The sequence below is a fragment of the Bufo gargarizans genome, chromosome 1 (genome assembly GCF_014858855.1).
Source record: "Bufo gargarizans isolate SCDJY-AF-19 chromosome 1, ASM1485885v1, whole genome shotgun sequence".
Taxonomy (NCBI): Eukaryota; Metazoa; Chordata; class Amphibia; order Anura; family Bufonidae; genus Bufo; species Bufo gargarizans.
This window is the reverse complement of record NC_058080.1, coordinates 279,697,621-279,841,799: the sequence shown is the minus strand read 5'-3', so window position 1 is coordinate 279,841,799 and position 144,179 is coordinate 279,697,621. Positions and strand designations below refer to the sequence as shown.

Sequence of the window (144,179 nt, the reverse complement as noted above, 5' to 3'; positions counted from 1 at the left end):
TGACCAATGCAGTTACTGGGAAGGTCCACTTAACCACGGACACTTGGACAAGTGCTTTCGGCCAGGGATGAAGGTGAGCTTGATAAAGACCAGTTAGGTTGAAACATTGCTGCACTGGGTGTAATAAAATAAATTTAACTTTATCCATATGTGGAGGCCGGGAGTGACTCGTATCCTGGGAAGGCACAGGTGCTACCAACGCCAAGGATTGCAGGCCCCAGTGCCATCAGGGTTTTTGCCACCATCTGCGTTAGTGGCTATAACCCCCACTTCTCCTCTTCTCCTCCTCCACTTCCACCTCCAAAGTATCCGCGTGCAGCACCAGTCAGTCATCAGTCGGTAGCTGGAAGCAGTGTAGCACTGCAGTGGAGAAGCAGCAACAGGCCGTGCTGAAGCTGATCTGCCTAGGTGACAAACAGCACACCGCCACAGAGCTGTGGCAGGGGATAAGAGACCAAACTGAGCTGTGGCTCTCGCCACTCAACCTAGAACCAGGCATGGTTGTGTCTGATAATGGCCTTAACTTGGTGGTGGCTTTGGAGCTCGGCGAGCTCAGACACATCCCATGCCTTGCCCACGTATTCAACCTTGTGGTTCAGGGGTTTCTAAAAACATACCCCAATTTGCCTGAGCTACTGGTGAAGGTGTGCCGCGCGTGTGCCCATTTCTGCAAGTCACCGACAGATTCAGCCGGTCTGTCAACGCTGCAGCAGCGCTTGAAATTGCCAGCTCACCGGCTGTTGTGCGACATGAGCACGCGCTGGAACTCCACGTTCCACATGTTTGTCAGGCTTTGTGAGCAGCAGAGGGCAGTAGTGGAATACCAGCTGCAACATGGTCGTCACCTTTCCAGTCAGCTTCGCTCTTCACAAGCGAGGAGTGGGCATGGATGTCTGACCTCTGTGAGGTTTTACAAAACTTTGAGGAATCAACAGCAGATGGTGAGCGGCGATAACGCTATTATCAGCGTCACCATCTCACTTCTGTGTCTACTCAAATGCTCGCTGCTCACAATTAAGGATGACTCTGTGCATGTGGAAGAGGTGGAAATGGAGGAAGACATTACACAGGGTGATAGCCAGACCACCCTCCGTTCGTCTTCTCACCGCGAATTGGAGGCTGAAGAGGAGGAGGAGGAGGAGCAGGAGACAGTTGCCTCAGCTACAGAGGGTAGTACCCATGGAAGTTTAATTCCATTTGTTCTGCGTGGATGGGCAGAAGAGGAGGAAGAGGATGAGGAGATTGGGAGTGATCCTCCTGATGGCAACAGCAAAGTCTCGCCTGTTGGTACTCTGGCACACATGGCTGAGTTCATGTTAGGCTGCCTTTCCCGCGACCCGCGCATTATACGCATTTTAAACAACACAGATTACTGGTTGTTCACCCTTCTCGACCCCCGCTACAAAGAGAACTTCTTATCTCTCATTACTCTGGTGGAGAGGATGAGAAAAATGGTGCAATACCAGAAGATCCTTGTTTGAAAATTAGTCCAAAATTTTCCATCTGACAACGCTGGCGGCAGAGTCCGTACTTCCTTGACCAAGCGAGGAGGGGAGACAAGGGGAACACACAGCAGTTCCAACACAGGCAGGGCAACACTCTCCAAAGCCTGGGACAGTTTCATGACACCCCGCCAGCACCCGCACCCGCACCCTGATGTGCGACCAACTGCCACAAGGAGAGAGAAATTTTGGAAGATGTTGAAGGAGTAGCATAGCAGACCGTGTCAGCGTCCTGAGTGATCCCTCAGTGCATTACAACTACTGGGTGTCCAAGCTAGACACGTGGCACAAACTGAAGCTCTACACCTTGGAGGTGCTGGTCTGCACTGCCTCCAACGTTTTGTATGATCGTGTACAGGTCCTTCTAAAAAAATTAGCATATTGTGATAAAGTTCATTATTTTCTGTAATGTACTGATAAACATTAGACTTTCATATATTTTAGATTCATTACACACAACTGAAGTAGTTCAAGCCTTTTATTGTTTTAATATTGATGATTTTGGCATACAGCTCATGAAAACCCAAAATTCCTATCTAAAAAAATTAGCATATCATGAAAAGGTTCTCTAAACGAGCTATTAACCTAATCATCTGAATCAACTAATTAACTCTAAACACCTGCAAAAGATTCCTGAGGCTTTTAAAAACTCCCAGCCGGGTTCATTACTCAAAACCGCAATAAGTAGAGCAACGGAGCGGGGCGCAGACAGTAGCGAAGTGAAGCTTGACTTAGGGGGAAGTATTCAGGCAGTAAAGGGTTAGTGGTGAATTACAGGTTGAGGTGTCCGCAGGGTTAAAATTAGTAGGTGGAGTTTGTAATTCGCGGGCTGTATATTATCTGGAGTGGGGGTGGGATCTATACCAGTGTCCGGGGCATTGCGGTGAGTTAGGGGCTGCGGTATCATGTCTGCCTTAGAAGAATTGATGGCTGCGGTCAGGGCCGCGGCGGAGCGGCATGGCCTGAGTGGATACAGCAGAGTTTGCAGGCAGCTATGGCGGCGGCCTCCGCTGTGGTAGTGGGGAGGGTTAGGGCCCGCGTCCGTACCGCCTGAGCGGCTGAGTCCTGAGGCGACCCCCCGGGTACGGCGGCGTGTAGCATGAGCCCCTTGAGAGCTGTCCCTGGGAGGCAGGGTTAGGGCTGATCCGGTGGCGGCTGGTAGGCGTAGCGGCCGTAATGCAGCACCTCGTCGGGCGCCTGCGGGAGAGGGCAGGTTAGTTCCCGCCGTTCGTCCCTTGCCCGGCGGGGGGGGGGGGGGGGTCGCGAGGGGAGGAGCCTGTCCGGCACAAGATGTCCCTGGCAGTGGAGAGAGATGGTCCTGGCGGCTTACCTGCATCAGCGGTGGGCAGACGATCGGAGGGGAGGACGTCGGGTGCTGCGGCCTCACCTCTGCTGATGAGGGCTTGCCGGCTGTGAAGGCGTCTGTGGAGGTGGGAGCGCTGCGGCCTGGTCCTGGAAGCCGGCAGCATTCTGTACTGTCGCAGCTGGAAGAGCGTTCGGCTGGCCTGGGTATTGCAGGCAGATGGATGAATGACGGATCGCTGGCTGGGGGTTCTGGTCTGGCCCCGCCCCCAGTGCAGCAGGCAGGCGTTACAGCTGCAATGGGACGTGATGCGGCACTGCCATAGGGCCAGTGGTCAGGAGTGGACGCGGTGACCAGTGCGGAGATGGGATGGCGGCCGCCGTCGGGTGGGCTTGGGAGCGACGCGTCATTGGATTTGCGACCCGGCCACGTGGACGGTGGTAGGGGTCTCCATTCTGCTTCGATGTTGGAAGAAGGGGAGCTCTCCGTGGAGGACTGTGGAGCGGACAACAGGTCGGTGGTCGCGTCGGGTGTCGGTCCATCGTCTTCTTTATCTACGTTCGTGGTGGCGCCAAGTGATGTTCCGGAGCGGTCTGCGGCGACTGGGAGGTTACCCGATGGTCAGCCAGGTGAGAGATCTTCGTGTCAGGCTCCGGGTGGTGGCGGGTCGGGGGTTGCGGGGGGGCAGTTAGGTAAGGTAGGGTCAGAGAGTTTGGCGCAGGAATTGCTGGCGGGTATGTTGTCTCTTATTTCGCGTTTGGGTACTGAGGCTGCTGCTTCCCCTACGGCGGTGTGGGCGTCTGGGCCTGAGGTTGGGAGTGGCGGACAATCTAGTGTGATGGGGCCTGGTGTTGCGCCTGCTACGGCGGTGAGTACTTCGGTGGGTGCCGTGGTGGCGGACGTGAGTAGTAAGGGAAGAATTGGGGAAGACGTTAGGTTGGGGGGTGCTGCAAGAGGGGAAGTGTACGTGTGCTTTGAGGGGCCGTTGGGAGCGCACTTGAAGCCGGAGGTTAGGGAGAAGATTTGGAAGGACGAGTATGTGGAGATATTTTCGTTGCTTCCGTTGGAGAAGTTTCAGTTGGATAGGGTGCGGTTGGATGAGAGCAAGAGGGAGGAGGAGGAGAAGCGGCGGTTCAGGCTTATTCCGCGCACTTTTCTGAATTGGCTGCAGGCTTTTGCTATCTTGGTGAGTGTGGTAGGGGAGAAGGCGCCTGAGCACTGTTCGGCGCTTTTCTGCTATATGGACGCGGTTGGGGAGGCGTATAGGACATATGGGGGGTGGCCTGGCTTAGGTACGACGAGCAGTTTCATCAGCGGAAGGCGGTCCGGCCTAGTATTAGGTGGGACCACAAGGACATCAGCTTATGGATGCGGCTGATGTCCGCTCCTAAAGGGGGCAGCCAGCCCTTTCGGGGTGCGGCCGGGGGTTCCTCGGCAGCAGAATTTAGTGGTGGACATAAAAAAGGGTGCTGTTGGCAGTTTAATGAGGGGTACTGCAAGTACTCGGCTGATTGCAGGTTTAAGCATGAATGCTCCGGTTGCGGCGGGGCACACAGCTTGTAAAAGGTAAGGGATTTGAGGCTGTGCAGAAAAGGGGTGACCCCGGTGAAGGTGGTCGAGATGGAGCCTTTTCTAGAGAGGTATCCAAATAGGGGGGCGGCGGAGTTGTTGTTAGCTGGTTTTAGGGACGGTTTTAGGATCCCGTGTGTTTCGGAGGGGGTTGCGGTTGCGGATCGCAACTTGGCTTCGGCATTGTCTAACCCGGCGGTAGTTTCTGAGAAGATTGCAAAGGAAGTGTTTGCTGGTAGAATAGCGGGCCCGTTTGTAGGTTGTCCGTTGCCGGGCTTGTGGGTGTCTCCGTTGGGGTTGGTGCCTAAAAAGGAGCCTAACAAGTTTCGGCTTATTCACGATCTGTCATTTCCTGCAGGGGGTTCGGTTAACGACGGTATTGATGACGAGTTGTGTTCTGTGTCGTATACATCATTTGATGAAGCTGTGCGGTGGGTGCAGCGTTTTGGGTATGGGGCGTTGTTAGCGAAAACTGACATTGAGGCGGCTTTCCGTGTGTTGCCTATTCATCCGGACAGTTTTCATTTGCTTGGTTTTAAATGGGAGGGGCAGTTTTATGTTGATTGTTGTTTACCGATGGGTTGCGCAATTTCTTGTTCATTGTTTGAGACGTTTAGTTCATTTTTAGAATGGGTTGTGAAGCAGGAGGCAGGTTGGAATTCTGTGTTGCACTATCTGGACGATTATTTATTTTTGGGTCCGGCTGGGTCGCGGGTTTGTTCAGTTTTGCTACGCACAATGGAGCGGGTGGCGGCTCGCTTTGGTGTGCCGTTGGCGGCGGAGAAGACGGAGGGGCCTGCCACGTCGGTCAAGTTTTTGGGTATTGTGATTGACAGCGTGGCAATGGAGTGCAGGTTGCCAGAGGATAAGGTGATTGATTTGCGCAGTGAGGTGGCTTTCCTGCGTAGGGCGAAGAAAGTACAGTTGCGTCGTGTGCAGTCAGTTTTGGGGAAATTGAATTTTGCTTGCAGAATTTTGCCCATGGGTCGTGTGTTCTGTCGGCGCTTGGCGATGGCGACAGCGGGTGTGAGGGTGCCTTTTCATTTCTTGCGGTTGTCTGCGGAGGTTCGTGCGGATCTAGAAGTTTGGGAGCGTTTTTTGGTGGAGTTTAATGGTCGTTCGATGTGGATGGAGGCGCCGGTGGCTAGCGCTGATCTGGAATTGTTTACGGATGCGTCGGGTTCGTGCGGGTACGGTGCTTTTTGTCAAGGGCAATGGTGTGCGGGTCCGTGGCCTGAGGAGTGGAAGGGGGGCCGGACTGTTGGGTAATCTGGCACTGTTGGAATTGTTCCCCATTGTGTTGGCAACTGAATTGTGGGGAGAGCTGTTACGAAATAAGCGTGTGCGCTTTGTTGTGATAATTTGGGTGTGGTGCAGGCGGTCAACAGTCAGTCGGCTAGTTCACCTCCTGTTGTGCGGTTGCTTCGGCATTTGGTTCTCAGAGGGTTAAGATTGAATGCGTGTTTTGTGGCAGTGCATGTTCCTGGTGTTAGTAATTCCATTGCTGATTCTCTTTCTCGTTTCCAGTGGGACCGTTTTCGCAGTTTGGTGCCGGGCGCGGACGCGGAGGGTCTGTCCTGTCCTCAGTGGCTCTGGAGCGTGGCCTTGGGGTCTCATCAGATCTGATTAGGCGGTCCGTGAGTAGGAGTACGTGGGCGGCTTATTCTTCTGTGTGGTCGCATTGGGAACGGTTGGTGGATCAGGTTGGCGGTTGCGTGGTTGCGGAGGATTTTCAGGTGTTGTTGGTGTATTTTGTGGGTTTATCTTATAGCTCTGGAGCGTCTTTCTCGGTAGCGTCCAAAAGGGTGGCGGCTGTTGCTTTTTGGTTGCGTTTGCGTGGTCTGGCGGATGTGTCCAGGAGCTTCTTAGTGCGGCAGGCGCTGAAGGGTTATCGGCGCAGCGCTGTTAGGAAGGATACTAGACGTCCGGTGTCTTTTTCGGTGTTACAGCAGTTGTGGGAGCAGGTGGGTACGGTTTGTGAGTCTTCGTATGAGGTGTGTTTGTTTCGGGCCGCTTTTACTCTGGCTTTCTTCGGGGCCTTTAGAGTTTCTGAGCTGGTGGCGAGTAGTGGTGTGCGTGGAGGTGGACTGTTGTGGGATGACATTTGTTTGGATGAGGGAGGTGTGCGTTGTGTTTTGCGAAGGTCGAAAACTGATCAGATCGGTAGAGGGGTTTGCGTGGTGTTGCGCCCATTGGTTGGGTCCGTGCTGTGCCCTGTGCGGTGTGTGGCGGAGTTTTTGGCATTACGACCGGATGTAGCGGGTTCCTTTTTGGTGCACCTGAATGGCATGGCGTTGTCCCGTTTTCAGTTCGTGGCGATATTCAGGCGGTGTCTGACGGCTGCTGGCCATCCGGCCAAGGAATTTGCTTCTCATTCGTTCAGGATAGGAGCGGCGACTGAGGCGGCTAGGTGGGGTCTAAGTGACGTGGTTATTAAGCGGATTGGCCGGTGGGAATCGGACTGCTTTAGGGGTTATATTCGCCCTCATATGATGTAGTGGAAAGTGTGGTTTGTGATTGCATGTTGGGGGGCGAGGCTCATTGTGTGTGTTTTGTTTTTTAGGGTCCTCTTCGTGCTTGGCGTGGATTCTAGGCCATTCGTACGTCCACTGGGGAGCATTGAGAGCTGATGTGCGGAGAAATGGAAGGCAGTTGGGTTTTCGGCCGGAGGAGTTGCAAGTGCGGTGGATTGGTGTAAGGGGGATGTTGTGGGGTCGGGTGTTGCCTGAATTCCATGCCTTCGCGTTGTTGGATAGGCCTCCCGATATTTTAGTTTTGCATGTCGGGGGTAACGACTTAGGTGTTCGTCGCTCACGGGATGTGATACGGGACATCAAGTTGGATCTGTTGCGGTTGTTGGGAGAGTTTCCGGATTTGTTGGTGGTTTGGTCCGAAGTGGTTGCTAGAAGGTCGTGGCGGTTTGCGAGGTCTGTGGAACGGATTAATAAGGCGCGGGCGAAGCTCAATAAAGAGGTGGGTCGTTTCGTTCGGCGCCAGGGTGGATTTGTGGTGCGACATCGGGAGTTGGAGGCTGCTTCGTCTCAATTCTTGAAGGCTGATGGTGTGCACCTTAATGATGTGGGTATGGATTTGTGGGCTTCTGGGCTAGCAGGATGGTCTTGAGACAGCTTTGAGAGTGTGGCGGGACGTCCACAGGTGAGGTGTCACATGTGTTCGTCTGTGGCCGGTTAATAGAGGGTCCTGGAAGGCAATACAATGTTTAAGAGGTGCATGACACGTTGGAGCGTGCATCTCATCAGGTTCGGTAAGCTGATGGCTGGGGCTCCTGTTTGGGCTAAAATGCCTACAGGGGTGGATGGAGATATAATTTGGAGGATTTGGTACCTTTGGGTCGGTGACTGCGGCCAAGGGTAAGGTGGAAATCAAGTGGAGATGTGGAGTGAAGAGCGCAGCTTGCTTGGGTTGCCTTCTAGGATCCTTTCTCAATGTGTTGGAATTTATTGTAATTTGATTTATGTGTTTATGTGTTTATGATTGTGATCACTAAAAGAAAAGTTGAAGAAGTTATTTATTTGTCTAATAAACGGGCTGCTACAGCCATTTATACCAAGACGTTGGCTTTTGAGTGTTTCTTGGGAGGAGAGGGTAGTTGGGTTGGTTGGGCAGCTGACTGAAGTAATCTTACATCCTATTAAGTCAGTAGAGCAACGGAGCGGGGCGCAGACAGTAGCGAAGTGAAGCTTGACTTAGGGGGAAGTATTCAGGCAGTAAAGGGTTAGTGGTGAATTACAGGTTGAGGTGTCCGCAGGGTTAAAATTAGTAGGTGGAGTTTGTAATTCGCGGGCTGTATATTATCTGGAGTGGGGGTGGGATCTATACCAGTGTCCGGGGCATTGCGGTGAGTTACCCACCCTCCCGCCCTTGGTTTGGTCATTAGGTTTCCAGTGGTGGACAGGGTGGTGTAGTGGGGCCGGTTAATAGAGGGTCCTGGAAGGCAATACAATGTTTAAGAGGTGCATGACACGTTGGAGCGTGCATCTCATCAGGTTCGGTAAGCTGATGGCTGGGGCTCCTGTTTGGGCTAAAATGCCTACAGGGGTGGATGGAGATATAATTTGGAGGATTTGGTACCTTTGGGTCGGTGACTGCGGCCAAGGGTAAGGTGGAAATCAAGTGGAGATGTGGAGTGAAGAGCGCAGCTTGCTTGGGTTGCCTTCTAGGATCCTTTCTCAATGTGTTGGAATTTATTGTAATTTGATTTATGTGTTTATGATTGTGATCACTAAAAGAAAAGTTGAAGAAGTTATTTATTTGTCTAATAAACGGGCTGCTACAGCCATTTATACCAAGACGTTGGCTTTTGAGTGTTTCTTGGGAGGAGAGGGTAGTTGGGTTGGTTGGGCAGCTGACTGAAGTAATCTTACATCCTATTAAGTCATGGGTAAGACTGCCGACCTGACTGCTGTCCAGAAGGACATCATTGACACCCTCAAGCAAGAGGGTAAGACACAGAAAGACATGTCTGAAGGAATAGGCTGTTCCCAGAGTGCTGTATCAAGGCACCTCAGTGGGAAGTCTGTGGGAAGGAAAAAGTGTGGCAGAAAACGCTGCACAACGAGAAGAGGTGACCGGACCCTGAGGAAGATTGTGGAGAAGGACCGATTCCAGACCTTGGGGGACCTGCGGAAGCAGTGGACTGAGTCTGGAGTAGAAACATCCAGAGCCACCGTGTACAGGCGTGTGCAGGAAATGGGCTACAGGTGCCGCATTCCCCAGGTCAAGCCACTTTTGAACCAGAAACAGCGGCAGAAGCGCCTGACCTGGGCTACAGAGAAGCAGCACTGGACTGTTGCTCAGTGGTCCAAAGTACTTTTTTCTGATGAAAGCAAATTTTGCATGTCATTTGGAAATCAAGGTGCCAGAGTCTGGAGGAAGACTGGGGAGAGGGAAATGCCAAAATGCCTGAAGTCCACTGTCAAGTACCCACAGTCAGTGATGGTCTGGGGTGCCATGTCAGCTGCTGGTGTTGGTCCACTGTGTTTTATCAAGGGCAGGGTCAATGCAGCTAGCTATCAGGAGATTATGGAGCACTTCATGCTTCCATCTGCTAAAAAGCTTTATGGAGATGAAGATGTCATTCTTCAGCACGACCTGGCACCTGCTCACAGCGCCAACACCACTAGTAAATGGTTTACTGACCATGGTATTAATGTGCTCAATTGGCCTGCCAACTCTCCTGACCTGAACCCCATAGAGAATCTGTGGGATATTGGGAAGAGAAAGTTGAGAGACGCAAGACCCAACACTCTGGAGGAGCTTAAGGCCGCTATCGAAGCATCCTGGGCCTCCATAACACCTCAGCAGTGCCACAGGCTGATTGCCTCCATGCCACGCCGCATTGAAGCAGTCATTTCTGCAAAAGGATTCCCGACCAAGTATTGAGTGCATAACTGAACATCATTATTTGAAGGTTGAATTTTTTTGTATTAAAAACACTTTTCTTTTATTGGTCGGATGAAATATGCTAATTTTTTTAGATAGGAATTTGGGGTTTTCATGAGCTGTATGCCAAAATCATCAATATTAAAACAATAAAAGGCTTGAACTACTTCAGTTGTGTGTAATGAATCTAAAATATATGAAAGTCTAATGTTTATCAGTACATTACAGAAAATAATGAACTTTATCACAATATGCAATTTTTTTTAGAAGGACCTGTATTTAGTGCTGCTGGTGGCATTATAACAGATAAGCGGATCTGCCTGTCAACTGAATATGCTGACAGGTTGACTCATATAAAAATTAACAAGGCCTGGATTGACCATGACTTCTCGACTCTACCAGAGGAAAGCGGCTGAACATAAAGGCACTCTAAATGTGTTGTTTTTAATGTAGTTAACACACTGTATTCCCATGCACCCCTTCAACCACAAACAAGGGTATATGGTTCCTTTTCTCATCCTCCTTTTCCGTCATATCAACATGCATTGCTTATTCGTCACATATAATGCCCTCGCATATATGTCCTTCGAATATAATTTTTTAAAGGGTCCGCTCACCAGCAGACCCTCACATATAAATTTTTAGAGGGTCTGCTCACCAGCAGGCCCTCACATCAAATTTTTTAAAGGGTCCACTCGCCAGCAGGCCCTCACATCTAATTTTTTAAAGGGTCCACTCACCAGCAGGCCCTCACATATAATTTTTTTATAGGGTCCGCTCACCAGCAGGCCTTCACATATAATTTTTTACAGGGTCAGCTCACCAGCAGGCCCTCACATGTCATTTTTAAGAGGGTCCACTAACCTGCAGGCCCCCAACTCAAATCTTTTACAGGGTCAGCCCACCTGCAGGCCCAAACCTAAAATTTTTTACAGGGTCAGCTCACCTGCTGGCCCTAAAATCAAATCTTTTACAGGGTCAGCTCACCTGAAGGCCCGCAACTCAAATATTTTACAAGGTCAGCTCACCTTCAGGCCCGAAACTCAAATCTTTTGCAGGGTCAGCTCACCTGCAGGCCTGCAACTCAATGTGAATGAGGCCCTCCTTTATGTGATATACAGGTTGTATCGGAGTGCCTCTTCATTGTAATTTTTGGCAGCACTTGCACTTTATATACAAATAAATATACAGGAAAGAATGTTTTCAATACATTTTTCCTATAAAATCGATTTTTTACTTTGGTTTTGTGCATAAAACCTTAATTAGATTGTGGGCCTGGTGATCAGTTTAAAGGGACACTGACAGGCCCTATAAACATATTTAGATATGTATGCCAATCATATAAGTGTACCCCCTGTCCGCATTTCAAACACTGTAAAATCAACTTTATATTCATATGTGAGTCACTTGCTTTAGTGCCCAAGGGGCGCCCCAACTGCCGTTTCCTAGCGCCGCCCAGCAAATTATTATTCACTGCACTGGGTGGCTTTTCCAGTCCCCGATGCTGTCAGATCCTGCGCATGCCCAATAGAAACGTATGGGCATCGACCTCACTTCGTATGGGCTTCTGCGTGTGCGCCGGATATCTTACCCGGCACCCTCACTCACCGGAATCGTAGTGCGCCTGCATCCCATATTTATTATTGCGGTGGCTTCAGCGTCTCCTGCTGCTCCTGCACCAGCTCTCTCCTCACAGGCACTCCTATCCAGCGCTTCAGAGCGCTGCTGTCAGCGGCAATACTGTTTGTTAATGCGCCTGGCCGGACCTGAAGGGGCCATTTTCATTTTTGAATTAATCCAAATATAATGTGAATATTAAAATTTCACCAAACTAAAAATAGGAAATATTTTAAAACATAATTAATTCAATTAGCCAAATAATAGAAAAAAAAATGAATATTTCAAATAGAATTGCGTTACATTGTTTCAATGCTGTAAAAAACCCTAAACCTTAGTGCTCACCACACCATATTAATATCAGATCACCAACTACATATTACGCCAAGAATAGTTTAATACATTTGTGGCGAAACCAACCTCGCCACGGTGTTTTGGAGGGGGCTGTTTGAAGGCTTCTTGCCTCAGGATTATAGCCCATGCTAACTTTTGAACCCCTGAACCTATTCAAGTGAATTTTGGATAGGTTTGTCCCCCAAGTTATACTGTTTAAATTGATGTAAGTTATATGTATGGACAATGTAACCTCACAAAGTTTTAACAATTTATAATAAGTGTAACTTGTCAGCTTGGGAGGAATATGCTGGGTGTGGTTCTATTGTCCCATTGTCCCATTGTGTGTTTAAATGGTGATGTCTGTCCTGTTGTCTCCACATGTGTATTGGCGATCTCCCTTTGTCCTGAGAGATAATTGGATTGCCCTCGGTTGTCTCCCGGGCAGAGAGGAGGAAACCATGATGCATTGTGGGGATATGTTGTATCTGTCCTGTGTCGCAGTCTCCCTTCTGGTCCTCTGGGGGCGTGAACGATTGGTTGCTGTATTTACATTGTGTGTGTTGTGAATTACTGATTGGTTGGATTTCAAAACCCTGTGGGCAGTACTATGTTTGTTTTTTATGAATAAAAGAGGCTGTATCTGAAGTACAGTCAGAGCACTGCTTGACCCTCAACACGGAGCCTTGTCTCGTTATTGGGGGATTCCATGTATGCTGTTGGAGACTGATTGCCAGGAGTGTAAGCCGATTGTATGCTTTTCCTGTTTGTCTGCCGGCAGCTATTTGCGAGGTTCCAGTTTGGAGTGCTATTTTGTATCCAGTTCGGGAGGTTGGTGTTCTGCAGTAGCTGTGCCTGTCTCTCAGAAAGGGGCATATTGCCTAAACAGATTTTAACCCCTTGTCTGCTGAAACGGTCCGTTACATTAGTGGCAAGCAGCGGGATCGTTCCTACAGCCAGAAGGACAGCTACAGGAGACACCATTTCTGTGGATTCTACAATTTAAGGGCAACGCATGTCTCAGTACAGCGACCCTAAAAGCACCAGGATGGAACCAGCAGTGGAGTACAGATACTCTGTTGAGGAATTTGACCGTATGATGTGGTTGCTGCTGAACTTCTTCGGACCCAATCCAGCTGAGAAATACGTGAAGTTCGTGAGGAGTCTAGTGTTCAAGACCCTACTATACCGGGCAGAAGGTGACGGTCAGCTGCCACGTTGGGTGGACCTCCATCGGAAGTTACAGTTGCAGGACAGAGGGAGCCCATTCTCCATTCCCCAGTGGCAGTGTAAAGTGCAGGGAGGGGAGAGCAGTGGCCTCCCTCCCCAGCGGCAGGCTGAGTTACAGGGGGCAGAGGTAGTTGTTCCTGCCCCCCAGCAGCAGAGTGATATGCCGGGAAGGCAGTGTGAAATGCAGGGAGAGGAGAGCAACGTCCACCCTCCCCAGCGGCAGGCTGAGTTACAGGGGGCAGAGGTAGTTGTTCCTGCCCCCCAGCAGCAGCATGATTTTTTGGGAATTGGGAGCCCAGTCTCCATTCCCCAGCGGCAGGTGGAGTTACAGGGGGCAGAGACAGTCGGTCCTGTCCCCCAACGGCAGAGTGTCCTACAGGGAATAGAGAGCCCAGTCTCCTTTCCCCAGCAGCAGGACACTGTATTGGGAGCGGAGGCGGACGGTCACCCTCCCCAGCAGCTGGAAGTATGTATGGGAGAGGAGCTCGTTACCCCCTCTCCCCAGCGGCAGCTTAACGCACCAGGGGGAGACAGTAAGCCCCACAACAGTGCAGATGGGACCGTGGTCTCTGCACTTACAGCACAGGGGGTAGGGACAGTTGTTCCTGTCCCCCAGCAACAGGGCTGTTTAGCCAAAGGGGAGACAGTTGGTTTCCCCCTCCAACAACCAGACTCCAACCAGGCTTCTTTTCATGGTAGCGCTGGTACCAGGGCAGAGTCCCGCTGATCCCTGCCAACAAAGCAACCTCCACTCCAAGCCAGGGAGCAACTCAGAGACCAGGAGTACCAGCTACCAATATAACCTTGGTGGATTCACTGGACAGAGACAGGCTACTAAATTCAACAGGTCCAGTATTTGGTTGTGGGTGGGCTGCCAGACTAACTCAGGTACCGACCGGCGTGAGGTCTTCCCTGGGGGGGAGATGTGTGGCGAAACCAACCTCGCCACGGTGTTTTGGAGGGGGCTGTTTGAAGGCCTCTTGCCTCAGGATTATGGCCCATGCTAACTTTTGAACCCCTGAACCTATTCAAGTGAATTTTGGATAGGTTTGTCCCCCAAGTTATACTGTTTAAATTGATGTAAGTTATATGTATGGACAATGTAACCTCACAAAGTTGTAACAATTTATAATAAGTGTAACTTGTCAGCTTGGGAGGAATATGCTGGGTGTGGTTCTATTGTCCCATTGTCCCATTGTGTGTTTAAATGGTGATGTCTGTCCTGTTGTCTCCACATGTGTATTGGCGATCTCCCTTTGTCCTGAGAGATAATTGGATTGCCCTCGGTTGTCTCCCGGGCAGAGAGGAGGAAACCATGATGCATTGTGGGGATATGTTGTATCTGTCCTGTGTCGCAGTCTCCCTTCTGGTCCTCTGGGGGCATGAACGATTGGTTGCTGTATTTACATTGTGTGTGTTGTGAATTACTGATTGGTTGGATTTCAAAACCCTGTGGGCAGTACTATGTTTGTTTTTTATGAATAAAAGAGGCTGTATCTGAAGTACAGTCAGAGCACTGCTTGACCCTCAACACGGAGCCTTGTCTCGTTATTGGGGGGATTCCATGTATGCTGTTGGAGACTGATTGCCAGGAGTGTAAGCCGATTGTATGCTTTTCCTGTTCGTCTGCCGGCAGCTATTTGCGAGGTTCCAGTTTGGAGTGCTATTTTGTATCCAGTTCGGGAGGTTGGTGTTCTGCAGTAGCTGTGCCTGTCTCTCAGAAAGGGGCATATCGCCTAAACGGATTTTAACCCCTTGTCTGCTGAAACGGTCCGTTACAACATTTATAAGTGATACTTCAATATGGATGCTGGAACTTACACCAGACTCAATGTTCACTAGCAATTGTACATGGGATATGGCGGAGGTACTTACACCTGACTCACTACAAACTGGTTATTTTAGTTGGGATAAGGTGGTGCTAAATAGACTTGATATAATGCTGTCTTTTATAATATCTAATTTTATAGGTGTCAGTGAAATACATTTTATATATAGTGTCATAGTTTGAAGTTCACTTTCGTCGACTGCAGTTTGGTAGGTGATCGTTTTAACTATACGCGATTTTTGACAGCATACATATAATGTTTTTCAAGTTTTTTTGCCAATAAATAATAAATTTAGTTTTAAAACCGTGATTTTTTTAATGCCAGCCCAAAAAATTAAGGTCACATTTTAAAAATCTATTATAGGAGAAAAATGCCGCTATTATTATAAATAAATGTCTCAGCAAGTCGGGGACAAAGGGCCAAGCAGAGGATATTATATTACATCGATTCCCTAAAGACATCGAGTTAATCATACTTCAGACCTGAATGATTGTGCAAGCCTTTTTCCAGAATTAAAAAAACTCCCACCTTTACTTTTTCAACCAAAAGACGAACTCAAAATAGTAAATGATAGAAAATTTCTAGTTTTTGAATCTTGTCTTGATAATCTAGTACAGAAAGTTAAATGTCAGTACAGTAAAGAGTGCGATTACATGGTTCAAACAATCAAGAAGAGAATTGAAGGAAGCTACTGTAGGATTACAGGGAAATGTTATCAAAGACATTATTTTGCAATATTTGAAAGCCAACCCAGAGTTGGTCGATATTGTTCTGGAAATATTCTAATTGCGGCAGCAATCCTGTTTAGTGGTCAAAATTTTGTTAAAACGAAGGAATTCTTAAATATTTTGGGACTTGAAAGCATCTGTGAAAAAACCTATTACCGATAACAAAGTCTCTTTCTTTTTCCCGCTATAGACAAGGCTTGGCAATCAACTAAAGAGGAAACGAAAGCTTCTATGCAAAACAAACCTTTGTGTATTGCTGGAGATGGCCAGTGTGATAGCCCAGGGCATAGCGCCAAGTATTGTGTTTATACAATGATGAATACGGTGAACGACAAAATCTTGGACTTTGAAGTGATTCATAAAACACAATGTGTATCCTCTTTTTCCATGGAAAAACTAGGTTTTGAAACTATGATGGACAGAATAATTGAACAAGGATCAAAGATAAAAATATTTGTCTCTGATTTTTATTTTTGATCCTTGTCTGAAGTATCTATGGAAGGCATTTCGGGGACGTAGCTTTCATCTGCATCATGCGTTTTAGAGATGGAAATATCTTTCGATATATCTGCTAAATCTTTTTCCTCTTCAATTTCCTGGAATCTTATGGGAGAAATTGATTCAATTTTTATCGACCGTCAAAATACTTAAATGGTAGTTGTATACAAAAACACTGTTACAGAAGCCAACTGCCTAAAACATAGCTTTTATTATCAATATAATAAAATCAAGAGGTCCCTCACTTGGGGACTGATAAACGTACAACACAGACAAACAAAAAAATGTAAGTAGCCGACAAGGATCAGGTGTAGATGTTGCAGTACTAGCAATGGGTACTGGGCAAACGGTCTGTGTTGTACGTTTATCAGCCCCCAAGTGAGGGACCTCTTGATTTTATTATATTGATAATAAAAGCTATGTTTTAGGCAGTTGGCTTCTGTGACAGAGAAATTGATTCAATCCCTTCAATAGTTATTTCTTCATGTTGAGAAGTAACTCCAATAATCACAAAAAAAATATACTACCATCAATGTCATGATTGGCACTATGCGAAATCCATAAAAAAGAAGCTTCTAAACACCAGCAAACTAAGGTTCTGCAAGGAAATAACTCCATGGGTTGATAAAATCGCACTTCACTTTTGGTGGTGTGTAAAGACTTGTAACCATAATCCAGAGTTATTAAAAGAAAAATGTCTATCTCTACTACATCACATCGCGGATGAACATGAGTGGGATGGCAGACTATACAGTGCGTGTATGGATAGTCCGAGTAAAGGACAAAATGACGATGAAATATTCTGGCTCTGTAAAGAAAAAAACGTCATATAAAAATATAATGAAGATTGTGTCCAATGACATTCTACTAAGAGGACTTGCCACATTTGATACATAATTGTCATACCAGTCTTTTGGAAAATTTCCATAGTCTGGCTCTGAAGTTCTGTTCCAAACGCATACATTTCGGAATTGATGCCATGGAGGCCAGAACAAAACTCGCTGCTCTATCGCATAACCACAATGTGGGAAGACAGCATCATAAGAAACATATATGAATATATTTTTTCTGGGCCTTCTCCTCAACATGGGTCTAACTAAAAAGCATGAATTGCGGTCAAATTGGTCCACAAACCCAATTCATCACATGCCCATGTTCTCTGCTGCCATGTCCAGGACACGATTTGAGGCCATCCTGCATTTCCTGCACTTTAGCGACAACACCGCCTCCCGTCCCAGAGGCCACCCAGCTTTTGACCGGCTCCACAAAATTCGGCCCCTCATAGACCACTTCAACCAGAAATTTGCAGATTTGTATACCCCAGAGCAAAACATCTGCGTAGACGAGTCCCTAATACAGTTTACCGGGCGCCTTGGCTTCAAACAATACATCCCAAGCAAACACGCCCGGTATAGGGTCAAATTGTATAAGCTCTGTGAAAGGGCCACAGGCTATACCCACAAATTTTTTCATCCACATTGATCGATGTGAATGAAGAAATCTGTGCCGTTCATTTTTTTCTTTCAGCCCAGAGGCTGAACGAAAAAAAAAATCTCATTACCTGTATGCTCAATATAAGGAGAATAGCAGAAACTCCTAATGCTGGCCATACATGTAATGATTGCGGAGACCCTCAAATGCCAGGGCAGTACAAACACCCCACAAATAACCCCATTTTGGAAAGAAGACACCCCAAGGTATTCGCTGAGGGGCATATTGAGTCCATGAAAAATTGAAATTTTTGTGCCAAGTTAGCGTAAAGTGAGATTTTGTGAGAAAAAACAAAAAAATAATCAATTTCCGCTAACTTATGCCAAAAAAAAAAAAATTCTATGAACTCGCCAGGCCCCTCATTGAATACCTTGGGGTGTCTTCTTTCCAAAATGGGGTCACATGTGGGGTATTTATACTGCCCTGGATTTTTAGGGGCCCTAAAGCGTGACAAGGTCTGGGATCCAAATGTCTAAAAATGTCCTCCTAAAAGGAATTTGGGCACCTTTGCGCATCTAGTCTGCAAAAAAAGTGTCACACATGTGGTATCGCCGTACTCAGGAGAAGTTGGGGAATGTGTTTTGGGGTATAATTTTACATATACCCATGCTGGGTGAGATAAATATCTTGGTCAAATGCCACCTTTGTATAAAAAAATGCCACCTTTTTTTTTATTACAAAGTCTCATATTCCACTAACTTGTGACAAAAAGTAAAAACTTCCACGAACTCACTATGCCCATCATGAAATACCTTGGGGTGTCTTCTTTCCAAAATGGGGTCACTTGTGGGGTAGTTATACTGCGCTGGCATTTTAGATGCCCAAATGCGTGCAAAGTAGTTTGCAATCAAAATCTGTAAAAAATGGCTTGTGAAATCCTGACAGGTGCTCTTTGGAATGTGGGCCCCTTTGCCCACCTAGGCTGCAAAAAAGTGTCACACATCTGGTATCGCCGTACTCAGGAGAAGTTGGGGAATGTGTTTTGGGGTGTCTTTTTACATATACTTATGCTGGGTGAGATAAATATCTTGGTCAAATGCCAACTTTGTATAAAAAAAATGGGAAAAGTTGTCTTTTGCCAAGATATTTATTTTGTCACAAGTTAGTGGAATATGAGACTTTGTAAGGAAAAAAAAATCATCATTTTCCGCTAACTTGTGACAAAAAATAAAAAGTTCTATGAACTCACTATTCCCATCAGTGAATACCTTAGGGTGTCTACTTTCCAAAATGGGATCATTTGTGGGGGTTTTCCACTGTCTGGGCATTGTAGAACCTCAGGAAACATGACAGGTGCTCAGAAAGTCAGAGCTGCTTCAAAAAGCGGAAATTCACATTTTTGTACCATAGTTTGTAAATGCTATAACTTTTACTCAAACATTTTTTTTTATCAAAGACATGTAGAACAATAAATTTAGCGAAAAATTTATATATGGATGTCGTTTTTTTTTTTAAATTTTACAACTTAAAGTGAAAAATGTCATTTTTGGGCAAAAATTTCGTTAAATTTCGATTAATAACAAAAAAAGTTCAGCAGCAATGAAATACCACCAAATGAAAGCTCTATTAGTGAGAAGAAAAGGAGGTAAAATTCATTTGGGTGGTAAGTTGCATGACCGAGCGATAAACGGTGAAAGTAGTGTAGTGCAGAAGTGTAAAAAGTGGCCTGGTCATTAAGGGTGTTTCAGCTAGGGGGGCTGAAGTGGTTAAAAAAGAAGAAGAGTACTTTCTAAGTTGTTATTTTTCTATCAACTTTTTCTCTGAGATAATTACACTAACGTTTTCTAATATAGCATAATAAAAAAAAACTTAATTATATTGTAAGTGTGCTTTTATTTTTAATAACTTTGAATACCTAAATTTTACTTTGTTTATTACTTAGAGTATGCAAAGCTGTATATGTTGAATGACTAATTCAATTTAAAAAGTTATCATTTCTTTAGATAATTTTTATTTTGTAACTTATAACCATCTAAAGAACATAAAATAAAATAATTTAAAATAAATTAGATCAATAAATATTAAACAATATATAACATTTTTTTCCATTGAAAATGCAAATAAGCCATTTTTTTTATAAAACATTTTGCTGAAGAACCGTTAATTGTGGTTGTATTTAAATGTAAGCAAACGACGTGTAAAACAAAAAATTTTAGTCAAGTTTGAGTTGTAAAATTTGTATAGGCAAAATGTTGCTGAATTCCTGAATTATAAATTATCAACAAACAAAAAAAATATATAACCATAACGCTGCATGAAATTTTTTTGTTTCATTCGAAATCCATAAATTCAGCAGGGCTATCGGGATGGTTTTTGTAACCCATGTATTCTTGGTCTGTGTCTGGGAAACAATTTTGTATCGTGGACACAACACAGGAAGGTATTGGACGCCGGTTTCCGATCCCTAAGTATCCAAGAATCCACGCTCTGAAAGACCGATAGGCGGCCTTTCTTTTCAGTCTATTGGAAGAAAAAACTGAGAATTTATATTGTAATGACCAACAATAAATGTAATGGTTCCTTTTTAACAAGCACTATCTACAATGTTATTAGTAGTTTTCCTATGACATTTTTTTTAAGGCTAGTTTTCAGATTTGGATAAACTAATCAGGATCGGATTAGCTTCTCAATATATAAAAAATAATAATTGAAAAAGTAAAAAAAAAAATGTATCTGAAGAATATTATTTCAAATTTGGGTTTTTATACTCACTACGCTAGCATTCAACCGCACAGCTCAAATAAATGGTAACATATATCCAATTATGTCCTTTTTAAAAATTATTATAATACTTTTTATATAAAGGAAACATGGGAAAATAAATATTTATTAAAATGTGTAATATGGACATGAAATGTACAATCATCTAACCTGTTGATATCCTTTTGAGGTGAGGGAGATTGAACTTGTCCGAGTGTCCGTAAAACAATTTTTACTGTATCTTCCTTCCGACAAAAAATATCTAAGTATTCATGCTGAATGATACATAAAAAGTCACACATGTAGGGTTCTATATTGGTATTTCTTTACAGCATATGTATTCAATGTTGGTTGGCATCATTGTACAATTAGAACAATTGCACCAATGCAATACACCGATTTGCTGTTCTGTTTCCTTCTCCGCAAATATTTTGTATTTTGAATTTTGACTCAATAGTGGGTTTGTTGAAAAACATTCTAATTCAGAAGTATCCCCGGCATCTTTTTGGTTTAATTCTTGAATTAATATCTGCATCTTAAAAAGTAAATTAAAATTATTAGTACATTATCATAACAACATAAAAAATCGAACATGAAAAATTATATTATGACCGATAATCAAAATATTTTCTAATATTGATTACCTCCTCGTCATTTTCGTTTTCATGAAATTCAACCGTTCCTGTGTCTATGACAGTTGAGGCTACTGGAGTAGTACTATCTGAATTGAGTTCAGCACTCTCAAAAAGTTGCTTTTCCGAAAAAAATGTTTTTTTAAATAATAATCATTATATCTTGTTTAACAAAATATACATACTTATAGTAAATACTTTTTTAAATGCTTTGTGTAACACTGGGGCTTTATGCTGGATAAGATTTTGTTTATTTTACATACCCAATAATACAAATATATAATCATATAGGTCAAGTATCTACAGATCTAGTAAATTACTGAAAAATTTGGTGTTTAAAAAATATTAATGATTTTAAAAAAAAATTGTCCTTCCTTTTAAAGATTTTTTATTTATTTTTTAATCACAAAAATAACTTACCGATAATTTGAAACTATCATCCTGGATATAGCAAGCCAAAATGTCATAATTTGTATTCACAATAATAGAAGAGCTATCGGAGCCAATTCTTAATTCCAAGTCTTCGTGCTGTAAAGTTATTCCACTGTCCAACTTGATTTTTAAAAAAAGAATAATAATTGATTAATAAATATTCTGTAAATATTGTCCATATTTCACTAGAAACATAGACAGTATTTATTGCCAACAAAAAATAAAAGTACTATAGAATTTTTTTTTTAATTACTGCAATAGTATCACAAAAAAATACTCTAACATTTTATCATGCTCCAATTTAAATAGTATAAACACTTATAGTGTAACTCAGAATAATAATATGTATATTGCAAATTTTTTTTTTTACTAAATATACTTAGTATTAAAAAAAATTATTTGCGATTATACACCATATAATGACTTCTAAAGCAAATATGAAGTATATAAAATTTTAATTCTTAAAAAAAAAATATAATAATTACCAGATAATTATGTTTATTTATTTAGACCTTTAAAATATATTATAAAATATTTAATACTACTCTGCAATGTAATCTGGCAGTATAAATGTAAAATTATTTCATTATGCCACTAGAATTTTTTTGTAATGTATTTGATAATTGTACTCACCGAGTCTGGGTTGATTGAAGATCTTGGCTGTTCTTACGCAAAATCTGACATTTTGTTTAAAATAAACACTGAAGAGTAAAATAAAATATGTAAAGTTTTAAAAATTCAGTTTTGAAAAATAAAATTAGTTAGTATCTCTATTGAAATACGGAGAATTATTTACCAATATACCAATTAAAAGTCTCATAATGTATAACGCACATGAAACTGTAGAACTGAAAAAAAAAAAATGTTTGTAACATGGCCTGCACACATTGGTTCAGGTCTATGTACCACCGCCATATCCCTTGTACAATTGTTAGTGGACCTTGATTTAGGTGTAAGTACCACCACCATATCCCATGTACAATTGCTAGTGAACATTGATTCTGGTGTAAGTTCCAACATCCATATTGAAGTATCACTTATAAATGTATTAATATATTCTTGTGTAATATGTAGTTAGTGATCTGATATTAATAGGGTGTGGTGAGCACTAAGGTTTAGGGTTTTTTACAGCATTGAAACAATGTACCGCAATTCTATTTGAAATATATATTTTTTTCTATTATTTTTCAAATTGAATTAATTATGTTTTCAAATATTTCCAATTTTTAGTTTGGTGAAATTTTTATATTTACCTTATTTTTTGTTTAATTCAAAAATTAAAATGTCCCCTTGAGGATCTCAGATCCCAAACTCTTTCTCCGCCTTTCTTCTTTGTCTGTGTGTACAATGTGCAGACAATGAGGGCGGAGAGAAGAGTTTGAGGTCCGGCGCAGGCGCATTAACAAACAGTATTGCCACTGACAGCAGCGCTCTGAAGCGCTGGATAGGAGTGCCTGTGAGGAGAGAGCCGGCGCAGGCGCAGCAGGAGACGCTGAAGCCGCCGCATTGAAGAATATGGGACACAGGCGCACTACGATTCCGGCGAGTGAGGGTGCCGGGTAAGGTATCTGGCGCACGCGCAGAAGCTCAGTGAGGCCGATGCCCATACATTTCTATTGGGAATGCGCAGGATCTAACAGCAACGGGGACTGGAAAAGCCAGCGCAGTGAATAATAATGAGCTGGGCGGCGCTAGGAAACGGCAGTTGGGGCGCAGCTGGACACAAATGCAGGAGAAAGAACGCCAAAGGCAAGTGGTTCACATATGAATATAAAGTTGATTTTACAGTGTTTGAAATGCGGACAGGGGGTACACTTATATGATTGGCATACACTTTATAAGACCTATTGCAGCCACCAGTAGCGTAGGGGCAACACGTGAGGTTCACGGTGGACCAATGAGGGGCCAAATAATAACACACAGTTCATCAGGGTTACTCACGGTTAGCAGAAAGCCTCCCTGGGCCGGCAGCACAGTGTTGAGGTGGACAGCACGAAATCCTCCGGGGCACGCTCTGTGGTAGGAAGCATCAGCCAAGATGGTGGTTGAGGTGCCCTTGATGTTAGGGGTGCTTAGGGTGCTTGTTGCAGCTGAGTCCCTTGATGGTTTTTGTAGTGACGCCAGAACCGTTAATGGTGGTACAACCAATAATGGTAATAATGAGGTAGACAGTGGTGAGATGCAACTCACAACTTTTACTGATGTTGACTTTGGCTGCAGCAGTACAGAATACAGTCTCTTGTTGGTATTAGAGTTAATCTGCAAATCCACTGTTCCTAGGCTTTCTTAGGCTTTGATTTTAGCTGTGGTTATGGAGTACCTTACTCCTGTTGATGTGCTCAGTCCTATACCTTGTCCTTTCCCTCCAAGCTGAATTTTGGGACAGGTAGCTAATCTGTTTCCCAGAGTTATGGTGTGGCTGCCAGAAGCTATAAGTCCTCCACCATGCGCAAAGGTGTCTGTTGCCCTAAATAACGGCTATTATCACCGATGAATCTTTCTGATGCTTGTTTCTATTCCAGGGAGGCAAACTCTCTCCTACTGGTCAGGGATGCAAGTGTATAGTCCAGCCACAGAAGAAAAACGCTCTTCTGCTCCTCACACCTTGGTACTGCCTCATAGCGAAGTTGGTTCCACTCACTAATCTGTGGTGTAATGTCTTCACTCTACATTCTCTCCCACTAATCTAATCTGATCTCCTCAGATCTGCTATAATCTGTCTCATTAGGCCTGAACTAGGTATATATAGAACCTAAGTTTTATCCCCATCTAGTGGTGGGATGTATAAATTACACCTAATCTGCCTGGTAACAGGGATTTTGCAGATAAGTTAGTACAAAGTCACATAAGCAGGGGAAGCTCCAGATTTGGGGCCCTGACCTAGAAGGGGCACATCCAGGAGAAGGTGGACTAAAGGATTTTGTTAGGGCCCCCTGAACAGTATTACACAATGAAATTATATACAGTGACAGTATAGACAGTGTATAAAACGGATGGAACAGCTGCCGGGCCTGGTCTGAGAGAGCGATCTTTACTAGCCACAGGAATGGGGGAGGCATGAAAGGAAGGGGTGACTAAAACATTACTGTAAGACGGAGCCCCATTCAAACATTTGCTGTGGGGCCCAGTGATTTCTAGCTACACCACTGATGCAGCCCACAAAAGCAAGCTGGGTTTATCGATTCCAAAACCTTAATTAAATTGGGGGCCTGGTGATCACTTTAAGGCCTTTTAACCAGGTATTTAAGGACACAGGGCGTACCGGTACACCCTATGTATTTCCGATCACTGCCGCTTGGCTGTGTGACCCTAGACCCCCCAGGGGTGCTGCAGCTTTTTTTCTGTGACCACTTTGTAAATCTAATGGTGGAGCAATCAAACCTGTACGCCCAACAATTTTTTGCTCAACACCCGGGCTCCTTTTTGGCCAGGCCCGGTGGCTGGACCCTGGTCAGTGCAGCCGACATGAGGACGTTTTGGGGCCTCGTGCTGCACATGGGCCTAGTCAAGACACCTAGTGTCAGGCATTACTGGAGTGGGGACGTCCTCTACCAGACCCCACTTTACAGTACGGACATGACAGGCTCCCGGTTTGAGGCCATCCGGAAATGACTGCATTAGGCAGATAATGCAGCATGTCCCCCCCAAGGTGATCCTGCCTTTGACCGCCTGTACAAAATCAGGCCGGTCATCGATCACTTTGGGGCCAAATTTGTGCAGGCCTATGTACCTTAAAAGGAGGTTGCGGTTAATGAGTCTCTAATTGCTTTCAAGGAGAGACTCCTTTTCCGCCAGTATGTTCCCTCTAAGCGGGCGAGGTATGGGTTAAAGCTGTACAAACTTTGTGAGAGTACCTCAGGGTACACTTACAAGTTTTGTGTGTACGAGGGGCGAGATTCCCGTATTCAACCCCCAGAATGTCCCCCCACTTTGGGTGTTAGCGGGAAACTTGTGTGGGACCTTATGCACCCACTGCTAGATAAGGGTTACCACCTGTACGTGGATAACTTATATACTAGTATCCCCTTGTTCCAGTCCCTCGCCGCCAGATCCTTGTCCGCTTGTGGGACCATGCGGAAAAATCAACGCGGCCTCCCTACCCACCCCCTCCAGGTACCTATCCCCAGGGGTGAGACCCGTGCCCTTACCAGTAGAAACCTGTTGCTGGTCAGATATAAGGACAAAAAGGATGTCCTTGTAATGTCCACAATTCATGGTAATGGCATCACCCCTGTCCCTGTGCGAGGTACCGCGGCAACGGTCATCAAGCCCAATTGTATCGTCGACTACAATCGGTATATGGGAGGAGTTGATCTCTCTGATCAAGTCCTCAAGCCATATAATGCCATGCGCAAAACCCGGGCATGGTACAAAAAAGCTGCAGTCTACTTGGTACAGGTTGCCTTGTACAACTCTTTTGTGCTATCCCGGAGCGCTGGCAACACGGGACATTCCTTCAGTTCTATGAGGCAGTCCTCAAGGCCCTGATCTTTTCGGACCGGAAAAGCGCAGGCCGGAGTACCTCGGGAACTGGAGGCGCCCGGATCGTCCCTGGCAAACACTTTCCAGGTGTGGTCCCCCATAATGGAAAGAAGGGACGAACCCAAAAGGTGTGCAGAGTGTGTCACAAGAGGGGGATACGGAAGGACACCACTACTCAATGTGACACGTGCCCCGATCATCCGGGCCTTTGCATTATTGGTTGCTTCAGGGAGTATCACACTTCCATGGAGTACTAAATTTATATTCCAATTTAGCCACTGACAATCGGATAAAAAACTATGGTTCTCAAACTTGAAACACTAAAACTAAAAAAGTTGACATATTAGGTATCGCTGCGTCTGTAAGAATCTGCTCTATAAAAATACCCCATGACCTAACCCCTCACGGTCAAATTTTTTTTATAAAAACGGTGCAAAAAAAGTTTTTTTTTGTCACCTTACATCACAAAAATTGTAATAGCAAGCAATCAAAAAGTCATATGCCCCCCAAAATAGTGCCAATAAAACCGTCCTCTCATCCCACAAAAAATTAGCCCCTACCTAATATAATCGGCTAAAAAAAAAAAAAAAACAATGACTCTTAGACTTTGGAGATACAAAAATTATTATTTTTTGTTTATAAAAAGATAATATAGCGTGAAACATAAAAAAAAGTAGACATATTAGGTATTGCCACGTCCGTAAGAATCTGCTCTATAAAAATACCCCATGACCTAAACCCTCAGATGAACACGGTCAAAAGAATAAAATAAAAACGGTGCCAAAACAGCAATTTTTTGGCAAATTTTCCATTTGAATCCGTTTTTTCCAATAACAAAGCAAGGGTTAACAGCCAAACAAAACTTTATATTTATTTCCCTGATTCTGCAGTTTGCAGAAACACCCCATATGTGGTCGTAAACTGCTGTATGACCAAACGACAGGGCGCAGAAGGAAAGGAACGCCGTATGGTTTCTGGAAGGCAGATTTTGATGGTCTTTTTTTTTTTGGGCACCATGTCCCATTTGAAGCTACCCTAATGCACCCCTAGAGTAGAAACTCCAAAAAAGTGACCACATCTAAGAAACTACACCCCTCAAGGTCTTCAAAACTGATATTGCAACTTTATTAACCCTTTAGGTGTTCCTCAACAGTTTATGGCAAATGGAGATAAAATTTCAGAATTTCTATTTTTGGTAACCTTGCCTCACAAAAATGTAATATAGATAAACCAAAAATCATATGTACCTTAAAAATAGTCCCAACTAAACTGCCAGCTTATCCCGTAGTTTCCAAAATGGGGTCACTTTTATGGAGCTTCTACTCTAGGGGTGCATCAGGGGGGCTTCAAATGGGACATGGTGTAAATAAACCAGTCCAGCAAAATCTGCCTTCCAAAAACCACACAGCGCACCTTTCACTCTACACCCTACCGTGTGCCCGTACAGTAGTTTACGGCCACATATGGGGTGTTTCTGCAAACTACAGAATCGGGGCAATAAATATAGCATTTTGTTTGGCTGTTAACCCTTGCTTTGTTACTGGAAACAATGGAATAAAATGGGAAATTTGCCAAAAAATCTAAATTCTGAAATTTTATCTCCATTTGCAATTAACTCTTGTGGAACACCTAAAGGGTTAACGACATTTGTAAAATCCGTTTTGAATACCCTGAGGCGTGTACTTTCTAGAATGGGGTCATTTTTGGGTGGTTTCTGTTATGCTTCTAAACTTCTAAGCCTTGTAACGTCCCCAAAAAATAAAATTTCATTCCCAAAATGATCCAAACATGAAGTAGACATATGGGGAATGTAAAGTAATAACTATTTTTGGAGGTATTACTATGTATTATAGAGGTAGAGAAATTGAAACTTGGAAATGTGCCATTTTTTGTCAAAATTTTAGGTAAATTTGGTATTTTTTAATAAATAAAAATGAAATTTTTTACTTAATTTTACCAGTGTCATAAAGTACAATATGTGACGAAAAAAATATCTCAGAACGGCCTGGATAAGTCAAAGTGCTTTAAAGTTATCACCACTTAAAGTGACACTGGTCAGATTTGCAAAAAATGGCCTGGTCCTTAAGGTGAAATATGGCTGTGTCCTTAATGGGATTCTGTCATGACATTTTAGGCCTATAACCTAAACATATGGCCAGGTCCCTACTAATAACCTGAATCCAAAACTGTCCTTATTAAATCTGCCTGTGGCTCTATTAGCACATAAAACAGGTTTTTAAAACCTGTCATTCACTTACCTAAGGTGCCCAAGGGGACGTTGCTTCATACAGTGTGCCCGGCTGCACCCATCTCCGTCTGGTGCCCAGCGCCACCTTCCCAGTTGAAATCTCCGCCATCCTCACCTCAGAGCCGCCTCCGCAATCGTCCGGTCCCTCTGCCAGATCCCGCGAGTGCGCACTTGGCATAACCTGAGGGACCGGACTATTACAGGGGCGGCGCTGAGGTGAGGAAGGCAGATTTAATAAGTACAGTTTCGGATTCAGGTTATTAGTACGGACCTGGCCATATGTTTAGGTTATAGGCCTAAAATGTCATGACAGAATCCCTTTAAGGAGTTAAGCAGCAGCAGCATGGTGATAAAAATGAGTGGCAAGGTGACATGGTTTGAAGATGGCAGCATGAGGAGGCCACATAGTGGCACAGTGACTGAGTCTGGAAAAAATACTAAGGCCACAGATTGTGGAGAAGGATGCAGATGGAAACAAATCTTTAGAGCTGTATGACGGTCATCTGCAGATTAATGCAGCCATCAAAATCAAGTTGGGTTTGTCGGTTCCACCTCAGCTCACCAGCAGGCCCGAACCTAAAATCTTTTACTGGGTCAGCTCACCTGCAGGCCCGCAACTCAAATCTTTTACAGGGTCAGCTCACATGCAGGCCCACAACGCAAATCTTTTACATGTTCAGCTCACAAGCAGGTCCGCACCTAAAATCTTTTAGAGGGTCAACTCACCTGCAGGCCCACAACTCAAATCTTTTACAGGGTCAGCTCACCTGTAGGTCCGCAACTCATGCTGACTTGCTTTGAAGTAGCAGCCGTAGCCGTTTATCAGGCTCCCTCTCCGAGATCGAACAATGATTCCCCATTACCGGTAGTCACCATGTTAGGCGCATAAAAGAACATCAAAAGTTGATAGGGAAGATATCCAAATGGATCTCGGACGTCACAGGGACGTGCGATCAGGCAGAAGTTATCTAAATTCAACAAAGCGGTAGCAGGGCCTCTCCTGTATAACGTTTCCTCATTAGTGTTGAACGAGCATGCTCGGCCAAATACCTGTTCGGCTCGATCATCGCTATGCTCAGAACACCAAAATACTGCAGTGACATTCCCTGTAATTTTGTATTACTTATTCCAATAACAGGGCATCTTAAGAGTCCTGTATTGTTATTTATCATCACTACCTCCACGAGTCGGGAGTGTGTGATTTGCGCGCCCCCCACTTGCCTTCCTTGTATGTGGTAGCTGTTTCTCAGGCTCCCTCTCCGGAATCAAACACTGATTCCCAGTTACCCGGAGATTGCAATGGTTTTGAGCTGACAATTATATCGAAAGTTGACCGGCCAGACATCTGAATGGATTGTCGCCGTCACAGGGATGTGCCATTGGCCCCAGGTTAACTAGAGTCACCAAAGCGGCAGCAGGCCCTCGCCCATAATGTTTTAGATGGTCAGATCAGCAGGCCCTTGCTCCTAATGTTTTTGAGTATCACCAGCAGGCCATCAATCATAATTTTTAAAGGGTGTGTATGAGGCCCTCCTTTATGTGTAACTAAGGGTGTATCGGAGTGCCTCTTCCTTGTAATTTTTGGCAGCACTTGCACTTTATATACAAGTAAATATTCAGGAAATAATGTTTTCTATACATTTTTCCTCTACATTTTTTTCCTTGGTTTTGTGTGCATTATTGTCATTAGGTAAAAGTGGTATACTATTTGGACAAAATAGTCCCCAGCAGTGACCAGCGAGTCCAAGAGGCATCCATACATCCTCCCCATGCTGTTACAGAACCATTTCGGTGTGTTAAAAACAATTTCTGACATTTTCTTATGAACCAGGCACCCTCCCCTCTTCAGAGCAGGGGGTACCTGGTTTAATGCTCGGGTTCTCCTATTGACTTCTCGTTTTGTCCGTCGCTCCCTTCAATATCTGGTGCATTCGAGGGGCTACGGTCTGGAAGAAAGAATGTGGGTGCAAGCGTCGGAAGTAAACGCCAGCAGGTTAATTAGTTCTTTCCACATTTCTAATCCGGAGAGACCTGGTCCTGAGTGTCCGGTGGCCTATCGCTGACCCTATTGTGCCTGGGGTCAGAAGGTCACAGATAGAGATCAGCAAATTTCTTAAAAGTTCTATTCACCTGATTCTACAAATTTCACTAAAAAATTGCTTCGTGATGAATTACTTCGCCCCAAAGCGCATTTTTTTTTGTAAGTAGCGGGTGCAATCACAGGGAGCTGCGATAGCACCACCCCTGTCATTGTACCCTTTAGATGCCGCGTTCATACATGATCGAGGCATCTGAGTGTAAAATTAGTAATAAAAACAAATTTGAATCAAACTTACCACCTCCATTTTCTCGCAACGGGCCGGCTACCTCCATCTTGCTTGAAGATCTTGGCCGAAATCCTGTGTGGCGCGAGATTATGTCATCACTAGGGATGAGCGAACCCGAACTGTATAGTTCGGGTTCGTACCGAATATTGGGGTGTCCGTGACACGGACCCGAACCCGGACATTTTCGTAAAAGTCCGGGTTCGGTGTTCGTCGCTTTCTTGGCGCTTTTTGAAAGGCTGCAAAGCAGCCAATCAACAAGCGTCATACTACTTGCCCCAAGAGGCCGTCACAGCCATGCCTACTATTGGCATGGCTGTGATTGGCCAGAGAACCATGTGACCCAGCCTCTATATAAGCTGGAGTCACATAGCGCCGCCCGTCACTCTGCTCTGATCAGCATAAGAGAGGTTGCAGCTGCGACATTAGGGCGAGATTAGGCAGTGATTAACTCCTCCAAAAGACTTCATTCAGAGATCGATCTGCAGCTGTGGATGATTGAACTGCTGTTATTCAATTGCTCACTGTTTTTAGGCTGCCCAGAGCGTTTTTCAGTCACTTTTTTCTGGGGTGATCGGCGGCCATTTTGTGTCTTGTGGTGTGCCAGCACAAGCTGCCACCAAGTGCATTTAACCCTCAATGGTGTGGTTGTTTTTTGGCTAAATCATACATCAGGGTCAAGCTGTCACACCAAGTGCATTTAATCAGCAATAGTGTGGTTATTTGTTGGCCATATACAACATCAGGGGCAAGCTGAGCCTGTCACCAAGTGCATTTAACCCTCAATGGTGTGGTTGTTTTTTGGCTAAATCCTACATCAGGGTCAAGCTGTCGCCAAGTGCATTTAACCAGCAATAGTGTGGTTATTTTTTGGCCATATAGTACATCAGGGGCAAGCTGAGCCTGTCACCAAGTGCATTTAACCCTTAATGGTGTGGTTGTTTTTTGGCAAAATCCTACATCAGGGTCAAGCTGTCACACCAAGTGCATTTAACCATCAATAGTTTGGTTATTTTTGGCCATATACTACATCAGGGGCAAGCTGTCACCAAGTGCATTTAACCCTCAATGGTGTGGTTGTTTTTTGGCTAAATCCTACATCAGGGTCAAGCTGTCACACCAAGTGCATTTAACCATCAATAGTCTGGTTATATTTTGGCCATATACTACATCAGGGGCAAGCTGTCACCAAGTGCATTTAACCCTCAATGGTGTGGTTGTTTTTTGACTAAATCCTACATCAGGGTCAAGCTGTCACACCAAGTGCATTTAACCAACAATAGTCTGGTTATTTTTTGGCCATATACTACATCAGGGGCAAGCTGAGCCTGTCACCAAGTGCATTTAACCCTCAATAGTGTGGTTGGTCAAGCTGTCACACCAAGTGCATTTAACCATCAATAGTGTGGTTATTTTTTGGCCATATCCCAGTCTAATTCTGTCAGTAAACGTATACCTGTCACCCAGCGCCTAAATACTAGGCCTCAAGTTTAAATCCAGCTAAATTTGTCGTTACTGCTGTACTGTTGTGGCTGGGCAAGTTATTTAGTGTCCGTCAAAGCACAGTTTTTGTTCTGGGTTGAAATACAATTCCCAATTTAGCAATTTCCTAATTTAGTGGTTCCTGCTATATCAGAACTATTTTAAATCTATCCCTAAAAGGGTATATTAGATTCAAGGTGCACATAGGGTCATTCTGAATAACTTCACACACACACTACTGTGCATTTCCAAGTCTAATTCTGTCTGTAAACGTATACCTGTCACCCAGCGCCTAAATACTAGGCCTCAAATTTATAGTCAGCTAAATCTGTGATTACTGCTGTGCCTGTATTAGTGTAATAAGGTACCTAAATATATAGGTAGATAGTGTTAGTTGTCTTTAAAAAAAGGCCTGAATTTGAATTCAATACATTGGGTCAAATAATATTTTTGTTGTTGTGGTGAACGATAACAATGAGGAAAGCATCTAGTAAGGGACGCGGACGCGGACATGGTCGTGGTGGTGTTAGTGGACCCTCTGGTGCTGGGAGAGGACGTGGCCATTCTGCCACAGCCACACGTCCTAGTGTACCAACTACCTCAGGTCCCAGTAGCCGCCATAATTTACAGCGATATTTGGTGGGGCCCAATGCCGTTCTAAGGATGGTAAGGCCTGAGCAGGTACAGGCATTAGTCAATTGGGTGGCCGACAGTGGATAAAGCACGTTCACATTATCTTTAATGGGACATTCTACCACCAGCTCAGGGGCACGGCGATGGGGAGTCTGTGTGCCCCATCGTACGCCAACTTGTTCCTGGGCTGGTGGGAGGAGAATGTTGTCTTCGGTGATTCGCTGGCCCACGTCGTCACACAGGTGGGGACGTGGGTCAGGTTCATCGATGATATATTCCTACTATGGAATGGGGAGGCTGGTCAACTACAACATTTTGTTGACAGCCTCAACATTAATGAAGTAGGATTACGTTTTACGTCAGAGGTCCAAAAGGACACTTTACCTTTTTTGGATGTGGTTATCATGAGAGGGAGAGGAGGGGAGATTCATACGAAAACCTACAGAAAACCTACCTCCACCAATGCTCTTCTCAATTGGAATAGTCATCATCCTCTCCCCCTTAAAAAAGGTATTCCCACAGGACAGTATTTAAGAATGAGGAGGAACTGTTCCAGTATGAGAGATTTTAAAATACAAGCCGACGACCTACGGACAAGGTTCAAGGAAAAGGGTTATCCTGACTCGACCCTGAGGGCAGCATATCAAAAGGCATGCTCCAGGAGTAGATGTGAATTGCTGCATCCCAATAAGACAGACAAAGATGACAAACAGATACGTCTGATTGGAACCTTTGATGGGGCAGCCAAAGAGGTACGAGATGTTATTTCAAAACATTGGAACATCTTGTTACTTGATCCAGATGTTAAGGATGTGGTTGCACCCCGTGCCAACATTACGTATCGAAGGGGTCGGTCTATACGTGACAGAATTATACGCAGCCACTTCAGCGAGACCGACGACCACATAGACGGCTGGTTAAAACGGCCGGTGGGTTGCTTTCGCTGTAGTGGTTGCGTAGCTTGCCCGTTCATTAAAAAAGGAGGCACCTTCAAAAGCAATACCACCAATAAGACCTACAGTATCAGGAATTTCTTGAACTGTAGATCTCAGGGTGTCATCTATAAGGCGACCTGCCATTGTGGTTTAGAGTACGTGGGTAAAACCACAATGGAACTTCGTAGGAGGGTGGGGGAACACCTCGGAGACATTAGGAACAAAAGGGATACCCCCCCTCGCCAAACACGTTGAAATCAGCCACAATGGCAACCCGCGAGGTATCACCTTTATGGGTATTGAATCAGTCCCTCGGCCAAAGAGAGGAGGCAACTGGGACAGGAGGATACTACAGCGGGAGACGTGGTGGATCTTTGAGCTAAAGACTTTCCATCCTACAGGGCTCAATGAGCAGCTTTCATTTAGCTCGTTCATTGAGGAATCTAGATCCACGCACTAATCTGTAACTATCTCCAGAACCCCTATTCACATACCCATTTAATTCACTATATACCCACTATGTCTATAAGTATGATACTTGTAGTCCATTTAGTGAACAGACATATTTATTGAGTAATATGTTTAGTCGAGTGCTTGTAGTATTAATCCATCGTTACCGCTCATGCTGGAATCTCATTTACACATTTGCAGTTCTTATAATTCCCCATCTGTGCGACATATTGCAAATACACATGGGGACTTTCATTATTGCGACTCATAATTACAGCTGTAGAGCTGTCTAAATATACCGTTATGTTTCTGTTCACACTGTATGTTTGGGTCAAGCATCTCTATACCACCTACATATTGGCCATTCAAATCACAACATGTTTCCTGTTTTTTAAATACCATGGGTTGCGCCTCCCAGGACATTAAGGAGTGACGCACCTTTACCTGACTTGTCAGGAACGTGGGTGTAAGGTGGGGAGTAGGAGTGGCTCACCTCCGTATCACCACCTATAGTTTACCCAATCACTGAGAGTGCTATGGCCGCATTTGCATGGACCGCCTTTGATCACGTGACGGCAGCGAGTGACGCGACCTGATGCGTCACAGGTCACGTGACGGATCACATGGAACCGGGGGGGGGGAGGAGTCTACTTGACGCGCCCGCCTTTAAAAAGGACGCCAGCGCGATTTACCCGCTGCCACTGCCATACGCAGGATAGGTGCGGACCATGGACCCAATTTGAAGTTCCAGCAAGCTAAGTACTGCCTATTGTATACCATATAGGATTGTGTCTCATGCTGCTTCAGCTTTACATGAAATGCTGATATAGGCACATACTGCCTGTCGTTACTTACTTGTGGTCCAGTTTATACTTGAGTCCCCTGATGATCTGGTGCCTACCAGTGAAACGCGTTGGGTTGTTTTCTTTTTCTTTTCTTTCTTTTTTTCTACGTTTATTAGCTGATCCTAGAGGTGACTGGTCCTTTAACTTCGACGAAGCTGGGCAGTCAAAAAATAGGTCTGAGGGCCATTTAGGGTCAGACGGAGGGAGCCCACACATAGAGTATAGGGATATATATAGGGGTTGAGACCCAACATCTGTCCACCTTCTCCCTATCTCTATCACTTTTTTTCACAACTCAATCCTCCGAGTGGGCCAGTGTTCACACCGCCTGGCTCCACAATTTTTTCAAAACCTGACCAGTTCATCGAGGTTGGCAGGGAATAATTTTTGTCCTCTGAGAGAGGTTTTTTGATACTATGTATTTGTTGAGCCAATTATTTTAAATGTAATCATTAAAGACATATCTTTTTAAGATGTACCATTATCCAATTTAGTTCCCACCCAGTCTTCTGCAGAAAGCGCACAGATGGCACCTGAAAACCAAGCCCATCAGTCTGTCACATCACCCCCATGCATACCAGGGAAACTGTCTGAGCCTCAAGTTATGCAGCAGTCTCTTATGCTGTTTGAAGACTCCGCTGGCAGGGTTTCCCAAGGGCATCCACCTAGCCCTTCCCCAGCGGTGGAAGACATAGAATGCACTGACGCACAACCACTTATGTTTCCTGATGATGAGGACATGGGAATACCAACTCAGCATGTCTCTGATGATGACGAAACACAGGTGCCAACTGCTGCGTCTTTCTGCAGTGTGCAGACTGAACAGGAGGTCAGGGATCAAGACTGGGTGGAAGACGATGCAGGGGACGATGAGGTCCTAGACCCCACATGGAATGAAGGTCGTGCCACTGACTTTCACAGTTCGGAGGAAGAGGCAGTGGTGAGACCGAGCCAACAGCATAGCAAAAGAGGGAGCAGTGGGCAAAAGCAGAACACCCGCCGCCAAGAGACTCCGCCTGCTACTGACCGCCGCCATCTGGGACCGAGCACCCGAAAGGCAGCTTCAAGGATTTCCCTGGCATGGCACTTCTTCAAACAATGTGCTGACGACAAGACCCGATTGGTTTGCACGCTGTGCCATCAGAGCCTGAAGAGAGGCATTAACGTTCTAAACCTTAGCACAACCTGCATGACCAGGCACCTGCATGGAAAGCATGAACTGCAGTGGAGTAAACACCTTAAAACCAAGGAAGTCACTCAGGCTCCCCCTGCTACCTCTTCTGCTGCTGCCGCCTCGGCCTCTTCTGCTGCTGCCGCCTCGGCCTCTTCTGCTGCTGCCGCCTCGGCCTCTTCTGCTGCTGCCGCCTCGGCCTCTTCCTCCGCCTCTGGAGGAACGTTGGCACCTGCCGCCCAGCAAACAGGGGATGTACCACCAACACCACCACCTCCGTCACCAAGCATCTCAACCATGTCACACGGCAGCGTTCAACTCTCCATCTCACAAACATTTGAGAGAAAGCGTAAATTCCCACCTAGCCACCCTCGATCCCTGGCCCTGAATGCCAGCATTTCTAATCTATTGGCCTATGAAATGCTGTCATTCAGGCTGGTGGACACAGACAGCTTCAAACAGCTCATGTCGCTTGCTGTCCCACAGTATGTTGTTCCTAGCCGGCACTACTTCTCCAAGAGAGCCGTGCCTTCCCTGCACAACCAAGTATCCGATAAAATCAAGTGTGCACTGCGCAACACCATCTGTGGCAAGGTCCACCTAACCACAGATACGTGGACCAGTAAGCACGGCCAGGGACGCTATATCTCCCTAACTGCACACTGGGTAAATGTAGTGGCAGCTGGGCCCCAGGCGGAGAGCTGTTTGGCGCACGTCCTTCCGCCGCCAAGGATCGCAGGGCAACATTCTTTGCCTCCTGTTGCCACCTCCTCCTACTCAGCTTCCTCCTCCTCTTCTTCCACCTGCTCATCCAGTCAGCCACACACCTTCACCACCAACTTCAGCACAGCGCGGGGTAAACGTCAGCAGGCCATTCTGAAACTCATATGTTTGGGGGACAGGCCCCACACCGCACAGGAGTTGTGGCGGGGTATAGAACAACAGACCGACGAGTGGTTGCTGCCGGTGAGCCTCAAGCCCGGCCTGGTAGTGTGCGATAATGGGCGAAATCTCGTTGCAGCTCTGGGACTAGCCGGTTTAACGCACATCCCTTGCTTGGCGCATGTGCTGAATTTGGTGGTGCAGAAGTTCATTCACAACTACCCCGACATGTCAGAGCTGCTGCATAAAGTGCGGGCCGTCTGTTCGCGCTTCCGGCGTTCACATCCTGCCGCTGCTCGCCTGTCTGCGCTACAGCGTAACTTCGGCCTTCCCGCTCACCGCCTCATATGCGACGTGCCCACCAGGTGGAACTCCACCTTGCACATGCTGGACAGACTGTGCGAGCAGCAGCAGGCCATAGTGGAGTTTCAGCTGCAGCACGCACGGGTCAGTCGCTCTACGGAACAGCACCACAGCACCACTTCACCACCAATGACTGGGCCTCCATGCGAGACCTGTGTGCCCTGTTGCGCTTTTTAGAGTACTCCACCAACATGGCCAGTGGCGATGACGCCGTTATCAGCGTTACAATACCACTTCTATGTCTCCTTGAGAAAACACTTAGGGCGATGATGGAAGAGGAGGTGGCCCAGGAGGAGGAGAAGGAGGAGGAGGAGGAAGAGGGGTCATTTTTAGCACTTTCAGGCCAGTCTCTTCGAAGTGACTCAGAGGGAGGTTTTCTGCAACAGCAGAGGCCAGGTACAAATGTGGCCAGCCAGGGCCCACTACTGGAGGACGAGGAGGACGAGGATGAGGAGGAGGTGGAGGAGGAGGAGGATGAGGATGAAGGATGGTCACAGCGGGGTGGCACCCAACGCAGCTCGGGCCCATCATGACGATACGCCTCCCACAGAGGACAGCTTGTCCTTACCTCTGGGCAGCCTGGCACACATGAGCGACTACATGCTGCAGTGCCTGCGCAACGACAGCAGAGTTGCCCACATTTTAACGTGTGCGGACTACTGGGTTGCCACCCTGCTGGATCCACGCTACAAAGGCAATGTGCCCACCCTACTTCCTGCACTGGAGCGTGATAGGAAGATGCGCGAGTACAAGCGCACGTTGGTAGACGCGCTACTGAGAGCATTCCCAAATGTCACAGGGGAACAAGTGGAAGCCCAAGGGCAAGGCAGAGGTGGAGCAAGAGGTCGCCAAGGCAGCTGTGTCACGGCCAGCTCCTCTGAGGGCAGGGTTAGCATGGCAGAGATGTGGAAAAGTTTTGTCAACACGCCACAGCTAACTGCACCACCACCTGATACGCAACGTGTTAGCAGGAGGCAACATTTCACTAACATAGTGGAACAGTACGTGTGCACACCCCTCCACGTACTGACTGATGGTTCGGCCCCATTCAACTTCTGGGTCTCTAAATTGTCCACGTGGCCAGAGCTAGCCTTTTATGCCTTGGAGGTGCTGGCCTGCCCGGCGGCCAGCGTTTTGTCTGAACGTGTATTCAGCACGGCAGGGGGCGTCATTACTGACAAACGCAGCCGCCTGTCTACAGCCAATGTGGACAAGCTGACGTTCATAAAAATGAACCAGGCATGGATCCCACAGGACCTGTCCATCCCTTGTGCAGATTAGACATTAACTACCTCCCCTTAACCATATATTATTGGACTCCAGGGCACTTCCTCATTCAATCCTCTTTTTATTTTCATTTTACCATTATATTGCGAGGCTACCCAAAGTTGAATGAACATCTCCTCTGTCTCGGTGCCGGGGCCTAAATATATGCCAATGGACTGTTCCAATGTTGGGTGACGTGAAGCCTGATTCTCTGCTATGACATGCAGACTGATTCTCTGCTGACATGAAGCCAGATTGTCTGTTACGGGACCTCTCTCCTCTGCCTGGGTGCCTGGGCCTAAATATATGACAATGGACTGTTACAGTGGTGGGTGACGTGAAGCCTGATTCTCTTCTATGACATGCAGACTGATTCTCTGCTGACATGCAGCCAGATTCTCTGTTACGGGACCTCTCTCCTCTGCCTGGGTGCCTGGGCCTAAATATATGACAATGGACTGTTCCAATGTTGGGTGACGTGAAGCCTGATTCTCTGCTATGACATGAAGACTGATTCTCTGCTGACATGAAGCCAGATTCTCTGTTACAGGACCTCTCTCCTCTGCCTGGGTGCTGGGCCTAAATATATGACAATGGACTGTTACAGTGGTGGCTGACGTGAAGCCTGATTCTCTGCTATGACATGCAGACTGATTCTCTGCTGACATGAAGCCAGATCCTCTGTTACGGGACCTCTCTCCTCTACCTGGGTGCATGGGCCTAAATATATGCCAATGGACTGTTACAGTGGTGGGTGACGTGAAGCCTGATTCTCTGCTATGATATGAAGACTGATTCTCTGCTGACATGAAGCCAGATTCTCTGTTACGGGAACTCTCTCCTCTGCCTGGGTGCCAGGGCCTAAATATATGACAATGGACTGTTACAGTGGTGGGTGACGTGAAGCCAGATTCTCTGCTATGGGACCTCTCTCCAATTGATATTGGTTATTTATTTTTTTTTTTTTTTTTTTTTTATTCATTTCCCTATCCACATTTGTTTGCAGGGGATTTACCTACATGTTGCTGCCTTTTGCAGCCCTCTAGCTCTTTCCTGGGCTGTTTTACAGCCTTTCTAGTGCCGAAAAGTTCGGGTCCCCATTGACTTCAATGGGGATCGGGACGAAGTTCGGGTCGGGTTCGGATCCCGAACCCGAACATTTCTGGGAAGTTCGGCCGTACTTCTCGAACCCGAACATCCAGGTGTCCGTTCAACTCTAGTCATCACGCCTGTGACAGGCGCAGCACAATGAAGTGCCTTTTGCGCTGTGGCATTAGAAGAATTTGATATCTCTAACACTTTAGTCCAACCAGACTGTCTGTTACTCTGCTTTAATTTTTCTAGCGCCGTTCTATGGAAACAGTAGGGTTAAAGAGCACACCAAACTACGCAATTCATATCAGATCTCAGATATGCCTCACAGAGAGAATATAAAGCTTAATAAGCTTAAATAACTTTAAGTGAGAGTACAGATACTGAAGAGAAATATATCCACCATTTATGTTGAATGACAAGATTGAAAGGTTGAACCACCATCCTATGCATACCGCCATTTTATGATATCTTTTCAACACGTGTTATGTACATGGACTATCTGCTGCGGAGGCGAGAGTGTTATATATGAAGAAAAGTTGAAGTTAATAAAGAAGTTATTTCAAGCATTTGGTGTGCTCTTTATACCTACTGCTTCCATAGAACGGAGCTAGAGGAATTACAGAGTAATAGACAGTCTGGTTAGACTAAAAAGTCAGAGGTATCAAAATTCTTCTAATGCCACAGCGCAAAATGCACTTCATAGTGCTGCGCCTGTTAGAACGCCGGCTGGCGTGGTGACGTATGATGTCATCACGGCGGCCAGCGTGATGATGTAACCTCGCACCACACAGGATTTTGGCTGGGATCTTCAAGCAAGATGGAGGATGAAAGTGAATTTTTTTGTTTTTCATACTATTTAAGGTTAAATCGATTCACTGACACAAAGCACGAGGAAATTCGGCTTCTAGGCGAATCAAATTTATCCTGAAATTCGGATCGAATGAAACTTCGTGGGTTTTGATTCGCTCATCTCTAGTCGCAGCGGGTGGCCACTTGCTCTGTTTCAAGAGATCGCTCCATGACCTAGTGGTGGGAATGGATTCCGGTCCAGGTTTTCCTGCTTAGGTTTGCGATCCTTTTTGTCCCATTTAGGAATCTGTAGCTTTTCCTTTCAGCTGTTCTCTGTCTGCCACTCCCAGCTACTATATATTCTCCCTTTCTGCTTCCCTTTTTGCCAGATATAGACCTTCTTTACAGATCTTCTATTCTGACCTCTGGTGGAGTTGGAGTTCCTGTGGAGCTGTTGGAACTGGAGCTGTTGGATCTCCGTTTCTCTCCTGTTTGTTGTCTCCCTTCTGGGATTGTTTGTGTTGTTTGTCCTTTCCCTGTTGTTATCCTAGGTGGCAGTGGTGAGGACTAGGGCTCCCATCGCCCTTCTCACTATCTAGGGCTTATTTCAGGGTAAGCCATGGACGAGGCACGTGATCAGCGTATGGGTTAGCAGCCCATCTAGGGACGTCAGGGCAGCCAGGTGCCAGTGCTAGGTGAGTTAGGGGTCACCACTCCTCCCTCTCCCTAGTGAAAGGGTTCTCCCTTTCCCTCCCCTCTGTGCCACACGTCTGTTACCTGCCATATCAGACGTGATAGAGAATAGTGATGAGCGGCAGGGGTCATATTCGAATTCGCAATATTTCGCGAATATTTTGTAGAATATTCGTCGAATATTCGCAAATTTGAATATTCGTTATATTCTACGATCTTATTTACTCGAAAAATCGGCAAGGTAATGATAGTGTAATATGTGAATTTTCGTCATGCTAATTTTTGTAATGCAAATTTTTTAACTTACAACTATTAGACAAAGAAGATTATAGCACTAGATTAGCTAAATTGCTCTACATTTGTTTTTTTTTTTCGAATATTCGCTATATTGCTATAACTTTGTTTTTTCGAACATTCGTAATATTCTAAAACAAGAATATATAGCAATATAGCGAATATTCAATAAAAATATGAAAATAGAGCGATTTAGCTAATATAGTGCTATAATCTTCTTTGTCTAATAGCTGTAATTTTTTTCTCATCTGAAGTTCAGATTTGAAAAAAATGACAACTATTAAAAAAAAGATTATAGCACTATATTAGCTAAAATGCTCTATATTAGTTTAATTTTTCCGAATATTCGAAAAAAAAAGAATATAGAGCAATTTAGCTAATATAGTGCTATAATCTTTGTCTAATAGTTTAAAAATTCACAATAGAAATTTGCATTACAAAAATTTGCATTACGAAAATTCGCAAACAACACTACTCCTAAAGTCAAATATACTGCAGCCTTCTCATTGGCCCACAAGCTAGAAGCAGGGAGGGATCATGTCTACTGATTAAAAAAAAAATCTAATATTCGAAATTACGAATATATATCACTATATTCGAAATATTTGTGAATTTGTAAGTACCTATTTATTTACGATAAAAATTTGAAATTCGAATATTTGTGATCAACACTAATAGAGAACCCACACCACGATGATCATCTGTCCAGCAATAGCTCCAGCCCTGAAAGGACTTAACTCTGTCCTGTTTAATGGATGGAGCTCATTACTTCTGTGCTGCTTCCATACAAATGAATGGTAACTGGTTCTGCGGTGAGGAACTCCATCGAATACTCAGTGGGCTGAGCTCTGTGTCGGGGTTCTGGATGTCGAACCCCTGCTGATCAGCTAGTGATGACCTATTCTGAGGATAGACTATCACTTATTAAAAGCTGGACAACCCCTTCAAGGCAGCACACAACTAAAGCAACCACGAACATTACTCTGACCATTAATGATCTGCACTTCAAGATGACACAACTTGTAAATGGAAAGTCTAAAATATCTTTATTCATATAAGGTAAAACAACCGGAAGATAAGAAAAATGTCTGAACCCAAAAATGCCCCAGTGACTAATAAATGGGTTAATGACCCAAAAATGTCCCAATGACCCCCCCCCCAAAAAAAAAAACCCCACCACCATTGACCATGTAATAACTAATATAATTTAAAATATATCATTATAAAATAATATAACATTTGCCGGAAAGGTCACCAGAAGCCAACTCTATCCATCATCAGTAGAACCCCATGTGATGTCTGAAATACGCTTGAACCTTGAATCATATTTTTGGGGTGAATCGGTGACAATTGGTGTTGTCTGCTGCCCCGGTCAGGTTGGTGGTGTCAGAAGCCAATAAGCTCACATCCAGTTGAAGAAATTGCTGCAAATTGTTGTAAAACCGACAATGACAAGAAGTGTGATCAACAAAACAAAAAAACCTGGAAAAAAAGAGAAAAAATATTAACCTATTGACCTACACACAGGCACAGGTTACCCCACGGAAGGTTCTTCTGCCACATGATGGGGCTCATGTGTCCATGGTGAGCTACTATTTGCATGGTATGGCATGTGCTCCTGACAAATGACTATATTATATGTTGCAATGTGGTAATTGCCCCACAAACTGAGCAATCCTATTAAAGCTGCTCTCCAGGCCACTGGCCTTTATTGAAGCTCCTCACCGTCTATGTGCAGTTCTCCCCCCGATAATTTGTGTTTCAAATTGGTGAGTTAGTTGGTTGTAGTTTACAATAAGTCTGGCCTTTCTGTAATTAAAATCAGCTCCCCACGAGCTTCTACACAGCAGCCAGTGTGATCAAGAAGAGCTGAGTGTTTGCTTCTACACTGCTTCTGAACATGGCAGGAGCCTCGCCTTCTATAAGTGTGATCTCCCCCTCCTTATCTATTCTATGAAAGCTGGCGCTGAAAACAAACATAGTGTGAACTAAGGGAAAGAATGTCACAGCAGTACAGTGCTGGCAGAAGGGAGAGATGCAGCCTGCTTCTGAGAGAAATGCATCTAGCTGTGCAGTTAAAAGAGGGGATAATATGTCACCCTGCCGTGTGCAGATCACCTTTCGGCTGGTATATTATTGTATCACAGGACTTCACTATTCCTGGCTGCGCACATTATACACCAGAGTCTCCTCACCTTGTAGTATTCCGACCTTCTCCTGCATTGATGCCAGTAGTTCATTATGATGTGAGATAATTTGCAGAATAGTTTTTTCCAGCTCAGTCAGACGTTCTGAAGAAGAGATGAGGCAGACAGAAATAATCACTTACAGAAATATATCCCACAATCGGGGAATGATAAGGTTTTATATGGCCTGAACCCCACTCTCTAATAATGGGGGGACCTGTCACCAGAAGGTAATCACCCCCACCATGCTGTATGACATATAAAGTTATAGTTATTGGTCCCCAATTAGAAAAACTCTGCCACCCCAACCGATGCTAATTATAGTTCACTTGCATGCGGGGTGTTTCTGGATTTTCCAAATGTTTGGTAAATCATCTGGCACTGAGAAGGTCTGGCACTCCCTGCTGAACAGAAGAGACCACAGCGCTGTGCCGTGGATTGTTTTTGTGCTTGGTATTGCAGCCCAGGACTAGTGATAGACGAACATCGGCCGGGATGGTTCACGAGCGCGCGTTCGCGATCAAATGTTCGCAAACAGCGCATTCGCTGCAGGCCCCAATGACTTTAATGACAGGCAAACCTGAAAAACCTTCAGGTCATATTTGCAGCCACCAAATACTTACTAGAAGTGCACAAATAGTCCCACAACATGAACAGTGACATACCAGAGGGGGATCATGGCCAAAAAAATCTATAAAAATATGTATTTTAATCAGGGGCCATTTTTATGCGTCTTAAAGGGAAACTCTCAAAAATGTGCCCTGCTGGAGCCTAGAGAAATTTTCATTTTAGGCCATGGGAGTACAGGGTCCAAAAATTAGGCATTCACCTGACAGAAAAGAGCTTGTGATGATGTGCCTGGAGGTAAATGGCGGTCACTGGCTAAAAATTTTACTGTAGGCCACGGTAGTACAGGCCTAAAAAAATAGGCATTCATCTGACAGAAAAGAACTTGTGATTCTGAAGTTAATGGGAGACAACCAGGCACCCCCTGCTTGGTAGAGAAGAGGGTGTCTGGTTCATAAAAAAAAGGCTAGAAATTGACAGAAACAGCATTAAGAGGATGGCTGGATGCATCTTAGACTCCTATTATTTATGACATACAATAGACAACCACCCAAAGGCTACAGTATATGCCAAAAGCCAGGTATGTACAAGTCATCCATCTATCCATGAGACAGATGGCAGCCTTGTACACTATGAGATATTCCAAACCAGCTGTCATCTGACTGAGAACCAGTAAGCCTCAAAGTTATTTCACATCTGTTGGATGGCTTGGGTGGACCTGCGCACCTAGATCAATATCATTAGGGCGACAACAAGTTTTCCGATTGTCCTAACATAATATTCAATAACCTTTCTATACAGTTTTGTCATGTAAAAACTCATTTGCATAAACAATGGGCATATGGGAAAGACATGCAAATGAGCAGAATCTGTCCTTGTTTTTCAGCTGTCATAAGACTATGAAACCAATAGAGGGCGCTGTTCATACCTCAATAGCGCCATCTATTGGTTTCATAGTCTTCTGACAAGAATATTTAACTGATTCTTATGACAAGCTTATTAGTGTAACCTTTTGCATGGAAAAATTGTGATTAGAATATTCGCGATCTACACTAGGATGATATCTGACACTGGGAAAGCTGGGTAATAACTCTGTGATAAAATCTGACACTGGAAAAGCTAGGTAATAACTTGCGATCTACACTGAGTTATTACCCAGCTTTCCCAGTGTCAGCTATAATCACTGACTTACTACATAATTATTACATAATATTCGCTATATTGCTATATATTCGTTTTTTATCATATTCTAAAAGCGATTTTTCCATGCAAAAGGCTACACTAATAAGCTTGTCATAAAACTCAGTCTAATATTCTTGTCAGAAGACTATGAAACCAATAGACGGCGCTATTGAGTTATGAACAGCGCCCTTTATTGGTTTCATAGTTTTCTGACAAGAATATTTGTCTCGTCATAAGATTGTGAAACCAATAGGTGGCGCTGTTTATAACTCCATAGCGCCCTGTATTGGTTTTTATAGTCTTATGACAGCTGAAAAACAAGGCAGATTCTGCTCATTTGCATGTCTTTCCCATAAGCCCATGTTTATGCAAATGAGTTTTACATGACAAAAACTGTATAGAAAGGTTATTGAATATTATGTTAGGACAATCGGCCAACTTTTTGTCGCCCTAATGATATTGATCTAGGTGTGCAGGTCCACCCAAGCCATCCAACAGATGCAAAATAACTTTGAGGTTTACTGGTTCTCAGTTAGATGAGAGCTGATTTAGAATATCTCATGGTGCACAAGGCTGCCATTGTAAGGTATGCTGGCTGTTATCTGTTTCATGGATAGATTGATGGCTTGCACGTACCTGGCTTTTGGCATGTGGACTTTGTGTGGTTGTTTATTGTCTGTCGTACATAATAGGAGTCTAAGATGCATCCAGCTATCCTCTTAATGCTGTTCCCAAACCAATTTGATTGGGTTTCCATCAATTTCAAACTGTTTTTTTATGAACCAGACACCCTCTTCTCTTCCTAAGCAAGGGGTGCTGGTTGATTCCCATTGACTTTTATTGTATTCAAGCACCCAAATTATACGGCTGAGCACTCAGATCTGCCGAGCATAGCGATGCTCGAGCCGAACAGGTGTTTGGCCAAGCATGCTCGCTCATCACTCGCTGAGATTATTTTTCATATGCACCCTGAGATACAGGACTCTAGAATCAATGCATTCATTAGGAGTTTTTTTATGGACTTATAAGTGTTAGATATTCCTATACGTTCTTTTCTTTTTTATATTCATATAATCTCTTATGCTTAATTTTTAGGGACCGGATATAACTGAGGGGAGGTGACATCTTGATTTCTCATTCACCATGGTAAGTAATGTCATCTCTCCATGAATATCTGCACATTTCTTTTTTACTCGTTTCATGTTTTTCATTAGTATTTCTAGTTCCCTATCTGTCTGCTGTTCATCTATTTTATTTTATTTTTATTGAGAAAATATCATGTATCGTTATTGATACTTTATATAACTAGAGAGAAAAGAGGGGGATGCTGTTTGGTAAAAAGTTATTACTAAAACAAATCATTATAGAAAGGGGGCAAATGTAAACCCCTCATTTATTCCTATTGGTGAAAGCGACTTGAGGCGGTAGATCCACTTGGTCTCCTCCTGTTGTAGCCTCTTGTCAATACCCCCTTGTCTTGGGCCTGCCTTAACTCTTTGTATCCCCCATATTTTTAGGCCTGCAGGTCTCTCTTTATGGTATTTTTTTCATGTGTTTTGACAGTGGCGTCTCTTCGTTTGTATTCAGATTACTCAGATGTTTAGATGTTCTTCTCAGATCCTGAGTTGTTTTACCAATGTAGAGTTTTGGACATTCACACTGAATCGCATATACCACTGCTGATGTTCTGCCGTTAATATAATCTTTTATGGTATATTTCTTCCCATCAATTGGGTTTATGAATATTTGCAGAAAGTGCATCCTCCACATGGATATGAACCTTTTATGGTCAACCAAGTTTCTTTGCATTTTTGTTCCCTTTGAAAGTGGCTATGTATCATTATTTATTTTAGATTTTCCCCCCTCCTATATGTAATTGAGGGGCTCATTGGGATCACTTCTCTAAGATCTGTATCTGCTCGCAGTATATGCCAGTGTTGTTTCATAATATTATACACCTTTAGGTGTTGTATGTCATACGTTCCTATACACCGTATTATTTTTTCAATTTTTGCTTCTTTTTTCTGAAGCAGACTATCTCTATCTGTATTTTTAGTTCTGTTATAGGCTCTATGGAGTGCCTTTTTTGCATAGCGTCTGGCCAGGAATCTCCGATACAGAAGACTACTTTCTTCTTCAAACGCTTGTTCGCTTGTGCTATTACGTTTGGCTCTAAGGTATTAACCTACCGGAATACCTGCTTTAAGAGTCTGTGGGTGGAAACTCTCCCAATGAAGGAAGCTATTGGTTTCAGTGGGCTTTATAAATACTTCTGTCGTGACACTGCCATCAGATCTGAGGCTGATTTTTAAATCAAGAAAGTTCAGGCTTTCTTTTTGGATCTCTGCCGTAAATGACAAACCTATTTCATTCTTGTTGAGGTTTCTAGTGAATTGAATAAAATCAATCTCCGTGCCATCCCAAAAAACAAAGGTATCATCTATATATCTTCCCCCAAATAAAATGTGATCTGTGTAATGTGTATTGTGCTCAGTGAAAACATATTTATCCTTCCACCACTCTAAAAATAAATTAGCAAAACTTGGTGCACAAACCGTGCCCATAGTGGTGCCTATTTATGCCAATAATATTGTCCATCAAACGTAAAAAATTGTGAGTGAGTAGGAAACGTAAAAGTGTAATAACAAAATCATTGTGTTCGTGAAATTGGGTGCCCTTCGTGTATAGATAGGATTTTACTGCTTGGATACCTATCTCATGTTGTATACTCGTGTATAAAGCCTCAACATCTAGGCTGGCTATAAAGGTATTTTCATTAACATGTATGTCCACCAGTCTGATGACCGTGTCACTAGTGTCTTTGAAGAATGAGGGAAGAGTTTGTACAAATGGTGTAATAATAACTGATACCCTCACATAGGTTATCATTTCCAGAGATTATAAATCTCCTTGGAATAGGCTCTCGTTTTTTATGGATCTTTGGTAGAGCATAGAATGTGGCGATGAGTTCATGTAGTTTGTAGAGGACCTTGAATTCCTCTTTAGTAATCAGTTCTTTTTCTTTTGCTTCTATCAAAATATTTCTAAATTCCTTGTCATATTTTTTCTGTTGGATTAGACTCAAATTTTTTATAGGTAGTATTGCCATTTAATAATCTCATAACCATTGCCACATAATCTTCTTTATTCATAAGTACCACGTTCCCTCCTTTATCTGAAGGTTTTATCACTAGATCATCTCTCCCTGTAATCTCTCTGATAGCTATTCTCTCTTCAACAGTGAGGTTTCCACCCACCTCGCTTTAGATTTTTATTTTTTGTAGATCTTGAGTCACCAAATTCACAAACGTCTGTATATTGGCGTATCCTGTAAATGGGGGTGTAAACTTGGATTTAGGGCGCATGTTACTAAAGGGTGCTTGTGGCTTCAACACTTCTCCTGCCCCCTCCCTGGACAACTACCCTAAGATTTCAAGGGCTTCTATTTCTCTCTTTTCTTCTTCTCCGCTGTTATACTCCCTTATCTTGAATTCTTTATGTAATGCTAGTTTCCTAGCAAATCAATGTATATCTTTACCCCATAAGAAGCAGTCAAAGCTCAGTGAGGGGGTATAAGATAACCGCTTACTTATCAGGGTTTCATACTCTGCTTTCAGTGTCACTTGTAATACATTAATAACCTGCATTGCTGAATCATTTCCTCGGTTTATTATTGTACCCCTACTTGTCTCGGTCCCTCAGTTAAATGCCTCGCGCTAAAAAAGAAGTCGGAGTGTTGGGTATCATCACCTGGGGCAAAGTTCCCTGGGCACCAAGTGATGTTGCTGGCCCTGTGGCAGAAGGCGTGTATGAAGATGATTGCAACGAGGCTACATTTGACATGTGGGGATTTTGATTCAGATGTTGACTTGGTTGTCCTTGTTGATTGGTATTTGGATTTGAAGGGGGGGGGGTTGTTGGTACCCTCCTCTATTTTTGGCTTTTCTTTTTGTACCCACTTTTTCATTATAAGTGCACCCTTCAGATTCTGATATTTCTGATTCAGATATATCCGTGTATTGTTTCGGATCTGTCCTCCTATTCGGTGGTAATCTATTTATTGCTTTAATGTATTTATGTCCTGTATCAAAATCTCTCTTGTCTCCAATATACTTTTGATGTTTTCTTTCTTTAATTTCTGTTTGTAAATTATCAAAGGTTTTTTTTTGCAATTGTATTTCCAGATTACTGAATTCTGGCTGTGAACGGAAAATTTGTATCTCTTGCGTCTCTTTTTCTAATTGAGCTGAGATTTTATTCAGCAATTTCTTTTCATACTCTAGTATGAATGCCTGCATACGTAATGGATTTTCAGTTAATAATAATTCCCAGCTTTTAATGAATTCAGTATCTTCTTGATGTGAATTAGGGGTAATGTTTATTCTCATACCTCTATATACTATTTTTTGTTAAAGATTAGTTTCGAGAGTAGTAATTTCCTATATGGATCTAATATACCTTTCAGAGGTTCTATTGATCTCTCTAAAGGCCTGGGAGATATGAAGGGTATTTCTAGGCTTTCAGTGGAGAAAACTCTATTTGCTTCTAATAAGAATGTTTGGCTATTTGGTTGATTTGAGAGGAATCCTGCCATAATCTCTCTTTTTGCCACTATTTTTAATTTCTTGTTCTACCAGCATCCCCCTATAGAGGTCAAACAATTCCCAGGGGGTTTCATCCCAAGTTGGCTCAGCAATTATACAGACTAAATGAGACCTCACAGCAGGTTATTAATGTATCATAAGTGACACTGAAAGCAGAGTATGAAACCCTGATAAGTAAGCGGTTATCTTATACCCCCTCACTGAGCTTTGACTGCTTCTTGAGGGGTAAAGATATACATTGATTTGCTAGGAAACTATCATTACATAAAGAATTCAAGATAAGGGAGTATAACAGCGGAGAAGAAGAAAAGAGAGAAATAGAAGCCCTTGAAATCTTAGAGCAGTTGTCCAGGGAGGGGGCAGGAGAAGTGTTGAAGCCACAAGCACCCTTTAGTAACATGCGCCCTAAATCCAAGTTTACACCCCCATTTACAGGATACGCCAATATACAGACGTTTGTGAATTTGGTGACTCAAGATCTACAAAAAATAAAAATAAAAAGCGAAGGTGGGTGGAAACCTCACTGTTGAAGAGAGAATAGCTATCAGAGAGATTACAGAGAGAGATGATCTAGTGATAAAACCTTCAGATAAAGGAGGGAACGTGGTACTTATGAATAAAGAAGATTATGTGGCAATGGTTATGAGATTATTAAATGGCAATACTACCGATAAAAAATTTGAGTCTAATCCAACAGAAAAAAAACAACAAGGAATTGAGAAATATTTTGATAGAAGCAAAAGAAAAGGAACTGATTACTAAAGAGGAATTCAAGGTCCTCTACAAACGACATGAAACCATCGCCACATTCTACGTTCTACCAAAGATCCATAAAAAACTAGAGCCTTTTCCAGGGAGACCAATAGTCTCTGGAAATGATAACCTATGTGAGGGTATCAGTACCTACGTTGATGCTATTATTACACCATTTGTACAAACTCTTCCCTCATTCTTCAAAGACACTAGTGACACGGTCATCAGACTGAGGGACATACATGATAATGAAAATACCTTTACAGCCAGCCTAGATGTTGAGGCTTTATACACGAGTATACAACACGAGATAGGTATCCAAGCAGTAAAATCCTATCTATACACGAAGGGCACCCAATTACACAAACACAATGATTTTGTTATTACACTTTTATGTTTCCTACTCACTCACAATTTTTTTTTAACGTTTGATGGACAATATTATTGGCATAAATAGGCACCGCTATGGGCACGGTTTGTGCACCAAGTTGTGCTAATTTATTTTTAGGGTGGTGGAAGGATAAATATGTTTTCACTGAGCGCAATACACATCACACAGATCACATTTTATTTGAGGGAAGATATATAGATGATATCTTTGTTTTTTGGGATGGCACAGGAGATTGATTTTATTCAATTCACTAGAAACCTCAACAAGAATGAAATAGGTTTGTCATTTACCGCAGAGATCCAAAAAGAAAGCTTGAACTTTCTTGATTTAAAAATCTGCCTCAGATCTGATGGCAGTGTCGCGACAGAAGTATTTATAAAGCCCACTGAAACCAATAGCTTCCTTCATTGGGAGAGTTTCCACCCACAGACTCTTAAAGCAGGTATTCCGGTAGGTCAATATCTTAGAGTCAAACGCAATAGCACAAGCGAAGCGTTGAAGAAGAAAGTAGTCTTCTGTATCGGAGAAACAAAGAAACTTGGTTGACCATAAAAGGTTCATATCCATGTGGAGGATGCACTTTCTGCAAATATATGCCCCTAAAAAGGAATTCATGAACCCAATTGATGGGAAGAAATATACCATAAAAGATTATATTAACTGCAGAACATCAGCAGTGGTATATGCGATTCAGTGTGAATGTCCAAAACTCTACATTGGTAAAACAACTCAGGAGCTGAGAAGAACATCTAAACATCTGAGTAATCTCAATACAAATGAAGAGACGCCACTGTCAAAACATATGAAAAATACCATAAAGAGAGACCTGCAGGCCTAAAAATATGGGGGATACAAAGAGTTAAGGCAGGCCCAAGACAAGGGGATATTGACAAAAGGCTACAACAGGAGGAGACCAAGTGCATCTACCGCCTCAAGTCACTTTCACCAATAGGAATAAATGAGGGGTTTACATTTGCCTCCTTTCTATAATGATTTGTTTTAGTAATAACTTTTTACCAATCAGCATCCGCCTCTTTTCTCTCTAGTTATATAAAGTATCAATAACGATACACGATATTTTCTCAATAAAGAAAAAATAAAATAGATGAACAGCAGACAGATAGGGAACTAGAAATACTAATGAAAAATATAAAACATGAAAAGAGAAAAAAAGAATTGTGCAGATATTCATGGAGAGATGACATTACTTACCGTGGTGAATGAGAAATCAAGATGTCACCTCCCCTCAGTTATATCCGGTCCCTAAAAATTAAGCATAAGAGATTATATGAATATAAAAAAAATAAATGAAAAGAGCTAATGTATAGGAATATCTATCTACTAGCTTATAAGTCCATAAAACCCCCCAAAAAATCTCCTAATGAATGCATTGATTCTAGAGTCCTGTATCTCAGGGTGCATATGAAAAATAATCTCAGCTAGTGATGAACGAGCATACTCGGCCGAATACCTGTTCGGCTCGAGCATCGCTATGCTCGGCAGATCCGAGTGCTCGGCCGAATAATTCGGGTGCTCAAATACAATTTAATGCAATGGAAGTCAATGGGAGACAACCAGGCACCACCTGCTCGGAAGAGAAGAGGGTGTCTGGTTCATAAAAATAGTTAGAAATTGATGGAAGCCCATCAAAATGCTTTGGAAACAGCATTAAGAGGATACCTGGATGCATCTTAGACTCCTATTATGTATGACATACAATAGACAACCACACAAAGTCTGTATGCCAAAAGCCAGGTATGTGCAAGCCAACAATCTATCCATGAGACAGATAACAGCCAGTATACCTTACTATGGCAGGCTTGTTCACTATGAGATATTCCAAACCAGTTCTCACCTGACTGAGAACCAATAAACCTCAAAGTTATTTTGCATCTGTTGGATGGCTTGGGCCACAAATAATATGAAATATAATCTCAGCCACAAATCTGAGATTTATTTAAGAAGAATAATCGCAGACTCGTGACATTCTCATAATGATAAATCAAATAATGGCTAATTTATAAGATTAAATATAAATTACTGTCAAACATGGATACATCATGAGAAAGGGCAATAGTTTAGACCGACCCTATAGACAGAAATGTAACATAAAAGTAAGAGAGGTCTGAGACTAAGTAGTAAATCATGCGCAGTACTAAAAATAAGGGATACCTGAGACTAAGTGGCAAGTCATGCGCAGTATGGGAAAGTAGGGAGACAGAAAACTAAGTGGTAGATCATGCGCAGTACGGAGATAAGTTGGCGCGCATGCGTGGACTCCTCGGAGCTCTAAGAGAAGGATAAGATGATCCACGCATGACGCAGGCTAGAAGGCGGTAACCTAATAGAAGGTAAGCCTTTCAGAACCGGAGATTATAGAGGGAGGGGGCGATTTAGCGCACAGTAAGCAGCCTGATAGGCTGCGAGATACACGTGATTGTACACCGAACTGTTAAAAGACGGTCCCCGCCCCATCACACAGACCTGCATTATCCCCTGAAGACGCTGGGTCTGCAGCGAAACATGTAGGGATGCAGGATGTCTGTATGTGTGTATTTTCAGTGGTCAGTGGTCGGCAGGCAGGGAGCTCCGTAACAGGAGTTAATTTGAGCTAAACACGTAAAGAGATACAGACTGTCAGCCAGAGCGCTGCTGTGAAGGAACAGCAGGGGGTTATAGGTCGTGAGAGGGAGCCAGCCTGCAGACCACCTTGTATGTAGTTTGCTAAATATCAAGAAACAGTTTTAAAGAAAGTAAATAAATAAAAGTAAAGTTTTAATAAATCAAGAAACAGCACAGGGAAAAAGACGTAGTCAGTTCCTTTAGGACCATCTGATGGTGTTGCTTTCAGCTTCCAGGCACAACAGCCACAGCACAGCATGGCAATGTCTCACCTGGGACGTCGAATAGGTTCTGGGGAGCTTGGAGGGCGCAGCAGAAGAGGCAGTAGCAGTGGAAAAGGAGGAGTCAGCTGAGGAGGAGACGGAGGATGGAGTAGGAGGAGGAGAAGAAGAGGAAGGCCTGCATGCAATCCTTGCGGTAACACCAAATCCACACGGGGGCCACGGGTTACCTGCTTGACGGCCGTCAGAAGGTTTACCAAGTGGGCAGTAAAAGTTATGTACCTTTCTTGCCCGTGTTTGCTAGACCACTTGTCTGTGGTCAGATGTATCTTGGCACTGACACTGTGTCAGAGATATATTCACTTGCTGCTGAACGTGGCCATATAGCTCCGGGATGCCCTTCTGGGAGAAATATATCCTTCCGGGGACCTTCCATTGTGGTGTGCATATGGCCACAAATTTTCTAAAAGCTTCCGAGTCCACCAGTATATATGGCAGTAGTTGGCGGGCTAGCAGTTCCGACAAGCCATCGGTCAGCCGTTGGGCAAGAGGGTTATCCGGCGTCATCAACTTTTTACACTCGAACATTTGGGCCACGGAAGCCTGCTTTGAGCCAGATAAACACGACAACAGCACGGTGGAAGGTGGAGGGGAGGACAAATGGGAGGAGAGAGGAGAAGGAGAAGAGGCAGGACATGGAGTGCCCAGGAGTGTGGCTTTTTTGGGTTCTGACGGCGTTGCTCCCACTGGGCTCAGTGACGGGAGGCCAGGTGCCTTCTTAAGGCGGTCATCCCTAGGTGAGTGTTGGGCTTACCGCGACTTATGTATTGACAGCACAGGCTGCAGATGGCAACACTATTGTCAGCAGCTGACAAGTAAAAAAAAAGCCCACACTGCGGAGCCATGTGCCAGTGTCCTGGGAGTGCCAGAAGTGACGTGCATGGCGGATGGCTCGCTCCAGATACATTTGCAGCCTGCTTTTTGCCTCTTTTGCCCTGCGAGCTGTGCCTGCTTCTCCTCCTTCTACTCCCTCTCTGCTGCTCCGTCTCTCCCTCTAAACTCCCCTCCTTTTCCTCTGTAGTGGGCACCCACGTGACGTCCATAGACACGTCATTATCGTCACCTTCACCACCACTGACATTTGAGATCTCGGAGTATGCAGCAACAGAGAGGACCTCCCTCCTTGGGCTGATCTGGGTACTGTCGTCAGACTGCTGGTTGGTGGCCATTGCTACCTCCTCTTCCTCACCCGATGTCAAGAATGGCTGCGCATCGGTAAGGTCTTGGAATGGATGGGAAAATAATTCCTCTGACTCGAGTGGAGGGGATATGGTGGTGGTGGTGTCTTTGGGGGTGCACACAGCAGAGAGTAAAGAGGGTGCAGATAGACAGGATGAGGAGGGTGCAGAAGCGGAAGGCTAAGTGAGCCACTCAACCAAGTCTGGTGAGTCCTTTGATGTAATTGCACATGCCTTCCCACTTAGGCTCCGGCCTGGTGCACCTGCCCGACCCCTACCATCCCTGCGGAATGGCCTGCCTCTTCCTCTGCTTGTCATTTACAAAAGAAAACTGTGCCTAAGTCCCTAGAGAAGAGCAATATTTGTGGAAGCAGGTATATCGCAGCCCTCAATCAATATTTGGTGGAAACAGGTATATCAAACTCCTTAATCAGTATTTTGCGTAAAGCAGGTATATCGCAGCCTTCAATCAGTATTTTGAGGAAGCAGGCATATCAAACCCCTTAATCATCATTTTGTGGAAGCAGGTATATCGCAGGCCTCAATCAGTATTTTGAGGAAGCAGGCATATCAAACCCCTTAATCATCATTTTGTGGAAGCAGGTATATCGCAGGCCTCAATCAATATTTGGTGGAAACAGGTATATCGAACCCCTTAATTAGTATTTTGTGAAAGCAGGTATATCACAGGCCTCAATCATTATTTGGTGGAAACAGGTATGTCAAACCCCTTAATCAGTATTTTGTAAAAGCAGATATATTGCAGCCCTCAATCATTATTTTGTAAAAGCAGGTATATCAAAACCCTTAATCAGTATTTTGTGCAAGAAGTTATATCGCAGGACTCAATCAATATTTGGTGGAAACAGCTATATTGAACCCCTTAATCAGTATTTTGTGGAAGCAGGTATATCGCAGGCCTCAATTAATATTTGGTAGAAACTGGTATATCAAGCCCCTTAATCAGTATTTTGTGGAAGTAGGTACATAGAACCCCTTAATCAGTATTTTGTGGAAACAGGTATATAGCAGCCCTTAATCAGTATTTTGTGGAAGTAGGTATATCACAGGTCTCAATCAAAATTTAGCGGAAACAGGTATATTGAACCACTTAATCAGTATTTTGTGGAAGCAGGTATATCGCAGCCCTCAATCAGTATTTTGTAAAAGCAGGTATATCAAAACCCTTAATCAGTATTTGTGCAAGCAGTTATATCACAGGACTCAATCAATATTTGGTGGAAACAGCTATATTGAACCCCTTTAATCAGCATTTTGTGTAAGCAGGTATATCGCCGGCCTCAATCAAAATTTAGTGGAAACAGGTATATTGAACCACTTAATCAGTATTTTGTGGAAGCAGGTATATCGCAGCCCTCAATCAGTATTTTGTAAAAGCAGGTATATCAAAACCCTTAATCAGTATTTGTGCAAGCAGTTATATCACAGGACTCAATCAATATTTGGTGGAAACAGCTATATTGAACCCCTTTAATCAGCATTTTGTGGAAGCAGGTATATCGCCGGCCTCAATCAAAATTTAGTGGAAACAGGTATATCGAACCCCTTAATGGGTATTTTGTGGAATCAGGTATATCGAACCCCTCAATCAGTATTTTGTAAAAGCAGGTATATCAAAACCCTTAATCAGTATTTGTGCAAGCAGTTATATCACAGGACTCAATCAATATTTGGTGGAAACAGCTATATTGCACCCTTTAATCAGTATTTTGTGGAAGCAGGTATATCGCCGGCCTCAATCAAAATTTAGTGGAAACAGGTATATCGAACCCCTTAATGGGTATTTTGTGGAATCAGGTATATAGAACCCCTCAATCAATATTTGGTGGAAACAGGTATATCGAACCACTTAATCTGCAATTTTTGGAACCATGCATATCACAGGCCTCAATCAATATTTGGTAGAAACTGGTATATCAAACCCCTTAATCAGTATTTTGTGGAAGCAGGTATATAGAACCCCTTAATAAGTATTTTGTGAAAGCAGGTATATAGAACACCTGAATTAATATTTTGTGGAAGCATGTATATCGCAGCCCTCAATCAGTATTTTCTGGAAGTAGGTATATCAAACCCCTTAATCAGTATTTTGTAAAAGCAGGTATATCAAAACCCTTAATCAGTATTTGTGCAAGCAGTTATATCACAGGACTCAATCAATATTTGGTGGAAACAGCTATATTGAACCCCTTAATGGGTATTTTATGGAATCAGGTATATCGAACCCCTCAATCAATATTTGGTGGAAACAGGTATATCGAACCACTTAATCTGCAATTTTTGGAAGCATGCGTATCGCAGGCCTCAATCAATATTTGGTAGAAACTGGTATATCAAACCCCTTAATCAGTATTTTGTGGAAGCAGGTATATAGAACCCCTTAATAAGTATTTTGTGAAAGCAGGTATATAGAACACCTGAATTAATATTTTGTGGAAGCATGTATATCGCAGCCCTCAATCAGTATTTTGTGGAAGTAGGTATATCAAACCCCTTAATCAGTATTTTGTGGAAGCAGGTATATCGCAGCCCTCAATCAGTATTTTGTGGAGGAAGGTATATCACACCCCTCAATCAGTTTTTTTTGGGGGCAACAGGTATATCACACCCGTTGCAATTAGTTGTTCTAATAGCGTTTGTCCCTCTATATAGCTGCGGTATCACAGCAGAACCACACACAACTGCTGCACAATACAAATGCACTATAATATATTTTCTATGTTAGAAAGTTTATTATAAGTATACCACACCTCTCAGTATATCACACCTATCAATAGTAAACCTATAACAGTCCTTAAAAGGACTTTTGTGGCCATATTAGCTAGCGTTTGGTGTCCCTAACAGCCTGTCCCTGCTCCACAAAGCAACCTCTCCCTACACTGGCAAAATACAGAATGCAAAATGGCTGCCAGATCGGGTTCTCTGATAGGGTGGGGGTGTGTCCATGTTCTGAAACATCTCAATTGGCTGTCCTCTCCCACCTGATGGATGTGTCATGGGTAAAAGTATGGCGCAATCCAAAAGAATATGGCGCAGGCGGATATCACCACATGTTCGCATGTTTGGCGAATCTCGAACGTGCAAAGTTACTACTCTACTCAGGACTACTAACTTAAACAGGACTGCGTTTCTTCTAAGCCATGTGACCAATGAACATGACATCTCTGGCCTAGGAAGAGGTCACAGTGCTCATGGGGCACCGTGGCCTCTTCATAGGGTTGATTGGTGAAGGTGCTGAAAGTTGGGCCCCAACTATTCATATACTCATGACCTGAGTATAGGTTATCAGTAGAGATGAGCGAATTTCTAAAAAATTTGGTTGGTTAGCCGAATTTTCCGAAAAGATTCGATTTGATCCGAATTTATTTGTGGCGAATCTCGTTAAAAAACAGCTATTTGCTGACTGCAGAGAGCCTGTATAGTGGTGTAGAGCACTGTGCCTTGCAGTAACACGCATAGGGAGTCTGCTGTGGTAGCGAAACAATACTGTGAGTCCGTATGACATGCAGATGACAGGCGTCGCTATTAGAATCACTGCATACTACACTTATTTGGGCAGTCACGGGGCCAAAACTGACCAAATAACTCAAATGTGAACTTAGCTTTACAGGTGGATGATAGCGTCAAATAGAAGCGCACTCCTTTTACACCATTGTCAACTGATTCCACATAGATGTCTACAGAACCTGTTCTATTAAACGCTTATACAAGTAGAGCCCCCGACAGAGTGGAGAGGGGGTCAGCAGTAAGTTTGTGTTGACGTCACTGATTATTTTGCCCTTCCTCTGATCCTTAGAACTATAACCCCCCAAAAAAACAGATCCTGTCTGTTGAGCATCCCGCTTCACTCGGTCAGCATTTAGTCAGTAATCCATCAGTATTGCTAAAGCCCAAAAAAAAAAAAAACAGGAGTGGATCCAAAACAGAAATTTTATGTGAATGGAATATTTGCATGTCTTCTGTGTTTTGTACCTACTCCTGCTTTTGGCTACCAAAATAGGGACCATGTCACACAGGCCTTACAGCTTCTACATAGACAGGATCCGTTGTGCGTCTCATTTTTCCTTCCTTCTGACAGATCAGAAGAAGGGTCAAATAAATGATGTAAACCAGGCCAGAAAGGCAAAATAGTGGCCCAGTCATGAAGTGGGGAGGGACTGGGAACAGCATGAGAAGTCCACAGAATAACCCAATGACAGAGTGGGGAAGTGGCAGCAGCATGAGAATACCACAGAGTGGCCCAGTGACAGAGTGTTGATTTAGCAGCAGCATGAGGAATCCACAGAGTGGTGTTGTGGCAGCAGCATTAGGAGACCACAGAGTGGTGAGGTGACAGCAGCATGAGGAGACCACAGAGTGGCCCAGTGACAGAGTGGGGAGGTGGGGGGCAATACCGAAACCAGCTGAAGATGGTGGTTTTCAGTAGGAGCCCCTGGCAGCAGGTTGTGGCATCAGGCGTGTGGAAGCATCAGAATAGTAGCTGAAGCACATAACCAGAAGAAACAGGTCTCTTTTGTCAAAGTGTTTGTGTGGCACCACGGATGATCTAGTCTGATGCATCAGGCACCGATCCATGCCTGACTCATTTACAAAGGTCAGTTTTTCCACATTTTGGGGTAACTATGGCCCCCGCCGCACTAAACACCTGCTCTGATGCCACACTGCTGGCCGGGCAGGAGAGCTTGTACAGGGCAAACTCGGCCAGTTGCGGCCACAAATCGAGTTTGGCTGCCCAGTAGTCCAGGGGATCTTCGATGTGCGGTGGCAGGGTGCACTCCAAGTATGCCACAACCTGCTGGTTCAGTTTCTGCTCTATGTCTAGCTGTTGCTGCTGGTGAGTGGTTTCTTCAGTAGGTGGGTGAAGAAAACTGCTCATCAGCGACTCTAGTCTTAAGTTGCTGCTGGTGGAGCTGGTACTGCTCCTTCACCCCCCACCCCCCCACCCCTCCCCAGCAGCCATGGTGGTAGAATGCGAGCGCAGAGGGCCCCCCCGTCAGACCTGCGTGAGGATGGACGATGGCTCACATAGGCAGCGGCCAACTGACTACATAGGATGTCTCGATAGTAGTTCAATATGTCCTCCCTCTCAGCGGGTGTAAAAAAGGCCTCCATTTTCGACCGGTATGGAGAGCCCGTAGTCATTCCTCTGCCGAATGGTGACAATCGGCTGTCACTAAGCAATGCATTTGGCCATTTGCGCAAGTGACTTGGAGGGACTCCCTGCCTCCATCTCCACTGCATAATGCCACGATGTGTCTGGGTCCCTTGCCTCATCTTCCTCATTGCCCTGTAACTCCTCTGGCTGCTCCTGCTCCTCCTCTCCTGTCACCTGTGTAAAAAAAAAACACCTATTTCTCTACACATTGCTTGTGGTCGAATATCCTCCTCCTCTAGTTCAGCCCCCAAAGGGCTCATGTGGCCGTGACATGCAGTCACCACGTCTCCAGTCCCCTGGCCAGCCAGATTTAGCAGCATCTGTTTAGACTACCTCTTGAAGCTCATCAAGAGAATGCCAAGAGTGTGCAAAGCAGTAATCAAAGCAAAAGGTGGCTACTTTGAAAAACCTAGAATCTGACATATTTTCAGTTGTTTCACACTTTTTTGTTATGTATATAATTCCACATGTGTTAATTCATAGTTTTGATGCCTTCAGTGTGAATCTACAATTTTCATAGTCATGAAAATAAAGAAAACTCTTTGAATGAGAAGGTGTGTTCAAACTTTTAGTCTGTACTATATATGAGTGGTTCAGCCCCTTCCCAGATGCCTCAGTGTCAAGGTCCTTTTGTCCTGCTAAGGTTCCTGATATCCGCATGTGTTCCTGTGTTCCTGACTCGTAACTATACTCCTGGACTCTGCTACCTGTTTGATTCCTGCCTTGACTCTCCTGTTGCCGATCCGGATTGCCTGCCTCCCCCGTTAATGTCGTATAAGAGACCAAAAAACCTTAGAGACAGCCTGATGATGGCTGATGTAAAAATTAAAAAGAAAGAGGAAGGAAAGAAGGGATGTTACCCTTGCTTGGGCTGCTGCAATTGCGGCAGCCTAATCAAGGGCGACTCCTTCTTCCACCCAAGAACTGGGAAAAAATATGACATCAGGGGACATTACACGTGTAATACAGAATTTGTTATTTATAGTTTGCAGTGCCCGTGTGGCCTTCTTTACATTGGGGAAACAACACAACCATGTAAAAATAGAATAAACTAACACAGGTACACAATACGCAAGCTATTTGCTAAAAAAGAAAGCCAGCAAAATCAGGATTGTGAGGACGAGGTCGAGTTGCCGGTACCAGAGCATTTTTGGAAATGTAGGCATAATGTTTCCCAATTAAGGTATAGGATAATAGACAGTGTTCCTAAGTTGAGGAGGGGTGGTGATAGGGAGAAGCTATTAAAAAAGAAAGAGCTACGATGGATCTATGAATTGGAGACCATGGAGCCAAAAGGCCTGAATAGGGAATTTAAGGTGGGCTCACTCTTCTGAACCCTAAATCAGGATGTGTGATTTACACGCTTGGCCTAAAACCATATGTGTGTTTTCGTTTTGCGTAACTTGACCTCTCTGTTCATGTAGTATATTAATTGACTTTTATGAATCCTCATTTTTTATTTACATTTACATTTTCAATTTTTATCTTGATTTTTAGATGCAGCCATGCACATGCTGAGCGAAAACCGTACCTGGAATCTATAAAAGACTTTGAAGTGAATATCCACCTGGGGAGTCTCTGGGAGGTAGTGTGATGCTATCCAGATGTATACCGGAGAAAATTGGAGTTAATAATCGGTGATTGTGAACGGGGGAATTTGCTGCTGTCGTTCTAGGGATTGATAAGAATGGAAATGGAGTGATATGGTGACTAGGCTGACTAATGGAACGGCATTCTATCCATAAAAACTAAACAGGAGAAGGGGTAAGGGAGATGGCTTATCCAATTATTGGATTATAGCCCTCCATCCCCCGGATCCTGTAAGAGTGAATGTGATAATAGGGCTGGATGGCCATGAGAGCTGGGGGTTGACTCCCCTGGAGCTTATGGTCTATGTACCAGCTGTAGATTGAATGGTGGATAGGCCTAACAGTGATCTAATATAGCACCATGTGCTTCACCCAGAATACAACATGAAAATGGACCCTGAATGACATCGGTAGTTCCCATGCTGCAGCGTTCCATATATAGTTAAATAACTGGTGTAATGAATGCTCCGGTGTGCTCTGGATCGCCTGCATTAGGTCTTTCTCCAGAAGTTGCATGTATAATTAGAGCCTGGCGTCCGGTAGCATAGCAACCTATGATCAGGTGACAGTACGTCACTGTAGACCTCTAGTCATGTGATCGGGAACTCCGTCGTATGTCAGAAGGACTGGCGGAAGTGAATCAGAAGGGCGGAAGTGACGCTACCGGCGCAAGCGCAGCTTGAACTGAGGGACGCCAGGCGAGGTAATACACAGTGCATACAGTGTGTTAATACATCGGAGCGATGTAGATCCGGGCCGGGCTTGAACAGCATGGAGAAATGGTACAGAATGTGCACAGAGGGTTAAAAAGGGCATGTCTAAATTGTGGCCAATGTGAAGCCAAGGGGAGGTATTTATATGTTCACTATACCATGTTTGTATTGTGCTCGATAAAGACCGTTTGGTCAAAACGTTGCCACAAGAGGTGAAATAAAAGAAATTGGAATTTATCCTTTTGAGTGCCGCGGCTTCTTCATCTGTTGACCTGTACCTGTGCCGCCTGTCCTGCCCTTTTGCCTGTCTTACTTCGCCTCTGCCTTATCCTTCGGTCCTGCACTGTTCCTCCTGGTAATGATTCAGCCTGCAGACAATGCAGTATCTCTGGTACCTTTCTCAGATACCTCCTGGTCCGCCTAGACCAGCTGCCTCATGTGCCTATCCTCCTCAAGAGGTTGGGACCTGGTGTTCCCCTCTGGAAAGTCAATCCCCACCATCAGGGGTACTGTGAAGATCGAGGGGTTCACTTAGACAACGCCCTTAGAGGAGGTAGGACACGTGGAACAGTGGGTTCACACCCGCTGCCTCATGATGGGGCTCATGTGTCCATGGTGAGCTACTATTTGCATGGTATGGCATGTGCTCCTGATAAATAACTATGTTATATGTTGCAATGTGAAAAATTGCCCCACAAACTGAGCAATCATATTAAAGGTGCTCTCCAGGCCACTGGCCTTTATTGAAGCTCCTCACCGTCTATGTGCAGTTCTCCCCCCGATAATTTGTTTTTCTAATTGGTGAGTTGGTTGCTTGTAGTTTACAATAAGTCTGGCCTTTCTGTAATTGAAATCAGCTCCCCATGAGCTTCTACACAGCAGCCAATGTGATCAAGCAGAGCTGGGTGTTTGCTTCTACACTACTTCTGAACATGGCAGGATCCTTGTCTTCTATAAGGCCTCCTGCACACGAACGTGTTTTTTTTTCCGTTTACGTTCCGTTTTTTGGGTTATGTATACGGACCATATACGGAACCATTCATTTCAATGGATCTGCAAAAAAACGGAAGGTGCTCCGTATGCCTTCTGTTTCCTTATTCCCGTTCCGTTCAAACATAGAACATGTCCTATTATTTTCCGCATTACGGACAAGTATAGTACTGTTCTATTAGGGGCCAGATGTTCCGTTCCGCAAAAGACGGAATGCACACGGATGTCTTCCGTATTTTTGGCAGATCCGTTTTTTGCGGACCGCAAAATACTGAAAAAGTCATACGGTCGTGTGCAGGAGGCCTAAGTGTGATCTCACCCTCCTTATCTATTCTGTGATCACTGAAGCTGAAAACAAACATAGTGTGAACTAAGGGAAAGAATGTCACAGCAGTACAGTGCTGGCAGAAGAGAGAGATGCAGCCTGCTTCTGAGAGAAATGCATCTAGCTGTGCAGTTGAAAGAGGGTATAATATGGCTGAAAGGGACTTTAGAGAGGCCCATAAAACACTAGTTCCTTAACAGCTATGATTGTACAAAGAAGCCCCGCCATTATGCAAACCATTTTTGAAAACTGAGGTACATTTTAAACTCCAGTAGATGATGCAGCTAAACTGGAGTCACAGATCGTGACTAAGCCTGAATAGAGAAAATCTGCAATATAAAGCAAAGGCGGAAGAGCAGCAGCCTGAGCCTATGAGGAGGAAGGAGGAGGACTTCAGGTTACCACAGACTCCAAAGGATAATGTGGTTAATCAGACTTCACAGCATGAACTCTATCGTCTTCCTACAGATGTGCCCATCCTTACCTGACCTCTAAATCAATACAATATTGACATGTTGCAATTCACATCAATACCACTGGATGGCAGCACATAGACAAATCCAGGATAAACATCTCATAACACAATATCATTTTATTTCTTTTTTTCTTTTTTTTTAAGCTGGTGGCACCACTTATCTGAAAGGTAGTGAAGGACACATGTGTAACATGGATCAATAATCAATGCGGGCATATGTCACCCTACCGTGTGCAGGACACCTTTAGGCTGGTATATTATTGTATCACAGGACTCCTATATGATTCCTGGCTGCACACATTACACACCAGAGTCTTCTCACCTTGTAGTATTCCGACCTTCTCCTGCATTGATGCCAGTAGTTTATCATGATGCGAGACAATGAGCAGAATTTTGTTTTTCAGCTCAGTCAGACCTTTTGAAGAAGAGATGAGACAGACAGAAATAATCACTTACAGAAATATATCCCAAAATCTGGGAATGATAAGGTTTTATAAGGCCTGAACCCCACTCACTAATATTAGGGGGACCTGTCACCAGAAGGTAATCGCCCCCACCATGCAGAGAATGGAATATTTGCATGTCTTCTGTGTTTTGTACCTACTCCTTTTGGCTACCAAATCATAAGCCAATTCTGTTGTAAAATAGGGATCATGTCAAACAGGCCTCACAGCTGCTACACAGACAGGATCCGTGTGCGTCTCATTTTTCCTTCCTTCTGACAGATCAGAAGAAGGGTCAAATGAATTATGTTAACCCGGCCAGAAAGGCAAAATAGTGGCCAAGTCATGACGTGGGGAGGGTGGGAAAAGCATGGGAAGTCCACAGAATAGCCCAATGACAGAGTGGGGAAGTGGCAGCAGCTTGAGGATAACACAGAGTGGCCCAGTGACATAGTGGTGAGGTGGCAGAAGAATAAGGAGACCACAGAGTGGCACAGTGACATAGTGGTGAGGTGGCGGAAGCATGAGAATACCACAGAGTGGCACAGTGACATAGTGGTGAGGTGGCAGAAGCATGAGGAGACCACAGAGTGGCACAGTGACATAGTGGTGAGGTGGCAGAAGCATAAGGAGACCACAGAGTGGCACAGTGACATAGTGGTGAGGTGGCAGAAGCATGAGGAGACCACAGAGTGGCACAGTGACATAGTGGTGAGGTGGAGGAAGCATGAGAATACCACAGAGTGGCACAGTGACATAGTGGTGAGGTGGCAGAAGCATGTGGATACCACAGAGTGGCACAGTGACATAGTGGTGAGGTGGCAGAAGCATGAGGATACCACAGAGTGGCACAGTGACAAAGTGGTGAGGTAGCAGCAGCATGAGGAGACCAAAGAGTGGGGATGTGGCAGCAGCATTAAGATACCACAGAGTGGTGAGGTGGCAGGAGCATGAAGAGACCACAGAGTGGCACAGTGACATAGTGATGAGGTGGAAGAAGCATAAGGAGACCACAGAGTGGCACAGTGACATAGTGGTGAGGTGGCAGAAGCATGAGGAGACCACACAGTGCACAGTGACATACTGGTGAGGTGGCAGAAGCATGAGGATACCACAGAGTGGCACAGTGACATAGTGGTGAGGTGGCAGAAGCATGAGGATACCACAGAGTGGCACAGTGACATAGTGGTAAGATAGCAGCAGCATGAGGAGACCACAGAGTGGCACAGTGACATAGTGGTGAGGTGGCAGAAGCATGAGGAGAACACAGAGTGGCACAGTGACATACTGGTGAGGTGGCAGAAGCATGAGGATACCACAGAATGGCACAGTGACATAGTGGTGAGGTGGCAGAAGCATGAGGATACCACAGAGTGGCACAGTGACATAGTGGTAAGATAGCAGAAGCATGAGGAGACCACAGAGTGGCACAGTGGCATAGTGGTGAGGTGGCAGAAGCATGAGGAGAACACAGAGTAGCACAGTGACATAGTGGTGAGGTGGCAGAAGCATGAGGAGACCACAGAGTGGCACAGTGACATAGTGGTGAGATAGCAGCAGCATGAGGAGACCAAAGAGTGGGGAAGTGGCAGCAGCATTAAGATACCACAGAGTGGTGAGGTGGCAGGAGCATGAGGAGACCACAAAGTGACCCAGTGACAGAGTGTGGAGTTGTGGGGCAATACCAGTACCAGCTGAAGACAGTGGCTGGCAGTAGGAGCACCTGGCAGCAGGTGTGGCATCAGGCGGTTGGCAGCATCAGAATAGTAGCTGAAGCAGGTAGCCAGAAGAAACAGGTCTCTTTTGTTAAAGTGTTGGTGTGGCACCACGGATTATCTAGTCTGATGCATCAGGCACTGGTGTTTGAAAATCCTGGCTGATCCACACCTAACTCATCGTCACAAATGTCAGTCTCTCCACATTTTGGGTGGACAGGCGAGTTCACCTTGGGGTAACTATGGCCCCCGCTGTTCACTGCACTAAACATCTGCTCTGATGTCACACTGCTGGCCGGGCAGGAAAGCTTGTACAGGGTAAACTCGGCCAGTTGCGGCCACAAATCGAGTTTGGCTGCCCAGTAGTCCAGGGGATCTTCAATGTGTGGTGGCAGGGGGCACTCCAAGTACGCCACAACCTGCTGGTTCAGGTTCTGCTCTATGTCTAGCTGTTTCTGCTGGTGAGTAGTTTCTTCAGTAGGCAGGTGAAGAAAACTGCCCATCCTTACCTGAGCTCTATTTTAATACAATATTGACATATTGCAATTCACATTACAACCACTGGATGGCAGCACATAGACACATCCAGGATAGACATCTCATAACACAAATCAATAAAAAAAAAAAATTTAAGCTGGTTGTACCACTTATCTGAAAGGTAGTGAAGGACACGTCTGTAACATGGATCAATAATCAATACGTGCATATGTCACCTTGCCGTGTGCAGGACACCTTTAGGCTGGGATATGATTGTATCACAGGACTCCTATATGATTCCTGGCTGCACACAGTATACACCAGAGTCTTCTCACCTTGTAATAATCCAACCTTCTCCTGAATTGTTGTCAGTAGTTTATCATGCTGTGAGACAATGAGCAGAATTTTGTTTTCCAGCTCAGTCAGACCTCCTGAAGAAGAGATGAGGCAGACAGAAATAATCACTTACAGAAATATATCCCAAAATCGGAGAATGATAAGATTTTATAAGGCCTGAACCCCACTCTCTAATATTAAGGTAATAGAAGGTAATCGCCCCCACCATGCTGTATGACATATAAAGTTATAGTTATTTGTCCCCAATTAAAAAAACTCCCCCAACCGATGCTAATTTTTGTTAGCGGGGTGCATGCGGGGTGTTTCTGGATTTTCCAAATGTTAAGTAAATCAGCCCTAAGCAGCCTCCGTCAGTGTTTAATACTGATGACCTTTCCTCAGGATCGGTGGGGATATGGTACTCCCTGCCGATCAGAAGAGACCACAGCGCTGTCCTGTGGATCGTGGCTGTGCTTGCTATTACAGCCCAGGACTATTAACTTGAACAGGACTGACCAATGAACATGACATCTCTGCCCTAGGAAGAGGTCAAGTGCTCATGGGCACCGTGGCCTCTTCATAGGGGTGATTGGTGGGGGTGCCGAGAGTCGGGCCCCAACTATTCAGATATTCATGACCTATCCTGAGTATAGGTTATCAGTAGAGATGAGCGAATTTCAAAAAAATTCGATTCAGTCGGTTCGCCGAATTTTCCAAAAAGATTTGATTCGATCTGAATTTATTTGTGCCAAATCTTGTTAAAAAACTGCTATTTCCTGGCTGCAGAGAGCCTGTATAGCGGTGTAGAACACTGTGCCTGTATAGTGGTGTAGAACACTGTGCCTGTATAGCGGTGTAGAACACTGTGCCTGTATAGCGGTGTAGAACACTGTGCCTGTATAGCGGTGTAGAACACTGTGCCTGTATAGCGGTGTCGAACACTGTGCCTGTATAGAGGTGTAGAACACTGTGCCTGTATAGTGGTGTAGAACACTGTGCCTGTATAGCGGTGTAGAGCACTGTGCCTGTATAGTGGTGTAGAACACTGTGCCTGTATAGTGGTGTAGAGCACTGTGCCTGTATAGTGGTGTAGAACACTGTGCCTGTATAGGGGTGTAGAACACTGTGCCTGTATAGTGGTGTAGAACACTGTGCCTGTATAGCGGTGTAGAACACTGTGCCTGTATAGAGGTGTAGAACACTGTGCCTGTATAGCGGTGTAGAACACTGTGCCTGTATAGCGGTGTAGAACACTGTGCCTGTATAGCGGTGTAGAACACCGTGCCTGTATAGCGGTGTAGAACACCGTGCTTGTATAGCGGTGTAGAACACTGTGCCTGTATAGCGGTGTCGAACACTGTGCCTGTATAGCGGTGTCGAACACTGTGCCTGTATAGCGGTGTAGAACACTGTGCCTGTATAGCGGTGTAGAACACTGTGCCTGTATAGCGGTGTAGAACACTGTGCCTGTATAGCGGTGTAGAACACTGTGCCTGTATAGCGGTGTAGAACACTGTGCCTGTATAGCGGTGTAGAACACTGTGCCTGTATAGCGGTGTAGAACACTGTGCCTGTATAGCGGTGTAGAACACTGTGCCTTGCAGTAACACGCATAGGGAGTCTGCTGTGGTAGTGAAATAATACTGCGAGTCCGTATGACATGCAGATGACAGGCGTCGCTCTTAGAATCACTGCACACTTCACTGATTTGGGCAGTCACAGGGCCAAAACTGACCAAATTACTCAAGTATGAACTCAGCCTTACAGGTCGATGTTAGCGCCAAGAAGAAGCGCACTCCTTTTACACCATCGGCAGCTGATTCCACATAGATGTCTACAGAACCTGTTCTATTAAACACTTCTACAAGTAGAGCTCCCGACAGAGTGGAGAGTGGGTCAGCAGTAAGTTTGTGTTGATGTCACTGATTATTTTGCCCTTCCTCTGATCCGCCAGAACAATAATTCCCAAAAAACGGATCCTGTCTGTGGAGCCTCCACCTTTACTCGGTCAGCATTTGGTAAGTAATCCATCAGTATTGCTAAAGGCAAAAATGAATCAGTGGAATGACGTTGTTTATCCAGTAGTCCTGGCGACTGACAAATAACGTGACCTATTCAAAGGGGCTGAGCAAACGGCAGGTGTCATGCATGAGCTGCCACTGGCTAACATCGAAGTTACACAGGGGAGTACCTCTGTCCGCCTGTATCATCAAGAAATCATTTATGGCCTTTCTCCGTTCATATAATCGGTCCAACATATGGAGGGTGGAATTCCAATGAGTAGAAACGTCGTATATTAGCCTATATTGGGGGACGCCGTTCTGCTGCTGCAGCTCATGGTGGGTGTACTTTGCGGTGTACGAGTGGCTGAAGTGCATTTAAAGTTTCCTGGTGTAACTGCGGCTGCTGTGCACCTCTGTTTCTTTTATTTACCGCCGCGGTCCCGAGCGCCGTGTTCAGCGGTGATCTGCTGTCAGTGTTTCCTTTCAGTCCTGGCCACAGCATGCTTGCTGCTTGTTTCCTGCAGCATTTCCTTAAGGGCCGGAGCGCGTCGCTTCCTGTGTTTTATGGGTTAGATCATGTGACCTTGCCAACAAATCCTAGCCCTCCTGCACATATATAAGTGGCTCAGCCCCTTTCCCAGATGCCTCAGTGTCAAGGTCCTTGTGTCCTGCTAAGGTTCCTGATATCTGCTTGTGTGCCTGACATTCTAAATGTTGTGGAGAACTGGCGCATGCGCAGAGCGTTTTCCAGAGGGACCAAGTTTGTTCTACATATGGGCCGGTGTTGAATGGATTAGAAAGCAGGAAATTCCCGGTTATATCGGGCACTATTGTAGGGCTAGCACAGATGAATGTATTTATACTTTTTACTTTTAGTGATCTGTTGCTTCATTCAAGAGAAAATGTACTTTTAATCTATATGCAAATGAGCAGTTAACCCCTTAAAGAACGGGCCTATTTTCTTTTTGGCATTTTTTATTTTTCCTCCCCAAGTTCCAATAGCCATAGATTTTTATTTTTGAGGGCTTCTTTTTTGCAGAACAGGATGCATTTTTTTAATGGTACCATTTAATTTGCCATGTAAAATAGTAAATAAAAATAAACACAATTCCACCAAGGTTTTTGGAGTTTTGAGATCACAGTGTTCACTGTGCATTAAAAATGACATGACATTCTTAGGCCTCGTGCACACGACAGTTGTTTTTTGCGTCCGCAATAAAAAAACGGATGCGGCATCCGTTTTTTTGGGAGGATCCATTTTTTTCCACAGATCCCTTGTAATAAATGCCTATCCTTGTCCGCAAATGTGAAAAAAGTAGGACATGCACTATTTTTTTGCTGAAGGGAAACACGGACAACGGACGCGGAACATAAACGTATGAACTATCAGAATTTTTTTGCTGACCCATTGAAATGAATGGGTCCCCATCCTATCCGCAAAAAAAAAGGTACGGAGGCCGAGAAAAACAACTGTCGTCTGCATGAGGCCTTATTCTGCAGCTCAATATGATTATGGTGATACCATACTTTCTATTTTGTTTATTATTCTTAAAAAATTTAAACCTTTGAAAAAAATTAACAATTTTCTTCTCATCGCCATTTTCTGATATTCATATTCATATTCAAATTTCAGTCTGTAGACCTGTATAAGGGGTCATTTTTTGCGGAATGAACCTTTTTGCGGTATGCTCAACTTTTTGATCAGTTATTCTTTGGAACCTTCCTCCATTAGTCAGAGCATTGGGTACAAGGAGCAGCCTTCTCACTGGAGGATCCATCACATCCATCCATGACATATGTAGCCTATTGGTAATAATAGGCGTCCCACAATGCCTAATTTTCCATGTGGTAGAGGAAATACAGTAAATAGCAACGGCCAGATTCCCCTTCCAAAGCTGGAAATCCCTTAAGAGACAGATTGTTGCTTCCATAGTCCAAAATATTAAACACCTTGTCCACCTACAAGGGTCACCAACCCTGGATGTCAACCCTATGTCACGGGAAGTACGGGAAAGGAAAGACAACCAAAGGGAACCACAACTAAACAACAACAGACTAGGCCCCAAACCTAGGGAATAAAGAGGTCACCTCCTAGCATTCCCTGATGCTCTCCCTAAGCTGCTAACAACATGTGTAAATCTCAATGGTAGAAATGCACATGCACAGGAACCTGAGACTGCTGAAACACTGCACCAAACCCTCAGCTTAGGGAACAGGGAAAGAGGCAACCGGCTCCTTCCAAACTGAAGGAGATCGTGTCTCCCTGAGGCCTAGACAGGACAGACACACCAAGAAAAGGGAAAGGACTTAGCTTGAGATGTAACTAGTACAGGAGAACTACCACACAAGCAGAGCACTCCACAGAAGAACTATCAGCCGCAAGGAAAGAAGTGAGAGGCGGAACATATAAAGAGCCACCTGACTGATAATGAGCAGTATCTACGAAGGGGTGGAAACCTGTCAGCAACAATGAAAACAAGAGATCTGTCAAATAGACTCCTGAGTCTTCCATCTATTTGAACTTCTAAGAGCTCTCCCAGGGCCGGCGGTGACACCCTACCTCCAACCATCAGACTAAATCCCAACATTCGAAGCAGTCCTTGAAAAGACTACATTTCTTGATATTATAGGTTGCAATTGTAGTCATGGCCCACTGACCCTGACCCAGTCACCACTGACCCTGACCCAGTCACCTCTGAACCTGACCCAATCACCACTAACCATGCCTGCCTGCCCAGTAGAAGGAGTCTTTAATCCCTGGGGGTCTATTAGTGGGGGGTCTATAATCTATTTGTGGTCTATTGATGAGATCTTTCTGTCTAGACTCAGGTTATCCCAGGTGACACAGGTATAAATGGAAGAAGAGGTGTAAGAAGCAGATAACGCTATCTATCCTCAGATCTATCATGGGCAGAATATTTGGCAGCATACAGTGCTGCCCATAATTATTCATACCCCTGGCAAATTTTAACTTAAAGTTACTTTTATTCAACCAGCAAGTAATTTTTTGACGGGAAATGACATAGGTGTCTCCCAAAAGATAATAAGACGATGTACAAGAGGCTTTTATTTACATTTGAGCAAAAAGTGTCCAGTCCAAAATTATTCCTACCCTTCTGAATAATCAATAGAAAAGCCTTTATTGGCTATTACAGCGATCAGACGCTTCCTATAATTGCAGACCAGCTTTTTGCAGGTCTCCTCAGGTATTTTTGCCCATTCATCTTTAGCAATGAGCTCCAAATCTTTCAGGTTGGAGGGTCTTCTTACCATCACCCTGATCTTTAGCTCCCTCCACAGATTCTCAATTGGATTCCAGTCTGGACTCTGGCTGGGCCACTCCAAAACGTTAATATTGTTGTCTGATAACCATTTCTTCACCACTTTTGCTGTGTGTTTTGGGTCATTGTCTTGTCATGCTGAAATGTCCACTGGTGCCCAAGGCCACGTTTCTCTGCAGACTGCCTGATGTTGTCGGTGAGAATCCTCATGTATTTGCTCTTTTTTCATGGTGCCGTTTACTGTGATTAGGTTCCCTGGTCCGTTGGCTGAAAAACACCCCCAAAGCATTAGGTTCCCACCACCTTGTTTGACAGTGGGGATGGTGTTCTTTGGGTTGAAAGCTTCTCCTTTTTTACGCCAAATGAAGGAAACATCATTGTGACCAAATTTTTGTTTCATCTGACCATAACACAGAAGACCAGAAGTCTTCTTCTTTGTCCAGATGAGCTTTTGCAAAGGCCAAGCGAGCTTTTGTGTGCCTTATCTGGAAGTGGCGTCCCTCCTTGGTCTGCATTGTGCAGTGTCCGTTGGATTGTCTGCCTTGAGACATTGCCACCAGCAGAGCCCAGATTCACCAGGATGGCCTTGGTGGTGATCACCTCTCTAACTATCCTCCTGGCCAGCACAGGTGTCACTTTTGGCTTCCGACCACGTCCTCTGGGATTTTCCACAGTGCAGAACATCTTGTATTTTTTGCTCAAATGTAAATAAAAGCTGAGAAATGTTTTTTTTTCCCACAATAATGCCTCTTGTACATTGTCTTATTATATTTTGGGAGACACCTGTGTCATTTCCCGTCAAATAATTACTTGCTGGTTGAATAAAAGTAACTTTAAGTCAAAATTTGCCAGGGGTATGAATAATAATAATTATGGGCAGCACTGTATGTCTGGCTCATGTTTGCTACAGAATCTGCCGGGCTCGATATTTTCAGTCGCTGCCGTAATGAGAATTAATTTTTAGCCACCAGCTTCAGGCCAGCTGCATGATCCTATAGAGGAGGTGGTAGTGGAGAATACTACTCCAAATACAAACACTGATGGCGCCAGCCTTAGCATTTAGGTGCTATCATGAAAAACACTGATGTATATTTTGAGTGTGCTGCCTCATGGTGTGATGTTAGTGAAGTACCTCAGACCTGGGGGTGCTATCATTATATGTATTCTATTGTAATGCCATATAATGTAAGATGCCCTATGTTTCACAAGTCTTCTTCTTTTTAACCTTATATATTCATACGGTTTTTAGGTGTACCGGTGATTGAGCGCCTCTATTCATATTGATCAACTGGTGAGCCACTGAGCTATCTTATTCAGGAGGCTATTATAGTTGTTCTCCCTAAGCCGGGAAAAAACCCTCTCCTCCCAGATTCATACCGACCTATATTATTGTTGCCCACAGACATAAAGATATTGGCTCAGGTGTTGGCTATGCGCCTCTCTAAGGTCATATCCTCTATTATACATATGGATCAGTCTGGATTTTTGCCAGATAGGTCCATGGCGATTAATATCAGATGTCTATATCTTAATATGCAGATTCCAGTGGACAACCCAGGGGATAGGGTCATCTGTTCCATGGATGCCGCTAAGGCATTTGATAGCATTGAGTGGGAGTATCTGTGGGAGGTACTAGAGAGGTTTGGGGATGGTTTCATATCTTGGGTGCGGCTGTTATATGGGAGGCCTACAGCGCGGGTGCGGGTGAACAGATGTCTATCAGAGGGATTCCGGCTATACAGGGGAACTAGACATGGTTGCCCTTTATCTCTGTTACTGTTTGCCCTCGCCATCGAGCCATTGGCGATTATTATTAGGAATCATGACGGGATCACAGGAGAAAATTGCATTGCATGCAGACGATGCCTTGCTGTTCCTGGCCGAGGCTAGGGAGTCCCTACCGGAGGTTATGGAGGTGATCGGTGCTTTTGGGCGCTACTCTGGCTTGGTTATAAATTGGAGCAAATCGTCCCTTCTCCCTATAGATTACGTGGATGATTCTGTGACTTATACTCAGACAGGACTGCAGGTGGTGAGCGAATTTAAGTATTTGGGGGTGGTGGTGTCTAGGAGACTCACGGAATATGAGAAGCTGAATTTATCCCTTCTCATAGGCAGATTTAAACGGAAAATGCATGTATGGTCCAAGTTACCGCTGTCAGTAGTAGGACGGATCAATCTTACTAAGATGATCTGGATGCCACAGCTACTATATCTGCTACATAATTCCCCCATATGGTTGCCTCTTAGGGAGCTCGTATGGAAAGGGGGCTCGGCGCTGCTGAGGCTTGAGACACTGCAAAGGAGTAAAACCGATGGGGGATTGGCTCTTCCGAATCCATGGGTGTACTTCCTAGCCGCTCAACTTTAGCATATGCGGGGTTGGGAAAGGGGGGAGGGAGATACCCAAAATAGGTTACTGAGGGGATTCCTGGCGGTGCCAAACCTATACGAAGCGTTAGAGGCAAATAAGCTGAAAATGTCAGGTCTGGCGTTCCCAACGCTACTCCTCCTGCATAAGACTTGGTGGAAAGTGAGGGCATCACACTGTATACTTCCATACGGGACATTCCGTGGTTGCCACATCTGGGCTCCCTGCAGGGTATGGGGGGTTTGGCATCATAGGGGTATTATCAAAGTTCACCAACTTCTTGATCAAAATTATCTTAAAACTTATGAGAAACTTCAGAGGGAAACTGGTTTACCGTCTTCGAACCTTTATAGGTACTTACAGCTGCGCCACGCCTTCCGGGCTGACCACAATGGCGGTATGTTGAGCAATGTGAAACAAAACAAAATAACTCTTCGTCCAGAGTTATTTCTCTTCTCTATCAGGTTATATTGGACCGATTTCTGCAAGAATACCCAGTGAACAGTAGGGAAAAGTGGGAAGTAGAGATGGGGCCATTAGAGGAAAACCAGTGGCAGGAGATATTGGAGAAGACTCCACAGCTCTCACTCAGTGAAGCCCATAGGTAGTCACAGTTATACCTGATCCATCGGGTTTACAAAACTCCTCAGTTTCTGTTTAATATAGGACTCCGTTTGGACTCCAAATGTCCTTGATGTGGGGAGGAGGATGCGGCTTGTTGCACATGCTGTGATCGTGCTCGGCCCTGGAGGGCTTTTGGCGCGCTGTGCTGCATCTTATTGACTCTCTATATGAAGTTACATTGGATGTGACCTCATTTGTTTGTGTATTGGGATACATGGAAGACCTGCCAATCACTGAGCCCAGAAAAGTAGCAGTGGCCAGAATGTTATATATGGCTCGTAAACTGATTGCCCAACATTGGCTAGACGAGTGTAGTCCTAGTAGAGCGGAATATATATCCAAGATTAATTGGTTGGTCAATTTGGAACGTGGGGTCTTTAGGAAAAGGGGTGCTCTGACTAAATTTGAAAAGCTCTGGGCTCCCTGGATCGATGCCCCAGGGCTGGCGTCCCGAGAACTTCAGAGATACCGCTTGGGACTGGAGTGAGGGTACTAATGCCTGATGTGTGTATTTGGCTCCGTGATTGGCGGTCTCTTAAGGGGATTAGGGAATGTCAATACATTATTTCATTACAAGAAGATGGGTCCGAAAACAAAAGTACTCTTATCGATATGATCAATGTTTTCATTCAAGTGTCTTGATGGGAGCTGTGGAGGGGATGGGCATGTATTTGGCACGCTGTGGTGGATGGAGAGCATCTTCATGATATTATGTGGGGGTAGGGAAGGGGAACTTGGGGTTGTTTGTATGTAACATTAAAAATTTGTTAATAAAAACGACTTAATAAAAAAAAAATTGTAATACATGAAAAGAAGAAACAGTGGGGCAAACTAAACAAACTGGATCCAGTATGAAAATTATCATAAGTCAATGGGCTCCAGATCCGTTCTTTTCATCAACCAAAAAAACGTATCCGGTACTATTGACTTACATTGCTTTTCATGCCGGATCCAGTTTATTCAGTTTCTCTGACTGGACACAAAACTGAAGCTGGCAGCAGTTTTGTGTCCTGCCAGAAAACCCAACAAAATGGAACACAATGCATCCTGATCAGTTTTATCCCCATTGACAATGAATGGGGACAAACTGATCCACTTCCGCCCAGCAGTGAGCGCGGTGATGTCTCCGGCACTAATGGGCGGTCTATAGCGCTGCCCTAGCCTGCTTTTACAGTGTCCCAATGTAAACAAACAGCCCGGGCCCTGCGCGATGTAGCGCTGGGCAAAGGGGAGCATCGGAGAGGCGCCGATGCCCAACTCGTTCATGTTGAATGAGTGCAGACCGGGTTGTGTCCGGGCTCAGGTCTGAACCTGGACAACTCCTTTAATGTAAAACAATCTCAGTACTTTCCTAGCAATACATGCCGCAGTAATAGCTATAAGGGCTCATTCAGACGTCCGTATTAATGGGGCCACATCTGTTCCGCAAAATTGCAGAACGGATGTGGACCCACTTAATTATATGGGGCCTTAAAAGATGCCGACAGCACACTGTGTGCTGTCAGCATCCATATGTCCGTTCCACGGCCACACAAGAAAAGATAGGGCATGTCCCCTAATGCGGAGATGAAAGCCGCCTTACTTTTGAATGTGAGTAGGAGAAGGATCTGATCTGTGCCTCACCTATTGACATTAGATAGTGTAGTGGTCATACTCTGTCAGAAGTGTAGAGGTAACTGTTTGGGGAGAGGGAGGAGGATCTAACCTTTGCTTTCACCTATTGACTTCTCGTACTAGATAGAAAAGTAGTGGGCAAGCTGTTTGACATTTACAGAAGCCAATATGAAAGGTGGTAGACCAGGCACCCCTATTGTCATTGGTGGAGTCGTGAGTTATCTGGCTCCAGCTTTTTGAGAGATTTGCAATCTCTAATTGTAATCCTTCCCTCTTCTGATAATAATATGACTGCCAGGTTCTCCTATGGATTATTGCTTATCCATGAGTGTGGCACCCCAGCCAGGCATAGTATTAAGGTCACTCTGCTCTGATTGGCTTGGAGAAGATAAAACACAACCATCAGCTATTTTATATTATTTATAAAGATTATTGCTAAAAAAAAAATGTCTTTGTAAAAACCTAGACCCCAAAGCTAAAAGGGAATCGGTATCAAGCTCAAACCCCGGCTTTTCAGCTCATGCGGCTACTGATTAATGGAGATAAGCGTTTTTCTGGCCAGAAAGCCGTCTTTTAATGAAATTGAGGGATAAACAGGAGAGCGAAGCCCTGAGATCCCATATCTTTTTTATGTGAGATTCATCCCCTGTTCTCCTATGGCCTCCCTTCGTTCAGGACATAACAATGTCTAATGTTCCTGTAAGTATGATCTCCTGCTTCTGGCCTTATGTCTGTACCCCCTCTGCCTAATAAATAGTTAAAAGTACACTAGAAGAGAAGATACCACTGACCTTTTACCATGGCTCCCAGTCTCGCCACAGGTTTTGAGTTGTCAATTTCATTCAAAGCTGTAAGAATTTTGTTGGTGTAGGCTTGGTCATCATTTCTGTACTCATGAATCTGGCTGATCTGATCCTCAAGGACTTTTAGACGTTCCTCCATTTCAACAGGAGACATAGTTGTCATCTTCATGGCCTTTTCATTTTCCTCTTTTGTCTCTTCTTCTAATTCATGTGTATCTTAAGAACACAATGATTTTTAAGAAACATTCTAGGACTGACCATTATCACATATAAGTTTTTATTAGAGGTCGGTATTGTTCTTGATGGGGGTCTGTAATGCATGGTAGTCCGGTTTTGTCTAAAGTCTCTAATAAGCAAGTAGTGGGATCTGTAACCCCTTGTGGTCTAGTAGTGAGGATCACTGATGATCCAGTGCTAGGGGGCTATTGTCTGTGGTGGACCAATAGTAGGGATTTTATATGATAGACCAACACAAAGTAAATAGTTTATACAAGGTATTTTAAAATGTTTAATAAATATCTGATAACTGTGGCGTGCATTTGTATTCAGCCTCCCATACTCTGATCCACTAAATAAAATCCAGTGTGACCAATTGCCTTCAGAGGTCACCTCATTAGGAAATAGCATCCACCTGTGTGTAATGTATTCTCAGTATAACTCCAGATGTTCTGTGATGGCCTCAGAGGTTTGTTAGAGAACATTAGTGATCAAACAGCATCATGAAAACCAAGGAACACACCAGACAGGTCAAGGATAAAGTTGTGGAGAAATGTAAAGCAGGGTTAGGTTATAAAAAAATATCCCACGCTATGAACATCTCATGGAGCACTGTTCAATATATCATCTGAAAATGGAAGGAATATGGCACAACTGCAAACCTACCAAGACTTGGCCAGTCACCTAAACTGACAGCCCAGGCAAGGAGAGCACTAGAGAAGCAGCCAAGAGGCCCATGATCACTCTGGAGATTGTGCAGAGATCCACAGCTCAGGTGGGAGACAACTATTAGTTGTGTGTTCCACAAATCTGGCCTTTATGAAAGAGTGGAAAGAGGCAAGCAAATTTTTGCAAATACAAATGCGTGTCACACTTTCCAGATTTTTAACAAAAATAAATAAATTTGAAAACCATGTATCATTTTCTTTACATTTTACAATAACTTGCTACTTTGTGTTGGTCTATCACATAAAATCCCAATAAAATATATTTACGTTTGTGGGTGATAAACAATCAAGCTTAAATAGTCCCCTATGAACAATTATATTTACAATATCTTCTGTAACTTCATTATGACACAAAGATGGCCACTTACCTGATCGACAGACTGCGACTTCTCTCTTCTCAGCTATAAAAAAAAGAAGCCAAAATAAGAAGAACCAAAGCCTTGGGGTCTGTAGAGATCCAGTAAACCTATGATTGGTCTGCTGGTTTCTCCTGCTTCTCGTACTAGATAGAAAAGTGCATCATGGTACATTCTTCTCCCCATTAAAGAGACGCAGAAGTGGTAATTTCACTAACATCTAAGGGTCTTTTCACAACCGCAGGCCACAGGGCTGTGCTATATGTGTTATACTTTCAACCACCAATGGTTTCCAAAGGACCTTATAATGGGGTCATCAAGAGAGCAAAAATTGAGCTGTTCTTACCGACTTTGGTGGTGCATTATGGATAACCTCAATTGCAATTCTCACAACAGTTCCATTACCAATAACAATGAATGAAGATATAGGGCTCTTAAAGGGGTTTTCCAAGATCTTTATACTGATGACCTAGGTCATTAGTATCTGATCTCTGAAGGTCTGGGACCCTCTCTTCCCCTCTTGAACAGCTGTTTGAGAAGGCACCGTCACTTGAAGTAGTGCCGCAGACTTCTCCCTGTTCACCAAGACAGAACCCTACATTGTATAGTATCTCTGATTGGTATCGCAGCCCAGTCCCATTCACTTCAATGGGGCTGAGCTATGCCTAGGCCATGTGACCAATGAATGTGATGTCACATGGCCTAGGGAAAGCTGTGAGAAGGCCGCCATACTACTGTGAGCTCCGGTGTAATCTCAAACACCCCCCTCTGGGACCCTCATCAATCTTATACTGATAACCTATCAAAAGGATAGGTCTTCCATATACAAATCTCAGAAAACCCCTTTAAGTTTCTATGTGAAAGAAATGACTGAGTAACTGAACCCTTTGAAGCCCTGATAACTTCAAACCTTTCTACAATCAAGTCTTCTTAGTTGGCGTCCAGTGTCCAACTCATTGAAATCAATATTATTATTATTATTTGCTCTTTTCTTCCACAGTCTCTGCCCCATTACCCCTCCATTGCTTTCTATCTACATCATCCCTTCTCGCCTTCCCTCCCCCCTTGTACAGCTCACATGCTTTATTCACCTTCCAGAATCATCTGAACCTATCATGTCCCAGGGTGCAGCACAATAAGCACTCTTACAAATCACTGAACCATATTCTGTGGCATTCTATTCTTTTCCTTCTAACTTCAGGGGATATCAGTGGCGTACTAAGGGGGGGGCGGTCCGCCCTGGGTGCTGGCTCTCAGGGGGGTGCCAGAAGCAATGAGCGCTTCCATCAATACAGATGGAAGCGCTCATTGCTGGAGACTGGGAGCTGCGGTCCTGTCACTCACTGCTCAGCTCCCCACGCTGCTCCCTATTTCAGGCCGGCGCCGTTTTGAATGGTAGAGCAGGAAGACTTCTCCCCGCTCCACCATTCAGCCTACAGGCACAGATTGCACTGCCAGCATATGTGGGCAGAGCCTGAAGCACGGAAATCTGCATACGCTCCGCCCACACAGTGCTGCAGAGCGATCTGTGCCTGCAGGGATGAGAGGACTGTGAGATTCAGGAACGGGACAAGGTGAGTAGCTACTGTGTTTTTTTGTTTTTATTTTTTTTAAATACAGAGGGGGCACAGAGGGCTTTATTACTATGGAGGGGGCACATAGGACTTTATTACTATGGAGGGGGCACATAAGACTTTATTACTATGGAGGGGGCACAGGCACAGAGGAGTTTATTATTATGGAGGGGGAACAGAGGGCATTACTAGTCTAGCAGAGTGGGCATTATTACTGTGAAGGGACACAATATTGTCACGGAAGGTGTACAGGAAACAAGACAACACAAAATGAATATACGACTCACTGGATCCAAAACTAAGGAACAAAAGGGAGACCCCTGCATCAGACCTGGCTCTCTCCCTTACTGCTCAGCCTATGCGATAATCCCAATGGTAGATGATCGCATATCCTCGTACCTCGACTGTATAACACCTGAACACCCTATAATAGTGAGGGGACACGACCACCGGCTCCCTACACTAGATACGGAGGGAGTCAGGGTCACCTGAGATCCAGCAAACAGAAAAACACAAAAGAATGCACAACACTTATCTGAGAAGTAGGATCAGCATGCACACACACTCCAGGAAGAAATATAAACCGCACACTGATGCACTATGAAACAACAACAAATACAGGTGCACTCTGCGGTCTCACTAAACCCTCAAACTGATTTTAAAATTGAGAGATTAGTCAACATGTCCTACGGTGTAGAACATGTCTAAGCCCGGGCACCACGTCAAGGTTTCTCAAGTAGCCCGGGACCTAACGCTCTCCTACCTGCGCCGTGTGGGCGATACCAGGAGCCAGTGGGCAAATTACAGGAGCATGAGGCCGACTCACAAACAGCTCACCAGTTACCTCCAGCATGTAACCATGCTTGCAATGGGAGGAGGGAGGAGTCTGTGAGTCCCACTCAAGACTGACTGATATGGCCCAGGCCTCACAGGTGCACCTAAATGTAGCCTGTAGATGGAAAACAGGCACATTTGAATTGGAGTTTATACACCTCCAGGAATCTATATATACAAACCAAATAAGACAAGGTGGCATTAGCAGGAGGTGCTCAAACCCACATGCAGTCGTGCATATATATAGGGGAGCAAATCCTGCACTTGTGGCCCGTTGCTAATGGCGATCCCCAGCAAAATGGAGCATGAGACCGCAGAGTGCACCTGTATTTGTTGTTGTTTTGTTATATTGTTATATTGATTATTACATCCGCACTTGTTACCTTGTGTGAGATGTCTATTGTGGTACTTGTGGTTCGCCGCGGGCATCCTCCACCGTATGCATTTTGCTGGGGATCGCCATTAGCAACGGGCCACAAGTGCAGGATTTGCTCCCCTATATATATGCACGACTGCATGTGGGTTTGAGCACCTCCTGCTAATGCCACCTTGTCTTTTTTGCTGATGCACTATGAGGAGGAATTTAAAGGGATGCAATCAGTCCAACTACATGACAGCTGAGAGAGGCTAACGAGATGAGGAACTGAAAGCAAAACAAAGGAAGCTCAAGGAGGAGGTTCTGAAAGGCATCTGTCAGAGCTTCTCAGATGTCTGGTGGTGACTAGGGATGAGCGAACTCGAACTGTATAGTTCGGGTTCGTACCGAATTTTGGGGTGTCCGTGACACGGACCCGAACCCGGACATTTTCGTAAAAGTCCGGGTTCGGGTTCGGTGTTCGTCGCTTTCTTGGCGCTTTTGTGACGCTTTCTTGGCGCTTTTTGAAAGGCTGCAAAGCAGCCAATCAACAAGCGTCATACTACTTGCCCCAAGAGGCCATCACAGCCATGCCTACTATTGGCATGGCTGTGATTGGCCAGAGCACCATGTGACCCAGCCTCTATTTAAGCTGGAGTCACATAGCGCCGCCCGTCACTCTGCTCTGATTAGCGTAGGGAGAGGTTGCGGATGCGACAGTAGGGCGAGATTAGGCAGATTAACTCCTCCAAAGGACTTCACTTGATTAATCGATCGATCTGCAGCTGTGCATCATTGAGCTGCTGAAATTCAAATGCTCACTCACTGTTTTTAGGCTGCCCAGACCGTTTGTCAGTCACTTTTTTCTGGGGTGATCGGCGGCCATTTTGTGTCTTGTGCGGTGCTGCGACCAAGTGCATCCAAGCTGCGACCAAGTGCATTTAACCCTCAATGGTGTGGTTGTTTTTTTGGCTAAAGCCTACATCAGGGTGAAGCTGTCACACCAAGTGCATTTAACCAGCAATAGTCTGTTTATTTTTTTGGCCATATACTAAATCAGGGGCAAGCTGCGCCTGTCACCAAGTGCATTTAACCCTCAATGGTGTGGTTGTTTTTTGGCTAAAGCCTACATCAGGGTGAAGCTGTCACACCAAGTGCATTTAACCAGCAATAGTCTGTTCATTTTTTGGCCATATACTACATCAGGGGCAAGCTGCGCCCGTCACCAAGTGCATTTAACCCTCAGTAGTGTGGTGCGTCAAGCTGTGACACCAAGTGCATTTAACCAGCAATAGTCTGTTCATTTTTTGGCCATATACTAAATCAGGGGCAAGCTGCGCCCGTCACCAAGTGCATTTAACCAGCAATAGTGTGGTTATTTTTTGGCCATATCCCAGTCTAATTCTGTCACTAAATCCATACCGGTCACCCAGCGCCTAAATACTAGGCCTCAAATTTATATCCTGCTAAATCTCTCGTTACCGCTGTCCTGTTGTGGCTGGGAAAGTTATTTAGTGTCCGTCAAAGCACATTTTTTGTTCTGGGTTGAAGTACAATTCCCAATTTAGCAATTTCATAATTTAGTGGTTCCTGCTATATCAGAGCTATTTGAAATCTATCCCTAAAAGGGTATATAATATTCAAGGTGCACATTGGGTCATTCAGAATAACTTCACACACACCCGCTACTGTGTATTTCTAAGTCTAATTCTGTCACTAAACCCATACCTGTCACCCAGCGCCTAAATACTAGGCCTCAAATTTATATCCTGCTAAATCTCTCGTTAACGCTGTCCTGTTGTGGCTGGGAAAGTTATTTAGTGTCCGTCAAAGCACATTTCTTGTTCTGGGTTGAAATACAATTCCCAATTTAACAATTTCATAATTTAGTGGTTTCTGCTATATCAGAGCTATTTGAAATCTATCCCTAAAAGGGTATATAATATTCAAGGTGCACATTGGGTCATTCAGAATAACTTCACACACACACGCTTCTGTGCATTTCCAAGTCTAATTCTGTCACTAAATCCATACCGGTCACCCAGCGCCTAAATACTAGGCCTCAAATTTATATCCCGCTGAATTTGAATACAATACATTGGGCCAAATAATATATTTGTTGTTGTGGTGAACCATAACAATGAGAAAAACATCTAGTAAGGGACGCGGACGTGGACATGGTCGTGGTGGTGTTAGTGGACCCTCTAGTGCTGGGAGAGGACGTGGCCGTTCTGCCACATCCACACGTCCTAGTGTACCAACTACCTCAGGTCCCAGTAGCCGCCAGAATTTACAGCGATATATGGTGGGCCCAATGCCGTTCTAAGGATGGTAAGGCCTGAGCAGGTACAGGCATTAGTCAATTGGGTGGCCGACAGTGGATCCAGCACGTTCACATTATCTCCCACCCAGTCTTCTGCAGAAAGCGCACAGATGGCGCCTGAAAACCAACCCCATCAGTCTGTCACATCACCCCCATGCATACCAGGGAAACTGTCTCAGCCTCAAGTTATGCAGCAGTCTCTTATGCTGTTTGAAGACTCCGCTGGCAGGGTTTCCCAAGGGCATCCACCTAGCCCTTCCCCAGCGGTGAAAGACATAGAATGCACTGACGCACAACCACTTATGTTTCCTGATGATGAGGACATGGGAATACCACCTCAGCATGTCTCTGATGATGACGAAACACAGGTGCCAACTGCTGCGTCTTTCTGCAGTGTGCAGACTGAACAGGAGGTCAGGGATCAAGACTGGGTGGAAGACGATGCAGGGGACGATGAGGTCCTAGACCCCACATGGAACGAAGGTCATGCCACTGACTTTCACAGTTCGGAGGAAGAGGCAGTGGTGAGACCGAGCCAACAGCGTAGCAAAAGAGGGAGCAGTGGGCAAAAGCAGAACACCCGCCGCCAAGAGACTCCGCCTGCTACTGACCGCCGCCATCTGGGACCGAGCACCCCAAAGGCAGCTTCAAGGAGTTCCCTGGCATGGCACTTCTTCAAACAATGTGCTGACGACAAGACCCGAGTGGTTTGCACGCTGTGCCATCAGAGCCTGAAGCGAGGCATTAACGTTCTGAACCTGAGCACAACCTGCATGACCAGGCACCTGCATGCAAAGCATGAACTGCAGTGGAGTAAACACCTTAAAACCAAGGAAGGCACTCAGGCTCCCCCTGCTACCTCTTCTGCTGCTGCCGCCTCGGCCTATTCTGCTGCTGCCGCCTCGGCCTCTTCCTCCGCCTCTGGAGGAACGTTGGCACCTGCCGCCCAGCAAACAGGGGATGTACCACCAACACCACCACCACCACCTCCGTCACCAAGCGTCTCAACCATGTCACACGCCAGCGTTCAGCTCTCCATCTCACAAACATTTGATAGAAAGCGTAAATTCCCACCTAGCCACCCTCGATCCCTGGCCCTGAATGCCAGCATTTCTAAACTACTGGCCTATGAAATGCTGTCATTTAGGCTGGTGGACACAGACAGCTTCAAACAGCTCATGTCGCTTGCTGTCCCACAGTATGTTGTTCCCAGCCGGCACTACTTCTCCAAGAGAGCCGTGCCTTCCCTGCACAACCAAGTATCCGATAAAATCAAGTGTGCACTGCGCAACGCCATCTGTAGCAAGGTCCACCTAACCACAGATACGTGGACCAGTAAGCACGGCCAGGGACGCTATATCTCCCTAACTGCACACTGGGTAAATGTAGTGGCAGCTGGGCCCCAGGCGGAGAGCTGTTTGGCGCACGTCCTTCCGCCGCGAAGGATCGCAGGGCAACATTCTTTGCCTCCTGTTGCCACCTCCTCCTTCTCGGCTTCCTCCTCCTCTTCTTCCACCTGCTCATCCAGTCAGCCACACACCTTCACCACCAACTTCAGCACAGCCCGGGGTAAACGTCAGCAGGCCATTCTGAAACTCATATGTTTGGGGGACAGGCCCCACACCGCACAGGAGTTGTGGCGGGGTATTGAACAACAGACCGACGAGTGGTTGCTGCCGGTGAGCCTCAAGCCCGGCCTGGTGGTGTGTGATAATGGGCGAAATCTCGTTGCAGCTCTGGGACTAGCCAATTTGACGCACATCCCTTGCTTGGCGCATGTGCTGAATTTGGTGGTGCAGAAGTTCATTCACAACTACCCCGACATGTCAGAGCTGCTGCATAAAGTGCGGGCCGTCTGTTCGCGCTTCCGGCGTTCACATCCTGCCGCTGCTCGCCTGTCTGCGCTACAGCGTAACTTCGGCCTTCCCGCTCACCGCCTCATATGCGACGTGCCCACCAGGTGGAACTCCACCTTGCACATGCTGGACAGACTGTGCGAGCAGCAGCAGGCCATAGTGGAGTTTCAGCTGCAGCACGCACGGGTCAGTCGCACTACAGAACAGCACCACTTCACCACCAATGACTGGGCCTCCATGCGAGACCTGTGTGCCCTGTTGCGCTGTTTCGAGTACTCCACCAACATGGCCAGTGGCGATGACACCGTTATCAGCGTTACAATACCACTTCTATGTCTCCTTGAGAAAACACTTAGGGCGATGATGGAAGAGGAGGTGGCCCAGGAGGAGGAGGAGGAGGAGGAGGAAGAGGGGTCATTTTTAGCACTTTCAGGCCAGTCTCTTCGAAGTGACTCAGAGGGAGGTTTTTGGCAACAGCAGAGGCCAGGTACAAATGTGGCCAGCCAGGGCCCACTACTGGAGGACGAGGAGGACGAGGATGAGGAGGAGGTGGAGGAGGATGAGGATGAAGCATGGTCACAGCGGGGTGGCACCCAACGCAGCTCGGGTCCATCACTGGTGCGTGGCTGGGGGGAAAGGCAGGACGATGACGATACGCCTCCCACAGAGGACAGCTTGTCCTTACCCCTGGGCAGCCTGGCACACATGAGCGACTACATGCTGCAGTGCCTGCGCAACGACAGCAGAGTTGCCCACATTTTAACCTGTGCGGACTACTGGGTTGCCACCCTGCTGGATCCACGCTACAAAGACAATGTGCCCACCTTACTTCCTGCACTGGAGCGTGATAGGAAGATGCGCGAGTACAAGCGCACGTTGGTAGACGCGCTACTGAGAGCATTCCCAAATGTCACAGGGGAACAAGTGGAAGCCCAAGGCCAAGGCAGAGGAGGAGCAAGAGGTCGCCAAGGCAGCTGTGTCACGGCCAGCTCCTCTGAGGGCAGGGTTAGCATGGCAGAGATGTGGAAAACTTTTGTCAACACGCCACAGCTAACTGCACCACCACCTGATACGCAACGTGTTAGCAGGAGGCAACATTTCACTAACATGGTGGAACAGTACGTGTGCACACCCCTCCACGTACTGACTGATGGTTCGGCCCCATTCAACTTCTGGGTCTCTAAATTGTCCACGTGGCCAGAGCTAGCCTTTTATGCCTTGGAGGTGCTGGCCTGCCCGGCGGCCAGAGTTTTGTCTGAACGTGTATTCAGCACGGCAGGGGGCGTCATTACAGACAAACGCAGCCGCCTGTCTACAGCCAATGTGGACAAGCTGACGTTCATAAAAATGAACCAGGCATGGATCCCACAGGACCTGTCCGTCCCTTGTCCAGATTAGACATTAACTACCTCCCCATAACCATATATTATTGGACTCCAGGGCACTTCCTCATTCAATCCTATTTTTATTTTCATTTTACCATTATATTGCGAGGCTACCCAAAGTTGAATGAACCTCTCCTCTGCCTGTGTGCTAGGCCTAAATATATGCCAATGGACTGTTGCAGTGGTGGCTGACATGAAGCCTGATTCTCTGCTATGACATGCAGACTAATTCTCTGCTGACATGAAGCCAGATTGTCTGTTACGGGACCTCTCTCCTCTGCCTGGGTGCTGGGCCTAAATTTATGACAATGGACTGTTGCAGTGGTGGCTGACGTGAAGCCTGATTCTCTGCTATGACATGCAGACTGATTCTCTGCTGACATGAAGCCAGATTGTCTGTTACGGGACCTCTCTGCTCTGCCTGTGTGCTAGGCCTAAATATATGCCAATGGACTGTTGCAGTGGTGGGTGACGTGAAGCCTCATTCTCTGCTATGACATGCAGACTGATTCTCTGCTGTCATGAAGCCAGATTGTCTGTTACGGGACCTCTCTGCTCTGCCTGTGTGCTAGGCCTAAATATATGCCAATGGACTGTTGCAATGGTGGGTGACGTGAAGCCTCATTCTCTGCTATGACATGCAGACTGATTCTCTGCTGACATGAAGCCAGATTGTCTGTTACGGGACCTCTCTGCTCTGCCTGTGTGCTAGGCCTAAATATATGCCAATGGACTGTTGCAGTGGTGGGTGACGTGAAGCCTCATTCTCTGCTATGACATGCAGACTGATTCTCTGCTGACATGAAGCCAGATTGTCTGTTACGGGACCTCTCTCCTCTGCCTGGGTGCTGGGCCTAAATTTATGACAATGGACTGTTGCAGTGGTGGCTGACGTGAAGCCTGATTCTCTGCTATGACATGCAGACTGATTCTCTGCTGACATGAAGCCAGATCCTCTGTTACGGGACCTCTCTCCTCTGCCTGGGTGCTAGGCCTAAATATATGCCAATGGACTGTTGCAGTGGTGGGTGACGTGAAGCCTCATTCTCTGCTATGACATGCAGACTGATTCTCTGCTGACATGAAGCCAGATTGTCTGTTACGGGACCTCTCTGCTCTGCAAGTGTGCTAGGCCTAAATATATGCCAATGGACTGTTGCAATGGTGGGTGACGTGAAGCCTCATTCTCTGCTATGACATGCAGACTGATTCTCTGCTGACATGAAGCCAGATCGTCTGTTACGGGACCTCTCTGCTCTGCCTGTGTGCTAGGCCTAAATATATGCCAATGGACTGTTGCAGTGGTGGGTGACGTGAAGCCTCATTCTCTGCTATGACATGCAGACTGATTCTCTGCTGACATGAAGCCAGATTGTCTGTTACGGGACCTCTCTGCTCTGCCTGTGTGCTAGGCCTAAATATATGCCAATGGACTGTTGCAGTGGTGGGTGACGTGAAGCCTCATTCTCTGCTATGACATGCAGACTGATTCTCTGCTGTCATGAAGCCAGATTGTCTGTTACGGGACCTCTCTGCTCTGCCTGTGTGCTAGGCCTAAATATATGCCAATGGACTGTTGCAGTGGTGGGTGACGTGAAGCCTCATTCTCTGCTATGACATGCAGACTGATTCTCTGCTGACATGAAGCCAGATTGTCTGTTACGGGACCTCTCTCCTCTGCCTGTGTGCTAGGCCTAAATATATGCCAATGGACTGTTGCAGTGGTGGCTGATGTGAAGCCTCATTCTCTGCTATGACATGCAGACTGATTCTCTGCTGACATGAAGCCAGATCGTCTGTTACGGGACCTCTCTGCTCTGCCTGTGTGCTAGGCCTAAATATATGCCAATGGACTGTTGCAGTGGTGGGTGACGTGAAGCCTCATTCTCTGCTATGACATGCAGACTGATTCTCTGCTGACATGAAGCCAGATCGTCTGTTACGGGACCTCTCTGCTCTGCCTGTGTGCTAGGCCTAAATATATGACAATGGACTGTTGCAGTGGTGGCTGACGTGAAGCCTCATTCTCTGCTATGACATGCAGACTGATTCTCTGCTGACATGAAGCCAGATTGTCTGTTACGGGACCTCTCTGCTCTGCCTGTGTGCTAGGCCTAAATATATGCCAATGGACTGTTGCAGTGGTGGCTGACGTGAAGCCTCATTCTCTGCTATGACATGCAGACTGATTCTCTGCTGACATGAAGCCAGATCGTCTGTTACGGGACCTCTCTGCTCTGCCTGTGTGCTAGGCCTAAATATATGCCAATGGACTGTTGCAGTGGTGGGTGACGTGAAGCCTCATTCTCTGCTATGACATGCAGACTGATTTTCTGCTGTCATGAAGCCAGATTGTCTGTTACGGGACCTCTCTGCTCTGCCTGTGTGCTAGGCCTAAATATATGCCAATGGACTGTTGCAGTGGTGGGTGACGTGAAGCCTCATTCTCTGCTATGACATGCAGACTGATTCTCTGCTGACATGAAGCCAGATTGTCTGTTACGGGACCTCTCTCCTCTGCCTGGGTGCTGGGCCTAAATTTATGACAATGGACTGTTGCAGTGGTGGCTGACGTGAAGCCTGATTCTCTGCTATGACATGCAGACTGATTCTCTGCTGACATGAAGCCAGATTGTCTGTTACGGGACCTCTCTCCTCTGCCTGGGTGCTGGGCCTAAATTTATGACAATGGACTGTTGCAGTGGTGGCTGACGTGAAGCCTGATTCTCTGCTATGACATGCAGACTGATTCTCTGCTGACATGAAGCCAGATCCTCTGTTACGGGACCTCTCTCCTCTGCCTGGGTGCTGGGCCTAAATTTATGACAATGGACTGTTGCAGTGGTGGCTGACGTGAAGCCTGATTCTCTGCTATGACATGCAGACTGATTCTCTGCTGACATGAAGCCAGATCCTCTGTTACGGGACCTCTCTCCTCTGCCTGGGTGCTGGGCCTAAATTTATGAAAATGGACTCTTACAGTGGTGGGTGACGTGAAGCCTGATTCTCTGCTATGACATGAAGACTGATTCTCTGCTGACATGAAGCCAGATTGTCTGTTACGGGACCTCTCTCCTCTGCCTGGGTGCCGGGGCCTAAATATCTGAGAATGGACTGTTCCAGTGGTGGGTGACGGGAAGCCAGATTCTCTGCTATGGAACCTCTCTCCAATTGATTTTGGTTAATTTTTATTTATTTAATTTTTATTTTAATTAATTTCCCTATCCACATTTGTTTGCAGGGGATTTACCTACATGTTGCTGCCTTTTGCAGCCCTCTAGCCCTTTCCTGGGCTGTTTTACAGCCGTTTTAGTGCCGAAAAGTTCGGGTCCCCATTGACTTCAATGGGGTTCGGGTTCGGGACGAAGTTCGGATCGGGTTCGGATACCGAACCCGAACATTTCCGGGATGTTCGGCCGAACTTCTCGAACCCGAACATCCAGGTGTTCGCTCAACTCTAGTGGTGACAAATATGCATTATTACTGTGAAGGGGGCACAATGGGGATTTCTACTATGGAGGGGGGACAGAGGGCATTACTAATCTAGCAAGTGGGAATTATTACTGTGAAGGGGGCACAATGGGCATTATTACTGTGAAGGGGGCACAATGAGCATTATTATTGTGAAGGGGGCACAATGGGCATTATTATTGTGAAGGGGCACAATGGGCATTATTATTGTGAAGGGGCAGAATGGGCATTATTACTTTGTAGGGGGCACAATGGGGATTTATATTATGAAGTGGGCATTGCTAGCACAGTGGGCATTACTACTATTAAGGGGGAACAATGGGCATTATTACTGTGAAGGGGCACAATGGACATTATTACTTTAAAGGGGGCACAATGGGGATTATTACTATTAACTGGGCACAATGAGGATTATTAATATGAATGGGGATTATTACTGTGAAGAGGGCACAATGAGGATTATTACTGTGAAGGGGGCACAAAGAGGGCATTAAAATTGTGAAATGGGCGCAGAGAGGAAATAACTACTGTGAGAGGGCACAATGTGAACATAACTTCTGTTAGGGGGCGCACATCTGTACAAAACTACTGTGAAGGTTGTACAATGAGGGCAATACTACTGTGAGGAGGGTACAATTTTTTTAAAGTATGGGGGGGTGCCAGAGAAAGTACCCACCACGGGTGCCAAACACCCTAGGCATGCCACTGGGGGATAACCTTCCTAATTCCAGCCTACCGTTTTATAATTTCAATCCCTTTACCATCTAATATTGAAAGCCTGCTAATATCACAAACATTTGACGTGTGACCTCTCTTCTCTATTAACTGCTTTGGAATCCTCAGTCAGTGTGCAGCAAACTTCCCTTTATTCATGACTACATTCTTTCTAATTCAGTATTCTGATACAGCTTCCTCTGCTTCTCTTTTTTTATGGTGCCTTCCATTTTTCACATATCTGCATGCCTGAAAACAGACATTGTGGTGGAGTCAGCATACTTCTTTCCCCACAATGCACTTTCCAGGTCATTCCCCCAGTGCTATCACTCTCATTCATACCCTTTGAGGTCCACACCCTTGCACTCTTCCATCCTCTCTCCCTCAGAGTAGCAGTTGTATACTTTCTCCAGCAATACTCAAAGAGTTCCAAATGCCTATGGATAAAAATTCATACAACTCATACACCACAAGATTTCCTCCATTCCAAATTTATGCCAAATAGACCTATTTCATGACCCTGATCTCTTCGTTATCCAATAATAATAATAATAAATAAATAAAAAACTCTTTGACACTTTTCACTCCCTTGCACTACAAGTGCAGCCACATGTAACACCACAGACCCCTGTGCTGACGATCTGGCCACCTGCTTCAAAGAGACAATAATATTCAATATAAAAATAGCTCCCCGTCTCCAAGCACCATCAATCCCATTCCCCACCCACACCTACTTGGGTACACTTTCCATATTCGACCCAGTCTCCAGGTGCCTCTCTTTTTCTTTCCCTACCACATGCTCTAGTAACGCTATTCCCTCACAGTTCCTTCAGTTTTTCTCTTCCCAGTTGTCACCACTCACCTAACTAAAATCTTCAATCTCTCTCTCTCTTCTGGTATATTTCGTTTCTCTTTCAAACATTCAGTCATAACCCCATTACTAAGTAAACTATCTTTTGATCCATACTGCGCAACCTAACTATAGACTTGTCTCTAATCTCCCCTTCATCTCTAAACTCGTTTAGCGCTTGGTCTTCTCTCTCCTCTTCTATCTGCTATCTAACTCTTTCCTTAACCCCTTACAATCTGGTTTTCACACCCTAATTCTACAGTCAGCTAAGTACTATGGTTCCTACTGTCTGCAAATTTTTCTCATTCTCTCTGCAGCATTTGACACTGTAGACCATAATCCTCTTCTCACCATGCTCAAATCTATTGGCCTTAAGGCAACTGTTCTCTCTTGGTTTTCTTTCTCTCTCTCTCTCTGTCGGCTCCTTCCGTGTGTCATTCTCTGGCTGTATTTCCTTGCCTTTTCCTCTTGCCGTTGAGGTTTCTCAGGCGTACAGTCCTCTTTTCTCCTTATTGGACAGACTATAGACTAGATTTGATTTTCAGCATCTCTATGCCAATAATCCCCAGCTATACACTTTATTCAGTGACCTGACTCCAACAGGACTACAGACTGTCTGTCCACTGTCTCTAACATCATGTCCTCTCTCTACCTGAAACTGAATCTTTAAAAAATGAACTATTGGTGTTTTCTCCATCTACTAACCCACCTAAACTTAATCTCCATCTCAGTGTATGACAATACCCTAATGCCTAGGCAGCACGCCCGCTTTCTTGTTGTTATGTTTGACACTAATCTTTCCTTCACCCCTTGGTTCAAGTGCTTGCCCACTTACCTGCTCCTGAAAAACAACTCTGTGGAAACAAAAACTTTGATCGTGACCCTGATCCATTCCCATCTCGATTACTGCAACTCATTACTAATCGCTCTACCCTTCACCAGACTCTCCCCTGTCCAATATATCCTGAATGCAGCAGCCAGGTTTATCTACAGTACCTGTCTAACCACTGTTTCAATGCTTCTGCCCAGTGCCTGTCCCTACTCCGATGACTCCGCCCTGTGCCAGTCACTACTGTGTTGCCTCCAGCCTGTGCCAGTCACTACTCTGATGCCCCCATCTCCACCCTGTCCCAGTCACTACTCCGATGACTCTGCTCTGTCCCAGTCACTACTCCGATGACTCTGCTCTGTCCCAGTCACTACTCCGATGCCTCTGCCCTGTGTCAGTCATTACAATGATGCCTCTGCCCTGTGTCAGTCATTACAATGATGCCTCTGCCCTGTTCCAATCATTGCACTCATTGCCCATACAGTATAATATTCCATTTTAACTGCTCATTCTCACCCAGAAAGCTCTGCACAGTGCTGCACCCTCGAATATCTTCTCCCTCATCTGTCTACCGTTCTACCTGTGTGCTCCATTCAGCTAATGACTTACAACTAAAATCCACGATAATCCAAACCTCTCACTCCCGTCTCCAAGACTTCACTCGAGCTGCACCAGTTATCTGGAATTAGGTTAATTCACAACATCCACAATTTTAGGCCCTCCCTAAAAATACATCTTTTTAGTTTGGCCTATCCCATCCTCTAAGCTAACTGTTCTCCATTCGCCCCCCTTCCCTTCAGCATCAATCTTCCAAACATAATCATTTACCAAATATCCACACCCCATACCAACTGGTGACGGCTCTTACAACTTTATATCTACTTATCTATTGTAATAAGATGGCCGGACCGTTGTACAAAATGAGCACTTTTTGCCTTTTGTGTCACCCCTGTCTCCTCATAGATTGTAAGCTCTTGTGAGCAGGGCCCTCATTCTTTTTGTTCTGATTGTTGGTTGTTGCATGTTAGTTGCTGTGTAATGTCTGATTCTGTTTGTACATGAACCTCCTGTAAAGCAGGAATATGTTGGCTCCGTATAAATAAAGGTTATCAAGAATAAATGTCCTATTGTCTATCCTCATCTTTAAAAGCTCTAGCTCATTGATGGAGCTCCCTACTGGGCCCATTAAGACCAGTGCAACCACTTTACTCCAGAGCACTTTCCTTCCTTCTGGCTAAAAGTGTCTTCCTGCCATATACATAAGTACATCTATAAGGTGCTAAATATTTTGGGGGTCCGAGACAACGAGAGTCTCAGGTCTTTACTTATGGTCTGATTGGACATCAACCTGAATAAATGATGGAACATTTACCTTCTAGATAGGCACAGTTGAAGTAGCTGCACATCTGACCGGTACTTTGGAGAATATAGACTGAATTTTGTTTTTTGATGTATAAAAACTTTTCTGTTGGGGGAATCAGAACTTCTTCTTCAGATGGAAAGAATGACAAATTATTAACTTTGGCACCAAAGCAAGTTGTTATCTTAAAAAAGGATTCAGTGCCAAAGATGTTTGCCACCTCTTGGATCAAAGAAGCTGAAGTGAATCTACCAAACCTAAAGACTGGATGAACATGGATGGAGTGTTGACTTCCTCTATATGTTGTGTATCTTTCTTCACAGTTGGGTTTTAGCATCTGCAACGCTCTTGTTAGGTAGAAGTGAAGGGCTTTGAAGTGAAACTTCTCCATGTAATCTATTCTGGAGGCTCCCGCTATGGTGAGGTTTCCATTCAGCTGCTGGTATATGGGATTTTCTTCTGGATATTTGTTGGTGAAAATCAGTAGAGCTACTCCATACTCATCCTCAAACCCTTTCGGAAGGTCAAGATTATCTTTTATCTCCTCCCACTGTTCAGTTGCATTGATCCAGGCTTCCTTAAACTGCTTATTTGTCTTCTCCTTTTGAAGTACCTTGGGCATAATGTACTTCTCCAGTTTATCAGAGCAGCCAATGTACTGGTCATCAAACATGTTGGGCTTATATGTTAATCTATAGGTTGCACTATGGACCTGGATAGAAAAAGAATAGAAGGGTTCATTAGAGCATTGCCACTAGTGTTGAGCACGAATATTTGAATTACAATTTTTTGGGGCGAATATCGCAACTTCGAGAATTTGCAAATATTTCAAATAAAGCGCTATATATTTGCTATATCTAAAATTCATGAATTTTAAACATCTGAAAACATGATTCCTCGCTGCTTCTTGCTTGTAAGCCAATGAGTCATTGGCCCACAAGAAAATTAAGCTGGAAAGAATATTTTTTTCATATTGAAAAAAAATTTACGAATATTCAAAATAACGAATATATTCGCTATATTGCTATATATTAGTTTTTTTGAATATTCATCATATTCTAAAACAGGAATATATAGCAATTTAGCGAATATTCGTAAAATGCAAACATAGAGCAATTTAGCTAATATAGTGCTATAATATTTTTTAAGCCTTTATTTATTTTAAATCTGAAGTTCAGAAGAGAAAAAACGTTACAACTATTAGACAAAGAAGATTATAACACTATATTAGATAAATTGATCGATTCTACAATCTACTTTTTTTTTTCAAATATTCGCTATATTGCAAGAGGCAGGGTGGAATCAATCTTGTTATTCGAATTCCCGCTTTTTAGCCGAAAATAAGGAATGTTATTAATGATCGCGTGAGGACGCGATCTTATGAGTGACGTAATCGTGTCATGTGCCATGTGCCCTGGTTTCAGTTTCGTTTTTGCTACCAGTGGAGTTTGCCGTTCTTTATGTATTAAAATTGGCAATCGAAAATGAGGCGAATTCGATTTCAAAAAGAAGAAGAAGAAGAAGTTCTTCTCACTGTAAGTATCATTGTATTTTATTTCATATTGCATGCATGGCAGAACAATATTTAGCAACACTCGATCTACATCTAAATTATTTATATGTAGATTGAGTGTTGCTAAATATTTGTGTATGCGAATAAGAACTACAATGATACAAATATTATTACTATTTTTTCCTCCGCCGCCAACCCCCCCCCCCCCCCCTTCAATAGCAGATACAACTGATTGGTGCACTGAGTATTCTTGTTACTTCACAGCACTATGTCAGTAGCATGTATGTATGGACAACAGATAAATATCTATCACATGCACATAGCCCATCCATTTTCCTGCCATGCAATATATACCACACACTATATACCATACACACAATATATATAGATTGAAATTTATGTCCATAAACTTATTTTGTCGGACCAAAGGTATTTGCTGGTTCATTTAGCGTTACCCAGGGTGCACCACGGGGAGGCGAACCAGCAGTACACCCAATACCGTACCGTCACTTCACTAGACAGGTACATCGCAGCTCAGCTGGACAATATCGGATTGCTCAGACCTCACACACATATAATCGCACTACAATCCAATCTTATAACGGTAACTTTAAATCTAATATTTCCCCTTTTTCTTTTTTAAATAGTCTTTATTATATTCTTACATTTTACAAAACATTGTATCACCTTAAATTTACAAACATATATATTTATATACAGGTCCTTCTAAAAAAATTAGCATATTGTGATAAAGTTCATTATTTTCTGTAATGTACTAATAAACATTAAACTTTCATATATTTTAGATTCATTGCACACAAACTGAAGTAGTTCAAGCCTTTTATTGTTTTAATATTGATGATTTTGGCCACAGCTCATGAAAACCCAAAATTCCTATCTCAAAAAATTAGCATATTTCATCCGACCAATAAAAGAAAAGTGTTTTTAATACAAAAAAAGTCAACCTTCAAATAATTATGTTCAGTTATGCACTCAATACTTGGTCGGGAATCCTTTTGCAGAAATGACTGCTTCAATGCGGCGTGGCATGGAGGCAATCAGCCTGTGGCACTGCTGAGGTGTTATGGAGGCCCAGGAGGCTTCGATAGCGGCCTTAAGCTCATCCAGAGTGTTGGGTCTTGCGTCTCTCAACTTTCTCTTCCCAATATCCCAGAGATTCTCTATGGGGTTCAGGTCAGGAGAGTTGGCAGGCCAATTGAGCACAGTAATACCATGGTCAGTAAACCATTTACCAGTGGTTTTGGCTCTGTGAGCAGGTGCCAGGTCGTGCTGAAAAATGAAATCTTCATCTCCATAAAGCTTTTCAGCAGATGGAAGCATGAAGTGCTCCAAAATCTCCTGATAGCTAGCTGCATTGGCCCTGCCCTTGATAAAACACAGTGGACCAACACCAGCAGCTGACAAGGCACCCCAGACCATCACTGACTGTGGGTACTTGACACTGGACTTCAGGCATTTTGGCATTTCCCTCTCCCCAGTCTTCCTCCAGACTCTGGCACCTTGATTTCCGAATGACATGCAACAGTCCAGTGCTGCTTCTCTGTAGCCCAGGTCAGGCGCTTCTGCCGCTGTTTCTGGTTCAAAAGTGGCTTGACCTGGGGAATGCGGCACCTGTAGCCCATTTCCTGCACACGCCTGTACACGGTGGCTCTGGATGTTTCTACTCCAGACTCAGTCCACTGCTTCCGCAGGTCCCCCAAGGTCTGGAATCTGTCCTTCTCCACAATCTTCCTCAGGGTCCGGTCACCTCTTCTCGTTGTGCAGCGTTTTCTGCCACACTTTTTCCTTCCCACAGACTTCCCACTGAGGTGCCTTGATACAGCACTCTGGGAACAGCCTATTCGTTCAGAAATTTCTTTCTGTGTCTTACCCTCTTGCTTGAGGGTGTCAATGATGGCCTTCTGGACAGCAGTCAGGTCGGCAGTCTTACCCATGATTGCGGTTTTGAGTAATGAACCAGGCTGGGAGTATTTAAAAGCCTCAGGAATCTTTTGCAGGTGTTTAGAGTTAATTAGTTGATTCAGATGATTAGGTTAATAGCTCGTTTAGAGAACCTTTTCATGATATGCTAATTTTTAGAGATAGGAATTTTGGGTTTTCATGAGCTGTATGCCAAAATCATCAATATTAAAACAATAAAAGGCTTGAACTACTTCAGTTGGTGTGTAATGAATCTAAAATATATGAAAGTCTAATGTTTATCAGGACATTACAGAAAATAATGAACTTTATCACAATATGCTAATTTTTTGAGAATGACCTGTATATATATATATATATATATATATAACCACCCCCCCTCCCCATTTATTATTTGCTGTGAAGAAGAAAGAAAAAATAGGAATCCTCTATTCTTTTCCCCTTTAAAGACGTAACTACTTTTTGCTTTTTTGTAGTGGATATTTTTTGGAATATTTGTATAATAAAAAATGGTGATTATATGCTTTCATCTTTATCCTTCAGCGCTTTCTGGAGCGGGGCTATCCATGGACCCGGAAAAGGGTTGAGAAAGAGGCCATCGTACAGTCTGTGTGGGCCGAATTAAAATTAAAAAGTGGGATCTGGCACGACCACAAGGCAATAAAAAAAAAATTGCTACCTGAAACGCCTACACCCAAATCGGGTCGAAGATTATAGTAGGCGATTATGCCCAGGTACAATGCTTACATGATTTTTGTATCTCTCTCTACAAGACTCAGTAATGTATATATTCAGTTATGCTGCTAATCCGTACAGATGTAGTATGGTTAACACACAACCTCTTAACTCAAATTTCTTAAGTCATCACGTAATCTTGAAACAAAAGCCATTTTATAAAATAGCTTAGCGCATTTAAAGGCATAAATTTTACATAACACGTCTCATAAAGCATGTGTGTTAACTGTACTACATCCGTATTTCATCCCGTTTCAAATGATAACTTAATACCTGTTGTGGCAAGTACAAAATCTTCCGATTGTATATATACAGTCCTGACCAAAAGTTTAAGACCACTTGAAAAATGGCAAAAAATCTTATTTTAGCATGGCTGGATCTTAACAAGGTCCCAAGTCGAGCTTCAACATGCAACAAGAAGAAATGGGAGTGAGACTAAACTTTTTTTGAGCTGTTTTTCAGCTGATCAAAAGTTTAGGACCACACCTCCAAAAAAAAACTAAACCCAAAACAGAAATCCAACATCCAAACATGAACTCAGTAATGAGTAGCTCCGCCGTTATTGTTTATCACTTCCAAAATTCATTTCGGCATGCTTGATGCAAGTGTTTCCATGAGGTGAGTGGGAAAATTTCTCCAAGTGGTGAAGACGGCCGCACGAAGGCCATCTACTGTCTGGAACTGTTGTCCATTTTTGTAAACTTCCCTTGCCATCCATCCCTAAAGGTTCTCAATTGGATTTAGATCAGGGGAACACGCAGGATGGGCCAAAAGAGTGATGTTATTCTCCTGGAAGAAGTCCCTTGTCCTGCGGGCATTGTGTACTATAGCGTTGTCCTGTTGAAAAACCCAGTCGTTACCACACAGACGAGGGCCCTCAGTCATGAGGAATGCTCTCTGCAACATCTGGACATAGCCAGCGGCCGTTTGACGCCCCTGCACTTCCTGAATCTCCATTGTTCCACTGAAGGAAAATGCACCCCAGACCATTATGGCACCCCCTCCACTGTGGCGCGTAGACAACATCTCAGGTGGGATCTGCTTGTCCTGCCAGTAACATTGGAAACCATCAGGACCATCAAGGTTAAATATTTTCTCATCAGAAAATAAAACTTTCTTTCACTATTAAATGTCCCATGTTTGGTGCTCTATTGCAAAGTCCAAACGAGCAGCTATATGGCGTTCAAGGTGACGAGGTCTTTGAAGACGTTTTTTGTTTTTGAAGCCCTTCAGTCTCAGATGCCGTCTGATGGTTATGGGGCTGCAATTGGACAATCAATTGAATCCTCCGGCTCAGTGCTGAGGAATTTTTTTTGGGTCTTCCACTTGAATTTTTTGTTCCATAACCCTCAGGATCATTTAAGAAATTCCAAATGACTGTCTTACTGCGTCCCACCTCAGCAGCGATGGCGCGCTGTGAGAGACCCTGCTTATGCAGTTCAACAACTCGACCACGTTCAAAAAGAGAGAGTTTTTTTGCCTTTGCCATCACAACGTGTGACTACCTGACAGAAAATGACAATGAATCCACATCTTTGCACAGATTTGGCCTTTTAAAGGCATGTGGTCCTAAACTTTTGATCATCTGGAAAAACAGCCTGTTTCAGTTTATTCGTTATTTTCAATTAATTGAATGCTCAAAAAATGTTTTGTCTCACTCCCATTTCTTCTTGTTGCATGTTGAAGCTCTACTTGGAACCTTGTTAAGATCCAACAATGTAAAATATGATTTTTTGCAATTTTTTAAAGTGGTCTTAAACTTTTGATCAGGACTGTATGAGGGCTTGTTTTCTTAAGAACAAGCTTTACATTCTAATGGCGCCATTTCATATTGCAAAAATGTCAAATCGGCCATTTTGATATTTTTTTTCCATCGTGCCGTTTTCCGTAGGGGACAAATACATTTATATTTTAATAGTTTGTCATTTTTAGATGTGTCGATGCCCATGATCTTTATTTTTTGTAAAATGATGGCGAATGGGGGTGTTTGAATTTTTTATCTTTTGGGTATTTTTATATGTTTAAAAACTTTTTTTCACATTTATTTTTGCCCTTTCTATGGGACGTGAACACGTGATCATCTGATCACTTCTTCCATAGACAGCAGTGAGTTACCATTGCAGTCTATGGGAGAACCAGTGCCACAGGCAGAGCCTTACAGAAATTAGCTATGACAGACCTGAGGACCTTCTGAAGACCCCTGGCTACCAGGTGTTGTTCTATCACCAAGAGCGCAATAAATTATCACTCAGACACAGTGGTCGCAATTGATCACGGCATGTGGAGGGTTAAAAGTCTGTGATTATAGACTCTGCCACCATGTGCCTGATGTGTAATAAAGAGATGAGCAACAAAAGTGAGGATTTTGTTGTGGATTTTATCGCACAGTTTAGGATGCAGATTTCTGTGCAGATAACGAATGGAGATATTCAGCTTCAGCAAATCACCAGCAAATCATTATTTACGATGTGGAACCCAGTGGAGGGACTGACAATTTACAGCCTAATGGACTAACATGGGGGAAGTCTTTATGTTGCAGATTCTCTGGGGCAAGGCCCCCTTAGCTTTCTTTTCCTTTTGGAAGGAAAGTTAATTTGCATATCGTTTCCCCAGAAGTCCAGAGGAGCATTGCCTGGTCTATAAGATTCCTCACACCTACTAGGTGCTCTTCATGAGGAGAAATAGTAGCCCCCCACCCGGATCCTGACCAAGGCCTCTCACCTAGCTAAGGCCGGGTTCACATCACCATTTTATTTTCTGTTCTTCTGACCAGTCAGAAAAAAAGGTACATTTACACGACTATATCCGTTTTTGCGGACCCACATTCTGCCATATGATAGAAATACCTATTCTTATCTGCAAAACGGACAAGAATAGGACACGTTCTATCTTGGTGCTTAAATAACTTAAAGTGAGAGTACAGATACTCAAGAGAGAAATATAGCCACCATTTTATGTTGAATGACAAGATTGAACTGTTGAACCACCATCTTATGCATACCGCCATTTTGTAATATCTTTTCTTTTTTTTTTTTTTTTAACAATAGTTTTTTATTAAGATTTACATAAAATAAAAAAATAAAAAATAGGTTACAATTGCATGAATACAATCACATGAATACATTCTTAGCAGAGGCATTTTTAGGCATTTGTGAAACTTCTTTTAGAAAATTAGAAATTACACCTCATAAGACAGATAAACTAATACCAGTAATAAGAAATGACATCACATGTACTTCACATAGCAAAATATTAGTGTACAGGTAACGCAACAAGATCGAAGCGTTATAACCTAATAGACGCATTGGGAGGTATCTTGCACTTATTGTCGTTCAGCCACATATCCCAATTCTTTAGAAAGGTAACTTTCGAGTTCCTAGATGAAGCCCAAATTCCTTCATATAAACAACAATTATCTAGCGTTCTAAGAATTCTCTTGATATTGGGAAGATCACCGGCTTTCCAGCAGGCAGCAATTTTTAGGCGGGTAACAAAAATTAGATGACTAACAATGGATCTATAATGTTGAGGGAGTTCAATAAGGCCTACAGATAAAAGAGCCATCTTAGGAGAGGGAGTGATTTGGGAGCCTGCCAGATGAGATATTAATTCAAAAATTGAGATCCATAAACAATTAACTGATGGGCAATCCCACCACATGTGTAGGTATGTACCAGAGGCATTACCACATCTCCAACATGCTTGCGACATTTCAGGAAATATTTTATTCAAGTACATAGGGGTTCTGTACCATCTATAAAGTATTTTTCTCGCCCCTTCTAAATGGTCTGAGCATTTGGAAAGCTTAGATACAGAGGTGAAGGCTTCCCCCCATTCCGCTTCTGTGAGAACAGAGCCCAACTCAGAGTTCCACAAGTCCATGATGTGTTGTAAAGGATTTGTGCTAGATTCTTTTAGTAATTGATATCCTTTAGTGATACCTTTATCTAGTCTATGTGTCATATGGATCCAGTCCATTAGCGAATGGTTTTGTGAGGTAAATTGAAAATTCCTTGGGGATTGAAGTAGATGTCTTATTCTAAGGTATTTATAGAAATCTGAGTTGGGGGATGCTGAATTCTCTATGAAGATAAGCAAAGTCAACAAAAACTTCATTAATTCTCAACTGACCAATATCTGTAATACCGGAGGATATCCAGTTACCAATCCGAAGGTCTGGTATGGCTAATTCACATATTTCTAGAGGTAGGGAGGATATTGAAGAAGTAACTAATTTTTCTGTTCTAGCAATGACATACCAGATGCTATAGATTGCATTCAGGGTTGATAGTGAAGAGATATGTTTAATACCAAAGACCGCTGTGGCTGAGAGCCATAAGTTTAAGTCATGGGCGCCCATTATATTTTTCTCCAGTACAACCCATTTTTTAGAGGTATCATTTTTAATCAAGTATCTCATTTGATCAAGTATAGACGAGGCATAGTAGTGTTTAATAGAAGGGGTGTTGAGTCCGCCTGTTTTAAGTGATCTTTGAAGAATGAGACCTTTCACTCTGGGTTTAAATTTCCCCCATATATGTCGGTTGAGTAAGGTTTGTAGTTTTGATAAATATCCTTTGGGAATGGCAATTGGAATATTACGAAACATATAAATAATTTTGGGTAATATCATCATTTTAATTGCTGCTATTCTCCCTAACCATGAAAGAGAGTCCATTCTTAGGTTGTTTAACCCCTTAAGGACACAGCCTTTTTACCCCTTAGGACCAGGCCATTTTTTGCAAATCTGACCAGTGTCACTATAAGTGCTGATAACTTTAAAACTCTTTGACTTATCCAGGCCGTTCTGAGATTGTTTTTTCGTCACATATTGTACTTCATGACACTGGTAAAATGAAGTTAAAAAAAATTTTTTTTTTGCACCAAAAAATACCTAATTTAACAAAAATTTTGAAAAATTTGCAAATTTCAAAGTTTCAGTTTCTCTACTTCTGTAATACATAGTAATACCCCTAAAAATTGTGATGCCTTTACATTCCCCATATGTCTACTTCATGTTTGAATTATTTTGGGAATGATATTTTATTTTTTGGGGATGTTACAAGGCTTAGAAGTTTAGAAGCAAATCTTGAAATTTTTCAGAAATTTACAAAAACCCAATTTTTAGGGACCACTACAGCTCTGAAGTCACTTTGCGAGGCTTACATAATAGAAACCACCCAAAAATGACCCCATTCTATAAACTACACCCCTCAAGGTATTCAAAACTGATTTTACAAACTTCGTTAACCCTTTAGGTGTTGCACAAGAGTTATTGGCAAATGGGGATGAAATTTGAGAATTTCATTTTTTGGGCTAATTTTCCATTTTAACCCATTTTTTCCACTAACAAAGCAAGGGTTAACAGCCAAACAAGACTGTATCTTTATTGCCCTGACTCTGCCGTTTACAGAAACACCCCATATGTGGCCGTAAACTACTGTACGGCCACACAGCGGGGCGTAGAGTGAAAGGTGCGCCATATGGTTTTTGGAAGACAGGTTTTGCTGGACTGTTTTTTTGACTCCATGTCCCATTTGAAGCCCCCTGATGCACCCCTAGAGTAGAAACTCCATAAAAGTGACCCCATCTAAGAAACTACACCCCTCAAGGTATTCAAAACTGATTTTACTAACTTCACTAACCCTTTAGGTGTTGCACAAGAGTTATTGGCAAATGGGGATGAAATTTGAGAATTTCATTTTTTTGCCTAATTTTCCATTTTAACCCATTTTTTCCACTAACAAAGCAAGGGTTAACAGCCAAACAAGACTGTATCTTTATTGCCCTGACTCTGCCGTTTACAGAAACACCCCATATGTGGCCGTAAACTACTGTACGGGCACACAGCGGGGCGTAGAGTGAAAGGTGCGCCGTATGGTTTTTGGAAGGCAGGTTTTGCTGGACAGTTTTTTTGACACCATGTCCCATTTGAAGCCCCCCTGATGCACCCCTAGAGTAGAAACTCCAAAAAAGTGACCCCAACTAAGAAACTACACCCCTCAAGGTATTCAAAACTGATTTTACAAAGTTTGTTAACCCTTTAGGTGTTGCACAAGATTTAATGGAAAATAGAGATACAATTTCAAAATTTCACTTTTTTGGCAGATTTTCCATTTTAATATTTTTTTTCCAGTTACAAAGCAAGGGTTAACAGCCAAACAAAACTCATTATTTATGGCCCTGATTCTGTAGTTTACAGAAACACCCCATATGTGGTCGTAAACTGCTGTACGGGCACACGACAGGGCGCAGAAGGAAAGGAATGCCATACGGTTTTTGAAAGGCAGATTTTGCTGGACTGGTTTTATTGACACCATGTCCCATTTGAAGCCCCCCTGATGCACCCCTAGAGTAGAAACTCCATAAAAGTGACCCCATCTAAGAAACTACACCCCTCAAGGTATTCAAAACTGATTTTACAAAGTTTGTTAACCCTTTAGGTGTTGCACAAGATTTAATGGAAAATAGAGATACAATTTCAAAATTTCACTTTTTTGGCAGATTTTCCATTTTAATATTTTTTTTCCAGTTACAAAGCAAGGGTTAACAGCCAAACAAAACTCATTATTTATGGCCCTGATTCTGTAGTTTACAGAAACACCCCATATGTGGTCGTAAACTGCTGTACGGGCACACGACAGGGCACAGAAGAAAAGGAATGCCATACGGTTTTTGGAAGGCAGATTTTGCTGGACTGGTTTTATTGACACCATGTCCCATTTGAAGCCCCCCTGATGCCCCCCTAGAGTAGAAACTCCAAAAAAGTGACCCCATTTTAGAAACTACGGGATAAGGTGGCAGTTTTGTTGGTACTAGTTTAGGGTACATATGATTTTTGGTTGCTCTATATTACACTTTTTGTGCGGCAAGGTAACAAGAAATAGCTTTTTTGGCACCGTTTTTTTTTTGTTATTTACAACATTCATCTGACAGGTTAGATCATGTGGTAATTTTATAGAGCAGGTTGTCACGGACGCGGCGATACCTAATATGTATACAATTTTTTTTATTTATGTAAGTTTTACACAATGAATTAATTTTTAAAACAAAAAAAAGTTTTAGTGTCTCCATAGTCTAAGAGCCATAGTTTTTTTTAGTTTTTGGGCGATTATCTCAAGTAGGGTCTCATTTTTTGCGGGATGAGATTACGGTTTTATTGGCACTATTTTGGGGTGCATATGACTTTTTGATCGCTTGCTGTTACACTTTTTGTGAAGTAAGATGACAAAAAATTGCTTTTTTTACACCGTTTGTTTTTTTTTTTTTTACGGTGGTCATCTGAGGGGTTAGGTCATGTGATATTTTTATAGAGCCGGTCGATACGGACGCGGCGATACCCAATATGTATACTTTTTTTTATTTATGTAAGTTTTACACAATGATTTCATTTTTGAAACAAAAAAAATCATGTTTTAGTGTTTCCATAGTCTAAGAGCCATAGTTTTTTCAGTTTTGGGGCGATTATCTTGGGTAGGGTATGATTTTTGCGGGATGAGATGACGGTTTGATTGTTACAATTTTGGAGTACATACAACTTTTTTGATCACTTTTATTAACTTTTTGGGGAAGTAAGGTGGGCAAAATTTCAATTTCATCATAGTTTTTAATTTTTAATTTTTATGGCGTTCACCGTTTGGGTAAAGTAACATGACCGTTTTATAGATCAGGTCGTTACGGACGCGGCGATACCAAACATGTGTAGGGAATTTCATTTTTTTTTTTTTTATCAGTGATAAATGTGTTTTTTGATTTTTACTTTATTTTCACTTTTTTTCACTTTCTTTTTGACCCAGACCCACTTGGTTCTTGAAGATCCAGTGGGTCTGATGTCTGTATAATACAGTACAGTACAATATATAGTACTGTACTGTATTTTACACTTTGTCTGAACAGATCTATGCCTTTCAGCACAGATCTGTTCAGCACCATGGACAGCAGGACGCCTGACAGCTGGCGTCCTGTTGCCATGGGAACCTTCCCCGTCTGCTCAGTTATGGTCAGAACTGCGCAGACGGGGAAGGGTAAGGACGGGGCTTGGGGGGCTGCCTGGGAGCTCTCTCCCTCTCCATTCGGAGGGGCTGCAAAGGCACAGCAGCCCCCCGATGGGAGAGGGAGGGAGCTCCCTGCGCTGTTAACCTTTTCCATACAGCGGTCCGTACGGACCGCTGTATGGAAAGGGTTAAACGGCTGACATCGCATCACCGATGTCAGCCGTTTATACCAGGGTGCCAGCAATGTGCTGGCACCCTGGTATACCCACTAGACGCCAACGATTACGCAATGGGAGGCGGGCGGGGGATCGCGATCCCGCCTGCAGCACCGCCCGCCTCCCGCACCGCCCGCACCGCCCGCAAAAATCTTTATATCTGAGTTTAGTAGCGATATAGGCCTGAAGTTAGCCGGCTTGTCTGCAGATTTACCAGGTTTGGGGAGCGTAATTATCAGTGCGTTTGACATATCTTTGGGGATCGACTCCTGTTCTGCTATTAAGTTGAAGGATCTATTCAAAAAGGGGTTTAGAATGTGTGAGAAAATTTTATAATATTCATTTGTAAGCCCGTCCGGACCAGGAGATTTATTGTTTTTGAGGGAATGTATTGCTTCAGAAATTTCCTGATGTGTGATTTTAGAGTTAAGGGATTGGTTTTGGGCTGGAGTTATGGAAGGAAGTGATATACCAGTAAGGAAATCATTAATATATTCAGTAGTCGGTTGGACAATGTCAGGTGCTTTCTCCAGATTATATAAATTTTCATAATATTTGGCGAATTCCTCTGCTATATGCTTGGGGTTATATAATTTTTGGTCTTGACTGTCGTATAAGAAGGGGATTCTTGATTTAATTTCTCTTTTTTTAATTCTATTAGCTAAAATTTTGGACGCTTTATTATCTTGAGAGTAGTGGTCTGAATTGACTTTACGCAGGTGGAATTCATGTTTTTCGTGTAAATGGAGATATAAATGGTGTCTGGCTGTTTTTAATTTGCTGATAATTTTAGGGTCTAAAGAAATCTTAGAAGAATCCTCTAGGTTTTTGATATCAGCTAGTAATTTATCAAGAGTTTTCCGTCTATTCTTCTTTTGGATAGCCGCATGTTTTAACAAAACACCCCTTATAAATGCCTTGTGCGCACTCCATAATGTAATATCTGAAACCAGCTTATTATCATTGGATTTAAAATATTCTTTTAATGAATGTTCTACTTCTGTACGAATAGAAGAATTTTGGAGTAAGGAGTTATTGAGTCTCCATGGGGAATATATTCTATTACTATACTAATCATCCAGAGTAAGAGTAATAAACGCATGGTCAGACCACGTTATGTTAGAGATTGATACTTCTAACACTTTTTGAAGGAGCCATTTATCTGAAACAAAGAGGTCAATTCTAGAGTAAGTATTGTGTGGGTGTGAAAAGAAAGTAAAATCTTTTTCATTAGCATGGTGAACCCTCCATATATCTAGAAGACCCTCTTGGAATAAGAAATCTCTGAGGTGTGAATTCTTTTGAGAGGGAAGAGGAGAGGGCAGTCTATCAATTGAGGAGTCAGGACACATGTTGAAGTCGCCACAAATCAATAGAGAGCCTTGCTTAGAGTCCTGAGCTATTTTGACTGTACGTTTGATAAAATTGATCTGATCAGCATTAGGGGCATATAAATTAACTATTGTGTATCTAGAGTTGTTTATATCGCATATAATGATGATGTATCTGCCCTCTTCATCAATTATTGTATTATGACACTGGAAGGCAACAGAATTTTTGAAACCTATAATCACACCTTTTCTTTTATTTGAAGCTGATGAGAAAAAGATATGTGGAAAGGAGGGGTGAGAAAATCTGTAGGAGTCTTCCTTATTAAGGTGGGACTCTTGAATACAGATAATGTCAGCTCCCTGTTTCCTCACCTCATTCCAACAAGCTGAACGCTTAAATGGGCTATTAAGACCTTTAACATTTGCAGAGAAGACTTTTATACCTTTACTAGCCATATTGATTTCTAATGCAATATGCTAATATTTCTAACCTGAGATGATTAATTATTAGTGTGTGAGTGAAATAGTGAAGTACACTTATGTTACCGTAAGGAAATTGTGGGGAACGTAGATTTGAATCATTGACTTCCTTCGTTTGAGGTAGACCTTTTTTGTGTAACCTTATAAAACAATAAGATAAAACATGGAGAAAAAAAAGATTAATAAATAACAGAAACATAACAATGGTCTAACAGTGACCACAAGTAGTGATGTATCTCACTTAGTATGGGAGGCGTTAGGAAAACAGTGGATTAGGGAATGTGAACACAGAGATGTAATATGTGTTCTCAGAGGTAGAGCATCAGGGTGTGGAACCCCATAAGAATAGCATAATAGTAGTATAACCAAACAAGTATAACATGGAAGGATACTTATGATATCAAAGAAACTGTCCCGCATAAGATTCACGGAGGATTTCTTCCCACTTTGGTCCATTCTGGAGTCAAGTTAAGGTGGCTTCTGTCAGAGGAAGGTCTATTAGAAGGAGAGTTCATTGCTTTGTCTCTTTCTTTGTCTTTGTCTTTGGCTTTGGCGCCCTCCGGTGGCACAGAGATGTTCCATTTGGCAAAAGCTACTGACGCTTCCTGTGGAGAAACTAGGACATTTGATGAATTTTGGTATCTCACAATCAGCTTGACAGGGAAACCCCATTTGTAAGGAATATTGTTATCCCTTAATGCTTTGGTGTATACTTGGAACTCGCGTCTCCTGCTCAGTGTCGCTGGTGATAAGTCAGTGAATAGGAGGACATTACAAAATCTTTCAGGGATATCCGTCCTCTTTTTTTGAGCTTCTCTCATTAGGGAGTCTTTTAGGTGATAAAAGTGTATTCTGGCAAGAACATCTCTGGGAATAGAGGCTGGAAGAGCTTTGGGTTTGGGAACCCGGTGAACCCGGTCTATTATCAACTCTGGCCCTGGAGTGTCTGGTAGATATGCCACTATGAGGTCCGCAATAAAGTCCTGCAGCTGAGAGTCCAGAACACTTTCAGGAATGCCTCTGAATCTAATGTTGTTTCTTCTGGAGCGATCCTCCAGATCAGCGATTTTAAGTTTCATGGTGGCTATGTCATCTTCAACCGCATTATGATTATCAACTAGTGAGTTATGCGCTGAGACAAATTCCTCCATTTTTTCTTCCAAATGTGCGGTTCTTTCTCCTATAGCGACTATGTCTGCATGAATAACAGAGATTGTCTCTTTAAAGTCGCCATGAATAGATCGTTTTAGATCTGACAGCATGTCCTGCATTGTGGTAACTGTTAATCCAGGATCTGTGCCTGGTGACGCAGGGTAAGTATCAAGGGGAGGACTGTATGGCTGCTGTTCACTCACCCTCTTTTGTTTTTTAGGTTCCTGTGAAGAAGGAGAGTCGGATCCTGCTGAAGAGGGAGACCCTGGTGAACGATGAATGAGCGCCGCTGCAGAGGACGGGCAGGGCGCTCCCTCTGTGTGGCGGGAACCGGCGCCATCTTGTGAAGACCCAGGAGCTGGATGGAAGAATGCCGTCATTTTCTGAGGCTGCGATCCCTTCTTCCTTCCTCTGGTCATCATCGGAAGGAGTGCTGGAGCAAGGTCCGTTCTGGGGTAGGTAAGTATCTCCAAAATCTTTGAAATATAGCCGCTTTGTGCCGCTGTCGGAGTTCCACAGCCGGAGCTCTGGCACTATGCGACCTCTCCTCCCGGCATCCGGCCACGCCCCCCCAATATCTTTTCAACACATGTTATGTACATGGACTATCTGCTGCGGAGGCGGCAGTGTTATATGAAGACAAGTTGAAGTTAATAACGATGTGGACAGTACACAGTGTGCTGTTCGCATCTTTTGCGGCTCTATCAAAATGAATGGGTCCACATCCTATCCGCAAAAAAAATAATAATGCAGGTCTGATGCGGACTGAAAATAGTCATGTGAATGGACCTGACCAGGAAACAAAACACATCCTGTATTTGAAGCCTCCGTCATGCTTATTTTGCATCCATCTTAGCAATGTCCGGCTAAGATGTTATTTTAGATGGAAAAATTTAAGGTGGATTTCTTATTTTTTTTTAACCCTGAAGGACCATTTTTGCACTTTTATTTTTTCTTTTCTACCTTCCAAAAGCCACAACTTTGCACAGTCCCTGAAAAACCCCTTTAAGATTCTTCATATTGATCGATATAAACTTCACGAAATAGAAGCAGCGGCTTTAATGGCTGATTGTTGGTAATTTTATTAGCGCGCCTCACCTCCTCCAGGACTCTGATATGGATGGCCAGATATAAGATTGACGGGTCCAACCCTCAGTCACCCCATTATTTAGCTGACTGATAGGTGCACACCCTCCAATGAGCACAGCACCCCATTCATTGTCTACCAGGGCTGCGCCTCATATTGCAGCACAGTCTCATTCACTTGAATACCACCAAAAATGAAGGGGACATCAATCAGAGAGCTGGGGGCCTTCAATCAGCTGATATGTGAGGGTGCTGGGAATTCCCATAAACCTGATACCCATGACCTTTTCTAAAGATCCTGGAAAGCCCCTTTAAATGAGAAAAGGGATCCTACAACAGATACTGCTGAGGAGCCCAAGAACTGAGCTCTACAAGTGAAGATACTTGGGTGAGCTGCAGTATTTCTGCATGACCACCACACAGTGGACAGAACCTTCTGCTTCCAGCTTTGTCAACTGTAAAATGTCTGCCATCGTCGGCCGCTAATAACTGCTGATCATGTGGCTGCAGGATGTTGGACCTGAATCGACTGGATATTGACGACCTATTGTAGCTGGGCAGCTAAGACCTGTCCTAGGTTGCTAGTATAGCTTATATGTTTATACAGCTAAACCTGCCAATAACCTTAAAACAGTTCCTATGTTTGTGTGTTAAAGACAAAAGCAGAGTTATTTACTGTGACATCATGTTTTGGATGTCATATAACTGTTACGGTATATTAGGTTCACAGAAGCAGAAAAGATAATATGCCTTTAAGAGTCATTATATAATGTAGGGTAAGCTCAATGACATAGCAGAAACAACAGAAAGCATAGTGTTAATCTCTTTCTGCTGGGCAGGAGTCTAGACTAATCACAGCCAGCCTCACACACAGCAAGAGTTCTGACCAATCACAGCCAGCCTCACACACAGCCTGTGTGGGAAATTCCCCTAGCAGGAGCTGCTGGAATCATTACACCACAGAAGAGAAGCTGAACAGACATTCAATCCACTAAGAGCTGTGTTTTATGGAAGCAAGAGGCCAAAATAGCTCCACCATACAAACAAACTACTGAGCCATACAATAATACAATCCAAACAAATTGCATACAAATGCGAACTGCTCATACCAGATCATAAGCAATTGTATAGAGCAAACTGCAAACCAAGTAGAGCAAGTGAACTATTGGTTAACCTCAGATATACCTCTCAGAGAGATCATAAAGTGCTTAAATAACTTAAAGTGAGAGTACAGATACTGAAGAGAGAAATATATCCACCATTTTATGTTAAATAACAAGATTGAACAGTTGAACCACCATCTTATGCATACCGCCATTTTGTGATATCTTTTCAACATGTGTTTTGTACATAGACTATCTGCTGCGGAGGCGGCAGTGTTATATGAAGAAAAGTTGAAGTTAATAAAGAAGTTATTTCAAGCATTTGGTGTGCTCTTTACACCTACTGCTTCCATAGAACGGCGCTAGAGGGATTACAGAGTAATAGACAGTCTGGTTAGACTAAAAGTCAGAGATACCAAAATTCTTCTAATGCCGCAGCGCAAAAGGCACTTTATAGTGCTGCGCCTGCCACACCTATCCTAGGGATAAGTCATAAATAACAAACTCCCAGATAATACCTTTAAGGAATATCCTGTAGCAATTAAATACTTTCCAGCAAATACTCACTTGAGCTCCTTACTGGCAAGACACCCGGACTTTATGGTTGTTGTTTGTGTCCTTCGCTATTATTATTGGTTAGTAGGACCTGACCTACCTGTGAATCATAGCTACACAAGAAGCTACCTCTTCTAACTGCACTCTGAGCATGAGGGGGAATTCCATCTGCTCCAGCCCAGATGTCTATGGTCGTGCGTCTTGACTTTCCCAATGAAGCTCTTGTGATGCCACCATGTTAGGTTCTTCTATGAGCGTGGGTTGTTTTCACACAATAGGTTTAATGAGCTGCTGTCATGACATTAATTGATCTCCTGGTACATACGCCCCCACTACCACATAGAACCGCTGACTCCATTCAACAGGCAGACGATGCAGGAGAACCGGTTTGTCCTCTTTTTCACACTTAGTGGTTTCTATTCTATTTGCTCGGATTCCCGGAAATTACTTTGGTTCCTAATGGTGATTGTCAATGTAATGCGAGCAGCTTCTGTGTGAACGTAAAAACCAAGACTGAGATCCTGGGCAACATCAGGGGACATAACGTGAGAACCTCAGGAGTTAGGTCTCACCTGCGGAGGTGGATCTGCTAAGCCTCAGATCTGGAGCTGTGCAGACAGGTGGCGCTGATGCAGCAGGGCAGAAGCATAGATGCAGCAGAGCCAAGAGCATAGGTGATCTAGAAAAGTAGATGATCTTGAGAAACTACTTGATTTGGAGCTGTAGCTGTGTAACAATGAAGTACAGTTGAAACACACTTGGAGTAGCAGAGCTTTAGTAGTGCTGTACAATGCTGAGCAGTGTAAATTTACAGTGACCCATCTGATCACTGCAAGGGGTTAATTCCATGTTACCAAGTTAAATGTAATTGAATGCAGAATTACTTATCCCTCATGCACTCTGTATAGCCAGTGGTAGTGCATGGGTGACCAGTCTTTAAGTTTATTGGTTCAGCAAATAAAAGGGAAACCCTTAAAATCATTAACTTTATTTCATCTGTTTTAAAAAAAAACGGGAATAAAACGATCCTGATAGTCAATTAATCTATTGGTCAAAATTGTGATACAGTTAAAGACCAGACATACATAAAAAATCCAGGGGACCTACCAGGAACAGACTGGGGGAAGGGACCTGACTGGCTCTTCACTTGCCCTATCTGAACCCTCAGCCCAGGGACGACCCTAGATGGTAGGAACTCCCTGTCCTGGTACCTAGGCTGAGTTAACCCTGGTTGTCCCTTTTATGAACAAACAACAAATCACAAACCCAGTGATAACCTTAGTGTTTACTAGTGTCCCCACTAGATCAATCTTCTGTCATGGGGGCTATCTAGTACGTATAAGTGACACCTCAACATGTTTTTCCCTATAATAGGGGTTCCTCAGAGGTAATTCCTATGGGTCACTATTGTGTAAATGTAAAGTCAGATAAGAGATTGATACTGGATGCAGCAGTGGCAACCATTTCTGTTAATTACGTCTTTCAGAAGATGCGCCAACATACAATTCCATGCAATGTCAGATGAAAAAATGATAATCCGTTAAGAAGCGGTTCCCCAATAATGCGATCACTACCCACAGTATGATTTCCTATCGGATTGTGGTGAAACTAATAAGGGATCTACGCTCATTGGAAGACGGTACACCGTCAATGTCCACTCTGCTAATGTCACAATGTAGATAGGGCAAGTGAAGGGCCAGTCAGGTCCCTTCCCCCAGTCTGTTCCTGGTAGGTCCCCTGGATTTTTTGTGTATGTCTGGTCTTTAACTGTATCACATTATTGGCCAAAAGATTAATTGACTACCGGGATCGTTTTATTCCCGTTTTTTTATAAACAGATGAAATAAAGTTAATGATTTTAAGGGTTTACCTTTTTTTTGCTGGACCAATGATATTTTTGCTGTAAGGAACGTGATTATATCGATTGCATATCGATCATCTGCTGGACTTACAGTCTTTAAGTTGAGCAGTTCTAGCCCCGCTGCACCTCATAGTGAGGAGGGAATCTTAGTTAGGCAGAGCTTGTAGCAAGACGTGTATGAGAGCTCCTGCTAACTAGGCCAAAAGTGAAGCATCATCCAGGAAAACAACATTCCTGAGATGGCCAAGTTGCCTGAGAGACAGAGAACTGACATTTCAGAAGGTTTAGAACCACGCCAAGGCTGTGCCTGCGACCGTCAGTAAGGTACCACTTGTTTGCGGCTTTCAGACTTTACTGCTGTGGAAGGGAATATTGCTAATGCACCCGCACACCTGGAGACGGACTGGTCGTATTGATCCCATTATATCTGCACCACTCAGCTCGGTAACTGCAGAGGAAGCTAAGAAGAACTGCAAGCCTGTGGGTTCTGGGAAAGACTGAAAAGTGTATTATAGAGAGAGGGGACTACAACCACCCACAGACCTGTTACCGATGCCAAACCATTGGAAAAATATTATCTTGTAAGATAACCCTGAACTGTACTTTTGTTGCTACCTGTACTACAACCCTCAACATTAACTCAGGAAAGAAAGACTATTTATTGCAACCATTGGGCCTATTCATTGCCTCAATTCACTGCACAGTCCAAGGAAAGCCAGAGTGAGGACTGCCACCATGAACTGTGAGCACATCTATCACATTTATAGCCACTATCACCACTCCCATCCTCCTCACCTCACCTGTTAGTTGATGCACATGCAGCCACGAAACAGGGTGAAAACACACTTGGAGCTGCAGAGCTGCTAACGATGCTGGCTGCTCATAGGATCACAGAACTGGACCTCACCTTTCTCCGGTTCTCCCAGTGCCTCCCAGTACTTAAATACCCCTAGAACCTACAGGAGGCCCAAACTATATAACAACTGGACCTCACTTATAGCAGTCAACTTTCCAGTGTTCTCCCAGTGCCCCCCAGTACTCAGAAACCCTTACAGGAGGCCCAAACCGTATAATAACTGGGCCTCACCTATAGCAGTCACAATTCCCAGGATCTCAGGTACCCCTAGAACTTACAGTAGGCCCAAACTGTATAACAACTGGACAGTTACAAGAATAATATTATGAAGCAGACATCGACGCTGGCAGGAAAAAAATATAGAGAAGTAAACTCAATGATAGATGATGATGGTAAATGGATGAAGGAGTTGACAGGTGTATTGTGCTGGCAGATGGGACAGTGAACATAAGTAAAGATATTACAGAACTGACCCTGCTCTACAATACAATCCAGTATGACGGCCAAAGAAAGATGAAAAACCAGGCTCAGCAAATAGAAAGTAAGCTACAGAAAAACAACTGGCTGGCAGCAATGAAAGGCCAGAGGACAACAGGACCCAGGATACATAGATGCAGGGAAAATCTGAACAAGATCCTACAAATATAAGGAATCTGGGAACAAATGCACGTAGCATATGCTATAACCAGCAAGCAGAAAGCCTGAACATTTAAAGGAGGGCTAACCAATCAAAATCTCCTCCTCCTAAATAAACCAGGCTAAAAAAGGTGACCATCTGACCAGATTCAGGTGTAAGTCAGCAGGATAACAACTGCACTTAACAGGCAGCAAGGTCCATCTTCAGATTGGGTCCCAGTTAAAAGTGGAGTATCAGAAGAGACAGTATTGGAAGATATTTAGTTACCAATAGGGTCAGCTTGTAGTTTATGGACATCTTCCATAGACTGTACAGTACTACACAGCTTAGTTCATCTGCAAAAATAGAGATGGTGCTATTAATCCCGTACTCAATATCTTTAATAAATAATAGAGGACAAAGCACTGAACCTTGGGGTCACCACTTATAACCCGGGACCAGTCTGAATAGAAATCATTGACCACAACTCTCCGGACACGGTCCTTCAGCCAGTTCTCAATCCAATTACAGACTATACTTTCCAAGCCTATAGATCTTACTTTACCTACGTCTATGAGAGACAGGATCAAAAGCCTTTGCAAAATCCAGAAACACTACATCCACAGCCGCCCCTCTGTCCAGGCTACTACTGACCTCACTACATCCACAGCCGCCCCTCTGTCCAGGCTTCTACTCACCTCACTACATCCACAGCCGCCCCTCTGTCCAGGCTTCTACTCACCTCACTACATCCACAGCCGCCCCTCTGTCCAGGCTTCTACTCACCTCACTACATCCACAGCCGCCCCTCTGTCCAGGCTTCTACTCACCTCACTACATCCACAGCCGCCCCTCTGTCCAGGCTACTACTGACCTCACTACATCCACAGCCGCCCCTCTGTCCAGGCTTCTACTCACCTCACTACATCCACAGCCGCCCCTCTGTCCAGGCCTCTACTCACCTCACTACATCCACAGCCACCCCTCTGTCCAGGCTACTACTCACCTCACTACATCCACAGCCGCCCCTCTGTCCAGGCTACTACTCGCCTCGTTACATCCACAGCCGTCCCTCTGTCCAGGTTACTACTTACCTCACTACATCCACATCCGCCCCTCTGTCCAGGCTACTACTCACCTCACTACATCCACAGCCGTCCCTCTGTCCAGGCTTCTACTCACCTCACTACATCCACAGCCGCCCCTCTGTCCAGGCCTCTACTCACCTCACTACATCCACAGCCACCCCCCTGTCCAGGCTACTACTCACCTCACTACATCCACAGCCTCCCCTCTGTCCAGGCTACTACTCACCTCACTACATCCACAGCCGCCCCTCTGTTCAGGCTTCTACTTACCTCACTACATCCACAGCCGCCCCTCTGTCTATGCTTCTACTCACCTCACTACATCCACAGCCGCCCCTCTGTCCAGGCTACTACTCACCTCACTACATACACAGCCGCCCCTCTGTCCAGGCTACTACTCACCTCACTACATCCACAGCCGCCCCTCTGTCCAGGCTTCTACTCACCTCACTACATCCACAACCCCCCTCTGTCAAGGCTACTACTCACCTCACTACATCCACAGCCGCCCCTCTGTCCAGGCTTCTACTCACCTCACTACATCCACAGCCGCCCCTCTGTCCAGGCTACTACTCACCTCACTACATCCACAGCCCCCCTCTGTCCAGACTTCTACTCACCTCACTACATCCACAGCCCCCCTCTGTCCAGGCTTCTACTCACCTCACTACATCCACAGCCGCCCCTCTGTCCAGGCCTCTACTCACCTCACTACATCCACAGCCGCCCCTCTGTCCAGGCTACTACTCATCTCACTACATCCACAGCCGCCCCTCTGTCCAGGCTTCTACTCATCTCACTACATCCACAGCCGCCCCTCTGTCCAGGCTACTACTCACCTCACTACATCCACAGCCCCCCCTCTGTCCAGGCTTCTACTCACCTCACTACATCCACAGCCCCCCTCTGTCCAGGCTTCTACTCACCTCACTACATCCACAGCCGCCCCTCTGTCCAGGCTTCTACTCACCTCACTACATCCACAGCCTCTCTCTGTCCAGGCTTCTACTCACCTCACTACATCCACAGCCTCCCCTCTGTCCAGGATTCTACTCACCTCACTACATCCACAACCGCCCCTCTGTTCAGGCTTTTATTTAGCTCACTACATCCACAGCCGCCACTCTGTTCAGTCTTCTACTTACCTCACTACACCCACAGCCGCCCCTCTGTCCAGGCTTCTACTTACCTCACTACATCCACAGCTGCCCCTCTGTCCAGGCTTCTACTCACCTAACTACATCCACAGCCGCCCCTCTGTCCAGGCTACTACTCACCTAACTACATCTACAGCCCCCCTCTGTCCAAGCCTCTACTTACCTCACTACATCCACAGCCTCCCCTCTGTTCAGGCTTCTACTCACCTAACTACATCTACAGCCCCCCTCTGTCCAAGCCTCTACTTACCTCACTACATCCACAGCCCCCCTCTGTCCAAGCCTCTACTCACCTCACTACATCCACAGCCGCCCCTCTGTCCAGGCTTCTACTCACCTAACTACATCTACAGCCCCCCTCTGTCCAAGCCTCTACTTACCTCACTACATCCACAGCCTCCCCTCTGTTCAGGCCTCTACTCACCTAACTACATCCACAGCCGCCCCTCTGTCCAAGCCTCTACTCACCTCACTACATACACAGCCGCCCCTGTGTCCAGGATTCTACTCACGAACTACATCCACAGCCTCCCCTCTGTCCAGACAACTACTCACCTCACTACATCTACAGCCCCCCTCTGTCCAAGCCTCTACTTACCTCACTACATCCACAGCCTCCCCTCTGTTCAGGCCTCTACTCACCTCCTCATAAAAACAAATCAGGTTATTTACAATCACATAATCCTGTATATAGCCCCTTAAGAGTCCTTCAAACATTTTTCCCACAACAGAAGTCAAACAAACTGGGTCTATAATTACCTGAGGAGGACCTAGATCATTTTGTTATTATGGGCACCACATTTAACTTGCGCCAATCACTTGGCACTGTACCAATACCTAGAGAATCTTTAAAAATTATAAACAGGGGGACAGCAATGACTGAACTGAGCTCCTTAATCACTCTTGGGTGTAATCCATCTGGACGCAGGGTCTTGTTCACATATCAGCTCATTTCTCCTTTATATACACAGAGCTAAGAAAAACATTTAGTAACTCTGCCTTTTCCATATTTTCAGTGACAAACCCCCCTTTACCATTATTTAGGGGACTTACCTGCTCAGACCTTGGTTTTTCAGCATTTAGATATTTAAATAATATATAAATATTTTTTTACCAATTATTCACCAATAGGTAACCACAGGGGGCAGTATTGGGGGACATTTAGTTACCAATAGGGTACCACAGGGGGAAGTATTGGAGGACATTTAGTTACCAATAGGTTATCACAGGGGGCAGTAGTGGAGGACATTTAGTTACCAATAGGGTACCACACGGGGCAGTATTGGGGGACATTTAGTTACCAATAGGGTATCACAGGGAACAGTATTGGGGGACATTTAGTTACCAATAGGTTATCACAGGGGGCAGTATTGGGCGACATTTAGTTACCAATAGGGTATCACAGGGGGCAGTATTGGAGGACATTTAGTTACCAATAGGTTATCACAGGGGGCAGTATTGGGCGACATTTAGTTACCAATAGGGTATCACAGAGGGCAGTATTGGAGGACATTTAGTTACCAATAGGTTATCACAGGGGGCAGTATTGGACGACATTTAGTTACCAATAGGATACCACAGGGGGCAGTATTGGAGTACATTTAGTTACCAATAGGTTATCACAGGGAGCAGTATTGGGGGACATTTAGTTACCAATAGGGTATCACAGGGAACAGTATTGGGGGACATTTAGTTACCAATAGGTTATCACAGGGGGCAGTATTGGGCGACATTTAGTTACCAATAGGGTATCACAGAGGGCAGTATTGGAGGACATTTAGTTACCAATAGGTTATCACAGGGGGCAGTATTGGACGACATTTAGTTACCAATAGGATACCACAGGGGGCAGTATTGGAGGACATTTAGTTACCAATAGGTTATCACAGGGGGCAGTATTGGGGGACATTTAGTTACCAATAGGGTATTACGGGGGGCAGTATTAGAGGACATTTAGTTACCAATAGGGTACCACAGGGGCAGTATTGGGGGACATTTAGTTACCAATAGAGTACCACAGGGGCAGTATTGGGGGATATTTAGTTACCAATAGGTTATCACAGGGGGCAGTATTAGAGGACATTTAGTTATTAATAGGGTACCACAGGGGGCAGTATTGGGTGACATTTAGTTACCAATAGGGCATCACAGGGGGCAGTATTGGAGGACATTTAGTTACCAATAGGGTATCACGGGGGGCAGTATTAGAGGACATTTAGTTACCAATAGGGTACCACAGGGGGCAATAATGGAAGACAATTATTACCAATAGGGTAACACAGGGGCAGTATTGAAGGGCATTTAATTACCAATAGAGTACCACAGGGGGCAGTATTGGGGGACATTTAGTTACTAATAGGGTACCACAGGGGACAGTATTGGTGGACATTTAGTTTCCAATAGGGTATCACAGGGGGCAGTATTGGGGGACATTTAGTTACTAATAGGGTATCACAGGGGGCAGTATTGGAGGACATTTAGTTACTAATAGGGTACCACAGGGGGCAGTATTGGTGGACATTTAGTTACCAATAGGGTATCACAGGGGGCAGTATTGGGGGACATTTAGTTACCAATAGGGTATCACAGGGGGCAGTATTGGAGGACATTTAGTTATCAATAGGGTACCACAGGGGGCAGTATTGGGGGACATTTAGTTACCAATAGGGTATCACAGGGGGCAGTATTGGAGGACATTTAGTTATCAATAGGGTATCACAGGGGGCAGTATTGGAGGACATTTAGTTATCAATAGGGTATCACAGGGGGCAGTATTGGTGGACATTTAGTTACCAATAGGATACCACAGGGGGAAGTATTGGGGGACATTTAGTTACCAATAGGGTATCACAGGGGGCAGTATTAGAGGACATTTAGTTACCAATAGGGTATCACAGGGGGCAGTATTGGAGGACATTTAGTTACCAATAGAGTACCACAGGGGCAGTATTGGGGGATATTTAGTTACCAATAGGTTATCACAGGGGGCAGTATTAGAGGACATTTAGTTATCAATAGGGTACCACAGGGGGCAGTATTGGGTGACATTTAGTTACCAATAGGGCATCACAGGGGGCAGTATTGGAGGACATTTAGTTACCAATAGGGTATCACGGGGGCAGTATTAGAGGACATTTAGTTACCAATAGGGTACCACAGGGGGCAATAATGGAAGACAATTATTACCAATAGGGTAACACAGGGGCAGTATTGAAGGGCATTTAATTACCAATAGAGTACCACAGGGGGCAGTATTGGGGGACATTTAGTTACTAATAGGGTACCACAGGGGACAGTATTGGTGGACATTTAGTTACCAATAGGGTATCACAGGGGGCAGTATTGGGGGACATTTAGTTACTAATAGGGTATCACAGGGGGCAGTATTGGAGGACATTTAGTTACTAATAGGGTACCACAGGGGGCAGTATTGGTGGACATTTAGTTACCAATAGGGTATCACAGGGGGCAGTATTGGGGGACATTTAGTTACCAATAGGGTATCACAGGGGGCAGTATTGGAGGACATTTAGTTATCAATAGGGTACCACAGGGGGCAGTATTGGGGGACATTTAGTTACCAATAGGGTATCACAGGGGGCAGTATTGGAGGACATTTAGTTACCAATAGGGTATCAAAGGGGGCAGTATTGGGCGACATTTAGTTACCAATAGGGTATCACAGGGGGCAGTATTGGTGGACATTTAGTTACCAATAGGATACCACAGGGGGAAGTATTGGGGGACATTTAGTTACCAATAGGGTATCACAGGGGGCAGTATTAGAGGACATTTAGTTACCAATAGGGTATCAAAGGGGGCAGTATTGGGCGACATTTAGTTACCAATAGGGTATCACAGGGGGCAGTATTAGAGGACATTTAGTTACCAATAGGGTATCAAAGGGGGCAGTATTGGGGGACATTTAGTCACCAATAGGTATCACAGGGGGCAGTAATTGGGGGACATTTAGTTACTAGTAGGTATCACAGGGGGCAGTATTGAGACCTTTTCTTAATAATATATTTATTATAGATGATCTCATTTCCTAAAACTTGATTTGTCTCGGAATCCGCCGGATTGTCCGTCCAGATGGATTCAGGTCCGAATACAGTTTTAGAAAATCCGGGATAAATTGAATCGCTCCATGTAAAAGGCTGAGTGTGTATATGTATATATGTGCAGATAATGCTAAACTCAGCACCAGAAGCAGCGGCAGTTTTCTTCTGGCCGATCCTCGGCATATTTTCCAGTAAGAGACTAGATCTCTCCCAGTTTCCATTATAGTGAATTGGGCCGGACGAAGCAATTCCAGTGTGCAACTGACGCTAGTGTGCAAAGGACGCTAGTGTGCAACTGACGCCAATGTGCAACTGACACCAGTGTGCAACTGACGCTAGTGTGCAACTGACGCTAGTGTGCAACTGATGCCAATGTGCAACTGACACCAGTGTGCAACTGACGCTAGTGTGCAACTGACGCTAGTGTGCAACTGATGCCAATGTGCAACTGATGCCAGTGTGCAACTGATGCCAGTGTGCAACTGACGCCAATGTGCAACTGATGCCAGTGTGCAACTGACGCCAATGTGCAACTGACACCAGTGTGCAACTGATGCCAATGTGCAACTGACACCAGTGTGCAACTGACACCAGTGTGCAACTGACGCCAGTGTGCAACTGATGCCAGTGTGCAACTGATGCCAGTGTGCAACTGACACCAGTGTGCAACTGACGCTAGTGTGCAACTGATGCCAGTGTGCAACTAACGCTAGTGTGCAACTGACGCCAGTGTGCAACTGACGCCAATGTGCAACTGACGCTAGTGTGCAACTGACGCTAGTGTGCAACTGATGCCAGTGTGCAACTAACGCCAGTGTGCAACTGATGCCAGTGTGCAACTGACATCAAGGTGCAACTGATGCCAGTGTGCAACTGACGCCAATGTGCAACTGATGCCAGTGTGCAACTGACGCTAGTGTGCAACTGACGCTAGTGTGCAACTGATGCCAGTGTGCAACTGACATCAGTGTGCAACTGACGCCAATGTGCAACTGACACCAGTGTGCAACTGACGCCAGTGTGCAACTGACGCCAGTGTGCAACTGACACCAGTGTGCAACTGACGCTAGGGTGCAACTGACGCTAGGGTGCAACTGACACTAGGGTGCAACTGACGCTAGTGTGCAACTGACTCTAGTGTGCAACTGACACCAGTGTTCAACTGACGCTAGTGTGCAACTGATGCCAGTGTGCAACTGACGCTAGTGTGCAACTGACGCCAGTGTGCAACTGACGCCAATGTGCAACTGACACCAGTGTCCAACTGACGCTAGTGTGCAACTGACATCAGTGTGCAACTGACGCTAGTGTGCAACTGACGCTAGTGTGCAACTGATGCCAGTGTGCAACTGACGCTAGTGTGCAACTGACACCAGTGTGCAAAGGACGCTAGTGTGCAACTGAGGCCAGTGTGCAACTGACACCAGTGTGCAACTGACACCAGTGTGCAACTGACATCAGTGTGCAACTAACGCTAGTGTGCAACTGACTCTAGTGTGCAACTGATGCCAGTGTGCAACTGACGCCAATGTGCAACTGATGCCAGTGTGCAACTGACGCCAATGTGCAACTGACACCAGTGTGCAACTGATGCCAATGTGCAACTGACACCAGTGTGCAACTGACACCAGTGTGCAACTGACGCCAGTGTGCAACTGATGCCAGTGTGCAACTGACACCAGTGTGCAACTGACGCTAGTGTGCAACTGATGCCAGTGTGCAACTAACGCTAGTGTGCAACTGACGCCAGTGTGCAACTGACGCCAATGTGCAACTGACGCCAGTGTGCAACTGACGCTAGTGTGCAACTGATGCCAGTGTGCAACTAACGCCAGTGTGCAACTGATGCCAGTGTGCAACTGACACCAATGTGCAACTGATGCCAGTGTGCAACTGACGCCAATGTGCAACTGATGCCAGTGTGCAACTGACGCTAGTGTGCAACTGACGCTAGTGTGCAACTGATGCCAGTGTGCAACTGACATCAGTGTGCAACTGACGCCAATGTGCAACTGACACCAGTATGCAACTGACGCCAGTGTGCAACTGACGCCAGTGTGCAACTGACACCAGTGTGCAACTGACGCTAGGGTGCAACTGACGCTAGGGTGCAACTGACACTAGGGTGCAACTGACGCCAGTGTGCAACTGACACCAGTGTGCAACTGACTCTAGTGTGCAACTGACACCAGTGTTCAACTGACGCTAGTGTGCAACTGATGCCAGTGTGCAACTGACGCTAGTGTGCAACTGACGCCAGTGTGCAACTGACGCCAATGTGCAACTGACACCAGTGTGCAACTGACGCTAGTGTGCAACTGACATCAGTGTGCAACTGACGCTAGTGTGCAACTGATGCCAGTGTGCAACTGACGCTAGTGTGCAACTGACACCAGTGTGCAAAGGACGCTAGTGTGCAACTGAGGCCAGTGTGCAACTGACGCTAGTGTGCAACTGACATCAGTGTGCAACTGACGCCAATGTGCAACTGACACCAGTGTGCAACTGACGCCAGTGTGCAACTGACACCAGTGTGCAACTGACGCTAGGGTGCAACTGACGCTAGGGTGCAACTGACGCCAGTGTGCAACTGACACCAGTGTGCAACTGACTCTAGTGTGCAACTGACACCAGTGTGCAACTGACGCTAGTGTGCAACTGATGCCAGTGTGCAACTGACGCTAGTGTGCAACTGACGCCAGTGTGCAACTGACGCCAATGTGCAACTGACACCAGTGTGCAACTGATGCTAGTGTGCAACTGACATCAGTGTGCAACTGACGCCAGTGTGCAACTGACGCTAGTGTGCAACTGATGCCAGTGTGCAACTGACGCTAGTGTGCAACTGACACCAGTGTGCAACTGACGCTAGTGTGCAACTGAGGCCAGTGTGCAACTGACACCAGTGTGCAACTGACGCTAGTGTGCAACTGACACCAGTGTGCAACTGACATCAGTGTGCCACTGACGCTAGTGTGCAACTGATGCCAGTGTGCAACTGACGCTAGTGTGCAACTGACGCCAATGTGCAACTGACGCTAGTGTGTAACTGACGCCAATGTGCAACTGACGCTAGTGTGCAACTGATGCCAGTGTGCAACTGACGCTAGTGTGCAACTGACGCTAGTGTGTAACTGACGCTAGTGTGTAACTGACGCTAGTGTGCAACTGACACTAGTGTGCAACTGACACCAGTGTGCAACTGACGCTAGTGTGCAACTGACACCAATGTGCAACTGATGCTAGTGTGCAACTGATGCCAGTGTGCAACTGACACCAGTGTGCAACTGATGCTAGTGTGCAACTGATGCCAGTGTGCAACTGACTCTAGTGTGCAACTGACACCAGTGTGCAACTGACTCTAGTGTGCAACTGACACCAGTGTGCAACTGACGCTAGTGTGCAACTGACTCTAGTGTGCAACTGACACCAGTGTGCAACTGACACCAGTGTGCAACTGACTCTAGTGTGCAACTGACACCAGTGTGCAACTGACACCAGTGTGCAACTGATGCTAGTGTGCAACTGACACCAATGTGCAACTGACGCCAGTGTGTAACTGACGCCAATGTGCAACTGACGCTAGTGTGCAACTGACGCTAGTGTGCAACTGACACCAGTGTGCAACTGACACCAGTGTGCAACTGACGCTAGTGTGCAACTGACACCAATGTGCAACTGATGCTAGTGTGCAACTGATGCCAGTGTGCAACTGACACCAGTGTGCAACTGATGCCAGTGTGCAACTGACACTAGTGTGCAACTGACGCTAGTGTGCAACTGACACCAATGTGCAACTGACACCAATGTGCAACTGATGCCAGTGTGCAACTGACGCCAATTTGCAACTGATGCCAGTGTGCAACTGACGCTAGTGTGCAACTGACGCTAGTGTGCAACTGACACCAATGTGCAACTGACACCAATGTGCAACTGATGCCAGTGTGCAACTGACACCAATGTGCAACTGATGCCAGTGTGCAACTGACGCCAATGTGCAACTGATGCCAGTGTGCAACTGACACCAGTGTGCAACTGGTCTTATTCAGTTTGGAAAAAATGACGTCTTAGGGGGCAACCAAATTACAATGTACAAACATATGAATGGACAGGACAGAGATACTTCAGATCTTTTTATACCTAGACCTGTAGCCATGATAGTAGGTGTCCTCTGCATCAAGATTTCACCCACATGGTAGACGGGACCCTTTACTGCAAGAGCAGAGAGACTATGGAGCTCTCTGCCAGAGGAGGCGATGATGTGTGAGATGTTTCTGCACCTTGAAAACCAGGCGCCGCTCATTACCTGCCCAACACCATCCCTACAGTGAAGCATGGTGGTGGCACCTTCCTGTCTGGAGGAAACCAGGCGCCGCTTATCACCTTCCCAAACCATCCCTACAGTGAAACATGGTGGTGGCAGCATCATACTGGAGGAAACCAGGCGCCGCTTATCACTTGCCCAATACCATCCCTACAGTTAAGCATGGTGGTGGCATCATCATGTCTGGAAGAGATCAGGCGCCGCTCATCACCTGCCCAATACCATCCCTACAGTGAAACATGGTGGTGGCAGCATCATACTGGAGGGGGCAGGGAGACTGGTCAGGGTGGAGGGAAAGCTGAGGGAAGTCCAGAGATATTGTATTGTTAACGAAAACATGATCCAGAGCTCTGGAGCTCAGACTGGGCCGAAGGTTTACCTTCCAACAAGATAGTGACCCCAAGGACACGGCCAGGACAACACAGGAGAGGCTTAGGGACAACTCTGAATGTCCTTGAGGGGCCCAGCCAGAGCCCTGACCCCAATGGAACATCTCTGGAGACACCTGAAAATGGCCGACCACCGACGTCCCCATCCAACCTGACAGACAAGGAGAGGATATGCAGAGAAGAACGGCGGAAAATCCCCAAATCCAGGTGCAAACCTTGTGCAAACCTTGTGGCCTCATCTCCAAGAAGACTGCGATCACTGCCAAAGGGGCTTCAACTAAGTCCTGAGAAAAGGGTGTGAATACTTATGTCCTGAGTAGAGACGAGCAAATTTTTTAAAAATTTGATTCGGCCAGTTAACATATATATTTTTTTATTTGTTTGATTTATTCACCGCGAATTCCGTTAAAAAAAAAGTCTATTTCCTGGGTGCAGAGAGCCTGTATAGTAGGCATCCTCAAAGTGCGGCCCTCCAGCTGTTGCAAAACTACAACTCCCAGCATGCCCGAACAGCCTACAGGTATCAGCCTACAGCAGGGCATTGTGGGAGTTGTAGTTTTACAAAAGCTGGAGGGCCGCAGTTTGAGGATGCCTGCTGTATAGTAGTGTAGAACACTGTACCTTTATAGCGGTGTAGAACACTGTGCCTGTATAGCGGTGTAGAACACTGTGCCTGTATAGCGGGGTAGAACACTGTGCCTGTATAGCGGTGTAGAACACTGTGCCTGTATAGCGGTGTAGAACACTGTGCCTGTATAGCGGTGTAGAACACTGTGCCTGCTGTATAGCGGTGTAGAACACTGTGCCTGCTGTATAGTAGTGTAGAACACTGTACCTTTATAGCGGTGTAGAACACTGTGCCTGTATAGCGGTGTAGAACACTGTGCCTGTATAGTGGTGTAGAACACTGTGCCTGTATAGCGGTGTAGAACACTGTGCCTGTATAGTGGTGTAGAACCTGTGCCTGTATAGCGGTGTAGAACACTGTGCCTGTATAGTGGTGTAGAGCACTGTGCCTGTATAGCGGTGTAGAGCACTGTGCCTGTATAGTGGTGTAGAACACTGTGCCCTGTATAGCGGTGTAGAACACTGTGCCTGTATAGTGGTGTAGAACACTGTGCCTGTATAGCGGTGTAGAGCACTGTGCCTGTATAGTGGTGTAGAACACTGTGCCTGTATAGAGGTGTAGAACACTGTGCCTGTATAGTGGTGTAGAACACTGTGCCTGTATAGTGGTGTAGAACACTGTGCCTGTATAGCGGTGTAGAACACTCTGCCTGTATAGTGGTGGTAGAACACTGTGCCTGTATAGTGGTGTAGAACACTGTGCCTGTATAGCGTGGTGTCGAAACACTGTGCCTGTATAGTGGTGTCGAACACTGTGCCTGTTATAGGGTGTAGAACACTGTGCCTGTATAGCGGTGTAGAACACTGTGCCTGTATAGCGGTGTAGAACACTGTGCCTGTATAGTGGGTGTAGAACACTGTGCCTGTATAGTGGTGGTAGAACACTGTGCCTGTATAGCGGTGTAGAACACTGTGCCTGTATAGTGGTGTAGACACTGTGCCTGTATAGTGGTGTAGAACACTGTGCCTGTATAGCGGTGTAGAACACTGTGCCTGTATAGCGGTGTAGAACACTGTGCCTGTATAGCGTGTAGAACACTGTGCCTGTATAGAGTGGTGTTAGAACACTGTGCCTGTATAGGGGACAGGATAAGGGAGAGGCGGTGTAGAACACTGTGCCTGTATAAGTGGTGTAGAACACTGTGCCTGTATAGTGGTGTAGACACTGTGCCTGTATAGTGGTGTAGAACACTGTGCCTGTATAGGGTGTAGAACACTGTGCCTGTATAGGGGGTGTAGAACACTGTGCCTGTATAGTGTGTAGAACACTGTGCCTGTATAGCTGTGTAGAACACTGTGCCTGTATAGGGTGTAGAACACTTGTGCCTGTATAGTGGTGTAGAACACTGTGCCTGTATAGCGGTGTAGAACACTGTGCCTGTATAGTGTGTAGAACACTGTGCCTGTATAGTGGTGTAGAACACTGTGCCTGTATAGTGGTGTAGAACACTGTGCCTGTATATGGTGTAGAACACTGTGCCTGTATAGTTGGTGTAGAACACTGTGCCTGTATAGGGTGTAGAACACTGTGCCTGTATAGCTGGTGTAGAACACTGTGCCTGTATAGCTGGTGTAGAACACTGTGCCTGTATAGCGGTGTAGAACACTGTGCCTGTATAGCTGGTGTAGAACACTGTGCCTGTATAGTGGTGTAGAACACTGTGCCTGTATAGTCGGTGTAGAACACTGTGCCTGTATAGTGGTGTAGAACACTGTGCCTGTATAGTGGTTGTAGAGCACTGTGCCTGTATAGTGTGTAGAACACTGTGCCTGTATAGCGGGTAGAACACTGTGCCTGTATAGCTGGTGTAGAACAACTGTGCCTTATAGTCGGTGTAGAACACTGTGCCTGTATAGCTGTGTAGAACACTGTGCCTGTATAGCGGTGTAGAACACTGTGCCTGTATAGTGGTGTAGAACACTGTGCCTGTTTAGTGGTGTAAAACAAACACTGTGCCTGTATAGTGGTGTAGAACACTGTGCCTGTATAGTGGTGTAGAACACTGTGCCTGTATAGCGGTGTAGAACACTGTGCCTGTATAGCTGGTGTAGAACACTGTGCCTGTATAGTGGTGTAGAACACTGTGCCTGTATAGCGGTGTAGAACCACTGGGCCTGTATAGTGGTGTAGAAACACTGTGCCTGTATAGTGGTGGAAGAACACTGTGCCTGTATAGTGGTGTAGAACACTATGACTGTATAGTGGTAGAACTGTGCCTGTATAGTGGTGTAGAACCACTGTGCCTGTATACGTGGGGTAGAACACTGTGCATGGTATAGCGGTGTAGAACACTGTGCCTGTAGGTGTAGAACACTGGGATGTGGTGTAGAAACACTGTGGACCTGTATAGTGCGTGTATAGCGACTGTGCCTGTATAGCTGTGTAGAACACTGTGCTGTATAGTGGTTGTAGACACTTGTGCCTGTATAGCTGGTGTAGAACACTGTGCCTGTATAGAGGTGTAGAACACTGTGCCGGTATAGCTGGTGTAGACACACTGGGCCTGTATAGTGGTGTAGAACACTGTGCCTGTATAGCGTGTGTAGAACACTGTGCCTGTATAGTGGTGTAGAACACTGTGCCTGTATAGCGGTGTAGAACACTGTGCCTGTAGAGCGGTGTAGAACACTGTGCCTGTATAGCGGTTTGTAGAACACTGTGGCCTTGTATAGTGTGTAGACACTGTGACGATATTGGTGTAGAAACACTGTGCCTGTATAGCTAGGTGTAGAACACTGTTGCCTGTTATAGGGGTGTAGAACACTGTGCCTGTATAGTCGGTGCTAGAACACTATGCCTGTATAGCTAGGTGTAGAACACTGTGCCGGTCTAGATGGTGTAGAACACTGATGCCTGTATAGTGGTTGTAGAAGCACTGTGTCCTGGTAGGGCTCGTTAGAACACTGCTGCCCTGTATAGCGGTGTAGAACACTTGTGCCTGTATAGTGGTGTAGAACACTGTGCCTGTATAGTGGTGTAACCATCTGTGCCTGATATAGCTGCGTCTGTAGAACACTGTGCCTGTATAGCGGTGTTAGAACACTGTGCCTGTATAGCGGTGTAGAACACTGTGCCTGTTCATAGCGGTGTAGACCACTGTGCCTGTATAGCTGGTGTAGAACACTGCTGCCTGTATAGGGGTGTAGAAGCACTGTGCCTGTTGGTATGTGGGTAGAACACTGTGTCCTGTATAGTGGTGTAGAACACTGTGCCTGTATAGCTGGTGTAGAACAACATGTGGCCTGTATAAGTGGTGTAGAGCACATGCTGCCTGTATAGGGTTGTAGAAGCATCTGTGCCTGTATCGCGGTGTAGAACACTGTGCTGTTATCGTGGTGTAGAACACTGTACCCTTTATAGCGGTGTTAGAGCAACTGCTGCTGTTATAGTGTGTAGAACACTGGCCTGTATAGTGGTGTAGAACACTGTGCCTGTATAGCGGTGTAGAAACACTGTGCCTGTATAGCGGTGTAGAACACTGTGCCTGTATAGCGGTGTAGAGCACTGTGCCTGTATAGCGGTGTAGAAACACTGTGCCTGTATACGGTGTTAGAACCACTGTGGCCTGTATAGTAGGTTGTAGAACACTGTGCCTGTATAGAGGTGTAGAGCACTGTGCCTGTATAGAGGTGTAGAAGCACTGTACCTGTATAGCGGTATAGAACACTTGTGCCTGTATAGAGGTGTAGAACACTGTGCCTGTATAGCGGTGTAGAAGCACTGTGCCTGTATAGTGGTGTAGAACACTGTGCCTGTATAGAGGTGTAGAGCACTGTGCCTGTATAGGTGTAGAACACTGTGCCTGTATAGCGGTGTAGAACACTGTGCCTGTATCGTAGTGTAGAACACTGTTCCTGTATAGCGGTGTAGAACACTGTGCCTGTATAGCGGTGTAGAACACTGTACCTGTATAGTGGTGTAGAACACTGTGCCTGTATAGTGGTGTAGAACACTGTGCCTGTATAGCGGTGTAGAACACTGTTCCTGTATAGCGGTGTAGAACACTGTGCCTGTATAGCGGTGTAGAACACTGTGCCTGTATAGCGGTGTAGAACACTGTTTCTTGCAGTAACACACATAGGGAGTCTGCTGTGGTAGTGAAATAATACTGTGAGTCAGTATGACATGCAGATGACAGGCGTCGCTCTTAGAATCACTGCGCACTTCACTTATTGGGGCAGTCACGGGGCCTAAACTGACCAAATAACTGAAGTATGAACTTGTAACATCCCAGAGTATGTTACTAAAACTCTATTTTCCTGCTACAACATGTCAGGTGTATATTTATTGCCATCTTGTGTGATCTAACATTGCATTTCCCTGTATATGTGTTTTTCAGGCCTGTTTGATATATTATGCTGTAATTTCCATGTGCACCAGCAGGTGGCAGCAATGTATTCAGCAGATCTTAGCCAGTTTAGTATATCTAGGCTGGAATAGTTCATTCCAGTCTAGTCTCCCCTGTGTGAGCAGAAGTGGGCTGTTCCCATGTCCTGTCTCATGAGGAGGAGAAGGACGTTAAGTTAGTGTACCAGACACCCCTGCCAGGGGAAGGCTGTGTTAATAGGAGCTCCCAGTTACAGGGATCCCAACCTAGGATCCAGCCTCGGCTGAGGCCAAGGATCCACCCTCCCAGTCTGAGCCCTTCAGCCTCGACTGTGGACAACCAAGCAACACCTCCAGAACTACAGATCTCCAGGAAGAATCATTCCCTGCAAGCAGTCCTGTGACTACTTACTTTACTGCTACCAAAGTTCCTCAATTACTCCTATTAACAACACTCATTTTATTGCAAGTGAGCCAGGATCCAGGAGTCCAGCCGTACCCAGGTAGGAGACACCGTTGACACTACACAGGGACATTATCCCCCTCTGGCATTCCTCACCTGGTACGTGAGCTATAACATCTTAAAGGGCCCTGCTATAGTACCTGCGCAAGCTGCAACTGGCGTCACGAACAAACCATAGACTTATATACATCTATCCTGACCCACTGCATCGTTGGCCACCGTACCACGGTCCTGCTCATTGCAAACTTAGCCTTACAGGTCTATGTTAGCGCCAAGAAGAAGCGCACTCCTTTTACACCGTCGTCAGCTGATTCCACATAGATGTCTACAGAACCTGTTCTATTAACCCCTTATACAAGTAGAGCCCCCGACAGAGCGGAGAGGCGGCCAGCAGTAAGCCTCCGCCGGAACTCCGCACCGCCCCCATTATAGTCAATGGGGACGGAGTGGCAGTCGGGGGGCACACGGTCACTAGCGGCAGGATGGATCCGACAGGCTGCTGGAGGTCCGTGCCACTAGTGTGAAAGTAGCCTAAGACGTACTGTAGAAATATGAGGACTTTCGGAATACACTAACTCTGTAACAATGTTCTGCAGCCAACATTAAGCCCAGTATACGCCCCTAATGACGTCAGACACCTGATGACATCACCCCTGCCCCACCTCCTCTTCCTTCCTGTTCCTCTCAGGACAGTCACTTCCTGTAGATTTCCACAGATGATGGAGCTTGTTCTGGGCCTGGGTGCTCTCAGCCCTTTTGCTGCTGGTTTGGGAGAATAGGTGCACCCCCCTCCCCCTCCCCCTCGAAGGGGTTAGGGAATTGGCCTGAGGACATGGAGATCCTGAGGGACAAACACCAAAACCTCCCACCCAGGAAGGCTGACGTCAGCACCATGATGGGGGTCCATTTGAAGATCTTACCTAGGGCCCCTCATAATATTAACCCCTGGTAGAGCTAAGGTGGTAAGCCCGTCTCATCTGTGGCCCCAACATCTCAAATACCTAAATCCAGGCTCCTGTCCACAAAAATTCTCTCTACTGAACATTTTAAATATTTCTGCAAGAAACATGTATGATCTTCTGGTCGGCAGAAAGGTCCTGAGAGAATGCTGAGAGTCCCAGGACCTGCAGGACACTTCTGGAAGACGTCTTGTGACATTTACCTCATGACAAGTCAGAACATCAGTGGGAGGAGCTTTACCTGAGGACACCAGGAGCCAATCAGCAGCCAGAACGAGGCGAAGGCGGAGAACGCTAATTTATATTCCTGCATCATTTCTGTAACAATATAAATAATAAACCATGAATAGAAGCAGGATTATACCCCACGTATCCAACACCACGCGTATCCAACTCTGCACATATCTAACACCCCACGTATCCAACACCTCACGTATCCAACACCGCACGTATCCAACACCACACGTATCCAACTCTGCACGTATCCAACTCTGCACGTATCCAACTCTGCACGTATCCAACACCACACGTATCCAACACCGCACGTATCCAACACCACACGTATCCAACTCTGCACGTATCCAACTCTGCACGTATCCAACACCGCACGTATCCAACTCTGCACGTATCCAACACCGCATGTATCTAACTCTGCACGTATCCAACATCGCACGTATCCAACACAACATGTATCTAACTCTGCACATATCCAACTCTGCACGTATCCAACACCGCATGTATCTAACTCTGCACGTATCCAACACCGCACGTATCCAACACCGCATGTATCTAACTCTGCACATATCCAACTCTGCACGTATCCAACACCGCATGTATACAACTCTGCACGTATCCAACACCGCATGTATACAACGCTGCACATATCCAACTCTGCACGTATCCAACACCGCACGTATCCAACTCTACATGTATCCAACACCGCACGTATACAACTCTGCACGTATCCAACTCTGCACGTATCCAACACCGCACGTATCTAACTCTGCACGTATCCAACTCTGCGCGTATCCAACACCGCACGTATCCAACTCTGCACGTATCCAACACCCCACGTATCCAACACCGCACGTATCCAACTCTGCACATATCCAACACCGCACGTATCCAACACCGCACGTATCCAACTCTGCACATATCCAACACTGCACGTATCCAACACTGCACGTATCCAACTCTGCACGTATCCAACTCTGCACGTATCCAACACCGCACGTATCCAACACTGCATGTATCCAACTCTTCACATATCCAACTCTGCACGTATCCAACACCACACATATCCAACTCTGCACGTATCCAACACGCACGTATCCAACACCGCACGTATCCAACTCTGCACGTATTTAACACTGCACGTATCCAACTCTGCACGTATTTAACACTGCACGTATCCAACACCACGCATATACAAAACCACATATATCCAACACCGCGCATATCCAACTCTGCACGTATCCAACACGCACGTATCCAACACCGCACGTATCCAACTCTGCACGTATTTAACACTGCACGTATCCAACTCTGCACATATCCAACACTGCAAGTATCCAACACCATGCATATCCAACATCCCATGTATCTAACACCACATGTATCCAACACTGCACATATCTAACACCCCACGTATCCAACTCTGCATGCATCCAACACCACAAGTATCCAACACCACATGTACTAAACACCGCACGTATCCAAGACCACACGTATCCAACAACGAACATATCCAACATCACATGTATCCAACATCGCACATATCAAAGACCACATGTATCCAACACCGAACATATCCAACACCACACATATCCAACATCCCATGTATCCAACACCACACATATTCAACATCACATGTATCGAACACTGCATATATCTAACAACACACCTATCCAACACCACATGTATCCAACAGCGCATGTATCCAACACCCCACGTATCCAACACCCCACGTATCCAACCCTTCATGTATCCAACACCGTACGTATCCAACACCACATGTATTAAACACCGCACATATCCAAGACCACACGTATCCAACACCGCACATAACCAACACCACATGTATCCAACATCGCACATATCAAAGACCACATGTATCCAACACCGAACATATCCAACACCACACGTATCCAACATCCCATGTATCCAACACCACACATATCCAACATCACATGTATCCAACACCGCACATATCTAACACCCCACGTATCCAACTCTGCATGCATCCAACACCACAAGTATCCAACACCACATGTACTAAACACCGCACGTATCCAAGACCACACGTATCCAACATCACATGTATCCAACATCGCACATATCAAAGACCACATGTATTCGAACACCGAACATATCCAACACCACACATATCCAACATCCCATGTATCCAACACCACACATATTCAACATCACATGTATCGAACAACACACCTATCCAACACCACATGTATCCAACAGCGCATGTAATGTACACAGTGACTGCACCAGCAGAATAGTGAGTGCAGCTCTGGAGTATAATACAGGATGTAACTCAGGATCAGTACAGGATAAGTAATGTATGTACACAGTGACTCCACCAGCAGAATAGTGAGTGCAGCTCTAGAGTATAATACAGGATGTAACTCAGGATCAGTACAGGATAAGTAATGTATGTATACAGTGACTCCACCAGCAGAATAGTGAGTGCAGCTCTGGAGTATAATACAGGATGTAACTCAGGATCAGTACAGGATAAGTAATGTATGTATACAGTGACTCCACCAGCAGAATAGTGAGTGCAGCTCTGGAGTATAATACAGGATGTAACTCAGGATCAGTACAGGATAAGTAATGTATGTACACAGACTGCACCAGCAGAATAGTGAGTGCAGCTCTGGAGTATAATACAGGATGTAACTCAGGATCAGTACAGGATAAGTAATGTATGTACACAGTGACTGCACCAGCAGAATAGTGAGTGCAGCTCTGGAGTATAATACAGGATGTAACTCAGGATCAGTACAGGATAAGTAATGTATGTACACAGTGACCGCACCAGCAGAATAGTGAGTGCAGCTCTGGAGTATAATACAGGATGTAACTCAGGATCAGTACAGGATAAGTAATGCATGTACACAGTGACTGCACCAGCAGAATAGTGAGTGCAGCTCTGGATTATAATACAGGATGTAACTCAGGATCAGTACAGGATAAGTAATGTATGTACACAGTGACTGCACCAGCAGAATAGTGAGTGCAGCTCTGGAGTATAATACATGATGTAACTCAGGATCAGTACAGGATAAGTAGGTCTCATGAGCTGCTCGTCTGACCCCTGATTTATCAGCGCGGGTTCTTGAAGTTTACATTATCAGCTCTTTAATGATCTGTCATCAGGAAATGTCAGAAATGTTTACAAAGATGTGTAATAGTGCAGATTGTGCGGCCTCCAGAATACTTACAGGTGAGAGCGGAGATCAGGGGCGCCAGGTGTGGAGATCAGGGGAGCCAGGTGTGGAGATCAGGGGAGCCAGGTGTGGAGATCAGGAGTGCCAGGTGTGGAGATCAGGGGAGCCAGGTGTGGAGATCAGCGGCGCCAGCTGTAGAGATCAGGGGAGCCAGGTGTGGAGATCAGCGGCGCCAGATGTGGAGATCAGGGGCGCCAGGTGTGGAGATCAGTGGCGCCAGGTGTGGAGATCAGGGGAGCCAAGTGTGGAGATCAGCGTAGCCAGGTGTAGAGATCAGCAGCACCAAATCTAGAGATCAGGGGCGCCAGATGTGGAGATCAGCGGAGCCAGGTGTGGAGATCAGCGGCGCCAGGTGTGGAGATCAGGGGAGCCAGGTGTGGAGATCAGCGGAGCCAGGTGTAGAGATCAGGGGAGCCAGGTGTGGAGATCAGCGGCGCCAAATCTAGAGATCTGGGGCGCCAGATGTGGAGATCAGCGGAGCCAGGTGTAGAGATCAGGGGAGCCAGGTGTGGCGATCAGGGCGCCAGGTGTGGAGATCAGGGGAGCCAGGTGTGGAGATCAGCGGCGCCAGGTGTAGAGATCAGGGGAGCCAGGTGTGGAGATCAGAGGCGCCAGGTGTAGAGATCAGGGGAGCCAGGTGTGGAGATCAGAGGCGCCAGGTGTAGAGATCAGGGGAGCCAGGTGTGGAGATCAGAGGCGCCAGGTGTAGAGATCAGGGGAGCCAAGTGTGGAGATCAGCGGCGCCAGGTCTAGAGATCAGGGGAGTCAGGCGTGGAGTTCAGGGGCGCCAGGTATGGAGATCAGGGGAGTCAGGTGTGGAGATCAGGGGCGCCAGGTATGGAGATCAGGGTAATCAGGTGTGGAGATCAGAGGCACCAGGTGCAGAAAGCAGGAGTCTAATGTGGGGATGAGTGATTTCTGAGACTCTGACTTTTGGTTTCCTTTCTAGAAGAGGCTCCTCGGTTTGGTTTCTGTTTCCTGGAGACATCTCTCTGAGAATGTGGACAATCTCCTCCATTGTGTAAAGAGCCGCCCCCGAGATCCAGCCCCATCACTTCTGAGTTTAGGTATTTTCTGTAGTACCAGAAACCTTCTACACTTACCTCTATAGCCCCCCCCCCCCTAGAGAGGAGTGAAGCAGAGAGGAGTCTGTCCTGTGCCGCCCTCTGAGCTCTCACTGTCACTACTTCATGTCCTGTCAGTAACCTACAGTAACAATACCATATAAAAATACTGCCCCTATAACAATACCATATAAATATACTGCCCCTATAACAATACCATATAACTATACTGCCCTATAACAATGCCATATAATTATAATGCCCCTATAACAATACCATATAAATATATACTGCCCCTATAACAATGCCATATAAATATACTGCCCTATAACAATGCCATATAAATATACTGCCCTATAACAATGCCATATAAATATACTGCCCCTATAACAATGCCATATAAATATACTGCCCTATAACAATACCATATAAATATACTGCCCTATAACAATACCATATAAATATACTGCCCCTATAACAATACCATATAAATATACTGCCCTATAACAATACCATATAAATATACTGCCCCTATAACAATACCATATAAATATACTGCCCCTATAACAATACCATATAAATATACTGCCCTATAACAATACCATATAAATATACTGCCCCTATAACAATGCCATATAAATATACTGCCCCTATAACAATGCCATATAAATATACTGCCCTATAACAATACCATATAAATATACTGCCCTATAACAATACCATATAAATATACTGCCCTATAACAATACCATATAAATATACTGCCCTATAACAATACCATATAAATATACTGCCCCTATAACAATACCATATAAATATACTGCCCCTATAACAATGCCATATAAATATACTGCCCCTATAACAATGCCATATAAATATACTGCCCTATAACAATGCCATATAATTATACTGCCCCTATAACTATACCATATAAATATACTGCCCCTATAACAATGCCATATAAATATACTGCCCTATAACAATACCATATAAATATACTGCCCCTATAACAATACCATATAAATATACTGCCCTATAACAATACCATATAAATATACTGCCCCTATAACAATACCATATAAATATACTGCCCTATAACAATACCATATAAATATACTGCCCCTATAACAATACCATATAAATATACTGCCCTATAACAATACCATATAAATATACTGCCCTATAACAATACCATATAAATATACTGCCCCTATAACAATGCCATATAAATATACTGCCCCTATAACAATGCCATATAAATATACTGCCCCTATAACAATGCCATATAAATATACTGCCCCTATAACAATACCATATAAATATACTGCCCCTATAACAATGCCATATACATATACTGCCCCTATAACTATACCATATAATATACTGCCCCTATAACAATGCCATATAAATATACTGCCCTATAACAATACCATATAAATATACTGCCCCTATAACAATGCCATATAAATATACTGCCCCTATAACAATGCCATATAAATATACTGCCCTATAACAATGCCATATAATTATACTGCCCCTATAACTATACCATATAAATATACTGCCTCTATAACTATACCATATAAATATACTGCCCCTATAACAATACCATATAAATATACTGCCCCTATAACTATACCATATAATATACTGCCCCTATAACAATGCCATATAAATATACTGCCCTATAACAATACCATATAAATATACTGCCCCTATAACAATGCCATATAAATATACTGCCCCTATAACAATGCCATATAAATATACTGCCCTATAACAATGCCATATAATTATACTGCCCCTATAACTATACCATATAAATATACTGCCTCTATAACTATACCATATAAATATACTGCCTCTATAACAATACCATATAAATATACTGCCCCTATAACAATGCCATATAAATATACTGCCCTATAACAAAGCCATATAAATATACTGCCCCTATAACTATACCATATAAATATACTGCCCCTATAACAATGCCATATAAATATACTGCCCCTATAACAATACCATATAAATATACTGCCCCTATAACAATGCCATATAAATATACTGCCCTATAACAATGCCATATAAATATACTGCCCTATAACAATGCCATATAAATATACTGCCCTATAACAATGCCATATAAATATACTGCCCCTATAACAATGCCATATAAATATACTGCCCTATAACAATGCCATATAAATATACTGCCTCTATAACAATACCATATAAATATACTGCCCCTATAACAATACCATATAATTATACTGCCCCTATAACAATACCATATAATTATACTGCCCCTATAACAATGCCATATAAATATACTGCCCTATAACAATACCATATAATTATACTGCCCCTATAACAATACCATATAAATATACTGCCCTATAACAATGCCATATAAATATACTGCCCTATAACAATACCATATAATTATACTGCCCCTATAACAATACCATATAAATATACTGCCCTATAACAATACCATATAATTATACTGCCCCTATAACAATACCATATAAATATACTGTCCTATAACAATGCCATATAAATATACTGCCCTATAACAATACCATATAAATATATACTGCCCCTATAACAATACCATATAAATATACTGCCCCATAACAATACCATATAAATATACTGCCCCTATAACAATACCATATAATTATACTGCCCCTATAACAATACCATATAATTATACTGCCCCTATAACAATGCCATATAAATATACTGCCTCTATAACAATACCATATAATTATACTGCCCCTATAACAATGCCATATAAATATACTGCCCCTATAACAATACCATATAAATATACTGCCCTATAACAATACCATATAATTATACTGCCCCTATAACAATACCATATAAATATACTGCCCTATAACAATACCATATAAATATACTGCCCCTATAACAATACCATATAAATATACTGCCCTATAACAATGCCATATAAATATACTGCCCTATAACAATGCCATATAAATATACTGCCTCTATAACAATACCATATAATTATACTGCCCCTATAACAATACCATATAATTATACTGCCCCTATAACAATGCCATATAAATATACTGCCCTATAACAATGCCATATAAATATACTGCCCTGTAATACCATATAAATATACTGCCTCTATAACAATACCATATAAATATACTGCCCTATAACAATGCCATATAAATATACTGCCCTATAACAATGCCATATAAATATACTGCCCCTATAACCATACCATATAAATATACTGCCCCTATAACAATACCATATAAATATACTGCCCTATAACAATACCATATAAATATACTGCCCCTATAACAATACCATATAAATATACTGCCCCTATAACAATGCCATATAAATATACTGCCCTATAACAATACCATATAAATATACTGCCCCTTTAACAATGCCATATAAATATACTGCCCTATAACAATGCCATATAAATATACTGCACATATAACAATGCCATATACATTTACTGCCCCTATAACAATGCCATATAAATATACTGCCCCTATAACAATACCATATAAATATACTGCCCTATAACAATACCATATAAATATACTGCCCTATAACAATACCATATAAATATACTGCCCCTATAACAATGCCATATAAATATACTGCCCCTATAACAATGCCATATAAATATACTGCCTCTATAACAATGCCATATAAATATACTGCCCCTTTAACAATGCCATATAAATATACTGCCCTATTACAATGCCATATAAATATACTGCACATATAACAATGCCATATAAATATACTGCCCTATAACAATACCATATAAATATACTGCCCCTATAACTATACCATATAAATATACTGCCCTATAACAATACCATATAAATATACTACCCCTATAACTATACCATATAAATATACTGCCCCTATAACAATGCCATATAAATATACTGCCCTATAACAATACCATATAAATATACTGCCCTATAACAATGCCATATAAATATACTGCCCCATAACAATACCATATAATTATACTGCCCCTATAACAATGCCATATAAATATACTGCCTCTATAACAATACCATATAAATATACTGCCCTATAACAATGCCATATAAATATACTGCCTCTATAACAATACCATATAAATATACTGCCCTATAACAATGCCATATAATTATACTGCCCCTATAACAATACCATATAATTATACTGCCCCTAAAACAATGCCATATAAATATACTGCCCTATAACAATACCATATAATTATACTGCCCCTATAACAATGCCATATAAATATACTGCCCTATAACAATACCATATAATTATACTGCCCCTATAACAATACCATATAAATATACTGCCCTATAACAATACCATATAATTATACTGCCCCTATAACAATACCATATAAATATACTGCCCTATAACAATGCCATATAAATATACTGCCCTATAACAATGCCATATAAATATACTGCCCTATAACAATACCATATAAATATATACTGCCCCTATAACAATACCATAAAAATATACTGCCCCTATAACAATACCATATAAATATACTGCCCCTATAACAATACCATATAATTATACTGCCCCTATAACAATACCATATAAATTATACTGCCCCTATAACAATACCATATAAATATACTGCCCTATAACAATACCATATAAATATATACTGCCCCTATAACAATACCATATAAATATACTGCCCCTATAACAGTACCATATAAATATACTGCCCTATAACAATACCATATAAATATATACTGCCCCTATAACAATACCATATAAATATACTGCCCCTATAACAATACCATATAAATATACTGCCCTACAACAATACCATATAATTATACTGCCCCTATAACAATACCATATAAATATACTGCCCCTATAACAATACCATATAAATATACTGCCCCTATAACAATGCCATATAAATATACTGCCCTATAACAATGCCATATAAATATACTGCCCTATAACAATACCATATAAATATACTGCCCCTATAACAATGCCATATAAATATACTGCCCTATAACAATGCCATATAAATATACTGCCCTATAACAATGCCATATAAATATACTGCCCTATAACAATACCATATAAATATACTGCCCCTATAACAATACCATATAAATATACTGCCCTATAACAATACCATATAATTATACTGCCCCTATAACAATACCATATAAATATACTGCCCCTATAACAATACCATATAATTATACTGCCCCTATAACAATGCCATATAAATATACTGCCCCTATAACAATACCATATAAATATACTGCCCTATAACAATGCCATATAATTATACTGCCCCTATAACAATACCATATAAATATACTGCCCTATAACAATACCATATAATTATACTGCCCCTATAACAATACCATATAAATATACTGTCCGTATAACAATACCATATAAATATACTGCCTCTATAACAATACCATATAAATATACTGCCCTATAACAATGCCATATAAATATACTGCCCATATAACAATACCATATAAATATACTGCCCCTATAACAATGCCATATAAATATACTGCCCCTATAACAATACCATATAAATATACTGCCTCTATAACAATACCATATAAATATACTGCCCTATAACAATGCCATATAAATATACTGCCCTATAACAATGCTATATAAATATACTGCCCATATAACAATACCATATAAATATACTGCCCCTATAACAATGCCATATAAATATACTGCTCTATAACAATGCCATATAAATATACTGCCCTATAACAATACCATATAACTATACTGCCCCTATAACAATGCCATATAAATATACTGCCCCTATAACAATGCCATATAAATATACTGCCTCTATAACAATACCATATAAATATACTGCCCCTATAACAATGCCATATAAATATACTGCCCTATAACAATGCCATATAAATATACTGCCTATAACAATACCATATAAATATACTGCCCATATAACAATACCATATAAATATACTGCCCTATAACA

The 144,179-nt window shown here is 44.3% G+C and overlaps 1 protein-coding gene across 1 annotated transcript; it reads right to left on the bottom strand.

The window, feature by feature from the left end:
* Positions 1–42,390: 42,390 nt before the first annotated feature.
* Positions 42,391–138,325, bottom strand: LOC122926620. Its single transcript, XM_044278053.1, has 9 exons — positions 137,061–138,325; positions 133,844–133,920; positions 94,782–95,481; positions 79,231–79,263; positions 77,907–78,134; positions 67,222–67,317; positions 64,574–64,666; positions 43,415–43,510; positions 42,391–42,701 (listed from the first exon to the last, which is right to left on the bottom strand). Exons 2-9 carry the CDS (start codon positions 133,916–133,918, stop codon positions 42,622–42,624), a joined length of 1,401 nt encoding a protein of 466 aa, XP_044133988.1. The 5' UTR covers positions 133,919–133,920; positions 137,061–138,325; the 3' UTR covers positions 42,391–42,621.
* Positions 138,326–144,179: the final 5,854 nt, after the last annotated feature.

Excerpts from the sequence above, each read along its gene's own strand:
- LOC122926620 (XM_044278053.1), bottom strand. The coding sequence starts at position 133,918 with ATGATGCAGGAATATAAATTAGCGTTCTCCGCCTTCGCCTCGTTCTGG. Across the intron at positions 79,264-94,781 it reads CAACTGTGCCTATCTAGAAG|CTGAGAAGAGAGAAGTCGCA; the intron begins GTAAATGTTCCA and ends TTTTTTTTATAG. Across the intron at positions 67,318-77,906 it reads ACTGGGAGCCATGGTAAAAG|GAGGTCTGACTGAGCTGGAA; the intron begins GTCAGTGGTATC and ends TCTCTTCTTCAG.